General features: G+C 44.4%; 2 protein-coding genes across 3 annotated transcripts; both read left to right on the forward strand.

Moving 5' to 3' along the window:
- Positions 1 to 15842: 15842 nt before the first annotated feature.
- LOC309381158 (transmembrane protein 151B-like) lies at positions 15843 to 31083 on the forward strand. The gene is made up of 2 exons (XM_081931728.1): positions 15843 to 16106; positions 28198 to 31083. The coding sequence occupies exons 1-2, from the start codon at positions 16014 to 16016 to the stop codon at positions 29626 to 29628; spliced, it is 1524 nt and encodes a 507-aa protein (XP_081787854.1). The 5' UTR covers positions 15843 to 16013; the 3' UTR covers positions 29629 to 31083.
- A 13515-nt stretch (positions 31084 to 44598) lies between these two features.
- TYRO3 (TYRO3 protein tyrosine kinase) lies at positions 44599 to 109123 on the forward strand. Of its 2 annotated transcripts, none has more exons than XM_081931708.1 (19): positions 44599 to 45435; positions 53908 to 54115; positions 58426 to 58526; positions 68472 to 68642; positions 73440 to 73526; positions 78649 to 78764; positions 83704 to 83878; positions 84369 to 84511; positions 86964 to 87108; positions 91803 to 91932; positions 93070 to 93167; positions 94728 to 94823; positions 95654 to 95734; positions 97360 to 97452; positions 98594 to 98715; positions 99615 to 99724; positions 102075 to 102234; positions 104088 to 104224; positions 104685 to 109123. In XM_081931708.1, the coding sequence occupies exons 1-19, from the start codon at positions 45342 to 45344 to the stop codon at positions 105058 to 105060; spliced, it is 2643 nt and encodes an 880-aa protein (XP_081787834.1). In that variant the 5' UTR covers positions 44599 to 45341; the 3' UTR covers positions 105061 to 109123. The 2 variants fall into 2 exon arrangements, with proteins under 2 accessions (XP_081787834.1, XP_081787835.1); XM_081931709.1 differs by having other exon boundaries at positions 53932 to 54115.
- The last annotated feature ends 2085 nt before the right edge of the window (positions 109124 to 111208 follow it).

The following is a 111208-nucleotide window of genomic DNA, read 5'->3' on the forward strand; positions in this document are numbered from 1 at the left end:
CTTTACCTTTACCTTATCCCTTTTCTTCATGTAGAATATGGTATACAAAGTCAAGCTATGTGACTTAACTGTCAGGTCTGAATGCAGTCCTGTCTGGATGTTCATTTTCCTTATCAAATGTACCCCTTTGTAACTATCTGAGGATTGCAGCATAACTGGTATTAAAAGTGCTAAAGCAATCGATCAAAGGTAGGTTAAATTTCAGACATAATGATAAAGAAATTGAGTATCTTGCTGATATTATTATTAATAATAATGATTTATTAATTGTCTTCTAAACAACCGTCACAAGGCAATGTACACTAAAGTTAATTAAAAACAGCTAAAAGCTCCTAAACAGCAAATACATTTTAAACCAAACTAAAACCAAACAAAGTAAACACTTGTGGTAAAGACCCATTTATCCAGCTGGGAAAGCATCTCAGAACAAAAATGTCTTAAATTGTTTCTGGAAAGTGCAGATAGTGTCTCTGTGTTGTATCTTGACAGGAATGCTATTCCATGGGGGCTAAGTGCCCTGCAGCGTGGGCTTCCGGGATCTTCAAAAGATACTTCTTTTAAAAGATGTTTGTATTTCTTACACTGAGAACAGGAACAGTTCTTACTGTGAAATGTTGAAAACTCTATGCAATACAATTCGCCCAACCAATAATTAGCTATGGGGCAATTTCCTGACACATACTCAGACCAGACCCAGAGATATCAATGGACCTTAGTTTATAGCCTATAACACTGGATATCACCCAATGAAAATAAAGCAGTTCAAACCTGAATGTTAATGCTACTATTACTGTTCATCCCATCTGTGCTTTTTTCAGTTTGGAGAGATTTACAGTATTTGTCATTTTTTTCTAGAATACCTAACTTGTATTAGGCACACTATATGGATAAAAAATTGCAGCAATCCTTGCCTCCAGGCTTACTCTCAATTAAGTTGTAGCTTTAAATAACAGGGAGTTAAATGGAATCTTTCCACATTTCCCCCTTTCCTTTCTTTCCACAAAGACTCTGGTTGTCCAAAACACTTTGCAAGTGACCAAAAAGTGATGGAGCAGTTCTGTTGCGAGCCATTTTACCACTGAGATATTTAAAATGAAAAATAATCCAAGCCTAAGGCTGTGTATATATTGCCATCTTAAAATGCATCTGGGCTCTTCCTTTTCTTAATAGAATTATATAATTATATAGTTCGAAGGAACCCCAAAGGCCATCCAGTCCAACCCCTGCAATGCAGGAATCTCAACCATCCATGACAGATGGCCATCCAACCTCTGCTTAAAAACCTCCAAGGAAGGAGAGTCCACCACCTCCCAAGGGAGTCCATTTCACTGGCAAACAGCTCTTACAGTCAGAAAGTTCTTGCTGATGTTTAGTCAGAATCTCCTTTCTTGTAACTTTGAGTCATTGGGTTGCGTCCTACCCTCTGGAGAAACAGAAAACAAGCTGGCTCCAACTTCCATGTGACAGCCCTTGAGAAATTTGAAGATGGCTATCATATCTCCTCTCAATCTCCTCCAGGCTAAACATACCCAACTCCTTCAACTGCTCCTTATAAGGCTTGGTTTCCAGACCTTTGATCGTCTTGGTTGCCCTTCTCTCCACAAGTTCCAGCTTGTCAATATTCTTACATTGTGGTGCTTAGAACTGGACACAGCATTCCTAGTGGAGTTTGATCAAGGCAGAATAAAGTGGTACTGTACTATGATTTTCCTTGATCTGGACACTAGACATATGTTGAGACAGTCTAGAATAGCATTAGCTCTTTTTTTGCTTCTACATCATACTGTTGACTCATGTTAAACTTCTGGTCTACCAAGACCCCTAGATCCTCTTCACATGTGCTACTAGTAAGCCAGGTGCCCCCCATCTTATATTTGTGCAGCTGGTTATTTCTGCCTATATGCAGAACTTTACATTTGTCCCCACTGAAATTCATTTTGTTAGTTTGGCCTAGTTCTCCAATCTGTGAATCCCGATTTTTCTTCTGTGGCATTCTACCCCTCCCAGTTTGATGCCATCTGCAAATTTGATGAGCATCCCTTCAATTCCTTCATCTGAGTAATTTAAAAAGACATTGGACAACAATAGGCCCAGGAGAGAACCCTGCGGCAATGCACTTGTCACTTTTCTCCAGGATTATGAGAAACAATTAGTGAGCACTCTTTGGGGTGGTTCAGTCAATCAGCTACAAATCCACCACACAGTGACTTGTCTAGCCCACATTTTATCAGCTTCTCCACAAGAATATCATGGGGGAATATGTCACAAATCTTACTGAAATCAAGATACAGTGGTATCTCCGGTTGCGAATGGGATCCGTTCCGGAGGCCCGTTCGCAACCTGAACAGAATGCAACCTGCGTCTGCGCTTCTGCGCATGCACATAATGTCATTTTGCACATCTGTGCATGCATGAGCGGCGAAACTCGGAAGGAAGCCATTTTGTTACTTCTGGGTTGCCGCGGGACGCAACCTGAAGACGTAACATGAGGTATGACTGTACACTACATCCACAGCATTCCCCTAATCCACTAAGCTGGTAACTCTGTCCAGAAAAAAAGAAATGAGGTTTGTCTAGCAGGATTTGTTTTTGAGAAACCGATACAGATATAAATATCAAATAGCATTAGGGATAAAATAGTGCCCTGTAATAACCCCGTGGCATAAAACCAATCACCTGATGCACCATTTTGGGTGTTTCCTCATAGACAGGACCAGAACCACAGTAACACAGTCCATAAATATTCTTCAGGGCAGGAAAGCCATTATGTTAGAACTGGTTGCAGATTTTTATGTTGTGTGTTATTTAGTGCACACCCAAGCACTCTTAAACCTCCCCCCACTCATGTCTATTGTGTTTCCAAGCTCTTTCAAGACAAAGCTGCTTATAATGGTTTCTGTTAGTCCTTAACACATAATACAGTAGTGTAAAAAGAGCCCTGCTAGATCAGATCAAAGGCCTATCCAGTCCATCATCCCTTTCTCACAGTGGCCAACCAGATGCCCATTTGTAGAAAGTCCAAAGCGAGACACGAGCACAGCAACTCTCTCCTGTTCGTGATCCCCAGCAACCAGTCTTCAGAGGCATACCGTTTTGCAACCCTTTCATTCTCAATTCAGATTGAAACTGGTTTCCAGTGAGATGGAGTGGGGGGCAGGGAGACGATGCACCAGAATGCAGTATTTAATAAGAAACAAAAGGATAGAAACAGGATAGATAATGGCTAATGTCATGTGTACACTGTTCCCAAACCAGCAGCACATTGGATGCAGAGTAGACCCCAGTGTGCACACAGCCAAAAGCAGTCTCTACAGTCTCAGGAGGAGGAAGCAGATATTTACTGGAAGCATGCAAACAAAACAAAACAAAACATTACGCAAGCAATGAGAGGTCTTTTGGCAGACAGAGTAGACAAAATTAGTGGGAGTATTATCAATGAGCTGACACCAGTATAAGACAGCTTCATATGTTTGTAAGTGAGGCAGAGCAAAACATTTAAAGACCGCAACAGAAGGATAAAGTTGTTGAATGCTCTGATTTCTCTCTACAGAAGTGGGGAACCTGTGGCCCTGCAACATCATTGAGCTACAGCTCTCATCATCTCTCGCCATTGGCTATGCTGGCTAGGTCTGATGATAACGAGTCCAGCAACTTCTGGAGAGCCACAGGTTCCCTACTCCTGCTCTCTAGCCTTCATTGCAACTATGCAGCCTATTCAGTGTGAAATATTGCACTGTACAAATATTTAGACTTGGCTTATATAACTTTGAAGGAAACTTGCTTTACTGCAACAGCACCAGAAGGGCGATGGCACTGGAATGTTTTCTGACAGACGGGCACTATATCATACCCAGATTTAAAGAGCCTCTCAACCCGAAGACTTCCTATCAAAGCTGTCAGTTCCCTGTATCCTTATTTCTCCCTTCATTAATATTTTAGAGCCAGTTTTAATAATATAGTAAAAGGTACTATGTATAGCACATGATCTATCAATAAATCATGCCCACACATCTTCATATTTGCCCTATAATTTATAACTAACAAGTTGGTTATCTAAAGTCTCTTAAATTATTCTGGTGACAAAAATGCTTGAACTCATTCACAAGAGTCACCAGAGGTGAACTGTAATGCTCTTTATTTTAAGTGTTTCAAAAAGTAGAATTCTTGGATTTAAAACTGGAAGTGTTTCTCGTTTATCCTATGGAGCTTTTCAGCATCTTTCATTCAATACCAGTGGGCTATCCAGCTATGATTTCTGCTGCTGCTTATGGGGGCACACATGTTCCAGGCCTGTAGCTTGATAGGTGGGGGGAATGAAGTTCATTCATAAAAGATTGACTTCAGAATGCTTGTAGATGTGGATGCACAGGAGTTGCCCTGGAGACAAACTGAGCTGTATGTTTCTGAATAGGTTCAGGAGAAATCAGGGAAACTCCCCACCAGGGTAGAAATCATATATCAAACAGATGGAAAGCTCTTTAACTTGAGTAGGCTGAAAGCAGAGAATAAGATTACCATAACTTCTGTCATAGAGTTTCAATATGCTGATGACAACGTAGTGTGTGCACACTCAGAGGATGACCTTCAAACCATTCTAAATATCTTACGGAAAGCTTGACCTTTTGCTAAACTTCAAAAAAACCAAACAAGCACAAAACAACCCCTCTGTAGCACCACAAATCCAACTCAATGGTGTAACATTGGAAAATGTTGATCACTTCTCCTGCCTGGGCAGTTATCTTTTCAGAAAGGCCGACATTGATGCTGAAATCCAGCATCGCCTGAGCTCTGCGAGTGCAGCTTTCTCCCGACTTAAGTGCAGAGTGATTGAGGACCAGGACATTTGCAGGAAAACCAAAATGCTTGTTTACAAAGCTATTGTACTACCAACCTTACTGTATGCTTGTGAAACATGAACCAATTATAAATGCCATCTCCCACTCCTCAAAAGATACCATCAATAGCATCTCAAAAAAAAAATACATATCACTTGGGAAGACAGGTAAACTAATGCCTGTGTACTGGAAGAAACAAAGATCACCAGTGTTGAAGCAAACACTTCAACATTAACTTTGTTGGACTGGTCATGTTGTTCAGATGCCTGATTATCGTCTTCCAAAGCTATTCCGAACTTAAAAATGGAAAGCATAATGCTAGTGGTCACCAAAAGAGGTTTAAAGACTCTCTCAAGGCAAATCTAAAAATATGTAGTATAAAGACCGACAATTGGAAAACACTGGCCTGCGAGCCTCCAATTGGAGAACAGCCTTTAGTAAAGGTGCCATGAACTTTGAAGACACTTGAACTCAAGACGAAAGGGAGAAATGTGGTAAGAGGAAGGCATGTTTGGCAAATCCTCACCATGATAAACTCCTGTCTGGAAACCTATGTCCCCACTGTGGAAGGATGTGTGGATCCAGAATTGGCCTCCACAGTCACTTATGGACTCACTGTTAAGATCATGTTCATGGAAGATAATCTTACTCAGCTATGAGTGATCACCAGAGAACAAGAAGAAAAAGAAGAATGTTCAAACATGGTTACTTCCCTAGAAGGCACTCGATTTAGCCATGTGAAGTGGAAATATTTTATCTATCTAAGGAGATCATGAAACTGATAAAATGGGCCGTGCCTCATGAAGATTTATAGTACAATATATATTCAGTAATCATTAAGGTGCCATTGGATTGTCTGTCATTCTGACTGTTTGAAAATGAGACCTGACTGGATATGTTTGTCAAACAGTCACATTAGATAAAACCAAACCATTACACTTGTTCCTGAGCAGCTCTACTACACAATGTTTCTACACGTGACAAATAATGGAATATTTCTTTAAAAAACTTATTCTGTAATTTAATGCCCTGCTCATCTTCAGTCCAATCGGCTTCTCAGAGCAGCTTTCGAAACCTGGACATTTGTAGGGAAACCAAAATGCTTGTTTACAAAGCTATTGTACTACCAACGTTTCTGTATGCTTGTGAAACATAGAAGTAATAATACCAGAAATTTGGAGGTTATCAGAGCATGGACAACTGTGGGGAAGCTATTTCTGCCCTGGGATTGCTGAAGCCAGCACAGCAGCCTCAGCTGATGACAAAGATCTATGAAAACCCCAAGACTGCAAACCTGATCCATTAAGCTAGGAAGCCAAAGTGGCACTTTGCAGGATGTGGCAGGGGAGAGTTTTACAGGATGCCTTGGGGAGGATTGAAGACAATTTTAGACACCACCATCACTACCTACAGAACAACAACTAGAAAGGATAGTAGAGAAGAGGAGCAAGAAGAGAATTGGTAGAAATATAATCTAAACTGATCTCTTAAAAGACTTGTTTAAAAATAGGAGGCCATTTGCAGCCCTCAGGCTTTAGCCACACCTAAATTTTAGGGGAAGTTCAACATCTAAAATGGGAAACATTGTGTCAGGACTGAGCATTGGTTTATTGACCTTCAGACAGTCCATTACTTATTCTGGGCACCAGTTCACTTAATTGACTGAGATTGAGGCTACCTGCAAAATAAACAGAGAGAGTGAACAAATAAGTCAATACCAGGAGTACCAGAAAGGTGTGAAGGAGTTATGAAATATCAGCATAACCCATAGAGGTTTTGTAAACATGTGCAGGCCTTCTTCTCCCACTATTCTGTGGACTGATCTCTGGAAAGAAATAAGAAGTGAGTTCACTCTGACAAAAATCAGAGCAAGGCCAAGCAAATGCAAAATGCTATATACCTGCTGAGATTTTTAAAACCAGACCAGCAGAGTAGATACTTGGGAATGAGTCTGGGAGCGTCTGCATGCCGTGCATGTGATACAGCAATATGCACCATCCTGGCATCAATGTGCTGGGCCATAGGTAACCAAAAACACTGTCAGGATCAAGAGCCAGGCATTGCCAGGCAGGTCCAGTAGAAGTTTGTCAAAGTGCCAAGCTATGAAGATAGTCCCAAACAAGGTGGTTCACTGGCTAGAGTCAAAGGCAGCCATGAGACCAAATTAGCTATTATTTCTGGCAAAAAGAGCCTCAAACCTATCCTAGAAGTATCTGTAGCCAGGAATGAAATATAGAATTGGCGGGGCCCTAGAGTCATCTAGTCCAAACACAATGCAGGAATCACAGCTCAAGAATCCCTGACAGATCCAGCCTCTGTTTAAAATCTCCAGTGAAGGAGAGTCCACCACCTTCTGATGTTGCCTGTTCCAGTGTTGAACATGTCTTACCATCAGAAAGTTCTTCCTGATGTTCCGTTGGAATTTCCTTTGTTGTGATTTTTTAATCCTTTGCTTCAGGTCCTGCCCACGGGAACAACAGAAAGCAAGTTTGCTCCAACTTCCATGTGACTTCCCTTTAGATATTTGAAGGCAGCTATCCTATCACCTCTAAGCCTTTTCATCTCCATCACTTTGTGTATCCTCAGACAGGAAAACAAACACAAGGACTAGAAGTTTATCAGCACACTCTTGTATTTCTGGTGAACTTGTGTATCTCAGGTGGGATGGGAAGCAGCAATACTTATGAATACAACTAGCTGGAAACTGCTGGATGGGAAAGTGCTCCTGTGCTCAAATCCTGCTTGTGGGTTTCCCACAGGCATTTGGTTTGGCCACTGTGAGAACAATATGCTAGACTGGATGGGCCATTGGCTTCATCCAGCAGGCTCTTCTTATACTGTTATGTGGCCTTCCAGATGTTGTTGGAGTCCAACTCCCATCGTCCCCCACTGTTGTCTACTCTAGTTGGAGCTGATGGGAGTCCAACAACATCTGGTGACCCACAAGTTCCTCATCCCTGTGTTAGGAATTTAGACATAATAAAAATTAAGTCCCAGCTTGATAATTCTTTGGAAGTTAAAACAGCTATTCCATGTTCTGCTGAATATCTAATTGCATTTTCACAGTGTTCACAGAACACAGTTGAAGAGAAGGTGAAGTGCCAGGATTTGGGTGTTCTCCAAACTGCCAGGATAGAAGCAGAGTCAAATATATTTTCACTGAGCTTGAATGACAAGGAAGAAACTGATGCTGTCAGCTTCAAATGAGGCAGATTGGGGCTGATGAAACTTCAGAACTTCAGTTTTGGCCATGTTTAGGTTTGAAGCTGAGAAGAAGTTATCAGAGAGACAAGCTGAGCTGTGAGACTGGTTGAAAGAGAATCAATCAGCAGCAAAAACAAAGTCTTGAACTTCCAGGTTCATAAGGATGCTTCTTGTATTGCATACCCTCCAAGTGTCCTTATTTTCCAGGTACTGTCCTGGAATTACAGAAGCTATCTCGGTTTCTGATTTGATCCCAGAATGTCTCGGTTTTCCTTTTTCCTCCCCTCCACGTCTAAGAGAACAATTAAAAGTGGTGTGTGTGTGTGTGTTTGTGTGTGTGTGCACCAAATGAAGGAAATGGTGATGTTGGCATACAAAGCCCTTTCTACAATTTTGAAGGGAAAGGTCACCAATCCACTTATTGAATTTAATTGAATTTTTTAATTGCAATGCTTCAGCAGCCAGCCATTTCTTAGGAAATGCAGGGAGTGTTGATTCCTTTATTGTAAGTGGAGCCTTACACTGTCTACTCAGAAATAAGTCCCATGGGATTAAATGGAGCTAAAACTGGGCAGCCTTACACTGGAACCCTGAGCATTTTTACTCAGAGGTAAGTCCCACTGAGTTCAACAGGATTTACTTTGTGGTATGTTCCTGAACAGTCTCACAGTTTCCATCATCATCATTGTCATCACTACTACTGTATCCTGCCTTTTCAACAATCCTGTGAAGTAGATTCAGTGGAGAGGATATAATTGACTCATGGTGACTGGTGTAGATTTGCATAGGGTGTCTACATGTTCAGCAAGATCAAACATGGGGGAATCTTCCTGGTTTAGAATAGAATGCCCCTATTTTCATTGGAGAAATGTTGGAGGGTATGGTGTTGCATATTAAAACTCATGTGAACTATTCTGAGAAACCCTCTTATTGGCCCATTGGCTAATATACGGCACAAATGAAGCCTTGCTCCTGAAGCAATTCCAGGGACATGTGGGACGCCATGCAGAATGCATCCTATAACAGGAAGGTCACAGGAGGCTCGCTGAGCTGTCTGCTAGATCACTGGGGAAAAGCAATGCAAAGGGAAATAGGAGATTGAACAGGATGTGGGGGGAGGTTGAACTTGTTCCTTAGAGGTGGAAATATGACTCTAAGGTGCAAACTATCCTTTGGGTATTGTGCACACAACAATAGTTTGAGAACAGCATACACAGAGGGAGTGGAGTCCAAGCCCGGCAGTGTCAGTGTCTCACCTGCATAAGGATTATGCTGGCAGGAGACTGCAGAATGTTATCCTTACACCTGTGCAGAACAGCAGGCTCACTGTGCCAGTGTATTGGTGTATACTTTTCTTTTCAATTAATTGCTATTGCTTGTTTCCAAATATCCAGAGAAATACAAAGCAGATACATAACCAGAATCTCAGACAACAAAGCCCATATGAGACACCCAGACCCTACATGAATCAAGTTTAAAGACAGTGGAGAATAAAAGCATTGAGATATAAATATCAATCTGTCATGATATCCACAAGTTAGAGTACACCTTAGCGACCTTTCTGTTATTTTCTGAGTTGTTTGTAAAGGCAGTAACATTCCACCAATCTGCCGCAAACCTTTCTTTGTGTTTTCCCCCTCTAGCTAGTCTTAATTTTTGCATATGTTTCTCAGTTAAGACTATTTGCCCTACCCTTTTGTGCTACGCTGGCCCTTTTATTATCTTTCCAAAAGGTGACAATGGTTATTTGTGCTGCTACCAACAGGTATGCTATCAGGATTTTATCCATCTGTGGAGCCTGTTCTGGAGTGTTTTTAATAGATTGATGAGTAATTTTGCTTATTTCATCAAATACCAGATCCCAGAATGTTGACACCTTTGCACGTGTCCACCACATATGCTTATAACTACCCCCATCACTTCATCCCAGCCAACAGGATGCCTGCATGTTTTTTGTGAAAGTGGAATGACTTTACTGGGGGAAGATACCATTTCTGATTATCTTCCACATTAATCCTTTCGTTGTTCGCAGAGGTGAGTTTATAAGGCAGTCTCTCCCATATTTTTGCCCTCTGGGCTTCCTCTATCATCCAATATTTTTCTCACTCTTCTGAACTCACCACATATCCCTCTGCAGGGGTTGGGTCCTTGTGTAAAAAAATCACATTGACAGAAAAGGTTAAGGAGTTTAAAGGTCATACTAACATATTTTCACGGCAAAATTCCTGGTAGACCTGCAGAGATAGTCCTGACATCAAGGTTTCCTTACCTGCCTTCCATAGTGGAACGACTGCCTGCATGGTGGTACATTGCAATAGTTTTAGCATGTTATTTCCTGTATTGATCTATTCTACCAGCAGAAAGGGATTACTTTTTAAAGGTCTCAGCACTTCCTGGTGCTTCACTTTTCCCTCTCCCAACCTTTCAAGTGTCCTGCCACAGAAAAATACACAAGGCCGAACTTGTTGAGTTTGAGAGCTGCTGTAGGTCAGAGGCAGTTGTCCCTCCTGAATATCGGTTGTTTTTGTGCTTGGGTCCTACCACTGTCAGAAGACGATGCTGGGCTGGATCCAGAAGGTCCTTCTCATGTCCTTAGGAACTGTTTCCATAGCTCCTCCTTTGAATGCACATGACTGGCAAAAGGCAAGATTAAAGCAGTTTGGGGCTGTATGCTAAATCCTAGATTGGGACGTCACCCAACCCTTTGATCATCTCCCCATGAGCTATAGTGGGAAATGTAGTGAAGCTCTTTCAAAATGGTGTTGTAATCACCATTTTAAAGATTTTCCCCTCTTAAAGTTGTCAGCTGTAGCCTTAAAATAGCTGCAGCAGATAACGGTCAGAACCAGCTTCTGCTCAGTAAAATTAATTCCAGATCCTCATTTTCTGTTCATGTGAAAAACTGCCCCGCTCTGATGTTCAGCTATTAAGAGGTAAAATTAGCAGGGGGCAGCTGAGTGTGATATGCCTGCACACAAAGCACTTATCACACATTTAGCATGAAATACATAATTGATGTGTGTTAGACTAGGAAGAAAGGCTTATGAGGAAAGATAGCTCTCCTAGGCAGCTAATGCCAATGACACTGATCCGAAGCATTGATGGAATCCCAGAATTAACTTCTTAATGTGGATTTTGAAAACTCTGTTTGGTTCACTAGTTTCAGGACAGCTTTCTGAAGTCAGCCTTAATTGTAAAATATAGGCCATCTCAGCAACCATAGATACAAAATGGCATCGGACCCTACACAAATCCAGAGTGGATGGGGCCTTGTACACCTTCTTCTAGGTGCAGCCAAGCTGGTGCTAATCTTATTTCTCTGCTTTCCTTTGGATCACATCAGTGAGGCTAAGAGAGGGATCTTGTCATCTAGGCAACCCAAGACCTCTATACACACTGCCCAGGGTGTATTTGCACCCTGGAGAGGTCACTTTAGTGCTGCAGGGGTTTGACTTCATCCTCAGAGGCAAACTCCATTGTCTCTCGAGACAGACAGGTGCCAGCAACTTACTAAAGAGGTTATGTTTATTTTATCATAGTAGTTTTTGCAGTTAGAATGTCTCTGTAGAAATATATCTGTCTGAACATTGAACATAAAGCATATGTCAGTCTCCAAGTAAGGTGTGTGTGTTTGTGTGTGCACATGTGTGAGAGCCTGTGCCATTATTTTTATTCATTAGAAAATGTTTCTTACAGAAGCTGGCTTCTACATTTCTGTTTCTACCTGTTGAGACTGAAATAATTACAGATGAATGTGTCACTGAATGTCCTCATATTGCATTTGAACTAATCCTCAGGCGTGGTGTTTGACAAAGGAAAGTGAACCCATGTTGTCTTTAAAAAGTGATATGAGAAGTAGCCCTAGCAGGAAAAGTATGAAACTTTGAGCATGTTGTGATGCCCTCACCTTGGCTGAGCTGCTGTGATATAATGAACGCTCAAACTGATGAGGGGAGGACACAGTCCCCAAATTCTGAAAATCAGTACAGTTGTGCTCAGAGAAACTAAGTACCATATTTTTCGCTCTATAAGACACACCTAGTTTTGGGAGGAGGAAAACAGTGAAAGCAGCAATCCCTCGTGCTGTTCTGGCTTCTGGGATAGCTGCACAGCCTGCATTCGCTCCATAAGACGCACACACATTTCCCCTTACTTTTTAGGAGGGGAAAAGTGAGTCTTATAGAGCAAAAAATATGGTAATTTGGCTGGACTTTCCTTTCCTTTCCAAAGAGCCCCAAGGCAGAGGATGTTGTGTATGTGTTTACCTGTGACAATGCACACTACAGGCCAACGATGCTGCACCCAGATTGCTGAATGGTGCGGTGCTCTAATTTGGCTGGAGGGACCTGACAGCAATAGATGTGTGACAGGGCACAGCTGTGGGTTGGAGCAGCGTCTGGAGGATCACTCCTCCGTGCCTAATTCGGCACACTTTAATTGGCTTTTAGTAAATTACACCTTCGGTTAATCTGTTTGCTGTGGTCTCATTGTAAAAAGAAGCAAGAAGGAACAGTTTGCAGGATGGCCAGCTGTGGTGCCTCCCTGTTCCTGAATCTGTCTGGATTCCCCACTGCTACTTCCTGGTTTCCCTGTGGGTCAAAACTCAAAAGGGACACTGTCCCATTATCTCAGCCTGCTCTCAACCAGCCCCCACCTGTCTGCCTTCTTACTTGCAACCAGTCAGGAGGTGGCTCTGCCTCTCATTGGCTCTGGTCCCACCTACCCCCAGCCTCCCTGCCTTCCACCCTGCTAATCCCAATGAGCACCAGCCACCACTGTCCCCCAAAACGCTAAACCTAAACCTTTTCCAGCTCTTTTTCTGCTCCCTATGGTGCTGAAGCTGCATAGATCACCCCCCTGAGTCAGTGGTGCAGCTTATGCCTTGACCTGTGAGTCCCTAACACAGGAATGGGGGGGGGATCTGGGGCCCTCAAGTTTTTGCTGGACTACAACTGCCATCATCCTGGCCCAATAGCCATGCCTGCTTGGGCTGCTGGGTGCTGGAGTCCAACAACATCTGGAGGGCCACAGGTTTCTGATGGACACTTTTTATTTTTGTGTTGCAGAAAGGAAAGGGAAGGACTTTTGTATTTAAATCCCCATGCTGAAGGGTGGGGGTTCTGCAGGAAAGGGCTGAGCTTTTGAAAGTGCTAGTGGCGTATGAATATCCATTCCCAAAATGAAAAGGAAAGCCTGCTCAGGACACCCAGGAGAAACAGCTTGGATGAGAAGGGTCATCAGAGGCTGCAAAGGTAATGAGACACAAAACAAACAGGCAGCAGTGTGGTGGCACCGCAGATATTCCTGGACAGCAGGAGAGAGAGAGAGAGAGAGAGAGAGAGAGAGAGAGAGAGAGAGAGAGAATAAGCACTTTGAGCTGAGAATGCAGGCAGCAAATGGGGGCAATTGCCCTGCTCACCAAAGCAGAAAAAGTAGTGGTGGAAGTTGCTGATTGGAAATGCAATGGAACACCTAAAATGGAATACGTGCCCAGTGATATTTAGAGGAAGGGAAGCAGAGGGAGAGAGCATGCAAGGAGGATGCATGTCTATGACCATTCAGAAGCTGAAGTGGATCCCAATGACCATTTGGAAGGAATCAAACCAAAGTATGCCACTGGCCACTCAGTGCTATTCTTTTCAGCTTCCAGAGGGCAAAGCACCTACCCCACCACTTCTGCTGCCAAGAGGAAGGCGTTCTGGCATGTGGCATTGCTGCTCACCTTCCCAGGGGTGCAGCACTTTGAGGAGTGCCCTGGCTCCAGCCGAGTTTGGCAAGAGCTGAGCCATAGGAGTGGTAGAAGGAAGGGGGCACAGTAGGGGAGGGGGCAAGAGGCAGCAATTCCCAGAATGGTTTAGCAGTCAATCCTTCTTTACAGGGAACTCTAGGAATTGTATCTCTGTCAGGAGAATAGGGGACTCCTAACAATTCTCAGCACCCTTAACAAACTACAGCTCCCAGGATTCTTTGGGGAAAGCCATGATTGTTTAAAGTGGAATCTTTAAATGCATGGTGTGAATGTGGCTTTTGTCGCTTGCAGCTAAAACAAGGAAAAGTCTTGTGGCACTTTAAAGTCTAACAAATGGTACAAATGGTACAAATGCCTGGATGAGAGGCAGACAGAAACAGAAATTGGGGAGGGGGCTGTTTTGTTTGGCTTTGGTGTCCTAGCCCCTTTGCTAAATAACAGAAGAGGGACACCTTGGGGTGAAGGGATGGCAGCAGCATAATTTATGTATTTAATTAAATACTTTATACCACTTTTTTTTGAATATTCCATTTATATCCCACCTTTTCCTCCAAGGAGCTCAAGATGCCTCTCCTCCTCCTTGTTCTATCTTCACAACAACTCTGTGAGGTAGGTTAGGATGAGACCCAGTGACTGGCCCAAGGTCACCCAGTGAGCTTCATGGCTGAATGGGGATTTGAACCCTAGTCTCCCAGGTGGCTAGTCCAGCTCCCTAACCACAACACCACCTCAGGAGGGGTATTCAGCTAAGTGCTTCACAGTGTAGATCCACTGAAACTGATGGATGCAACTTAGTCATGCTCATTATTTTCAATGGGTCTACTCTGAGCAGAAGTTAGTTAAATGCCACCCTTAGTACAACACTGAAAGTCAGAGGTTTTCAACCTTTTTGAATCCACGGCTTTCTTGACCAATGACATTCTTTCTGCAGCACCCCTGTGGGGCTCAGTCACCCCTTGGCTGCAGAGCTGGCAGCCTCTCACCTTTTTTCAAACACTCTCCCTTGTGGAGCGTTCCCTCTGCTGCTCCCCTCTCCTTGGGAGTCCTCCATCATTCAAGGCACCCCAGGGTGCCACGGCATACTGGTTGAAAACCACTGCTGTAAATAAACAATGTCAAAATTAAAACCACCACACCCACCCAAAGAGAGACAGAGAGATCCAGGATCCCATTGCTTCTGTTAGGAGATGATGGACAACATCCCTGCTGCAAGATCATAGGACCAGTGGGATCAGAAGGGAACTAGCCACAAGTTACCCGAGCAGAAGGCAGACCCCATTATGGGAGAGTTCTACTCTTAGATTATGCCCGATATCCTAAAGTGTTGAATGGGGATCAGGATCACGCATAACTTCCCGCGAGGCAAAAGCACTTCCGACTTGGCTCTGGGCAGAGGCGACGAAGAGCAGGAGAGGCCTCTTGTGGCTTCTAGTCCTGGCAGGGGGGATCTGAATAGTGTCTTCGGCTTCTGGGATGGCTCTGGCTGGGGTATCCGCTCACTAGCTGGCTAGGGAAGAGGAGTCAGGTTTCCGTGCCACCCTGCTGCCAGCTGGGCACTGGGCAGATGCCGTCAGCTCCCCTGGGATCTGCAGGAGAATCGCTCTCGGGGAGATCTTCCTACGGCCAGCCTCGGGAATGCCAAGTGGGAGAGAGAGAGAGAGAAACCCACAGGCAAAGGGAAGCCCGAAGTTGGCAGCCCAGTGGCTCCACTGCAGAGTTGGGAACCGCAAAGGTTGAGGCTGCACCGTCCCCGGCGAGAGGGGGGGGGGACCCGTCTCCCTGGGCCAGGCATCCTCGCCAGCCTCTCGCCAGAGGCGCCTTCCGCGTCTTCACAACCCCCCCTCCCCACCGCTGCCCGCCTCAAAGTTAACGAGCAGCCGCAGTGTTGTTTGCCGACCTGCCAGACAGGCGATGGTCACGGCAGCGGGAGCCCCCGAGCCCGAAGCGCCGAGGCTGCCCTGGAAAGGGACCACGCAACGCGCCGGATTGGTTCCCGCTCTGGGAGGCTGGCCGGCCGCTGGTAAGCACAGGCGATCGTTCAGGACCATGGACAGCGACCTGCGGCAGTCCCGGGGCAGAGTCCGGTAGGGGCCACCCGGCCCGCACCTGCACTCCGGCCCGGCCCGCCAGCCTGCTCGCTGGCTCCCGGGGAGGAGGAACTTTCCGGTCCTGTTGGCTTCTATCGAGACGCGCGAGTAGGGCAGCGAGATCTGTAATGGCAAAGCATGTCTTCGGAGGGGGAGCCAGAGCCAGCCGCTGGAACAAGCGCAAATACTCCAGAAGAAGCAGGAGCTGCAGCTACAGCGGCTGGCGAGGAGGTGAGGACAAAGGGAAGGACGAGGACAAAAGGGAGCCTCGGTTGTTGTTGTTGGTTGTTGGTGTGTGTGTGTGTAATTTTGAAGGGGGGAGTCGTGTGGTTGAGTATCTGTATACAAGCAGACACGCAGTGTTGTATGCATGCGGGGACACAAACACACACAAGTTGGAGGGCGAGAGTGGAGCTGTGCATTTTGAAGACTCACTCAACTCCGGTGTGGGATGAGCTCTGGGTCAAAGCCCGGGACCAGGGTGCTTTCAGATTACGGGTTGGTGAAACTCAAGCAAAATTGCCGCAAAATTGGGTCGGGAAAAGCCGCACCACTAAATGACAAGAACCGTTTTCGTATTCCACCTCTACCCACCCCCTTGAAATTTAGGAGGTTTGGAGAGCGGGAGAGGAAGAGAGGGAGATAAGTTGTGGTGTAGAGTTCTTTCTTGCGGATACTCAGCTGGGGCAGTAAGCAGCCAGCTGGAATGAAGGTTCCAGCAAGTCAAAAGCGACCAAGCGACGGGTATGCAAGGGTAGGGAGCTCTCCGAGGTCCTGGAATTGGAGTAAACCCTGAATATGCTCCACCATAATTCAGGTTTAAGGAGCTCCAAAGACTGAAGCTTGGGTTTCTCTCCCTCCTTCCTTGTATGAAATCATCCCGCACCATCGAATGTCCTGCACAAACATCAAAGGCACATCCTAGTAATTAAGGGGCTTTTTTCATTCGATGCACAAACCTCTGCTTTTCTCTTATAAGAAAGTCAAAACAAGGGTTCTGCTGCTGTCTGGGTGGGATTGATACAGCTGAGTTTCCAAAATGCACTGCTGCAGTCTGGTGGATTGACCTCAACAAATCACTTTTCTCCATCAGGGTCATAAAGCAGTCTGCAAAGATTTGTGTGTTTGTGTGTGTCTTTCTGTGAACTGTCAACCATGTCAACAAAGTCTAAATAATCAGCAATGGTTGTATGTTTGGTGCTTTGGTTGTTTTATATAATAATATTTTTTTTAAAAAAAATATTAATATTAGGCACTATATGTTTCTGATTTTACACCATTGCAGAAATATCTTACTATTTTAATCTTTTACGCACACAAAAACCCACTCGATTTTACAATTAAAAATAAACTAGCCTGCAGCAACATAATTAAAAGATCATACAAACATATGTGATACAAAACGTTATGAACATCAGCATAAGAAAATAATATAATATATGGTGCATGAAGTTAAGCACTTTGTTGCTCCATTGATTTCAGTTATGACATAACCCACTTCACTGTGCATCTCTCATGAAACTTTGTGCCACAATAAATGTGTTAGCTTTTAAGGTGACACAAGGCTCTTGGTTGTTTTCACTGCAACCGACTAGCATGGCTATCCCTGTGAAATTTGATTTGAACTAGAGATAGTGCCATCCATGACCAGCTATCACAGTTGATATCAATGGGACTTGGGTGTGAATAACTTTGACTTGATAAGGCTCAAAGTAAATATCTCATTAATATGCTATGATATTCCTATCAAGCATGACTTTTGTGACAAATGGAATGTAAGGGGCAAAGTTTCTCAAATGAGCATGTCAGCTTTATGTTTCATAATATCCAACAATATATTATTAAAACATAACACGTCAGTCTTATTCAATGAGTTCAGTGGAAATTTCTGGAATATGGACGTATGGACAGGCATCATTTGCCATGCTACTACTAAATGGCAGATCTGTCGCAACTGACATAACTTGAGCAGCTGCATTTCTCACACTCAGACCTGGCCTTGTGGCCTTGAGACATGATGAGCATTGGAAGAGACTCATGGGGCTATCACATTGGCACCTTGCTCAGAGCAGCAGCCATCAGTTTCACCACCTCTTAAATATGTGTGAGCTAATAACATCTGATCAATATCACCATAGGAATATTTTGAACTATTATTTCTTCCATGAAATCATTTTCATTTTACACAGTGGTCATTCCCTCCTAAAGAATAGTATCCAAATAGCAAGTCTACGTTCATGTAGATCTAGGCCAAATAACCCTGGGCCATCCCAAATAAAGGGGAAATCCTTAGGACATAAATTCGCACCAGCCTTTTATGTCCCTTCCAGAACCTACTTCTGTTAAACTAGCGGCTGTAATTTATGAAACTTTGGAGAGCTAGTGTAGTGCAAAGATTAACAGAGTTAGGAAATGCTTAGCTCAAATCTCACTTAAGCTATGAGCCTCTGGATTGCCTTAAGTAAGCTGTTATCTTTCAGTAGCAGCCTCCTATTTGTAATAAAGAGATGGTAATGATATTCGCTTATTTCAGAGAGTTGTTGTAAGGAATATTGAGGCAATATCAGTCTCCAAAGGGGTTGCCATGTTAGTCTGTTCAAGCAAAAACAATAAATTTACCCAGAAGAGCTGTTATCACCAATCACTGCTGCTGTGGAAGGGTCACTGTGCTCATTTTTGCATATATTTAAGTTCTAGCTGTATTGTCACTTAAGACAATCACCTTGGCACTGGTGAGAAATCACCAGTTACGGACGTGAATTGCCGTTTTGCATATATTTGAGCTCTAACCGAATTGTCACGGACTATACTTTTGCATTCTGTTGTCATTTTCACTCCAATATTTACATTGTTTCTGCTTTATACCCCTGTGCAAATTGAGCAGCATGCCCCAGGATTCTTGTTTAAACTGACAAGCGAGGATCATTTCCCCTGCATTTCATGCAGTGAACTCTATTCCATGAAAGCTCATGCGGTAATAAAATGTCTTGGTCTTTACAGTGCCACAAGACTTTTGCTGATTTTGAGACATTGTATGTGGCCGTTTAAAAAAAAAGCTAAAAGTGATATGTGAATACTACATGTTATCATGAGAAGCACTAAAATAAACTTAAAAAGCTAAATCTGACTTTGCAAATGCAAACAGACACACCTGTTCTAAGTTCAGTTTTGAAATGTGATCACCACAAGCCTTCCATTTTACACTGGGAAAAACATAAGGCTGCCCCTTCCTATCACATTTCGGTTTGCCCTCTTTGGGTTGGGGAATTCACAAAATTTTGAAAGTGAAACATTCCTTTCAGCACTAGCTGTAAGTGCTAGTGACTGAATCTCTGGATTAAGTCTAGTTGTTCCGGTTCTGGCTGTGGTCAGTAGCCCACAGTGTAAGGCAAAGTTTTTGCGAGACAGATCCTGCTAAAAGGATGCCTCCAATCCATCTGTTAAAGAAACATGTTTCCTTGGGCATGGGCTGTAATGCCAGCTGTAAAGATAGAGACAAATTAAGCTCTTCCATTCTTGTGCAGACCCAACTAAGCTCTGCCTTTCCCAGGGAGGGCCTCTCTGAAGTGACCATACTTACCCTGGGAGCCTGCACCCTTGTGCTCCTCATGGCTTCTTTGGAAGGCCCTTCAGCATCTCTGGCAGGTGGGGCTACACCTGAGATGATCTGGAAGAACACTGCTAGTTGCCCCCCTGGGTTTCAGATAAAAAGTAAAGGTAAAGGTACCCCTGCCCGTACGGGCCAGTCGTGTCCGACTCTAGGGTTGTGCGCCCATCTCACTTAAGAGGCCGGGGGCCAGCGCTGTCCGGAGACACTTCCAGGTCACGTGGCCAGGGTGACGAAGCTGCAACTGGCGAGCCAGCACCAGCGCAGCACACGGAAACGCCGTTTACCTTCCCGCTATAAAGTGATACCTATTTATCTACTTGCACTTAGGGGTGCTTTCGAACTGCTAGGTGGGCAGGAGCTGGGACCGAAAGACAGGAGCTCACCCCGCCGCGGGGATTCAAACCGCCGACCATACGATCGGCAAGTCCTAGGCACTGAGGTTTTACCCACAGCGCCACCCGCGTCCCGGGTTTCAGATAGCCATCTTCAAATATCCAAAGGTCTGTCACATGGAAGACATGGAGCAAGCTTGTTTTCTGTTTCTCCAGAGGGTAGGACGCAACCCAGTGACTCAAAGTGACAAGAAAGGAGATTCTGACTAAACATCAACAAGAACTTGCTGGCAGTAAGAGCTGTTTGGCAGTGAAATGGACTCCCTTGGGAGGTGGTGGACTCTCCTTCCTTGGAGGATTTTAAGCAGAGGTTGGATGGCCACCTGTCAAGAATGCTTTAGTTGAGATTCCTGCATTGCAGTGGGTTGGACTAGATGACCCTTCCAACTCTACAATTCCATGTTCCTTCATGATACCAGAGCCTCCATTGTACACTCTCTCCTCCTCAACGAGGTACATGTCTGGCTTGCTGAGTGGGGCCATGACAATTTAAATGAGCCCCATTATTCAAACAGGTTATTTCCCAGTGGACCCTGTATGCCCATCCATTTTGGACCCATTTTGACACCGTCTCCTTAGAAGTCATTGGAGTCCACATTGGAAGACTCCTGGCTTTCCGGAATTGTTAGGAGGAATGTCAGGCTACAGAAGGAGGAGGACTAATGGAAAGGGGTGGAACTCCTGAGCATAAACAGCAGCTCAGCCCGCAGCTCTTTGGATCATGTTATTTATTTTGCTCACTTATCCCTGCAGTATTAAATGGCTGTAGTCCAGGGCTGCTTTTAACTTGCCACTTACATTTCAATATAAACATGGGAGCTGCAGAATCAAATTAGTTAATCTTTTTAAATGAAAGAGAGGGAGCTTCAAGGAGCCAAGGATGTGTATTAGTGAAATCTATTCTGTTGGGCAAGATCATACTCATGATACTGCAAATATAAAAATGGAAGTTTTAAATTAGCTCGGCCTGCCTCCTGTTGCCAATATGGAGACATGATGTAAGCGTACTTCCTATAATTTAAAAAGCACAGAAATGTTTGCTTGGTCTCCAATGTCTAAAAATACTGACTGCCAATTTGAAAGATTGTCTCTTCCACACTTAATTATGAATCTTGATGTTAGTAATGAACAGCAGTGAACAAAAAAAAGCTATACTACCCAAACACCTGCCTTTGTATTGTGTTTGTATTGTTCTTGCCTGCCAAAATACAGAAATCTGCTCAGAAGGATTAGTCAGTTTCCTGGGGATCTGATTGCTGTTTTAGTATTGTTAGTGTTTCAGTTTAATTATTTTTTAGATTGAGTGCCTAAAAGGTTTTCCTTCAACTGTCCTCCTCACTCCTGGCCTCCGCTCAGAGTTATCCTCTGATAAAAGGTGGGCTATAAATATGCCTCATAAATAAATAATACTGGAAAATCCAAATATAAGGTCAATTTTAAGAACAAGACCCATTTCCCCCATACGTTCCCCATTACCTTGGTTTCTCTCCATTATTCATTCATTCATTAGTTTATTCGTGTTGGATCACAACATATACATATAGAAAGAATAATTTATAGATGTCAAGATCCAAGTTTGGGGCAAGTACTCTTTGGTGAGAGAACCCCAGCAAAGCAAAGTATGGAAATATAGGCTGCTAGACCTTTAAAATGTACCCTTCCAAGTGTGTTCCAAAAATTTCCCTCTTCCCTGAGCATAGGAAAGGACCACGTTTGGTAAGTTTAACTTTGGTTTACTTATAAACTCTTCAAAGGTCTGGTTCATGTGCCTTTCTATACATCAGTCAGAAAAGTTGCACAGGTAGTAAAACTGTAAGGCAAGTGATATAACTAAGCCTGACAGTACAGCTTATTCTATGGTATTAACTCCTTCATGCATTAATTAGACTTAGGCATGTTGGTTATATGAGACTGCTTATCCCACAATTTTCATGCCACATATTCACAAAAAGAATCATGCTCAAAGCAGCTTACAACAAAGAAAACAAAAAATCAACTATTACAACAACAATTTCATAATAACACAATAAAGCAATAACATAATAGCAAATATAACATAGAGAACATTTCAGAATTATGAATACAACAAGGTTTTGTTGACAACATCCTTTCATTCACTGAATATGTGTAAATATCTTATGGCACCTCCTGTTCTCAAAAGGAAACATTACTTTTCTATACTCTATTGCATCTGATAAATGTAACACCCACCACAGGACACAGAGATGGGGAAAAACTATGGCCCTCCAGATGTCATTGGACTCCAGTTCCCATCAGCCCCAGCCAGCATGCCCACTGGACAGGGATGGTGGGAGACGTAGTCCAACAGCATTTCAAAGGCACCACGTTGGCTGCCCATGCAGTGAAAGATATGAAGAAGTGGCTGTTTGTTTTGTATTGGTGATAGAGCTGTAGTTACTGTGGAGCTTGAAACAGAAAATAGATACCAACTTAAAGCACACTGCTGTTTTTCAATTTAGTCTTAAGTGTATTCAAGCACAGGACATTGATCCTTATCTGAGTCTCTCTCTCTCCTTACTAACATCTCTTTGCCCACCCGCATTTGATGCCTGAAATGGTGTGTGTGTGTGTGTGTGTGTGTGTGTGTGTGTGTGTGTGGAGCTGGATGGCAATCATTGCTTCCCTGTGGCAAAACAGCCAGGACAAGAGGTGGTAGCTAGTCCATTTGTTACAGAAGAAATGCAAGGAGGCAGCTTTCTTTTAGCATCACTCTACTATTAATAGCAAAATCTTGATTGCATTTTTATAGCTGCCTCATTCTAGGTTTATATTTCTGAACAAAGACTGATTCACACAGCCCATATCCCTGATTGTAGTGCTTGAAGATTGATCCACTTAGTTCATACTCCTCTCTAGTGTTATTATCCTTCCTTTATATCTGTTTGCTCTGGAGTGTTTGCCTTCTGATGGCCCATTAGTCAGAATATGCAAAATCTTTGGAAGCAGGACTGAAAATTAGTGGCTATCCTTTCATTACCCAAGGAAGCTACCTATTAATAAGGTTCCATACAAATGCAGCCATCTTCTAAAGCACTACATATCCTCTCCCTATAATCCCTATTAACAGTGTTTATGATAGGTCAGTATTCTTACTTTGATTTTGCGGAAGGAAGTTGAGAGGCAGTGGCTTTTCTTAGGACATGCTATGAGTGCTGGGTAAGACTTCAAACATTTGTAACCATTTACTTGGGAATAAGGGACACGGGTGGCGCTGTGGGTTAAACCACAGAGCCTAGGACTTGCCTGTGGTTAAACCACAGAGCCTAGGACTTGCTCGGTCCCTGCTCCTACCAACCTAGCACAGCAAAGTGCAAGTAGATAAATAGGTACCACTTGGGCGGGAAGGTAAATGGTGTTTCCGTGCACTGCTCTGGTTCGCCAGAAGTGGCTTAGTCATGCTGGCCACATGACCCAGAAGCTGTACGCCGGCTCCCTTGGCCAATAAAGTGAGATGAGTGCCGCAACCCCAGAGTCGGCTATGACTGGACCTAATGGTAAGGGGTCCCTTTACCCTTTTACTTGGGAATAAGCACAATTGAACTTACTTCCAAGTCTATATATGCGACTGTATACATACTCCTATTTACTCTGTATCCAGTGCGCTCCCATTCCAGGTTTGGGAAGTGATATATGTACACAAATTAGCCACAGCCCACATCTATCCTGTTGTTTCTTATGAAATATTGCATTTTGATGCACTTCCCCCCCAACCAGCTTCAAATCAAATTAAGAAAAGAATGATAGCTGTGTTTTAAGCCACTAATGTGTACACAGCCTAGTTAAGGATTGACACGGGCAACAATTTAATAAAGAGTTAGGTGTACTTGAGCCTGCATTATTTGCTGCAGTTCTCTGTTGCGTCTACATTCAGCGGCAACCAGGATTTCTTTCTAATGGGTGAGGCATATAGGGATGTACTTTGAGACTATCGAAATCCTACTAGCTTTAGCATTAATTTCAGCCAGCAAACTCTGTGAAGGGATTGCAGCCAGTTTCTTTAAAAGTATAGCTTCTTTTCTCCTCTCTCCAATTTCCTTTTCAGAAAGCCTGGATGGGTTGCAAGTGTGCATCAAAGTTCTGCTGCTGCAGTGTTCGGCAGTGACCCAAAATGAAGGTGTTCCGATTGAGTCAGTTGGTAGAGCTGTGCCCATTCACAGAGTCTGGGCATCACAAAGAGAGTTTTTATCTATCATATATTTACCCCAAATCTCCTCTAAGGCAGGGGTGAACCCATGACCCTTGACATGCATTGGACACCAGCTCCCATCAGCTGTGCCCATTAGCCGTGCTGGCTAGGGTTGATGGGAGTTGGGGCGCAGTAACATCTGAAGGGCCACTTGCTCACCCCTTCTCTGAGGAGTTTAGAGCCCTGTACATTAAGCATTCCTGTTTTACCTTCACAACAACCTCATTTGATAGGTTGAGAGATGGTGACTTGCTCAAGAAGACCCACCAAGTTTGTTTAATGGCTGGACACAGCACTGAATCCAAGGCTTCCTGGTTCACAACCAGGTTCCCTACACTGCCCTGGTTCCCTAGAATGCCAGCCTGCCATGCACAGCCTTCCTTTTCTAGTCAATCTGGTACCTCAATTTAATGAAATGGAAGCAGATGTCTTGCAAGAGCTAAAAAGGCAAAATGAGAGAGAGGGGGGGGACGGACGATTTTCGCAAGGAAAGTGGTGGGAATGAGGTAGGTACAGTCTTTGGGCGGGAATAAACAAATGCCTTTCCATTTATAAAACTGCAAAGGCATTGAGTGTGTGCAGGCTGCTTCTTTTCGTTTTAAATCAAAGGCAAGGAACATCCCTGTTCAGCTTACAGAAGAAAAGATTGCCTAATGATCTCTGAAAACTTGTCCAGCAGCAAAGAACAACTTGTTGGCACACCCAGTAACAAGCAATAAACACAACATTTGTCCAGGTGCTGTGGGAAAATCCTCCCTAAAGCTGTTTTATTTTGCTTATGGCAGAGGCTCACAGCTTGGTTTCTTAGGTGTGCTGGGCCACTCCCAAGCCTCCCAACCAGGTATTTATGGACCCTGAGAAGATGATGCACCAGAGGCAGATCCTAGATGGCTTAATAAGAATGACTGAGACAAACTCCTGAGGAAGAGGGCTGGTTGCTGATTTGAAGGGTTATACTGTAGGGCAGGAGGAGCCAAGATGGTGCCGGTCTGCTGTTTCTGAACTACAATTCCCATCATTGGCACACTGGCTCAGGCTGATAGGTGCTGGAATCCAATATCTGTAGGGTACCATACTGGGTATCTGCTGTAGGGTGCTGAAGAGTGGAAATCACCCAGTTTGTACGCCAAATAACCCCAAATTTCCAAACCAAAAAACTCTACTTGCTGAGACTTTAAACTAGGAGAGTGCAGAATTTCACTGCCTTGTTCTATATGATGCATAGATCTGATTTCAGGAAGCAGCCTTCAAAGTTCTTGCAGAGCTTAATACAAATCTATGCATGTGAAAGCACTGCTCTCAGGCATTGATATCTTGGCGGCGGGGGGGGGGGGGGAGAGTATCAGGTAAATTGGAATGATGTTAGGTTAGCTTGGAACAGTATGTAGCAATCAAAGTCATGAGATCAAAAATAACTACAATTTTGTCTGGTTTTAATGGAATACCTTTTGGGAGTTCTCTGAGAAATGGGTGGATACTGTAATCATAAAACATGCTTGAAAATCACAGTCCTTCCAGACTGTCACTTTATATCACTAGAGAAAGATCAAGAATGCCTTTCTCATCCATCCTGGGAACCACACACTCAGCTTTAAGCAGGCTAGATAAAGTCTGCAACTGTCTTCAACATTCAGGGCTATCAGGACTGGGAATCCTTCAATCTCTTTGCCCCTGACTTCCCTGTCCCTTAGCTTTCCCATGTCTCAAGATCTCTTCTCAATCTTACTGGTCATGCTGAAGCTGAATGAGGTTTAGTGCCAGCCAAACTGACAATCTTTCACTCCATCACAGGAGTACAAAGTGTTCTGCATCTGAACATTCTATGAAACCAGACAAGCTCAGCTAATTTCAATAAAAGGATTCATCCTCTCATGCACAATACAATAGAGATCCCATGAAGATCTGGCAAAACAGTGCTACTGACTGGCTAGAAGCCAGTTATCCCTGATCTAGAAGTATCAAAGGTTATTAAATCTGCTGGTATTTACTCTTCAGCACCTCATTTATGGCTGCAAAGAGTGTGTACAGGTGCTAATAACAGGTGTTGTGAAGTAGATTCTAGGCTTCAGTCATTGACAGAACTTTTGAAACCCTATAAAATGACTGGTGGCCAGGGTCATGCAATTAATTTGGGATTCCAACGCTTTGTTGTTGTTGTTGTTGTTGTTGTTGTTGTTGTTGTTTAGTCATTTAGTTCTGTCCAACTCTTCATGACCCCATGGACCAGAGCACACCAGGCACTTCTGTCTTCCACTGCCTCCGCAGTTTGGTCAAACTCATGTTTGCAGCTTCGAGAACACTGTCCAACCATCTCGTCCTCTGTCGTCCCCTTCTCCTTGTGCCCTCAATCTTTCCCAACATCAGGGTCTTTTCTAGGGAGTCTTCACTTCTCATGAGGTGGCCAACGCTTAATGAGCTGCAAATGAACGAACATTTTAAGCCTTAACAGGTGTATCTTAGAATGAGCAGCAATGCAGCTGGGCTGAATATATTTTGAAAAACGAAATAAATCATTCATACCAGATTTTCCGCTCATTTGCCTGTGTGGTAATATGCATGTGGCAAAGGTACTAGAAATTCCAGTTCTAAATCTGCAGCCTCTGAAAGGTTTGTAAATATAATAACTACAAGAGCAATTTATATAATCCACCTGAAACAAGTCCTGCATCAGAAGTTTTCACACCATAAGCAGTAAACAAATGATGACTGATGCAAGTGCAAGTGATTAGCATGTTTCCATTAGCATATTTATTAACTTCAAATGAGTTGCTCTTGGAAAGCTTTTTGTAAGGTTCGGGAGTGGTCGATTCATTTGTTGCAAATAGATAACAGTATGTAGCAACCGTTATGCAAACTTCTCTTCAGCTGCACATTCTGATGCTAGGCAGGGGTGGGGTTTTTTGTTTTTACTATATTCGGTTTCATTTCATTTCTGTGAAAAGCAGCAATACATACAATAAAGGTAGCTAGGAATAAATTTGTCAAACTGGGGTGAATCGGACTAGGATTGGGAAACATTTTATTCTTTGGTGTGTGGTTGTATCACACAAGCCTAATGACCAGGAGCTGGTCCAAGAGGCAGAAATTCACTCAGCGAGGGTCAAGCCTTGCATCCAGTTTGTATCAGGGTGTTTGCAAATAGCCAGCATTTTCTGTGAAGGATTCAAGTGCACACCGAAGAAATTTAGGATTGCTCAATTAAAGAGGGTTAAAGAGCTGTTCCCCCAGCACACCAGATCCATTTTTAAAAAAAAGGAAATTTAAAAGATTGCATCTAATACTTAAAATAGCAGTCCTGAACACCCTTCAGAAACTGGGTTTTGCCCCTCAAGCCCTTCTAAGTCTGGGGTTAGGCCAGGCAAAAGCTATGGTCAGGCAAAGAATCATAGACACCGAGAGACAACAGGACTGCTCAAGGTGCCCCGACCATAAAATTGGAGAAATCGAGATATAGCCACACTGGCAGCATCTCTCTTCTTTCTCGTATCCAAAAATGCAAGAAGGGCTTTTACACTTTCCAGAAGCTCGGCTCTGCCCTCGCCAGTCCTGGAAGGATCCTTTTAAAAAATCCCATATGCTCAGAGACTTTGCGCCTGTTCATTGGGGGATATAGGAATCCCAGAGCACTTGTTCTTTAGATGTCCCTTTTATGAAGAGGCACGTAGTGAGACCATTGATCCCCTGCTGGTGAGGTGTGCTGACCTCCTGGAAAAGCAAAAATTTGACCTTTTCCTGTTAGGCAAAGATCATAAGACGACCCAGATGGTCGTCTGATTCTGTGTACAAATCTGTAGGTGCAGACCATCCCCTGACCCAAACTAGTTCATTAAGAAAATTCCCAAACTCGGTTCCATGGGTGACTCTGGGTTCTCTCTCTGCGGTAGCTTATCTTAAAGTTTTAAGTGTCTATACGCTCATCGCATTTATAAATTTTAAATTTATTGTTGTACATTGTTTTAAATATTTGTTTTCCTTCTGGGATTGTACCCCCCAAGGGTCTCTGACCGCAAAAAAAATATTAAATTACTTAAAATGATCTCACAATAAATCTTCTCTTTCTCTCCCCTCTTCCTTTCCCCACCCTCATCTCCTATTTTGCTGCCTGATTCTTAGCAACAACCAGTCAAGCAGTCTTTGAGCTCTTCCATGTGCAGAGAGTCCCACTGGAAATGCCTCCTTCTCTCCATCCTCATGTACGGCTGCCTGGGAGCTGTAGCTTGGTGCCAACTCACACAAGTCACTAAGCTCAGTTTTGACAGCTCTTTCAAAGGCAAGTCCATGATCTACCACGACAGCCCTTGCTCTGACGGCTATGTCTACATTCCTTTAGCGTTCCTAGCCATGCTCTACGTAGTCTACTTGGTAGAGTGCTGGCACTGCCGCGCCAAAAGTGAACTCCAGTACAAGGCCGACGTGGAAAGTGTCTATGACCGAATTGCCAGGATGAAGCAAGCCACGCCATGCATATGGTGGAAGGCCATAAGCTACCACTTTGTCCGGCGAACCAGGCAAGTGACTCGGTACCGCAATGGGGATGCTTATACAACCACCCAGGTCTACCATGAAAGAGTCAACACCCATGTGGCTGAAGCTGAGTTTGACTATTCCCACTGTGGGTTCAAGGACATCTCTAAAGAGCTCATGGGCCTGGAATGTTTCTCAGCCACCCGACTGAAATTCACCAAATGTTTTAGCTTCGCCAACACAGAGTCCGAGAACTCTTACCTGACACAGAGGGCTCATTTCTTCACAGAGATTGAAGGGCTAGATGACTACATGGAGGTCAGGGAAGGCATGAAGCTCAGGAACATAGACTTCAAAGAGCTCATGATGGCCTACGGTGACCCTGATCACCTCCCATGGTACGTGTCCCACTATACGTTCTGGGTGGCTGCTTTGATGATGGTCTCGTGGCCGCTGAGAGTTTTCATAGAGTATCGAACTGCTTATGTGCACTACCACGTGGAGAAGCTCCTTGGGGTGGAGTACAGAGTGCCCACCGGGGCGGAGGAGCCCTTGTACAGATATCGCATCCCCAGGGTCAGCACTCAGGACAGCACGGAGCTCGAGTGGCACATCTGCACCAATCGCCAGCTGATCCCCAGCTACTCGGAGGCGATGCTCATGGAGCTGACCAGCTCTTCCGTCTGCAACGGCTACTCCATGTGCAGGTACAGCGAGATTACGCAGGGCTGCGAGCGCTGCCACCACGCCTCCAGCACCTCCTCCATCTTCTCCCGACATGCCTTCCACAGCTGCAGCGGGAATTCGCAGCTCTCCCTCAACACCAGCCGCTTCTCCCTGTGCCGGATCCATGGCTCTCACAGGACAGGCCTCTGGAGGAGCCGCAGCAGCAGCATCGCTGACCGGGGAGGCCAGGACGACCCGTGCTGCTCCCACTCGAGTCAACTGGCCCTCAACGAAAACCCACCCACCTACCATGATGCTCGGTTTTTCCCAGTGCTCATTGTGCACAGGCCTGAAGGCCAGGAAGCGAGGCACTTCTGTCTCCGCCGAGCATCCTGCCTGGAAACGTCACTATGAAAGGGCACCCTGTCACTTTCCCGGGACAACTTCACTGCCAGAAGGCTGCTTGCCAGTGACAGCAATACTAGGATGGCTGTGGGATGCAACTGGTTTAAAGTCCCAGCCGCCCACTTCTCCAAATAAGGAAGCATGTTCCCCCAGAAGCTTATGAAGGGTCAATTCTAAGCCAGTTCACGTGTTTTGTTTGTTTCTATTAAGTTAAAAGTTTTCCAACCCACTCTTCATTAAAACAATTCCTGGATAGGATGCAATATATAGGATCCAAACATAAATACAGTAACATAAACCAAAAGAATGTTAAAAGAGCACCGGTGCAAGTCAGGCTGATCCAGTGAGTCTCCACCAAGGAACAAATTAGCAAATTTAACCAAAGGCCTGGGCAAATAAAGGAGTTTTTAACTGGTGCTGAAAACTGACCAGGCTTTGTTTGCCCTTCTTCCAAGGAGCTTGGGGCAGTCTTCATGGAATTAGCCTCTTTTAACGTGGGATTATCCCTTTTAATAGTAAGAACCTAAGGAGAGCAGTGCTGGATCAGACAGAAGGCCCATCTTGTCCATCCTCCTGCTCCCTACAGTAGCCAACTAGATGCCCATGAGAAGCTCACAGGCAGGACATGAAGTCAATGGCACTCTCCTGCATGTGATCTCCAACAACTGGCAACTGGAGGCAACGTGCTTCTGAAGCTGGAGGTAGTCCCTAGACATCATGATGTCCCTAGACACTAGTAGTTCTTGATAGCCTTTTCCTCCATGAAGGTGTCTTATCTGTTTGTAAAGCTGTCCATGTTGGCAGCCATTGCTGTATGCTGTGGTGGCAAATTCCATAGCTCAACCAAGTGCTTAACTTAAGGATTTGGGCCAGGGGGAGAGAAAATGTCTTTCCCAAGGCCATTCAGTGAGCTCCATGTCTGAATAGCAATCTGTGCTCCAGTTGCCTCAGCTGAAGACCCCCCCCCCTCCGCCCACTGTCTAGTATGCAACACTAACCCCCATTTAGATATCAGGTGGCAGAACCCACCCATGGTGACAGTGGGAGGAGTTCATTGTAGCGCTATGGCAATTGTTCTGTCAGTGCAAACTTTTCAGTTCTCCCTTCTTCTCCCTGCTTGCCGTTCTGGGGTTTCCCTGGGTCAATTTCAGGGAGGAACAGGGGAGAAGAGGGAGAAAACCCCATTGTCTTAAAGGAAGTCCTTTCACAAGCATCCACCAGGAAGACTAGTTAGTTGAATCCTGCCCTTTGCTATCTCATTTCCACCCAGGGGAAACTATTGTGACTGGATCACAAGACATTACTGAAACATTTGTCTGAAATTCCCTTCTCCATCTAACTTCATCTTCCTCTTTAATACAGCCTTTCCCCTTTACTTCCCACATTCTTATGCACTTCTCTTTTTCATTTCCCCCTCTTTTTTTGCATTCATCTAAGTATATGCATTTGGCATCCACATGTTTGACATCTTCTACCCATCACTGTGGGACGCGGTTGGCGCTGTGGGTTAAACCACAGAGCCTAGGGCTTGCCGATCAGAAGGTTGGTGGTTCGAATCCCTGTGGTGGGGTGAGCTGCCATTGCTCGGTCCCTGCTCCTGCCCACCTAGCAGTTCAAAAGCACGTCAAAGTGCAAGTAGATAAATAGGTACCGCTCCGGTGGGAAGGTAAACGGCGTTTCCGTACACTGCTCTGGTTCGCCAGAAGCAGCTTAATCATGCTGGCCACATAACCCGGAAGCTGTACGCTGGCTCCTTTGGCCAATAAAGCAAATTGAGCGCCGCAACCCCAGAGTTGGGCACGACTGGCCCTCATGGTCAGGGGTCCCTTTACCTTTACCCATCACTGTGAAAAGAGAACCAGTATGCTCCAACTGTGGCAGAGCATATGCCCTCTCTGCCCAGGGCAGGCGTGCTCCTGAGGGGGGCGTGGCATGGAGGGTGCCCTCCCATGTGCAGGATAGCTGCTTGTGTGCCTGGAGCAGCATGCGCACCCTGCAACCAGGGGCAGAGTGAGCTGCCCACGGTGGACATTCGGCGCATCACCCACCCACGACTCCCAAGCCTCCCCCAAGCTGTCAAAACAAAAGGGGAGGGGGGAATATTGTTTATCCTTAGAACAACCCAACAAGATCAGCTGATGAATAATATATCCTGCCCTGAGAGGATGGTTAATGCACACATATGCTTCAATGTATGTCTCATTACTCAATTAGCTGACTCATGTGAACACAGAACTGCTTCCATGGGGGGAAAACTGCATTATGAAATTTTAATTGTGGTAATACCATATTAAAACCTGCAAGTCGCTACTTGATGCTATAGTCCATGAGTGAAAAAGATATGTGTGAGGTGCATATCTCATATCACAGACCAAAGGTGACAGCTGCCCCACTTCCCTTTCACTGTAAGTCCCACCCCCTCTTAGGATTGCTTTTGCTTTAAGGATGCCATGGAAGATTCCCCCCATAGGCTACTTTGAGGTACTACCCTAAACAACTTTCAACATATGTTATGACCCCTCCATGTGTTCATATCATGTGATGCAATCATGTGACTCCAGAACCCCATATTGGTTTAAGGGCTTGATGAGCAGGAATATGGTTTTCAGGATGGCTTGAAACCCCTCTACATGACTATCCTATCACCCCCAATCATATGAAACAGGTTTTGAGTCCCCCCCAAAAAAACTAACTGTAACCCTTGAACTCCCATTTCAGTTTACATGCCCAGTGATGGAAGAGATTGTTTTTGGTTGCCATCTCTACGGTCCCATGCCATCATCCTTGATAAAATAAAATGTTTTGTGTGTTCCCCAATCCTCCATGTGGCTTCAGGGTTTCCGGGGCCCAATGAACATAGAGTTTGTTTCAGGGAATCATGTAAAAACCTAAAGAGTGTTTCAGGGTTCAGGGGCTGCACAGAAGGCCGGGGCAACTCAAAACCCATTCCTTTTTAGATAGACTGATGAGATGCATAGATGGGTCACAGTTTGCCCTGAAAACTATGATTAGGGAATCTCCTCCAAATAGCCCATGGGGGATCCTATATGGCATCCTAAAGGCAAGAGTGATCCTAAGTGTGTGTGGGGAGGACTTCCAGTGGATAGGGGCTGGGCCACCTGCCACTTTTTCTTTGCGATATAGGATATGTTTGCTATTCTTCTCTGGTGACTTACCCAATGGGACCTAGTGACTCTATGATGACTGTACAGGGATTTGAACTCAGGTCATTTGTCCAGTGCTCTCCCCCTTGGACCACACCAGCACCCTGCTCTCCTCAGACAATGGCTCATATGAAAAGAGCCTGAGCAGCTAACACTGAATCAAGATCATGAGCATTGACCTCTGTTAAGAAGCGTGGGAAACACAGCTTTCCCTGCCTTTATGAATATTCACTCAATCTCTTTAGATCTTAGAATCATAGAGAAGAATGTTAGAGTTAGAAGGGACCCCAGAGAGCGGATTATCTAGTCCAATGCAGGAATCCTGCCTGCAGTTGTCTCTGGGTGGGCTTGAACCATCAACCTTCTGGTTAACAGCCTGACTCACTGACTCACTGCGCAACGACTGTTACTGTCTATACGGTCACTGGCCCTGGTATCCACCCTTGTTGCCCCGATTCCTCTGCTTCTACACTTTGGATTTTAAAGCCATGTTATGTTAAGCATCCTTTAGTGCCAATCAGGAGCTCATGTAAAAATCTTGTATTAGAGCAGCCTTGGGCACTTTTGCTTTTCTTCCTCTTGTCCTCAAACACAGAATGTGGTGTGTTTAGCTATGCACCCTGGCCCACTCTCACACTTCCAATCCATACACCTTACAAGGAACACAATGAGCAGAGATGAAATCAAACATTCATTTTTGTGTGATCTTCTCAGGTACAGCTATGGACCACTTCAAAACACCAATTCCCTTCCCATCATCAGTCTTCACACACACACACTGAAGAAACCCTGGGAAGCTATTTTTTGTATATGGTTGGCAAATGCTGATGATCCTCATTGGCCAAATGTTATTTGTTGTCTTTTCAGAGCAAAGTGTTCCAACCCCACAGCAAAGCAAATGTCATTAGCAAGCGGTGTCCAACTAGGGAGTGAGTCTTCGCTTCCATTATTTCTACCTGTATGTTGAAATTTGTAGTGTCTAGTATGTGTAGATAATTATATATGCATATCTGTGCACATATACGATTGTTTCTTACGGCACTGACTGTTGCATCACCTGAAATATAATTCCTTTTGGTATAATGATCCTGTTTTGCAATGGTGTGTTCCTTTCACCACAGAAGACGCAGAGTTTGTCTTATACAACTTGGCTGGTTGCACGGGAAGATTACTGGAAACAGTGCAAAAAGTCTTTCTGGGATTTTTCCTGATAGCTAAATGATATTCTGTTATATAAGCTGAAGGCTTACATCATGATGCCTTTATCTTGACAGACATTCTTATGGATTATCACATGCCCAGTTTTAACATAATTGTCCATCAGTCAACATAAATGGACAAACAAGCTAAATTATGGAGGCACATTAGAGTCCATATTAAAATATGTGGTTCTTTCTGTTTCACATTTCAATTTTAAGAAATATTTAAGACTGAATCGCTACAGCATTGAGTCAGTATTGAGTTGTGTATATATTTGTGAGTGAGTGTGTGCTGAATGCCTGGTCCCCCTTCTAATTCCTGGCTCCAGCATGGATTCAATTGCTGGAATAGCCAGGACAGCCTGGTAATGGCTCGCTAAATCTTCTTCTTCTTTGACGATCACTTGTAGCCAAGTAAGATTGTCTTCAATAAATATGGTCTTAACAGTGAGTCTGTAAGTGACCATGGAGGCCAGTTCTGGATCCACATGTCTTTTCACAGTGAGGGTTTGCCAAATGTGCCTTCCTCTTAGTCTTCCCTTTCGTCCTGAGTTCGAGTGTCTTTGAAGTTCACGACACCTTTGGTAAAGGCTGTTCTCCAATTGGAGGGCTCGCAGGCCAGTGTTTCCCAATTGTCTGTGCTTATACTACATTTTTTTAGATTTGCCTCAAGAGAATCTTTAAACCTCTTTTGTTGACCACCATTGTTACGCCTTCCATTTTTAAGTTCAGAACAAAGGACAGTTGTACCTCAGTTTTCGAACGTCTCAGAAGTCGAACATTTTGGTTTTTGAATGCCGAAAACCCAGAAGTAAATACTTTGAAAACCGAGGTACCACTGCAGTTGCTTTGGAAGATGATACTGTAATCAGGCATCCGAACATGACCAATCCAATGAAACACTGGTGATCTTTGCTTCTTCCAATACACTGACATTAGTTCATGTACTTTCCTCACTAAGTATGGGTCATTAAGGGAGCAAAGCTGGACAAATGGGTGGGCTTCCCCCCCCCCAACTATCTGTTAGTTAGAAAGACAAAAGGCCAGAGTGGAAAGGCAGAGAGAGAGACAGGCCTGGTTTCTGCTGGAATCCAAGGCTGTGGTTATGGGAGAAGCAGGACCTTCTTGGGGTGTTGACGGTGTGAACTCCTCCATCACAGGCTTAGGTTGTATACTGGTATAAATAAACCACATATCACAAAGACACTACAGTCTCCGCTGTGCTGTGCCTCATTCCAAAAGGAAACATGAACCCTGGGTAAGTGCCTGGAACACATGGAATCTCGCACCACTCAGAGTTTGGTGCAGTGTGCAACTATATACCCTTGATTTGATCAGCGATACAATCTTTTCAAAATGTGATAGTCATTTACACCTCCAGTGCCCACCTACATAATCCTCTCACGGGGGACATGGGTGGTGCCGTGGTCTAAACCACTGAGCCTCTTGGGCTTGCCAATTGGAAGGTTGGCGGTTCGAATCCCTGCGATGGAGTGAGCTCCTGTTGCTCTGTCCCAGCACCTGCCAACCTAGCAGTTTGAAAGCATGCCAGTGCAAGTAGATAAATAGGTACCGCTCCGGCGGGAAGGTAAACGGCGTTTCTGTGTGCTCTGGCTTCTGTCACGGTGTTCCATTGCGCCAGAAGCGGTATAGTCATGCTGGCCACATGACCCGGAAAGCTGTCTGTGGACAAATGCCGGCTCCCTCGGCCTGAAAAGCGAGATGAGCGCCGCAACACTAGGGTCGCCTTTGACTGGGCTTAACTGTGCAGGGGTCTTTTACCTTTACCTTATCCTCCCAGGGGATGGTACTGTACTATCCACTTTGGAAAGCACTGCACAAACAGCAACTCATGTGTTAACACTGCACCAAAGTGGTAACACTTCAAAGTGCAGGTGGGAGAGTGGCAGGCCCAAAGCTATGTGGTATAATTAGGCAGGGGCAGAGGCAGGTCTAGATTTGAAGAAACACTGGGCAATGGCCTCTCTGATGGAGTCTCTCCTGCAGCAGTGCCCCCCCCAGCAGGCTAAACCGGTGCCAGCGGCAGCAGTGGCGGGCAGCAGTGCTGAGCAACTAGGAGCCAGCAAGCCACCACCTAAATTTCCTACCATGTGCTGGAGTGGCACTACATCAAGTGAAGTCTGGCATCAAGAAGAAATGTTTAAGAATTTCTGGCGCCTGGACAGTTACTTGAGATCGCCAGACATAGGTGGGGGCAGCAACCGGAAGGGAGAGAATAGCATGGAGAACAACACACTTCATGCAAGATGCACTGCAAGAATCCAGAGTATTTAAAGATTTAGCTGTGTCAAGGAAGAGGCACTTAGGTTGCAATGTGATCCCTAGTCAGAGTTGTCATTGTGCAATTTTGCTATGCAATGTTTGCAAGTCTTAGAAATCCCATTATTGGAATGGGCAGGGCAAGCCATCACCACCCAGGTGAAATCACCACGCTCATCATTTTTGTGTACACTCAGCCCAGCAGAATGTTCCTAGTTTGCATTCTCCTCCTCCTTTTTGTTTTGGCCCTCTGAGAAGCCATAAGAATTCTCCCTGTCCTTTTGTGTTCGAACATGCCTTCCACTATATATCAAAGCTCACCTAGACCACACAGATAACAAATCAATAGCACTCCTTAACATCAGACCCAGAATGTACTGGTTGCAAAATAAACCAATAACCAAGAAATTTAAAACGCATCACATTGTTGAAGCAGAGCAAGGAGTCATTCTGGATTTAGATTCCTACACTACTTGAATGCCATCTCACTGTCCTGTTCTTCATTCCATCAGCAAACCAACCAAAGATTTGTCTGCTAAAGGAATAACTGTGACCTCTCGTGAGTGGGCAAACAAACCACAAAGGTTTGTATGTCATCTGAAAACAGGACCATGGTTTGTTTTGTCCTAACAAACCACAATCACTAGCCAGCTTTAGTCCGATGTTTGTTGTCGGCTTAGTGATAATTTCTACTTATTTGTTTCATTGACAATTTTTAAGCAGCTTGATCAAAACATCCCTAAGTGGTGATTTTTATGATATACAAAAGATATATATGAAACAATTATCAGTAATATACAAATAAAAGCTTTTTTTAAAAAGGATACATAACTAGCTTATATGTCCTGATAAGCTTGCTATTCCAGACCTCTTGACAAGCACTGCAGAGGACATAATAAGTAAGGGGAACTAATTCCTCTCTGCCGCTGCAATCACTGAGTCTTTTGTGTGCCTCTGCATATCAACCTCATTAGTGAAGCACTAAACAGTGACTTCATCAGGGATCTAGAATAAATGGTACCAGGAGTCCCCAAGACATATCCCAGGAAACAAACTAGTGCAGAAGAACAGATAAGGCTCCAGCTGCCATACAAGCTGAAGTGAGGGTAACAGTGACAGACAGCTCAGTAAGAGTCCTCAGCAGACTTCCTTTAGGAAACTATATTGCATGCAGAAGAACAGGTATGCTTGCTTGGGATGACCTCACAAAAGCTTTGTTTTATAGTAGCTAAAGGTTATGCCAGGGATTAAGAAACAGCCAATTTACCTTTGTTCCAGCACTTGGATTCCTGCTGAACAAAACAGGTGCACATGTTATATTTCTGCACTATTTAGCGCCTTTAAAGTTATTGTTTATGTCTATTAATTGAAAATCTGGAAGAAGAAAAATACAAAACACATTTCTTAAAGTGTTCCAGGTTATTACAAACAATTGTTTATATTGAACAACTTTCGATAATTATTTTCCAGCAATGAGTAGCAGCCCAGTCTATAATGTGCATTGAACCAAAGTATTTGTAGCGAGATTTGCTTAGATCCATTGATTTCAGTGATATTAAACTGGTTTCTGTCCTTTATTATATCTGAATTACAATATTCATTAGTTTTGCAAGGCAAAATGAATTAACCGCAGCGCCTGCACTGCAAAGGGAAAGCATACTGTCATCAAGAGGAAGTGTTCAAAACAGATGCCCAACTTCCTCTCTTCTCCCACTTTTGTCATCTGCTCAATGTAGCTGCATCTCTGAAACTGAGCCATTCTGGGCCTCACCATGACTTCAATAGGTGTGTTCAGGGCCAGATTTAGGTTTGATGAGGCTGTAAGCTACTGAAGGTAATGGGGCCCTTTATATGTCCAGCTGTCCTTTGTCAACAACAAATTGTATTGTTTTTTGTGTTGAATATATGCTATATGGTAATTTATGGACCTAATAGGTATCTAAAGCAATTTGTACATGTTGCCATGCAACCAGTCCATGCAGAATGTAGGCACCCTATATATAGAAATGAGCAAGCCAATGATATTTTAGGGAGCAGCCTAGCAGGCAGGGCCCATTACTTACATCATACACAACACAAAACACGGTTGCTGTATGTAGGTTTTATTTTATTTGTTTTTTATCTTATATTTTGGAAATGTACATCCAATTTTTTCCTTTATTTTTTTTGGAGGCCCCCAGGAGATTGGGATCCTAAGCTATAGCTTTTTTTAGCTTATATGTAAATCCAGCACTCGGTGTGTTCCAAGGAATCCAGGTACACTGCATGAAGTTCTTTGGAATAGAGATATAAATCCAACAATTGATAAATAAAACATTGTTTTAAATTAAACTATAATGATTGACGGAATTGTTATCTTATACCAAAGCTTCTACAAGAAGAATTGTTTAGAAACACCCAATGAAATCAAATGCAACGATGAACTAAATACAGCATAACAGAGCCCTTGTTAGCAAACCAAAACTAACTAAAACAGCTGCAAGGTCTTCACCTCTAAAAGCACAATCATAATTGCCATCAAGTGGATCGAAAGCAGAAAATGCGGAATTAGTTGGCAACCAATGTTAACAATTCCTAGAACAGTCATTCCATCCAGTAGCGCAACATATTATAATATTTCGTGGTTTTTATAAAGTGTGCAAGGAAGTCAAGGAGGAGACAAAAACATTAACAAAGTGGGTTCCTCCACTGTTCAAGGCAACATGCCTCTGAGAATATGAATTGCTGGGAATTGCATAAGGTGGGAGTGCTGTCTGTGCTTCAGGGCTTCTTCTATATATCTGGTTAGTCACTCTGAGAGTAGGATGCTAGACTGGATGGGCCATTGGCCTGGTCCAGCAGTCCTCTTCTTATACTCTTGTATTCTAATAGGGGATTTGTGTTTGTGTGTGCCATTGTGGAATATCTGACCCAAATCTGTTTTCAGGGCAGACAACCACTAGGTTGCTACACTCAGGTGCAGTGGAAGATATTGTCCTGCCACCCATCACGCAATGGGATTCATTCTTATTCACTTAAAAGGAATAAGGAAAAAGGGAAATCAGTACAATGTTTTTTTGGATATGAGAACCATCTGGTTCATTTTATGTTATTTTCTGAAAGGCAATCACTCTACAGTGTAGGTTTAGCACAGGTACGCATAGCTATCAATCCACATTTATATCTGACTAAGTTATACTCAGAGTAGATCCATTAAAATCATTGGATTTAAGAAGAAGAAGAAGAGTTTGGATTTGATATCCCGCCTTTCACTCCCTTTAAGGAGTCTCAAAGCGGCTAACAATCTCCTTTCCCTTCCTCCCCCACAACAAACACTCTGTGAGGTGAGTGGGGCTGAGAGACTTCACAGAAGTGTGACTGGCCCAAGGTCACCCAGCAGCTGCATGTGGAGGAGCGGAGACGCGAACCCGGTTCCCCAGATTAGAGACTACCGCTCTTAACCACTACACCACACTGGCTCTCCTTCATCTTACTAAACTTAAACAATGTAAAAATCCTAATGGAGAACCAATCATTAGCCAGTGCAAAAGATTAGCTGAGGCAGGATAGCTCAGTTGGTAGAGCATGAGACTCTTAATCTCTGGGTTTTGGGTTCGAGCCCCACAATGGGTGAAAGATTCCTGCATTGCATTGCAGGGGGTTGGACTAGATGGGCCCTGAGGTCTCTTCCAACTATACATTTCTATGATTCTAAATGTAATCAATGGATGTACGAAATGGATCCCCGGTTAAATGCAGTCAATGAACGTATGCCAGTTTACACCAGCAAAGACATTGTGAGACAAGTGTAGGATCTTAAAAAATAAAAAAGTTTATATGTTGTATACAAGTGAAAAATGTTTGGTTGAAATAATTAATTTCCCTGAGATCACTTCAGCTAATGCAGGAGGAATAGTAGCAGGAGAAATGTCATGCAACAACATCATGTCAGCACAACTCATTAAAGCTCCGGACTGCATTGCCAACATGCTTTGTTCAGAGTAATTGGAAGCCAGGTCAATGCCCAGGCAGTGCAGTTTCTGCGAGAGTGGTATGCACTAGAGAACTTTAAATGAGCACCAGGTGGCATTAATCTGAAAGCACCAATACTGTCTGCATATGGGAAAATATACATGTGTAACTCCTCCACTCCTTTGGGAGGACGGGCAGAATATAAACTGAATAAATAAATAATAAGAAATATAAATTCATAAAAATATACTGATGTTTTAAAAAGTGCTTCCCATAATCAGGCTCTGCTTATATTTATTTACAGTTTTCACCAGCATGCATTTCACTTGTGGACTTTGAGGGGACTTATTCAAGCAAATAGTATTGTGAGGGTTTTTTTTAATCATTATTATTTCACAGAAATCCATAATGACCATGAAAAACAGCACATTGTGAAGTACAAAAGCTCAAAACAGAAGAAACCATTAGTAAACCAGCAACCATCTAGAGCTTGGTAACAAATATATGCAAAGAATATATTTAATAGCCTGAGAAAGTACCTGAGAACACCGTGAGTCTGAACAAGACCTTTCAAAGGATGTCATGCCCCAAGAGAACCAGGACATCTTCTCAGTCTCTTGCCTACATGTGGTTTATCAGCCTCTCTTTTGGTGATTCTCCATTGAACAAGAGAAAAAGAGACACACATTCTTATTCCAGTCATGGAGCCTGCTTGGCATTGTTCCAATGCTAGGGATTCCTCAAGGATATGAGTAATAGTATGATTGCAGAGCAGGCTTGGCAACTAACAGAGCAAAATAATTCTAACCAGGCCCCTTTGCATGCTGGGACGCAATAGGACTTGCCATGTTTACAAAGAGAAATTTAAGCTTGACACGTACAGATTGCTTTAGCAAGCAGGCACCTTTAAAGTGCCACACGTCACCAGGGAGTTTTAAATAACTGCCTGCCTTCATCCTTTTATTGAAAGTGGTACCCTTGCCTTTTGCTCTGCACAAAGCTTTCCACAGCAGCCTAGAACAGACTCAGGCTACGCCCATTGGATGGCATTCTAGTGCAATCCTAAGGATGTGTTATCAGAAGTAAGCCGTCTAAAGCTCTATGGGACTTACTCACAGGTAAGTGTGCATAGGATTGCAGCCTTAAAGTCCCAAAAATCATTTAAAGCAAATGCTCTACAATTTATTTATTTTTTTAAGTTTGGGGGGCCTTGTAGGAGATTTTAGACTCAGAAAAAGTAGTAATCACCAAATGGGTACTTTCAATAGATTTTAATGCTTTTTGAATTGTCTTTTGGTCATGTAAAAACCAAACAGATAACTGAACGGAGCATTTTAAGCCACAGGGGCTGAAATCCATAAGCATGGTAGTGCAGTAAAATAAAACAACAGGTTCTATATTAGGAAATCAGAATCACATAGCACTAAATCATAAAAGGAAAGTAGGCATGTAGAAATATGGTAAGGAAAGTTGGCTTAAAAAGAACAAGGCTCATCCTTTCAAAGGATTTCATGGAACAGGAAACAGATTCCATGGAATAGGAAGCAGCCATTTGGATATGGTTACCTAGATTTTCAGGACAGATGAGCAGGATCAAACACATTTACTGGGTACCCCATAAGGAAAAAGGAACAGTTTTTTTCTTTTAACAATATCAATACTGATCTGCACCTGCAAATCTGAACGTCCTGGGAACTAGAGCTGCGACCTTTTATCAGGTGAAACCTCAATGATTGGAAAAATTGGCAAAATCCCTGTAGGGATCTCAATGCTTTAGAAGCAGAGCTTATTAAAAAACCAATCATAGAATCTTATGTTAATAAGAGGTCTCTATTTCCTATGCAAATAAGGGTAATTTGAACAGAGCACTCTTAAAGTGTTTAACTACTAGGCAGAACTAAGCGGGGGGGGGGGACACATAATGGCTACTTGAAAGCCCATGAGTTAATCTGACAGAAATTAGGGCATTATTCCAGATCATTGATGTGTTGATGGGCAACAACCAACTTGGCAGAAAGAAGTGGGAGGGAAGTTAGGTTCTTGTTGCTATGGCAACAGACTAGAAATGCATGTGAGACATGCTATAGGGTGGCAGAGTTGGCTGCTGCAAAAAAGGGGGGAGAGGTTGGATCTTTTTACCAATGGAAGCCAGAATGTCAGTCTAAGGGATTATGTGCATTATAGGTTTGCTCATTGCAGGCCTAAACTTCAAGTTATACACACAAACTTGTGTTATAAAAGTCCAATAGCTGCTTTGGATTCATCTACAGGAGGGGGATTTGCTTCAGAGATAATAGCAAAGGAAGAGGAGTTGCCTGTTGCTTCTCTACTCTAAATACCCCCAAACCATATTATAATATTAATGACTGTGTCAGTATCTATGTTCCCTGTGCTATGAAGAAACTCCTGCAATCTCAGTCTCTGTGAGAGGTAAGCAAAGGTGAATATATATACAGTGGTACCTCGGGTTACATATGCTTCAGGTTACATACACTTCAGGTTACAGACTCCGCTAACCTCGGGTTAAGAACTTTGCTTCAGGATGAGAACAGAAATTGTGCTCCGGTGGCGCGGCGGCAGCGGGAGGCCCCATTAGCTAAAGTGGTGCTTCAGGTTAAGAACAGTTTCAGGTTAAGAACGGACCTCCGGAACAAATTAAGTACTTAACCCGAGGTAACACTGTATATGAATTTTGGGCATTGTTTTATTTAATTTTCACGAGTCAGAATGTTTACTCAATTCCCATTTATTTTGACAATATTTGGGCAAATCCCAAATTCATAAGGAACGAAGAAATCAACGACTAACATATTGGAGCTAAGAAAGTGGGGTCAGAAGTTGAGGGCCCCACGCGTGGGGGGATGTCATTGGGACTCCATGGGCCAATTCTACCCTCTCCTGCTGATGTGTGTTGTAGCCCCCAACAACATCATGTGCACATTCATTTGAAGGGGCTCTGTGCTTGCCTTGAACCGCATATACAAAACTAATCAGAAAAGAGCACCCCAAATGATCAAAGAGATGGAGCAAGACACCTATGAAGAAATTTTAGTTCAGAGAAAACGTGAGCAAGAGTTGCTATATGATACAAGTGTAGAAAAGAACCCTGGAAACTGTTGGTTACCCCATGGGATTTCACTTCCCGAAAGCCCAGGTTCACAGCTGTGGGGGCCCCTCCTAGACTACGCAGTAGCGAGAAGTGACTTTTGCCAACTTAACCAGCTGATATGCCATCTCAACCTGTTATGTACTGAGTTGAATAGGATCCAAAATGCAGCAGTCTGATTGGTCCTAGAACAACGCAGCAGTATAATTGGTCCGTAGGAGCCACCCAATCCAGCTCCAGATGGAATTGAATCCACAACCTGATTGGCCTACAGGAGAATCCCAGAATTAGCCAATCACGTGCAGCCCATTGTGTAAATAATGTATATAAAGCAGATACTGCGGGGGGGGGGGGACTTCCATTCCTCCTCACCACTATGAGCTGAATAAAGAGCATGAAATCCACTCTCGACTCCGAGTATATTTCACAACCGTATCAAGAGAAAGGACCTTACAGCCAGCCCATACCTCACTTAGAATGTGGGTTGTAAAACCCTTGTAGCTTCTTTAATTCCTACATACCCATTTCCTATGCATCGAAAATCCAAACAGGAGAGCTACATTGATTGCATGGTGAATCGTCAGAACTGTGGGAGAGCAGCTGAACCATAGGACATCTAGTGGGGCACCTGTGGGTCATCTAGTCCAGCCCCCTGTAATGCAGAAATATTTTGCCCCATGGGTAGTTGGAAGAGAGCACCACATGCGAGGTGGGGTGTTAATTAAGAGAGACACAAAGGGTTCACAGTTCTCATTAAGCCAAGGTATGGATGGGCCCTTGCTTAGTCGCTCTGGTTCCACCAAGACTCAACTAATGTGCTCTTTGTGGGGCTGCCTTTAAACATGTTCCAGAAACTTAAAATGCAGAACGTAAAATCCATGCAGGTTTTGAAAGAAATAACTAAGGACGACAGAATTTAGATCTGTGATTTCTCGCCCAAAGCCACATGGGTGCTTCATGCTTTCAAACTGCCTCGTGTGTGTTTACTCAGTATACATTCCTCCCCGGCTGTTCCTACATGGAGGAAACGTATTGCTTTATTTCAGAACTGGGCTTGGTGTCTGATACTGGCTTTTCCTTTTCCGTTGTTAGAAACCACCAATGTACATTCATCTGAATGTTGGGTGAGGCCGACTTGGCCAGCGCGACGAAACTGCGTCTCTTTCCCCGGGTTGCTGGCGCAACAGGGGGTTGTTGGCGCGCGCGCTTCCAGCGCCCCTCTCGCGCCTCCCTCCGAAGGCGTAGAGAGGCCGCGACCACCCCCGAGAAGAAGCCCGCCATTTCCCACTCGGCGAGGCGGGTGGGAGCAGAGAAGGAGAAGGGCAATAGACAGGCTGGATAAATATTCATGATGAGGCCGGTGATGTCACGATGAGAAGCCGGGCTCTGCCGTGTGGCCTCGCGAAAGCGCCATTTCCTGGAGGAGAAGAGGCGGAGAAGGAGCAGGAGGAAGGCGAGGAGGAGGAGGAGGAGGAGAAGGCGACTTGTTGAAGGAAGTCGCGGCGGCGGCAGAGCAGAAGCGGCGAGAGGGGGAGCTCCGAGCCCGGCCGAGGCGAGCGGCGCTTGCTCGCCGACTGAACTCCGCGTACCGCGCGAGGCCGGCAGGGGGGGAACTCCTCGGCTCGCGGATCTTGGATTACAAGCGCAGCGAGCGGAGGAGGAGGCGGGTCAGCCAGCCGGGAGCGAGCGCTGGTGCAGCTCCCCAATCTGCCGCCACCTCAGGCTCCCCTGCCAGGTCCCTCTCTCACGCGCGCGCGGGAAGGAGAGACCCTCCACGCGGCGGGACCCCCAGCCCTGCTGCTGCTGGAGGCGCCCAGCGCATTCCCGAATCTGAGGGCATCGCTTTGGCTCTCCTCGCGGCTTCCCCTCCCTCCCTCCCGATCCCGCTCTCCCCCAACACCCCCAAACCGCCTCTCCTTCTCGTTCGCCTCCTTTCCACCACCCCCGTTTCATTTCTTCCTTGGAAGCGAGCGGAGGCAACCCGGCGTGGAGGAGGATGACAAAGATGATGATGTGGAAGAGATGGAGATGAAGCAGACTATGCAGATCCGGGGACTCCTGTTGCTGCTGCCGGCACTATGGGCTCTCCTCCTGCGGGACGTCGCGGCTGTCACAGGTAAGGCGGAGAAGGCATGGCTGACCCCATGGACTTACTTAGCTGGTTGCTGGACTCGTTGGGGGTGCCTCTCCTCCCCCCCCCCCAACTTTGTCCCTGTGGGAGCCCTTGCTCAAGTCTGACCTCTTGCGCGGATCTGGTCTAAAAATGCCCTCTTGATTTAATCCAGAAATGGGAATCCCTCCGCCTCACGCGCGCCCACCCCCGTCCTTTGCAAGGCTGGCTTGTTCAGGCGGTTCAACAGACAAACAAACAAAACCTCTCACGTTGACAGCTCACTTTTTTCTCCCGGAAGGGACTCCCGGGAAGAGTTAGGAACAAGAGCTGGTTGCCACTCTTAAGTACAGCGGCCATACATCCCAGTGTGTTGTGGAACTGGTCTAAATCAGAGTTGCTGGTCTGAGCTGAAACAAGTTACAGAACTTAATTGGGGGGGATGTGTCTCTTCCCCACCCCTTACTTTCTTTGTCGAGTATCCTTTATTTGGATTGTGTATTGTTATTATTTCATTTTCCACCTTGTTGCCGTGCACATCAATAGTATCTGCAGCAGAGTCAAGCTTGTAGTTCTTATGTTTTCTGAATTTGACTCGCTTCCCCACGGCCCCTTGCTATTTGCAGAAAGCCAGCTCTTCAAAAGAGAATGAATGCAGTCTTGGAGCTGTCACGATTTCAGATCTCACACCCCTGTTGTGAAATATGATCTCTTCACCTAAGTGCCTTAAGCGCCTCATTACTTTTCCAGAGGTCCTGAGTGGGGGCACAGCAACACTTACTGGCCCCAGGGGGACTGCTCTGAGGCTGGCATATTTGGAGGTGGAGGGGAAAGTCAGAAAATCTCAGATTGGATTGACATTCCTTGAAGCCATATTTTGGCAGCTAATCTATGGAGTACATCTGTTTTGAAATATTCCTGTCTTTAAAAGATCACTTGCTTTGACTGGCGTAATAATCACTGGAAATTTTGATCTTAGGGTTTGCTCATTGAGCAGGCACTTTAAATGTGTGTAAGGCTTTTGCCGCCTAATTAATAAAAATAACTTATATTTTTGTATTTGAATATTGATCTTGTTCTGTGTAACTTCTCCTTTTTCTGTGTAACTTGATCCCATGCATTCATCATTATAGCAAGACATCTGTGATACACACACACACACACACACACACACACCCCAGTGATACAAAAACTTTGGGAAACTTAAAATCCCCATGTGTGCTCATTGAGTATTCATTGTATTCATAGGTTATTTTGGGAATGCACAATGTTCAGTCTATTGTGACCCATTTGGTGATGGCATAAAAAGAGACATTCCTGCGAATGCTGCAATTGCAAAATATTTCCATTGCAGCAATATTTTCTCCTTTATTTAACATAACATAATCCTAAATACTCTTACTAGGGAGTAAGTCCTAGTGAGCCCAGTCAGAACTTACTTCTGAGAAAACATACATAAAGTTACATGGTTAGTATACATCATGAAGGTAAAGAGGTTATTCATTTCTACAGGTATCTCATGATTTCACCTCCAATAGACAGAGTCAGTTGGGGAGACAACTGGAAGGATTCCAAACATTTACATTGAGAATTCATCTTCCTGTGGAATTGAACTAGCCTAAATAAAGCACTAATGAGTGAAACTGAATATGTGGCATGCTGTCACAAGGTGCAGTTTCTCAGTGTTGCTTGATAGGATGGGAGCCCACCTGTAGGTGAATCTGATGCTCTTGGCTGGGCTAGTTATTTGACTGCAGGTTTCTAGCTCCTGATCTGAAGACACGGCAAGGTACATTAACAGATCCAGGACACCTGCTGACTCCAGCCTTGATAACTGTGACGATCCATTTGCCCACTATTGTACTGGAATAGGAGTTACTCTTCCTGAAAGATGTCTAGTGTCGTCGTGTTCTGTCCGGGCCATGAGCTGACAGTTTTAGGTGGGAGCTGTCAAGCATCAGTTTCCAGGCTTAGGTGCTTTATGTGCTTGAAGGCTGGAGTCAATATAAATCAAAGTTGTCCATTGGCTGAGCAAACATAAGTAGATGAGAGCAAAAAGACAACAGAGGCTAGGCTGGAAGACAAGCCTAATACACTGGCACCACATTGACAGTACCCTATGTTTTCAGTTCCCTATGATATAAAGTTGACAGCATCATAACCAGGAACAAAACTGACCAGCATTATATAGAATTCCCAGCTAATCAGAGTCTGCAAATGCTCTTAAAAAATATGGAAAGGTGAGAAAAGTATGGCAGGAGTGACTGGCCTGTGGCCTCCATATGTTGTTGAACTACAACTCCCATCATCTTTAACTATTGGCCATGCTGACTAGGGCTGGTGCGAGTTGGAGTTCTATGACATCCAGAAAGCCACAGGTTAGGCACCCCTGGCTATGGTCCATTCCAAGTTCCAGGTTTGTTGTGGACCAGTTCAGTCATTACAGCAGTTATCCAGAACCTGTAGGAAATGCTGCTGCTGCTGCTGCTGCTGCTGCTGCAGACTATGCATGGTGGCTATCATGCTGTACAATGTGCCCCTTTGCATGAAGAGCCTCCATGTCAGGAGCAAGATAGTCCAATGGTTCTAGCATGGAACCCATATTCATTGACATAATAAACAGCTCCCATATGTTATGGTCATGATGTGGAGCCCCCAACTCTGAGGTCCCCTCTACAGTATACACAAAGGCTCTGGGGCTCTGGTCTTGCACACTTGGCATCTGAGAGAAAAGATTGCTCTCCCATGCAGACATGTTTCTCCAGTTTCCCATTTTCTTCCCTTAAGAATGCATTTTGGATTCCTTTTCTGGCAGTAATCTGCATTCTCAGAGAATTAAAGTTAACAAGCTGCCGTGCAAAAGAACTTAGCAGCACTGGGTTGTTGTCAAGTTTAGATATCATATCGTTTCTGTAAAGAAATAGAAGTCTGTTCCCTAATCTGGGAACTGTGGCTGATTAAAGGCAAAGATCCATAGGAACCAGGCCTGGCAAGCAAGTACAACTCACAGGGTGTTCCCAGTACTGTACTGTTTCCTGCTGAGCGTTTGTCAGGGGTGGTAGTGAAATATAGAATGTCTCTTTCCCAGTCATGCTATTTCCTCCTTTCATGACAAGACACACTTCGCAGTTGGGCAGGATTTTCTGCCCACATTGGACCCAAAAGGTGGAGCAGCTCAGCTAACTTCCCAGGCTGCCAAGTTGTCAGCTGAACTAACAGAGAAAGCCATCCCGGTTTGCGAGGAATGTTTATTATGTTTCCTACATAATATAATTGTATACAGTTACATAATTGTTGTCAATTCTCTAAGCAGCTGCCATCTGGCTAGGAAAGGTAGGTGGCTAAGAGCCACACTGCTTCTTGAGTCCAAATCTGTAAGAATTGCGAAGCTGCAGCTCCTAATTGAGCAACATCTTTTGATTTCCATAATCATTACATTGTGAAGAGATGTTAATGACTAGGTTTTAATTATCTCTGTGCGTAAGAGCTTAATTAGGTAACAATCAGGGTTGGAAATTGGGAATATATATGTGTGTGTGTGTGTGTGTGTGTGTATGTGTACACACTCAATATATATTAAAATTAATCCCTGCTCTTTCCAAACCTTCCTATCACTTAACCATTCGCCCTCTTCCTTTCATCAAGTGCCAAAAGAAGACTAAAGCCAATTGGTCCCTTAAAAATTCCTTCTCTCTGTGCAAAATCCGTCCTTCTTGTACTTTGCCCAGTACACTCCTTCAAATGTGACTTGCACTATGATTTCTTGGAACCACAGCTGAGGGTGGGAATGTAAATCTTAAGTTGCCTCCCAGATATATCAATGCTTGTGTGTTATTAACCCTGTTAGCCAAGTGCATTACTGAAAGCTGAGCAGTCTTGTTGCCACAGGGTGCTGCCTACATTTCATAAGACTGCTTGTCATGTCATGCGTGTGTTTTAGGTGTATGTGGCGTGGCTATGCAGGGCTTGTTATATTCAGTTAGAGGGAGAGCTGAGAGGGAGGATGCTTTCTGGTACACACACCATTTATGTCATTGTTGAATCAAATAATAAGGGGTTAGATCATGTTTCTTAGTGGCGTGATTAATTCCTTAGCCCAACAACAACAAATGCTGCATCTGAACATAAAGTATTATTTTGCCAGCTTCATCGCTCTTAGCAATTTCCACTAAGTTTACAGGAACAACAAAAGGGAGAAAAATTACAAGGAGTGCAGCATGGGAACCAGTGAATTAACAGGCTTTGTAATCCAATAAAAGTCCCAATAAAAGAACAACATGCTTTTCTCCTACAGAGGTTCTCTAGTAGGGAATAACATTACTGATGTTGTGCAGGTGGGCTGTACTAACCACAGTTGGGTCTCCTGACACTAGCTTCATGTTCTTACACTTGCACAGTCAAAAAATCCCCTAATTACTTTATCAGTCTCATGTAGCAGTATGAGCAATTGCTAGCATGCCATAGACATATGAATGCAATTAAGTTATATACTCAGGGGGATCCTATGGTCCTGGCATGCTGGGCACATCCTCGTGGGGCATCTTGGAAAGCCAGTGTCACAGCAGGCCTAGTACTCCCTGAGGTGGTAAACCTGTGTCTGGGCACTTCAGACTGCTGTTGAGAGCTCACATAAATGAATGCGCCTTCATACAAAAATCCCACTTGACATAGGGTGCTTTCAGATGTGAGGTTGTTCAGGTACCACGAGTGGATTATTAGAAGCAGAATTTTTTTTTTTTTAATCCTGTTGGATTTTCTGCAGAAAGGGTTGTTGTTGTTTAGTTGTTTAGTCGTGTCCGACTCTTCGTGACCCCATGGACCAGAGCATGCCAGGCACTCCTGTCTTCCACTGCCTCCCGCAGTTTGGTCAAACTCATGCTGGTAGCTTCAAGAACACTGTAGAACCATCTCGTCCTCTGTCGTCCCCTTCTCCTTGTGCCCTTCATCTTTCCCAACATCAGGGTCTTTTCCAGGGAGTCTTCTCTTCTCATGAGGTGGCCAAAGTATTGGATCCTCAGCTTCAGGCTCTGTCCTTCCAGTGAGCGCTCAGGGCTGATTTCCTTAAGAATGGAGAGGTTTGATCTTCTTGCAGTCCACGAGACTCTCAAGAGTCTCCTCCAGCACCATAATTCAAAAGCATCAATTCTTCAGCAATCAGCCTTCTTTATGGTCCAGCTCTCACTTCCATACATCACTACTGGGAAAACACATCTGGAACCACCCATAGAGAATTAGGTGTTGGAGAGCCTAACCTCCTCCCTCATGGGCTGGTTTTCTATACAGAGGAACATTCAGTAATCTGAACTCTCCCCTGGGACCTGTAACTAGGTAATAGTTACAGCACTATGCTCAGTCTGTTGTAGGGTCAATAGCACAGCAATCCAACACACATCCAAAGCAGGGGTTGGGAAATGTTTTTGCCCAGAGGGCTACCTTTATCTCTGTCCCTGCCCCTGTGGGCAGACTTTGACAGGTCGGTGGAGAAACCCACTTGTCAATCATCTGGTGTCATGATGTCAGCTGATAGTGCCCCACCCACTTGTCAAAGTCACTTATGCAGCTGTAGCTTTGCCAGGGGGCATGAGGAACATTACGCTGGGGGCCCACTCAGCTCTGGCACCAACCCTGTTCACTGTTTTTTAATGAGGAGCCTCACTTGTAGAGTACTGAGTGATGTAGTTTCTACTACAGAGGAGAAAAAGATGAACTTTGTGCATCACCGCATTTCAGTTTTGTGTCCTATTGCACCTGATATGTTGCTGCCAGGCAGTCTGGGGGTGACTCATGGTTAGCAGATGCACACAACAGTTTCCTTTACAAGGTTCTCCTTGAGGATTGCTACTTGAGTAAACAGAAGAAAGAGTGCTATCACCCACCTAGTTCCATTATGCATGCCTCAGCCTAGCTGCCCATTCTGTCGGCAGTTCCTCTAATGTCAGTTTTTTGGAGGGTCACCTGTCAGGAAGGGAAATGTAACCACTGCAACGGTTACTCAACCCATCCACTGTAGGGAGTTGCATACTCTGCACTTTGGGTTTGTCTTGCTCCATGTGCCAAAGCTCTGATCCCATCAAGAAGAATATATCACAGATGTTTGGCCAGAAGAGACAATAGGCAGAGTGTGGTGTCTGGTGTTCGCTAACAAATGTGACAAAGCCCTTCATTGCCTTTGCCTGTGCATCACCAGAGTTTTTCTGGGTTCTGCATAAAACATGCTACTTACTATGTGCTCCCATGTACAGGATACTCTTGCTATCAGCTGTTGAGTAAGGGAGGGTTGTTAAGCAGCTTCCCCATGTTGCAGGCTTGATGACATTCTGTGACTGTGGGTGTCTGTGTGCTTTGTGCATACACCTTTCTTTCTTTGAGAGAGGGAGTTAGAGGAGGGGTGAAGGAAGCCTGTGTCCTAATTTGAGACATGATCTTATTCTCCCTGGTGACTCCCTCTACCTTGCTTAACACTTTGGGGAACCTTATCCTTGCAGCCCAAGTTAGAGGGGTAGAGTTGAGGCTCTTGTTGAGAGTTCACGTCTGGGTCTTGAGATAGGTACCTGTTAGCAAGACTCCAGAAAAACAAGTGCTGATCATGATAATTCATTTACTTTCATCGGACTGTTGGGTACATCAACTTAAGCACCAATGAATCTCCACCTTTGGGTGTTCCTTGAAATCAAAATGATTCAGCCCCATTATGTGCATTTTGATATCTAAAATCTGTATTTTCCCTCCTGGGGCTTTTATACCCTTGATGGGATGCCATGGTTGGCTGCAGAGGTAGTAGAAATTCAATCCTTGACTAAGCCTCTAAAGGCATTAAAAACAACAACAACAAACAAACACCTCCCAGCATGTTACAGTACAGGAAAAGGCTACTCTAGGGAAGATCTCGTACTTGCTACTGCTAAAATCAACATGTTAAAACAGAGTGAACCATCACTGCCTCTCATATTGAAAATACTATTTATTTGTTTGCTGTGGGTTATAAACAATGCTCCACACACAGAGTTCCACTCATGCATGGAACGTCCACTTCCTCTCCCTGTGTGTCCCCAAAACCTGCTACAGGGGGTCCTGCAATCCTATGGAGCATATTTTGAGGGGGTGTGGGGGACTCCAGGGGAGAGCGGAAGCGGGGAAAGTTTTGTTGTATAAGTGGAAGCCTGTTGTGCATGTAGAACAAAAGCACTGGATACAACCCTCTGCCTATTTATTTTCAATGGAATTTATATACTCGCCCCCTTTCCATTGGCATGCTGAAGCTGACAAATAAAGTCAGCACTGCACCAAGTAGTTACAGAAACTCAAGACAAAACTATTATAATAAAGATAAGACTATTATGATGAAAACCCATCAATAATTGGATAGGAAATTGACGGCTGGCACTTTCCTATTCTGCCAATGGTTAATACCTACAGCAGAGATGGTACAAAAGGCCTGGTCTTCTCTGGAAATTGGCAGCCACATTTTAATCCTCTACCTTGCAGCTTATTTACCATCTTGCTTATTTTCTTCCTTCCCACATATGCTCATCTTCTCCCCAAGCGTTCAAACAGCTTGCATCAGTGTTTGTGCAGCTAACGTATTCCATACATTTTTCTTATTGTGGACGCAATAGCTCTCTCCACCCACTCACTTAAACACATTTGAGAGCCCTGGAGCACATTCTGAATGCGTCGAACCCCTCCACCCCCACCCCAAAGGAAATCTGAGAAACGCCACCACCTGCAAATGAATTGGTGACACTCATCCAAATGGGGAATGAGATCAGAAATTTGGCACTGCCTCCTGGGTTTGGGGGTTGCCTGGCTACTGGTTGAAATAATCCCACACCACAACATTAAGGAGGAGAGGGAGAAAAGTATGCTCTGTAAATGGTTAGTTTCCTTTCATGCCAAGGCTCTTCACCAGCCTTTTCTTCCATAGTGTTTGCAAAACTGCTTGGGAGTTTTTGCAATAAAGAGAAAGTGCTTGCCGAACAACCACCCCCCTCTCCCCCTATGAATAACTTTCTAAAATGTCAGCTCTTTTCATAGGCGTAGATCAAAAGCCACCGTTTCCCAAAAGCTCATGAATATTACCTGGCAGCCAGAAATCCAGAGAGAATTTTGGGCGGAATTTGTGCTACTGTTCTGAGAATAGCACTTTCAAAAAGCATTGTCAGGGCACAGCTGCAGGGATGTCTTCTGCATCTGTATCTACCACTGACAGGTTGCTACTGTATGGCTTTCACCCTGCTGATCTCCAAATTGGCATGTTGTTAACGAAGCCCTGCATGGATTTAACCTCCTCCATTATTCCCTAACTGGAATTTCAGTACTCTCATCCTATAATCATTCGGCAAATGTAATAAAGCTCTGATGAGGCGTTCAGGTGCCTGCATGTTCTGTTCTCTGGATGTATTGTTGCACTGCGGACCACCAACCTTGGCTAATTTGCTGTATTCCCGACCTCCGCGCTCCCCTTTCGTGGGTGTGGAGAGGAGGGAGGTTGCTTTCTTCCAGGTACAAAGGCTACTGGAATGCCAATCAAACTGAAGGTGTCCCAGGGACAGCCTGTGAAGCTGAACTGCAGCCTCGAGGGAATGGAAGACCCAGAGATGCTGTGGATCAAGGATGGAGCCGTGGTGCAGAGCGTAGACCAGGTGTACATCCCAGTAGATGAAGAACACTGGATTGGGTTCCTCAGGTAGGACTGATGTACACAACAAGGGCTTCCAAGTTATATTACATTATTAATTACTATCTTCATTATCATTATCACCATCCTCACTACCACCTGCATTTTTTTTATCCTGTGACAGACCACTGGTCACTTAGTGAGCTTTGTGGTTGAATGGACATTTGAATCCTAGTCTCCCCAGTCCTAACTGTTGCACTCTATGGCACTTGGAGTCAGAGCTCAGTGCATTCCACATATTTGCTGTGCAAAACATGGTATTTGCTCCCTGGAATTCCACCCAAACCTTTTTGTCTTCCCTTGTTTAAAATCTCAGGTGTGTGCCTAAGACCTTTCCCCATTCTTGTAGTTGACAATAATACTAAGTACTTGAATAGTACCTCAAAGCGCTCAAATGCATTATCTAGTGTGATCCAAGCAGTAACTCTGTAAGTACACCAGTATTATTATCTCCCAGATTTCAGATAGGAAGCCTGAGGCTGAGAGAGTGCCTTTACTAAGGCCACCTACTGAGTTCATGGCGGAGGTGAGATCCGAACTGCAGACTTTCTGATTCATAGCTCGTAACCATTCTGCTGCAGCTATACCAGCCCTCCAGTTGTGGAGGAAAGCATAAAGGCAAATGAGCAACAGTCTGGTAAAAAATCAGAAACCAGAGGTAGGCTGAACAAGGCTTTCATTGGTCAGAATGAAATTTAGCTCTTCCCCCCACATTTTCTAATGGTTGTTTCCCAGCCTTACTATCTTCATGACCATCTCCTATTTTATTCATCACCCCAATATAAAATTTTGGTTTGTGGGACCTTGGGAACAGAGGGAGGCAGAGAGGGCTAGATTCCTCCCTAAGATTGGCCAGGAGGGTTGATTTCCCACAGGGGTGTTCAGGCAAAAGAAAGGCTTCTGGTGTAGTCAAGGTTAATTGATAAAGAAGAGGGGCAGGTGCTGTCCATTTGCTAAGACCCAGTGTATTAAAAACTCGCATTGCATTGCTTTCTGTGCCTGGTGCAGAACTTTGCTGTAGAAGGAGGAGCTGAGCTGAGCCAAACCAGTTTGGTTTCCATCCTCTAATTTTTCACAGGTTTTCAAGATGGCTTACAGAATATAAGCAAATAGTTGAAAAAAATTTTTACACTGCAATCTGCTCAATGGGGCTCAGTCCAGAGTAGTCAGTAGCGGATGGCATGGTGGGGGAGCCCTCTTCAGATAACCTCTGGTTGGTCGCAGTGCTGCTTACCAGGAGGTAGAAGGGGAAGGGCAAGGATAACATGGTACAAGCCTACCAGTGGGAACACCAGATTGGTTCAACTCACTGGTGCATTGGCACCACACCAGCCTCCTCCCCCACCAGCTTACCTCTCCACCTCCAGGTAAGCATCAGCAATGCAACCGGCCAACGATTAGGTGAGTGACAGAGCCTCGCCATGTCATCAGCTACTGTGAATGGTCATATATACCAGGTGTGAGGAACCTGTGCCTCTCCACATGTTGCCGAATTACAACTCCCATCAGCCCCAACAAGCGTATCCAACGGACAGGGATGATGGGAGCTAAAGTTCAGCAGCATCTGGAAGGCCAAAGGTTCTCCACCTGATTATATAGCAGTAATGCAGTAAAAGAGGATGCACCATTAACCAAAACCATTCCAATCCAGTCTAGGACATCTTGAGGTGTACTGGCACCTGAAATGGCCAGCCCAACCTTTTCTCATGTTTGGTAGCTCCATTAGGCAGGAAGGCCCAGAGAGGCTATTAAGCTCCTTAGGGATGTAGGGAGTTGCCTTATATCATGGATATAATGGATCAGATCTTGGTCCATCTACATAAGTTTTGCTTACACTGACTGGCAGACCTGTCCAGGGTTTCAGGAAGAGGTCTTCTATCCCAGGGACCTTCTGCAAAGCACCACGGAGTTACAGCCCTTCCCTCAATTCCCCTATGTGGTTCTCTAAGACCAGCATTGGCAGCAGATGTTGTTTCCGCCACCACTGATTTCATGTTCATGCTGTATCTGTCCTTCTGATACTGGGAGCTTTCCCCTTTTCTGGCCTAGCCTGAAGGCAAATGACAAGGAAAGCTTTACAGCCCCCCTTTCACCTTGTTTGTTCCAATGTTCTCTGCGGCAAAACTGGAGATGTACTTAAAAGTTTCCTTGCTCTCATTTATTCCCACCATGTCCCTTCCTTCTCTCCTGGTCTCTGACTAAAAAGAGATGCCCTAATTAAAATCAGACTTCTGAGACTAGATCGGAATCCTGTAGGGAGGGGAGAGGATGTGTCATACAAACCAAGTCTTAGTCATCCCCACAAGAGATGTTCCAGCACATTTACTCCATCATTTAAATCAAGCCAAGCGTTCTGCATTTGGGCCAATTATCATAGGGTAAAATATTCAAGGATAGTTTGCTTAGGATGTTGCGGCGGGACAGGTACAGCGGGTGGGCAGAGGGTGGGAGAGGAAAAGTGTCAGTCATCTTTCCAGATACTGTTTGCAAGTACAGTAATTACTGCAACAATTGCCAGAAGTATACAAGAATTACCTATTCCCAAATCCATCTCTCCGGAGGCCTTTTGAATTAAATAGTTACTTGAGAATCTTGGATTCCCAACAGAGCCCTTGAAATGAAAATGTGCTCCTGGAAACACTTGTTTTACAAGGAGCCGGGATGGGTGGGGAGAGGATATATTGCTGCATTACAGCAAACAGCATTGAAATAGCACCTCTGGCAGCCCTAATTAAATACCCTGTAGGCTGTTGCACTGATGTCTGATTTAGCAAATTGATAGGCGGATCTGGAAAAGCTGAGTGTTGCTGCTGGTTGTTCCTTCCCAATCAGAATGACACCTGATCACTTGAGTTTCATATGGTCACCCTGTGATGATCTGCCACAGCTGGAATTGGTAGGGGCTGGACTGACTTTGTCCTGCGGCTATTGCAAGCTGAAGCCGTACAAAGCTGTCTTCAGTCTGATATAAATTGACATATGTGTCTGAACTTGAGGAACTGTGGACAGAATTTCTCCCTTGGTTCATGGTTTAAAGCAACATTCTATGCATTCAGTTCCTCTCTACCCTGCTTCCCACTTTGTAAGAAAATATTAGTATGTGAAATATTTATTTAGGTTTATGTGGTGCTGAATAAGGCCAGAGATGAAGAGCTCCAGCTCTGAGTCATCACCTTGATGAGGGAATGTTTGCTCCTTCCCTTTCACTCTTGTCTAACCAACACATTTGCTTTCTCCGCATGTTTTTAGACTCCAGTCTCAGGGTTAGAGCGGCTTGGCAGACTCTTTTTTCCAAGATGAGGACAGTTAGACTTCCTGGAACCAGGGAGTTAGCTAAGTCACGTTCTGCAAACAGGAATTGCATGGCACTTGGCTAATTAATTCGTGCAATGTTTCAAGATAAGCACTTATTTCTCCCGTGTGAGTGCTAAAGATTCCTTCACTGTTTTGAAAAGGGTAGCCTCCCCTCCAATCTCTGTCTCAGTCTCCAAAATCATATGTCTCTGGTGAAAGGGCTGTAGCTCAGCGATGGAGTATTGCTTGCAGGTTCGTCAGCATCTCCAGGTAAGGCTGGGGAAGGCCCGTCTTTGAAATCCCGCCAATCAATTTGGACTGGGGAGGCACAACGTAGCGCCCTCCATGTCTTCCATCAGCTCCAGCCAGCATGGCTAGTGATCAGGGGTGATGGAAGTTGTAGCCCCAACAATATATGGAGAGTAGAGGACTACAGGGACCAATATTCTTACTCAGGACAAGGCAGCTTCCTATGTTCCTGACCTATTTTCTGTCACTTGTGGTATGGCATATGCTCCTTCTGCTTCGTGGTACCCACACAAATAGGTGGAAGACTCGCCAAATGGTTTATTGCTTTCCCTGCGTATTCAGGCTGGATGCAGTCATGGGCCACTATAAGGCCACAATTTAACATGTTCTCTGGAATCCTGGAAAACAAGTGCTTCTCAGGATATGGCAAACTGCATTCCTTTTGCAGAGCCAAAAACCAGCGGTGACACTTGTGCTTTGCATTCAGCAAGTCCTGGGTTCATTTGCTGGCATCTGCAGCTGACATAAACCTGGGTTGCAGATGTGAGAGGCTTTGGACAATTGTTTGCAGTAATGGGCCAGATAGGGCCAGGGCCTCGTAGTTAGGACAGTTTTCTGTGATCACACAAGTACATGCTGAAGCAGGAGGGATTTGCTATTTCAGAAATGGCTCCAATGTTTGTAGATCACCGGATGGAAATGGAAGAGCTTGTGATGACAGCTGCTTGTTTATGCCACAGTGCCATTTACCATTCATCGCTCTCTCAACACTTTAGCTTGAAGTCTGTGGACCGGAAAGACTCTGGGAAGTACTGGTGCCAAGTGGAGACCAACGGGAAGAAAGAAGAATCGCAGCAAGTGTGGCTCATTGTGGAAGGTAAGGGCCCTGTCACTGGCTCTTGCCCAAGGCAGGCATGCTGAGGACGCAATACTTGGCTGCATGTAGAAATTGTGAGAAGAGACTGCCTGGCTGATGTTGGCTCATTTCCAGTGTCTGTGCTGCTATGACCAAAACAATTATGCTGTCGCAGCGACCATCTAAAGATCAGAAGAGAGTGGTAGCTGGTGTAGGGGACCTATCACACAATTTTTGCTGGGTCTTTAGTTCTGCAAAATATTGAGTGCTTCCAACATTATGTCTGCCAACTTTCATTTGAAAGCATGCCCAAGAAACAGCTAGAATTAACATCTTCATAATGTTTTAATGGTGAGTGTGATGTCAGATAGGTTAACTGTAGAATGAGGGCTCCAGAGAGCCTACCAAAATTTGTGTGACTCTTCAGATGATCTGAGAATCCATGTCTTCCATTTTCTGGCTTCTCCATATGCATGTTTAGACAGTGTCAGACCCTGGGGCTTAGCCTTGCAATTGGCTGCTGTGGGGCATGAGTCTGCATCAGGTTACGGGCTAGTCATATGAGTAAGAAGCAGAAGACATGGTCAGAGACAGGCAAAACAAAAGTAGAAAACCAACAACCCCACAGGGTTAGAGGTAATAGACATGGTCAAAGAGAGAGACCAGAGTCTAGTACCAGATTGGGCAGAACTAAAGTACCAGAAGCAGAGACATAATTGAAAGGTGCCCTGGAGGTTAGGTACCACAGGAGGCAAGCTTCAGGCATCTCAGATTAAGGGGCTGGCTTGGAAATATATACTTTTTATAAGGCTGGGTATGTCTCTAGTGGCTTTTCAGGTCAGCTGACCACCTTCAGACTATAGCAGGCATCCCCAAACTTGGCCCTTCAGATGTTTTTGGGACTACAACTCCCATCATCCCTAGCTAACAGGACCAATGGTCAGGGGTGATGGGAATTGTGGTCCCAAAACATCTGGGGGCCTGAGTTTGGGGGTGCCTGGACTACAGTGTCCCATGAGAGCAATGAGAACAGTACCTCAGCCTAGAAAGCAGCCTTTACTTATAGAGCCTAGTCTGCCCTGTTCAGAAATCGGAATGCTAGTGACGTAGGAGACCAGGTGCTAGTGAAGTAGGAGACCCGGCTACTCTGGAAGTCCTGGTTCTAAATGTCCCTTGGTGCCTTTTAGAAAAAGATTTTTTGATTAATATAGGGCTGCAGTGGTTTTTCTAGGCTCATTGCTCAAGCCTTCAAATAACCCATGTTTCCAGTGCCAGGGAGAACCTCACAAGACAGCCATTGTTTACCCATGAGCCATGTTTTTAACTGTGCTAGAGAGGCATGTAGGGTTTCATCTGCCAGGTTTGCCCAAACAGACAGCATATTAGTTTTACACAGTATTTATTGTTATAATTTATTGTATTTAAATCCCACCTTTTTCTCCAAGGAGCTCATGGCTCCCCCTCTCCTCATTTAATCCCCACCACAACCCCATGAGGTAGGTTAGGCTGAGATGCAGCGGTTGGCGCAAGGTCACCCAAATGAGGGTTTAAACCCTGGTCTCCCAGGTTCTAGTCTGCATCACCCTGGCTCACACAGACTGCACGCACAAACCTAGAGGATACACTGAACAGCACTCTGGCCTGGTATCTACATAAATATGTACCATTTAGAGTGGGTGGCTCCCTGCATTTGCAGCTGTACGTCCTTCCAGGGTTATGATGCTAGCAGACCTCATAAAGCTGCCAGCGTCAGATCTGCACGCTCTCTCGAAGGGAATCTGCGGCGGCTGCAGGCTATCTGCAGCAGAGTTACATCGTTGATGGAGTAGGCAGCGCTCTCCTGTCTGACTCACAGCTGAATCAGTGTCCCAGCATGGGCTCAGAATTCTGTGCTGCTCCAGGTATTTGTCTTTTTCCATGAAGAACTTCGTATTTCCTAGTCATTTGAGGTTTCAGAGTGGTTTGTTTTTAAGAAGAAGAGATGTAATCTCCCGTGGCAGTTGGTGCCTGGATGTAATGCAGAGGTGTATGTTTAGACTTTGTCTGCCACGCTGGAGAGAAAGGAGGTGCCTGTTACTCCCAAGCCAGGAGTGTATAATACATCCTTTCTTTGTCCTTAGGGGTGTGCCTTTGCCACAACCATTAGGTGGAACGGGCCCTTCTGTTTTGCAATGTCTATACTGGAGCTTGACAGCAAATTATTGACCCTTTACTGGCCAAGCTGCCAGGAAGCGCTTCTCAGGCCTATGTTAAATATTTGCTTGGAGATAAAGATAAGTGTCATTGATGTAGGCAAATTTCTATCAGGGTCGGAGAGTATGATAAGACTGCAATTAACCGCCTGAAGGTGGAACAATTATTATTGGTTATTCTGTATATAACTGAGCTGCTGTTCCTGGGCCACAGTCTTTTTGTGGCTCTATAAATACAAAAAAATATAAATAAAGGTATCTTCAGATTTGTGGCAGCAGGAGGATAATGGATGAACAGGATATGTGCTTGTGCATTGTGGCTAAGAATGGGTGTATGAGAAAGAGAATGACTGGGTGATTGAGGAGAGATGCATCTGATGAAGTGGAGTGCTGTCCACTGAAACTGATTCCATGGTACATGTTTTAATCTTTAAGGTACCAAAAGATTCTGTAACATTTGATGAGCCTGAGTTCAAATTGCTTCTTAGTGCAAGGGCAGGGCATCCCTTTCAACCCAAGAGCTGTATTCCTTTGTGAACTATCATCCAGAGGCCACATGCCAGTGGTGAATGTGGTCCCAGTTTAGGCAAGGCCAAATGCACAATCACACACATCTGCCAATCCACTGTACACTCCATTTAGCCATGCATATACATGCACATCCCATTCACACACAGCCGTCCATTTCTGCCACTCACGCCTCTCTCTCTCTCTCTCTCTCTCTGCCACTCCATTTTCATTCTCTGCCCCTTTCTCCTCTCCACCATCCATTCATTCTCTCTTTCTGAGGCATCCCTTTTTATGCACACACCAGAAACATATACCCCATTTATCCATTATCCTCTCTCATTCTCTCTCTCTCGCCCACCCACACCCATGCATAACTGGGTTTTTCAAGTTTTTCAGCTTGAGGATTGTTGTTTTACAAAAGAGCAAGTGATCTTTCTTCAGTCACCTCCCATTATCTGAAAAGAAAGGAGCTTCAGTTCTAAAGGGGATGCTATACTATCAGGCATGGTGAATCAGTCCGCATTGGGCAGCTGATCATGCGTAGGGTGGGGTTGGGGTGCAGTATGAATTTTCTGCCTTAGGCATCAAAATATATTGAGCCATTTCTTCATGTAGCTTCACTTTCCACTGCAGATCTTTTTCCTACTGTGGGTTGTTGTTGTTGTTGTTTTTGACATGGTAAAGCCACCATGCAGCAGTTTCTTTCCTTGGGATCAAATAGGCTGGAAGGTATTGTCCAATCGTAGGGTGGGGAGCATGAGCAGATCCCAAACCCTTGTCATTCACACAAAGATAATACATCCAAATATGTCTTACGCACATAAAACCCAATGCACAACCCAATTGTGTGGCCAATTGCCAGATTTTCCCTATGAAATTGACCACATATTTATGGCTGCGCACAGTGAATGTTATTTATGTAGAGGCCATATTTAGCTGCACCATCCCTATGTCAATGAATGGGGATGGGGCATACGGGGACGATGGAAAAGGGGAGGCTCATTCAGCCTATGGTGGATGCCTCAGTTCAATGTACCCTCACATAGATGCATTAGGGCAGAATTTAGTTTCACTAGTTTGGCGTGGCCTGGTATAAATACTAGAATTGTTCTTCATCCAGATTTCTATCGGAGTTATCTGATCTTGTTGGCAGAGTAACCCCAGTGAGTTAGCGATCCACCAATCTTTCATTTGTTCAGAATGCAGCACATGCAAAGTTTGCCCCAATATTCAGCTTATGTCTCTCCTCACCCCCTAGTTTACTGATGTGCAGTATTACATTGATTAAATCACCATGCAATAAGAAGTCCTGCCATGGCCACACAGTTGTATCAGGTATCCTTTTCGTGCAGCATTTTAATCAATGCACATATTTCGTCCTATGAATTAGTACCCAGTTTGAGATGGGCAGGGATGATAACTAGGATGAACTGCTCATGTGCCATTTCCAACAAAGCTTTTAGAACTGGAAGGTTTGGGTGCACAATGAAGGACAAAGCCAATGTACTGCAGATAACAATTAAATGCAGGGATGTGGGAATCTGTGGCTCTCCATATGTTGTTGGACTACAGCTCCCTTTACCCTACCATTAGCCATGCTGGCTGGGGCTGGTGGGAGTTGGACTCCAACAACATCTGTAGGGTCACAGGCTTCCCATCCCTGATAACATGAGACATCTGCAGCCCTGATGAAGAGCCTGTCGCCATAGAATAGCATTGTACATCTCAGGGCAATAGAATATGCACTGTGTAAGCATTTTGTGTCAACTTTATGGCAACTCAGAAAATGTTTGCCCTTCCAGAGGAAAATGTTTCAGCATACAAAGAGGGTTACTTTCCTCTCCCGCTCTTCAAGGTCTGCAGCAAGGATGAGTGAGCATCCTTGAAATCTTAATGAGCAGCCATTAGTGATAATCATGTAAAACCCTTGTAATATTGCAGAATACCGTGCATTCATATATTCTCTTACAATTTTGTTTGGTAATGAAATAGCACACCATTGCTAACGTACACAAAGTCTGCTACCCGTCTGCCTAAGATTAAAGGAGCCCAGGTATGTCTGACTTGAAAGAGACACTATTAGACTTTGGCATCCTTGTTATAAAAACACTCTGCATATATATAACCTATCCAGAAGCTAACCGGCTTCTGCTTCCTTAACCCGAAATCTAAAGGTCAAACTGTACTTAAATTATTTTATTGAATTTAGAGCCAGTACCGCCAGAGGGCTATAAGATTTGGCATTACGTTTCTTATTTAGGAGCTAAAACGAAAGAAGCTGCCATTTAAAATTGGTTCCCAATATTGAAGCAAGATTTCCTAATGTGGAACATATGTGTTATTTGGTGCTTGGAAGAATAATGCAGTAAGGAGCGAGCTAGGAGTAAAATGGCAGACGTAGGCGGCAGGCTTCCAACTTTTCTTTTTGGACCTCTCTGTCAAAGAGTGATGGGAGAAGGGGCCTCTTAAAATCTTTTTCCCTTGGTTGCTTGTCTTGCTCAAAATACCTCCCAGCTACTTTCCCACTTGCTTGGGCAAAGGCACAAGTACTCATTATCTTTTTCTCCTAAGGGTGCAAAAGCACTGCATGCTGGCAGGGAGTTGTCAGAGGGAAGCGTGCCGTATTAAGCTCCCCTTCCCTTCACTGCTCAAATTTTGTGGCCTCCTTGCTTTTTAAAAAATGTATGAGACTGTTGAATGCATCTGCTGCGTAACATCCAGTTTTGCCTTTACCGTGTTACACTGCCAGGTATCAAATGACAGGTGTGTGTTAATGTTTGCACTAGATCTGAGATACCATATTTTTTGCTCTATAAGACTCACTTTTTCCCTCCTAAAGAGTAAGCGGAAATGTGTGTTCGTCTTATGGAGTGAATGCAGGCTGCGCAGCTATCCCAGAAGCCAGAAAAGCAAGAGGGATTGCTGCTTTCACTGCGTAGCGATCCCTTTTGCTGTTCTGGCTTCTGAGATTCAGAATTTTTTTTTCTTGTTTTCCTCCTCCAAAAACTAGGTGCGTCTTGTGGTCTGGTGCGTCTTATAGAGCGAAAAATACTGTACGTAGGGCCGCCTGATGAATGGCTTAGCGAAAGAGACATTTGAACTAGGGACTCCATGACTCAGAACTCACCCATCATCCTCTTTCATAAATAAAAAGGGCAGAAAGAGGAAACTTATATTTGATGGTAAGAAAGTTTGCCCAGGAGCTTATCATAGTTTTATTGTACACATGTGTCCACAGTAGCAAACAAGATTGGACGATAAGCAAATAAAAGTACTACAGAGGTGGGGGCAGGGGGGCGGTATCTACCCTGTGGCCTGGTTGCTGTGTGTGTGTGTGTGTGTGTGTGTGTGTGTGTGTGTAGTTAATTTCATTTCCTTTATCTTGTTTTGAGTAAAATAGCTAACTTGAATAGCTTATTTTGAAGTGCAAATATTTCCAGGTACTTACATAACAGAGAGCATGAAAGGTGTTGACAGGGAGTGTTGTCAGGTGTGTTTATCAGCACAAGAACGGAACCTCAAAACCTATATTTAGAGCCTTTAATAATAAGCTGGTTGCCTGAGCTCCCACATATCAAATAGGTCTTCTGTCTACTTATTTTGCCATGATATCAACAGCAGCTCATGGTGTTTGGTGTGGGATCTATCTAGCTGTGTTGGATATTAGCAGAATGACATCTGCCCATATTGCAATTCCTCTTCTAATCGGTTTCCAGGGAAGTCTTGTTTTCCCACTCTGTTTACCCAGGGACATGTGGTCTTTATCATATTCTTTGCTCTCTCCAAGATTTGACTATTGTGTTTTACATTGAATTGTACCTGAAATTCAGAGCTGGCCCAAGGCATTTGCTGCCTGAGGCAAAGGGCAAGAATCACCCACTCCTGTTTCACATATGGATGCTAACTTTATTGATTCTTGCTTAAATATTGATGATAGGACAGTGTGCTCCAACACACTTGTGGACAGTAGACTAGCTTTGAGGGCACAGGGCAGGGCAGGTGGCACACACAGCTCTGTAGGCAAACACCTGCTCACTGCCCATTGCACAGTCCCAATACTTGCTGCCTGAGGCTGCTGCCTCAATCTGCATAATGGTTGGACTGGCCCTGTTGAAATCAGCCAGAAGCAAAAAGAATGTCACGTCTAGAATAATGGCTTTATCTGCAGCACAATGGCCGTTGTTTTCAGGAATTGCAAAACTTCCACAGGATGATGGGACTGAGCTTTCAGGTGCTGTGTAGTCCAGAAAACCTCATGCTTCAAGCAGTCAGTGTTATCAGAAACTGTTTGCATGATTGCTATATTTGTGTATGGTCAAATAGTTAACCAGCGGTCAGTTGACTTGAAAGTGAGAAGAAGCATTAGCAAGGTCTCTTGCCTTGCCTTTGTTTAATCTAGTTGTGATGTCACGGTCTAAATATCTCCTTGTGGCATTATCCTGCCAAAGTTAAGCACTTTAAAAATTGCATTGATTTCATTGTGAGATGTGGGGATGTGTTTTGTTCTTTTCATTTTAACTGATTTTTAATTTCAAATAACAAAACATATCCATACAAAGGAATACATAGCTTAGTAGTTGTATAGAAAATAAAGAAACATTGTGGCTGATGGTTGTTCTCTCAGCTGTTTGTCTTCATTTGGTTGAAGTCCCAGTTGATTTTTTTAGTTTCCAGTTGTGTAGAGGCAGCTTTAGTTACTTCTTCATAAGTTATTAGGCGTTTGAATGGGTAATCCGATCACTTCCTTATCCCTGCTCAGAGGCAGACTTTGGTCTTTCAAATTTCAGCAGCACCGCCCCATCTCTTGCCTTCCGCTTTGCTCGGTTCACTATGTCATAGCTGCCATGCCCTGTGGCACTCCCCAGGCTTGGCACCCAGTGTGGCAGAACTGGTCATGCAGCCTTAACTCCACCTCTGGCCTGCTTCATGGAGAGCTGTGGTGTAATTTTTAAGTTCACTTCTGCATTGCAGTGTCCCTATGCAGAGATTATGGTGCATTCCTGGGAGGCCAGATCTGCTGCATCTGTGGCGCCTGCTGCCCGAGGCAATCACTTCACCTTGCCTCATGGGTGGGCCGGCCCTTAACCACATTATTGTTCACTTCTTAACTGCAGCTTGTTAGGGAACAACAACCCATGAACACTATTTCAGATGTAACCAAAGCTTCCTGGTTTGTTTCTCCCGCTCACACCAATTGGGAGGAGCAATTGGGCAGCATGGTCAAGCAAGCATCTCATGTTTAGTAAACCACGATAAGCAAAGCCAGAAAGTCGAGTTTATTGTGATGTGTGAATGTGGCCAATGAGAGTGGCACAAGATTGTGTCATTTAGATACCCTCCCACCAATGTGAGCAAAGGACAGTTCAGGATAAGAACTGAAACTAAGACTTCAGCAGGAATTTTTAAGACGAATACTGTATATAGAAAAGAGAACAAGATAAGTCATGGCCATCAGTCTCACTCATCCAAGATCCACCATTTCCAGATCCAACTTTGATCACAGGGAGGTACCATGGTGGGGTGGGGAGACTTTTTGGCTCAGTGGGTCATATATTTATCTTCACTCACCCTCTTGGCCAACTTTGACGGGTGGGCAGAACAAGCCACATGTCAATCATGCAACACCACAATGATTACATATGATTGACAGGTGGGCACATTTACTCACCTGTCAAAGGTAGCCTGCTGAGTGAGAGAGATGTGATCAGACTCCCTACATATCAGCCAATGTGTAGGGAGTTTAGCCCCGCTCCCTAGTCACATCTCTATCTGCCCCACACCTGATGTCCCATATGATGTAAGGTGTGAGGCTGCTGGGCATAGAATGGGGGAAATGGCCTGGTGGGTCAAATGAAGAGATTCCCCAATCCTGAACAATGGTTTTCATAGAGAAACTCACATTGTTCCCCAGAACAGGTCTATCTTGCAATCAAATTAACCTCAAAACTCATTTCTAGTATATTTTGAGCTATGCCTTCTCACACTCGAATTTTTGGTTTCTCTGAAATTTCATATTGTGGTATTTAGATTTGCAATCTAGTACTGTATAATTTTTCAATATTCCTTTTGAGTTCTAGCAAAAAAGTTACTGTTTTAAATAAGCAGTTGGTTTTTAGCTAAGTTACTGTCTGACAAAACTCCTTTTTCCCACAGACATTTTGAAAAATAATACAGGATGTGTATTAATTATATTTCATGTTTAGAGTAAGGCATGGCTCCAGGTTCAGCATGACTCTGCGAATGCATTTTTAATACATTCCTAAAACCCCTAAGGAAAGGTGTTCAAAGTCAGAACACAAAAGAATAGTATGTCTTCTAATTAACAGTGACTGTATTTAGAAGTTAGGCATCTTGCTTTCATTATGTCTTTGAAACATTTCGTTAGGAACCATGAGAGGTGTTTTATATGTGTATTATTACTAATGAATATATTGGCATTTATTCTTACAATTTCTCAGATTTTCCACTTCGTAGCATTGTTCTTCAAGCAGTTAGCTTTTAAAGCCACAATAAAACTGAAGCAAGGTACTCTTCCAATAGAGTGTGTTGACTAATAATTTCATGGCCTCAGACCAGCTGGGGAATTATCTATGAAAACAGATATTATTATTATTATTATTATTATTATTATTATTATTATTATTATTTCCTTCATCCTAAGGTCCCAGGACAGGTTACAGTAATAAAAACACATGCATTTCCCAAGGGTAATCATGAAGCCACTTTTTAGAAATCTGGAATTTCACTGATCTGCTTGGGAGAACAAATGGAGAATTGAATCTGGTCCCCACCACCATTCCTCCTCCTCCTCCTCCTCCTCCTCCTCCTCCTCCTCCTCTTCTGCTAAACAGCTGATTGGTGATATCCAAACTTTTCAACCAGGGCCATGCATTTGCAGCCTCCGCTGCTGCTCTGCTTAACTGGGGCCCCTGCCTGATAATTTCAAAGCCCATCAGGAAGTCTTAAAAAAGGCAGTCTTTAAAAATAACCTTTCCTACTGCTATTCCACTCAGTTATATCATAGTGTAAATGTACACGGGACAAAATGGATCCTGTACTGTAGGCAGCTCTAACCAAAGAGAAAAGGGCAAAGATGTACCATAAATGTAAAATGTTCCATTTCTTAAAATATGTGTGGGGTTTTTTTTAGAGCCCTGGCAGCCAATGTTCCGTACAAACTACAGTGAAAGAATTTAAAGAAACGGTTTCAGCACATCATAATGAAAACTCTCCCACTGCTAACATTTATGCTTTGTTCTTCTAGGTGTTCCTTACTTCACTGTTGAGCCAGAAGATCTGTCTGTAATCCCCAATACTCCTTTCCAACTATTTTGTGCTGCAGCTGGCCCACCTGAGCCGGTGACAATTGTCTGGTGGATGGGCGATTCCAAAGTTGGTCGTTCCGATGTCTCCCCCTCCACCCTAAATGTGCCAGGTAAGGCTTCCTCCTAGGATAAATAAGGGCCTTAGAAAAGGAGTGGAGTGGCTGACGAAGAGACCATACAAATTGCACCAGTGTCATGTCGCTGGTGTTACGTGAGACTAAAAAGCAAGTATCTAGTATAGTCATACCTTGGAAGTTGAACATAATCCGTTCCGGAAGTCTGTTCGACTTCCACAACATTCAGAAACCAAAGTGTGGCTTCTGGTTGGCTGCAGGAATCTCTTGCAGCCAATTGGAAGCCGCGGAAGCCCCATCGAACGTTCAGCTTCCAGAAATAGTTCGCAAACTGGAACAGTCATTTCTGTGTTCGAGAGCCAAAATGTTTGAGAACCAAACTGTTTGAAAACCAAGGTATGACTGTATACAGTAGAGGTCACCAAAGATGAGGTTATCTTTGGTAAAATTTCCATAGAATTTCCATGTGGGGCAAACTAGATAACCGCAGAACAAATACACCTTCTCAAAAAAAATACTCCACTCATTCTAGGTATTCTTCTTGTATATTCTTGTTAACAGATTTTAATTTTTTCCAATTGGCTTATCAGTTCTAATGCCTTAAGCTGTTCTGAGTGCTTCTGTTTCCTCCAGCATGGCTAAAAGCCAGGCCCATTGCAGCTGAAGGGAAATATAATAGAACAGAGCAGCAATGGGAAACTCGCAGCTACTGAAACTTTCCTATGCAGTTGAATGAGCCTTGTTAGAACTCTGTGGTCTAGCTATACAACCTTCCCAGACCTTCGTACTGAAAGGAGTAGAGGAAGGACTTGGTACTCACTCAGCAGTGTAACGTGACAAAAACTTCCACCAGAAACTTTCTCCCCCATTTTGTCCTAATGTCATAGACAAAGGGTTGATCCTACTGAGTCATCAGATTTTTTGCATCTACCCTCACTGTTATGCTCTCCTTTATCCCAAAATAACAGCAGTTAGGATGGTGAGATCGAAGGCAGGTCTTCTGCAGCTTTAATAAGTTGGGCAGAGGAAGGAATTTCAGCAAGTGCAATTTGCATGAAAGCCCATGATAGATGTAGCATGCATGGAAAGCAAACACACACACAAATACACACACAGGTTATGTGTACAAAGTAACACATAATCATAAAAACAGAAATAGCATTTCAGTATAAAACAAATTACAGAGATGCAGTTACTGACAGTAAAGCTTTTAAGATGAATATATGTAGACCAACCACAACGAGGACTGAGTCATGGGAGGAGTATTTATATAGTAAAAAAAATAAAAAATGAGACGAGTCCGCATCAAAACTGCTCAATTTGGCTTCGGCCCAGACTACATGTTTTTGCCTGACCAGACATTCAGATGAAGCAATGTTACATACATTAGCAAATGGAACTTTTGATGCTTTCCAGTATTGTGCTATTACCAATCTGGCTGCTGATAGCAACATAAACAATTGATTTTTATAAGTTATAGGAGGATTGACATTTGTGTTCTCAAGAAAGAAGGGCCATGGAGCTTTGCATGTAGGTTCTTTCTCTGAAGGGAAGAGTAAGGATCAGAAGGTGAACCTTCGTGTTCTATCTCTGGGTCACGCAGTTCCTAGGGCATGCAAGAAGAAGCGTGTGGGTGTGGGGAGCTGGTGTTGCAGGAAAGAGCAGCAAAATGTTTAAAGGAAATAATAATTAGCCGAGGGGGTGGGGAAGTGGGGCAGGGCCAGTATTTCAGCAGTCAGTTGATTTATCTTCAAACGCTAGATTGCTGCACCTTCCTCAGAGCAGAATGCCTGCATTTTCTTTTTGTACCTGGAAAACACTGAGGACATTTTGGGTGTTACCACCGTCAAAAAAAGCAATGCTCTTAGCATTGCTCGATCTGTTATCAGCCAGGATATATCACTCTGTGTTTTAAAATGTATCTTGTCATCTCTCTCCATCTTTTGATCTTCCACTCCTACTCTTAATTTTCAGCAAGGGTAATGCAAGCTTACTTCAGACATGCTTTGTCAGTGCATCACGCTCCTAAAATGCAGCCTCAGCTACTGTTTCAGACTCTGGTTTGTCCTGTACCAAGGACAGTGAAGCAGGCAAAAGCTCAGATAGAAACTTCAGAGTCATTTCTCTGGCAAGCTTCACCAGGAGTGTCCCAATTCCGCTTTTAATTTGAAATAGACTAATCGTTTTGTCTTTCACAAAACTAGAGACATAAAAAGTAAACTAGCCCTTAAAGTAATAATATTGAAAAACAGAATAATACATTAAAAAAGAAACCTATCGTTAGCTCTCAAAGTCATCTGAGTCCAGCCTAAGGACCCAGTTTTTCTGAACAACAGTTTAGTGCTTCCTGTGAGCAGGATGTCAATAATGCTGAGTTAGGTGGCATTCCAGAGGCCTTGTTCTTTATCACTTAATCCCTATGTGTGTTAAAGGGCAAAGTAAACATTCCAATAAGTATTCCCTTCCTGGCTGAGCAACCTTCAGTCCTGTCATAATTACAGGCACCTTGAGACATTGCTGCTCGTCCAGGGACTCTCATATAGCTCACTTGCTACCAGCACTTTCTTTGAGCAAAGAGAAAGCCTGGTATTTATGGTTCCTCTGGGTGGGAAGATTGTCTGCAGCCATTTTGAATTGCTCTTCAGATGTATGGCAACCCATGTCAGAAGTGTAGATTTTGGCGGATTACTTCTTAAAAAGCTCAACAACATTTCTCTCTGGATTTTCACCCTTATGAAATATGGTAACCCTACAAAATGGAGGGGCCTGATTTGAAGGCCTTGGTTCAAATATAGTACATGGTGTAGTCTACTGTAAATGGGGCCATTGTCATCTGAATATTGTTACTGTTTCAGTTTTGACAATCTGAAAGGGCGGTTTTCTGCCTTATGTTGAAACCCTCAATTTTAAAAGACTATTTATATAAACACTCATATTCTGGTGTACAGACAAAACTAAAATCCCTTTTCAGACATTTAGTCTTCTGCTGCTGCCCACATGAAAAATAACGTTTACCTGAAGTGTAACTCTGGGATTAAATGAAGGCTGGATTCCTCTCCCCCCGCCACCCCTTCCAAAGTACTGTACAGTGGTACCTCGGGTTACATACGCTTCAGGTTACATACACTTCAAGTTACAGACTCCGCTAACCCAGAAATAGTACCTCGGGTTAAGAACTTTGCTTCAGGATGAGAACAGAAATTGTGCTCCGGCGGCGCAGCAACAGGAGGCCCCATTAGCTAAAGTGGTGCTTCAGATTAAGAACAGTTTCAGGTTAAGTACGGACCTCCAGAATGAATTAAGTTCTTAACCCGAGGTACCACGGTATATTACTACTAAACTTGACAAAAGACAGATGCAGGAAAAGTTGTGCTATTGTGGTGCTGGGGAAACTTTGGTCCCTCAGATGCTGGACTACAACTCCCATCATCCCTGGTCATTTGCCCATGCTGACTGGGCCTAATGGGAATTGGTTCCCCCAGCCCTGTGTTTTTGTCTTTGCTGGTTGGGGAGGTACTAGTTTTGCAGCTTTGTGTGCTCCAGACTCATGCCCGTATTAACAACCAGAAACCTACCATGTGTTTCTAGACTCTTAGGCCAACATTACACAGACACATTAATGGTGCGTGTTGTGACGTGGGGTTTGTGATTTCAGCTCTCTTGACATAATATGCTGGAGACAGTTCTCTAGTAACACTTCTTTATTCAAGCAAACAAGACTGAGACTGAGGAGGGGAAAGCTACATTTATAGGGACAGGGAACTAACTAGAAAGGATACATTTTGGAGGGAACAATATCAGGCAATCACAGTCCTGCCTTTTGGAGGAAACCAATAAGACAGAGGATCCAAATACAGCAGCTTAAATGAACCAATAGTAGCTGTACCCTCTGGAACCAAAAGGCAGTTACTTTACCCTAATGCAAATACAGACAATAATAATACAGACATAAAATCCTTTGACTCAATACACAACAGTGCGTACACGCATTCCCCAATAAAAAGCACAAAGTTGAAAATAGGAAATAGTAATTTGTTAACCGCAGCTAGTGACCTCTTTCCCAGAGGACACAATTAGTGTGCCCTTGGAAGAACGCTACATTTGTGTGTAAATGCTTACAAGGAGCACTTCATTACGATGGAGACAAAAGCACTGATTTCTGTGACTGCTGATTAAATAATTCTGTTGCCACTGAGTTGTGGAATCTCAGTGGCGTTAATCAGGCTGCAATGTAGTCATCATGCCTTTGGACACAGAGGTGTCTCTTGTTTCTAGTGGAGGTCGAGGGTATAATTTGAAATCAGCCAGAGACCTTGGCTAGGCCAAGCATCCTCTTTTCCTAGGCATTGCACAAACAAAGGGATGGAGAGTATACAAGCTTTAACTTAAGAGCAGCAAAACAATAGGAGAGAGTCCGGCCAAGGACAGCAGTGAGATAACAACAATGAGAGCTAACAGCCTAGTACTTGGGCTGCCCTCCCCCCAGCCCATTCCTGCCCTTCCCTTTCATATTTTGCAGAAGGAGCTTCCAGTGCAGGCTTCTCTGTGCCACATTCCTCCTGTTTTATAAAAAGAAAAGAAAAAAACCGATTGACATGTTAATTACACCCAAATCCATGTGAGTTTGATCCGATTCCAGCTCAGCCCCCAAAAGTTGCACATAGAGAGAGAGAGAGAGTCTGAGCTGCGTGTCAAACATAATTGAAATTCTGCTTGAGGTTGAAGCTGGGGGATTATTATACTGTACAGCAGTTTTGTGTGCTGCTTTCTTATTTCTCTCTCTCTCTCTCTCCCCCTTCCCCTCCTGTCCCCCACTTCTTGGCTGTATTCCAGGTATTAATCAAAGCACAGTTTTCTCCTGCGAAGCCCACAACATAAAGGGACTGTCTTCATCCCGGACGGCCACTGTGCAGATTAAAGGTGAGAGAGATCCTTCCCTGTTCTTCCAGACAAGGAAATTGAATGGACTGTCAAGAGTGGGAAGAAAGCAGGGAAACACAGTTTCTGTTTCTCCCTCCTTCCCTGCCTCCCTTCTACCCACCCCCACCCCAACAGGAACAGTTTTGAGCTGCTTTCCAGCAGTGCCTTCTCTCTCTCTTCTCAGCAAATGAAATAAAGCACTGTGCTCACTGTTTGGTATGCGGGCCTGTGTCCCTGCAGCAAAATTTGCAATCAAAACCAAACCCCAACTGGCACAGGAAGGGAAGATGTGACACGAAATAACAGATTTTCCTTGAACCGGGGCATCAGAACTGTTTGTGGGAGGAAGGTGGGCCACAGTGATGTCATCTGCAGCGGACGAACAGGGAAATCTTCCTTTTCTGCACAAGTTTGATGCCTTCGTAGCAAAAATACCACCCCAAACCTTCTTCTGTCTTTTCTCCCCTCCCACACACCCACACTTCCCCCCCCCCCAGCCCTCTAATACATTGGCATCTCGTGAACTGCAGAGAACAGGAGGAGGCAGATCACCGTGAGGGCAATTAAATTTCAGGAATGTTATGCTTCTGTGGATTTCTGTGCTTTGCAGTGCCAAAGCTCTCATTTAAAGCTGGTAATTTGGAGCCCTATTAATAATTTTTGTTCCTTTCACAACTGCTGCTTTCCTGCGGTGTTTCCTCCCCTCATAAGAAGCTAAAGTAGCTGCAGGCCAGGAGGGACTCACGCTCTTTCTTATTTTTAGGGCAAATCTACAGCTTTGTTTTGGTTGGTTGGTCATATTTTTTAGCAATGCAAAATGCGATTAGTTCATTTTATATGGGTGCATTGTTGTGGATGAGGATTATCAGAACCTTTATTTTCAAAGGGCTGTTTCTTTCTCCCCTGATTTTAAAAAAATGGCTTTGCGTTTTTTTGTTTTGTTTGTTTGTTTGTTTTTGCTCTGCCCACCATTGGAATGTGGCCACTGAGTCAAACCATTGTTGTGTCTTCCCCCAGTATTGTCCACTCGGACCATTTAAAATACAAAATAAAAGATTCAGAAGGTAAAACAATAAAACAGTAGAATTCTCTCAGACTGATGGTGGTTTTTGCAGGAGGTGATCTTCCTGTTCTGACATCAATGCATTTCACAGGCCATATAGGTCTGATAAGCAGCACTGTGAAAATGAGGAAGGAGCTGTTCCAACTGAATTCACCCAGGCCATTGGTGGTCTTTGATGCTTATGGCGTGAGTCCTCGGCTTCTCATCAGCAGATCTTTTGGTAGTCCCTCAGATGGTGCAGAGGGGCTTCCCCACCTAGACTCTTTCAGACTATAGTTGGTTCCTTCAAGAGCTGATGGTGTAAGCTCCCTGGCTTCTCCTCCTCCTGACATAAATTCCTAGAGGAGGCCAGGTGAGGTGAATCATCTCTTCAGTTTGAAATCAATATCCTTCCTCATCCTCAGGCTCTCTTTCTGAGCCAAACAGTTGGAGACTGCACCTCATATCAGCTACCCAGCAGCCATTGGATGCTGATGGTGGTTCATCTGCAGTCTTCAAATTGCACCTGTGGGGCTCTCTGGCTTCCTTGACCTTACACCAAGAATATCCAATGTGATGCCCCCTGATGTTGTTAGACTGAAGTTCCCATCAGCCTCAGCCAGCATAGACAACAGTCTGGGATGGTGGGAGCCCTTAACTACTGTTACTTCCTGCATCACCTGGATATGCTAAGCTGCTTGAATTAATTAACAGTCGTAAAGAGATCATAATTTAATGGTGGGACAAATGTTTTGCATGCAGAAGGTCTCAGATTCATTCCCTGGCATCTTAGGAAAAAGGATGTCCGGTAATGGTAAAATCTTCGCCAGAGATCCTTGGGAGCTGCTGCTAGTCAGAGTAGACCAGGGTTTCCCAAACTTCGCTCTCCAGCTGTTTTTGGACTACAATTGGCACCATCCCTGATCACTGGGCCTGGTAGCTAGGGATGATGGGAGTTGTAGTCCAACAACAGTTGGAGACCCAAGTTTGAGAAACCCTGGAGTAGATAATACTCAGTTTGATGGACAATTAGATCTGAAGTCAACTTCCTATGCATCTGTGTCTTGTTTATCACTGGAGAAACCCAGGGTTGAACCTGTGGTGTTCTACATGCAAACCGTTGTTACATACCGTATTTTTCGCCCCATAAGACGCACTTTTTACCCTCCAAAAATGAAGGGGAAATCTGGGTGCGCCCTATAGGGCGAATGCAGGCTTTCGCTGAAGCTTGGAGAGTGAGAGGGGTGGGTGCGCACCGACCCCTCTCGCTCTCCAGGCTTCAGGAAGACATCCGCAGCCTGGGCAGCCCTGCAGGAGGTCCAGCAGGGCTGTCTAGGCTGCGGATAGCAGCCTGCTTCCCGGAGCGTCGGGCGCCCTGAAAGCAGAGCGCCCGGCGCTTCGGGAGCACATCCGAAGCCCGGGCAGCCCTGTGGGAGTTCTCCGCAGGGCTCCCCATGCTGCGTATAGCAGCCTGCCTCCCGGCGGGTGGGGCGCCCTGAAGCAGAGCGCCCCGCTCGCCGGGCAAACATCCGCAACGTGGGGAGCCCTGCAGGGGTTCCCCGCAGGGCTCCCCACACTGCGGATAGCAGCCTGCCGCCGGGCGGGCGGAGCACCCTGAAGCAGAGCGCCCCGCGCACCGGACAGACATCCGCAGCGTGGGGAGCCCTGCAGGGGTTCCCCGCGGGGCTCCCCACGCTGCAGATAGCAGCCTGCCGCCTGAGGCAGACATCGGCCAGCCCCACAAGCTCAGGGAGGTGCAGCGCCCTTCCTCGACCTGGTTTGGTTTCCCCGACCTGCTTTTTGGGGGGGAAATAAAGGGAAAAATTTTTTCCTTTATTTCCCCCCCAAAAAACTAGGTGCGTCCTATGGGACGGAGCGTCCTATGGGACGAAAAATACGGTACTCCTTTCAGAAGCCGGATACTGTTGAAACAAATTTCTGGCCTTGAGGGAACTTTGGCTTGATGCAGCAGGGTTCTTCGTACATTCCGAGGAATATACTGCACTGTGTCCACCCTCAACATAAAGGACCATTGTTACCAAACAGAACTGGGACTGATTGCACTGTCACACATGTTGGTGACAAAACATTTGGCAGTTAAGAATGTAAGGAGATGAACGAGTCCAAAGGCCTATGCAGTCCTGCATTCTGTTCTTACGGGAGCCAACCTGATGCGTATGGGAAACCCAAAAGCATAAGGTGGGTGCAGCAGCACTCTTCTTTTCCGTTCAGGGCAAGCTGCAAGAACACCTTTCTTCCTTCTCCCTAGAAGTTTGCTGAGAGATAAAGAGATGCTGCCTCTTAGGGCCATATAGGTAGAGTTTATAGCCATGTTTACCAATCTTTGAAGCAAGACAAAGGACAGCGCTGCAAGGAAACAAAACGGAGAATAAGGGCAAAGTGGATTTATGGAGAAGGATCCTGGCAAGGTGTGGGGAACCATTTCAAGAGAAAGTGGCAGCATGAATGGAACTGCTGAACCAAGAGTGGGAGCAGGAGATGACGGGAGCAGGGAAGGGGTGGGCTGGAGGGAACATATGGAGTGAGAAGATTGGGAGTAAATCAGAGGAGCGGGGGCCAGAGCAGTAAAAGAAGCGAGGGGCAAACAGCCTGGGCTGACGTGGTTCAAAGACAACAAAACAAGCCAAGGAAGACATTGCAGATGGCTCAAAGCAGGGAGTCATACGCACACATGTAGTTTTTCCCAAGTGCAAATCCTCTGGGTGAAGTCCAAGGATGCCATTCTGCAGAGGCATCTGCTAACGTAAGAGAAAGAGAGGCAATTTCCATTCATTCTCCCTTCCCCTTTGAGCCCACTGCACCACCTCCCATGCTCCAAATCTAAATCTGGAACAGATTTCAGTGATTCTGAACCCAGCTTGGCTCCTGGAAAGAGATGTGGCAGGAGGAAGCTGTGATTTCGACCAGCTTCATCTGTGGCAACTCCAGCGTTTTTAAAATTTTATTTAAAAAAGAAAATTTTGATCAAGACCTGGTCACTTCAAGATTAAATTACTAACACATTCTACATGGAGTATGAAGAGTGTTCAGTAGCTTCAGTTGGTGTACATATTATATGGACCTGGAAGTCCATCAGATGGACTTTAAAATTCTGCAGGATTCACAACCTGTGGTTTGACTTGTACACTAATCTCAAGCCTCTTCTGTGTTTCACATCTCTGAAGTATTAGCTATTTGCAACATCAGCCATTCCTCCTTCACCACTGGCTGGTTCAGCACTGTACCTGGTTCCGCAGTAGGCTTCTCCCGTTTTTCTCCCATGTGAGCCTAGATTTTAAGTTTAAGTACTGTAAAGGCAAATGATGTGATTACTCCTTTAAAGCTAAGCGAGTCTCAGCCTGGTCAGCTGCTTGGAAGCCTCATGTGAGCTCTGAGCCTCAGAGTGGCGTATAAGTGCAACAAAAAGAATGGATTTTGGCTTAGCACTAAAGCATTTAAACGTTGGTAAGCCACATGGATACATATGTGAATGTATGACACCCAACTGCTTTGGGTCCAGAATGACATTGTAGTGGTTGTTTAATAAGAGGAATAAGACAAGTTTGCATTTGTTTTATGAAATTGGCCCAAACATACCTAGATCTACTTGGAATTCTTTTTTTAAAAGAAACCCCAAACCTGTATACTTTCGGTGTTTAAAATAGGAATTAGTGGAAATCAACTCCCAGCATATCATTTCTACCACCTGCCTATTAAAAGGACTAGGCTTTGCTTCCACGTTCCAGCACCCCTGCCCCTCTGACAAGAGAGATGCTATGCAAAGCTTTTAGGAACTTCAGGCTAGCACTGCTTGCATCTCAGATTCCACAGCAGAATGTTTTGAGAAGTGCCTGTGTCAAATGTTCTGTGTTTGCTATATCTGTTTAAATACCAAACACTGAATAAAGAGAATAAGTTATTCAGTGTTAATCAGGATTTATAATGCCACGTTCATACAAAGCTTGATTAGCACCTCTCAGGGACCTTATCCAAATTCCCAGACTGTAGTGTCTGCACATTTCCATATAAATATCTGCTCAGTTCTACATATGCTAAACAGCATCCGTCCTTCTTTTTCAGCTCTCCCCTTTCCACCTCTCAATGTGACAGTAACTCAAATCACCAGCAACAATGCCAGTATCACTTGGCTGCCAGGATTTGATGGCCGTTCTCCACTTCATTCTTGTACAGTTCAGGTATGTGACACGTGCATAATACCTCCTTGGCCAAAGCAAATAGTCAAACCCAGGAAATGTTTTGCTAGATAGCCCCTTGCTTTGCATGTCTGGGACCCTGGAGGCAGGGCTTTTCTACCCAGAAATTCTGTGGGCAACGGGCCTCAAAGGATGCAGTGCTTAATTTGTGACCAGAGCAGCATGGACCAAAATAAACTACTGTCTTGGAAAGACCCTGCATAGGAAGATAATCAAGTGTCATTGCAAAGTTCTAGTTTGCTGTACAGTGATGATACGATGTGCATGCATAGAGCTCTCCTATTCACAGGAGGAACCTGGACCAATTTGAATCCCTCTCCCCTTGCATGGAAGAGTGCTGTGTGATGGTACATGCACAGAGCCATTTCTCAGGCACGCTGATGAATCCCACTTGTAAGTTCTAGTAGGACATATTCCATGCGTTCATAGGCAAAATAAAATACATAATGTCCCATTTTATTTTTAATTTGGGGAACTGTCCTATTGATGGTCAAGAGACTTCTGCTATTTTTAAAAGGACTGCATCTAGTGACTAATAAAGTATATTGACAGTATATGTAATCTCTACCTCTGGTGTTTCACAATTTTTTATATAAGGTGTAAGCCACCCAGAGTGATTGGGGAAACCTAGCCAAATGGATGGGGTATAAATAATAAAATTGTTGTTGTTGTTGTTCCCTATATTGATACTATACATATTTTACGTAGTCCTTCCCCAGTGTTCAGTGCTGGCATGAGACTAAGCCTGTGGTATCACGTGCCTCAGCTTTAGTGCCCAGAGAAGTCTTAACATCTGATGTAACTTACAGCTCCTCCAGATAACCTATTTATTGAGTATTCATCCAGATTTTCTTGCATAAAGCTTATGTGAAACCTGTGGCTGATCTTTTTTGGGCATCTCTTGTGATAGGTTTGCAGGTATGCAACAATGAGCATTCATTCTGATTTTACTGACCAGTGTTTGTACATCTTCCCATTAATCATTAGTTCATCCCAAACTTTTCAGTGGATTTCTTCTTCATGTGAAAAGTGTGTTTGTTTGTTTGTTTGTTTGTTTGTTTGTTTGTTTGTTTGTTTTAGTGGATCTGTTGCACATTTAAATTTCCAGTATGTGCTTGAATCCCTCCTGTCTGACATTCTGGAGGTGACTTTACATATTTTTGAGTTGGCAACATGCAAGCCTAAATGGCAGTTCATTGATTGGTACTTTATTGCGAGTTGCACAGCAGTTTGAAACAAATGCACACCTGCATATTCCTGCATTGCAGGGGGTTGAACAAGATGATCCTCAGGATCCCATCGAACTCTACAATTCTTTGATTCTGTGACTGAATTTCGCTGTTTAGAATGTGAGCTGAGTGGATTCTGTGCATTGTCCAGCAAGTAAGGTAGTTTTATGCTTGCTCGACAAGTGCTTGGTTGGCAACTCGCCCTACATTTGCTGTGCCACTGCAACCGCTGAACAATGGGTGTTGGGGAGATCACACAGTAAGTAAGGCTTAAACTGCAGACTGAACACGTGGTGAAGCAATTACGCAACCGCTTTAGTAAGGCCAGCTCCTTTTAACTCACGTTTTCTCTCATCATGTCAAGTTGGTCCATTTAATTGATCTTCTGAGTGAACCAATTCACGCTGTTCTCTGGTGTGCTGTTGTCAGAGATGAGTCATAGGCACAGCTGTCAAGCAAGAACTACCAGCCAGAACCAATAAAGATCACTATTGCCCAGGCAGAGTCCCAGACTAGTTCTCTTTGCCCCATAGTCGGCACCTAGTGCGGAAGCAGAAACCAAGGAGTTCTGGAACTTTTAAAGTGAGCCCAGAGGAGTTCAGAAAGAAACTGTTAATCCAGCAAGGCTCCAGAGGAGATTGAGAGACTTGTATCTTCACTGCAAATTCCTCCTTCTCCTTCTAAGATTAATCTACTGGGATCATTGTTCACAGCTAAGTCTTCTTGCTTTTCCTGAATTGATCTTTGCACCCAAGGTGACACTTGGGCACCCGGGCACCTTTCATGCCAACTCTGAGATTCCCACTGTATCTGCTGCCGCTTTTGCTCTTGGAGCCCAGGTGGCAGAGAATCAGTGACCAGGGCAGGACACAGATAGATTATTGGAAGCACAAGCAAGACGTTCATTTGGGACTTGTTCGGTTCTCCCAGGTCCTAATTTGCACTGGGATTCTCTGCAGGGTCCAATTGTGGGATCCTGACACCCTTGTTGCTGAGGAAAGCTTGGGGGCACAGAATCACTCAGATACCTGTAAACCCTTTATGGCCTAGGGGAGTGGTCCAACTCTTTTCTTCTTCTGCATATGGGGCACCTGTGCACAGGACATCTCTGGATCCCAGGCTCTTGGCCCAGCTCATCATGACAGTTGTCCCAACAACATTCAGTTCATCCTTAAAAGATGCGAATGGTTAAAAACAGCATGATCTCCCTGGACTCTCCCCGCTTATTGCGTCAGAGAGTGGGTTCCCTGCACTCCCACCATTGTCAGCATTCTGCCTTGGAAGGGAATTAACAAAAGCCCAAGGCAAGCGGCTGAGGTGATCCAGCTTCCTTCTGCTTCGGCAGGGTTGCGGAAGGAGCTTGTGCATACTACTTGCATGAAATAAAAGAACCCATTGAGATGGCGATGATGACATGAGTCGTGACTCTCTGCACACAGCGGCTTTGCTCTTCTTTCTCGCACCATTTCTGCTGCTGCCGCTCTGCTAGAGAGGCTCCGTCTTGACAGATTAGAATGACTTTCCTCCTGTGCATTGGAATGCCACGCTTGCCCCGCCGAGTACAGCCTATTCTTCCTGGTTTGCACGTCCACCAGTCACTGTACAATGCTAATCTGTCTGGCTTCTGAGTCCCTCCCCCAACCTTCCTATTTCTCTTTTTCTTTTCTTTTCTTTACAACTGGTGAAGGGGGGGGGGCGGAACAAAGCAAGAGCAGCTCAGATTTCAACCTCCCCAGGCAGCCTCATTTTCCTAAGCTTCCCAGGCTTTTCTGTCCCATGCTGGAAGGGAAAAAGAAACAGGGATTTCACTCTCCAGTCAGGCTTAACATGACAGCCACCCTCAGTTATAGGGCCTTGGGGAATGGCAAAATGAGTACCTCTCAGGCACCCTTGTCCACTGACCCATATTTCTACCTGCCTCTAACTGACAGAATGTTTGTCATTCTTGTAAGCAATGTTGTTGTTTTTTTAAGCCAAAAAGTGGTACCCACATTTTTAACATCTGGGGGGGGGAGGTGCCTGTTCTTCATACCCTTGAGTACCTGCAGGAAAAAAGCATTGCTGGTAGCGCTGGAGACAGCAACAGTTCCCTATGTCATGCCCACACAGGAACACCGCCTCACTGTTTGTTGTTAACAGGTTTTATAGCTTCACAGACCTGCACTGTATGTTTGACCAAAGCTGGCAATGGGACAAAACAAATGTGACTGTACATCAGGAGCATGGTTAATGTAGTGCCCTCCAGATGTTGTTGGACTGGGCTTATGGGAGTTGTTATCTGAACTGGAGGGTGCTATGACAGCTACCCTTGCCATTCACGATAGAAAACAATAATTCTATCATATCACTTTCAAACAATAGTTTTTAAAAGGATTAAGATTCTCTCTACAGTTCAGTGTGCAGGTGTGTGTGTTTTTTTAAAAAAAATAGGCATACAAAAGTACTAAGTCAAATTAAAAGGATCCAAGATCCAAACCCCCCATTATCCTGTGTGGAAGAACACAGCTACAAATTGCATCTTATTAGATAAACAGCAAAAGATAATAGTGTTAGATGGGAGGAGTATTTCCTTCTGCTAACTGAGCACACAAAGCCAAATCCAGATTCAGAGGGCTATATCAGGGAGAACAATTAAGTTCCTCTAGAAATGCACATAACTGCAAGCCTTGAAGGATTTTGTTGAACGCTTATTTATTTTTTGTTGAACTGTCACTTCAAAATGTAGCTCATTTATAGTCTTCCTTCTTCTGTATCCTTGGTTTGTAAGACAGTTTTGTTGATAATGAGCAGTTCCCAGAGTCTATCATACCGTTGCTGGACAGATGGAGTTTATTGCTTTCCCATTTGTGCAGTTGATTGAAGTCTTGCTTCAATTAGAAGAGAGAGAAAAAGGTGGGGAGGCGGAAGGGACCAGTTTAATGCCAAGTGCTGGGAGTTGTTTTGTTCCCATGAGGCTCAGAAAGAGTATCTTTAGGCTCTTTGGAGGGCTGTAGCTGGTGATGATGATAGGTAAAGGTAAAGGGACCCCTGACCATTAGGTCCAGTCGTGACCGACTCTGGGGTTGCGGCGCTCATCTCGCTTTATTGGCTGAGGGAGCCGGCATACAGCTTCCGGGTCATGTGGCCAGCATGACTAAGCCGCTTCTGGCAAACCAGAGCAGTGCACAGAAATGCTGTTTACCTTCCCGCCGGAGCGGTACCTATTTATCTATTTGCACTTTGACGTGCTTTTGAACTGCTAGGTTGGCAGGAGCAGGGACCGAGCAAAGGGAGCTCACCCCGTGGCGGGGATTCAAACCGCCGACCTTCTGATTGGCAAGTCCTAGGCTCTGTGGTTTAACCCACAGTGCCACCCGCGTCCCTCTGGTGATGATGATAACCATCTTCAAAACTCTTGGGCCATAGGGAATGCCCTCTAAATGGGACAAAATGTTCCCACATGCCCAAGCAGGTGTCGCCCAGCCAAGAAGTTCTTTTAGAGTTTTTGGTTTGCTTACAGCCTCTAGCATTTTGAAGAATTAGTCATTGCATATCAATGTTCTGAAGCCAAGATTATGTGAAATGTATTACTTGTTGGATGCAACTCTCCTAAAGATTTATGGCATAAAAAAAATTGAGTCACTTTATGTTAAATCCATGAGAGTGTATTTGGCTTGTGTGTTCATATCTGCTTTATCTCCCTTCTGCAACAGGTGGCTGAGCTACAGGAAGATGACGTTTCCACAGAAGTTGTCCCTGTCCCCTCCTTTTCCCAGGCTTTTCCAGGATTAAAGCACTCTACCAATTATAGTGCTCGGGTCCAGTGCACTAATGAACTGGGCAGCTCCCCTTTTACAGACTGGGTCTATTTTCAGACCATGGGATTAGGTAAGAACATGGTTTCATGGAAATAGTGAAACATTTTTCCATTAAGCTATGCAGTTCTAGGGCAGAAAACCATTGAACAGCTTGACCGCATCTCCCATTGTAGTAACTAAATACAAGGACCATATAATTCACATGGCTGATTCAAACAACCAGCCATCAGCTTCAATTTTTTGCCATTGTTGTGCCTTAGACTGTAGTTTACTCATGGCAAATCATGTGAGGGTGTTCCTAGTTCATGCAGATATAAAGGTGATGCTGGAGTTTCCCAGTATTCACAGCTTATTCCAGGAGAGAAAAAAAATCTTAGATGTTCCAGGACCTCAAGAGTCCCTTTGGTGAATTTGCAAGGGAACTAGCAAATGAAATAGCTTTTTGCCCTAAGGCTGTTCCATACCTCTCTGTCCCTGAGAGTTCTCTCTCTCTCTCTCTCTCTCTCTCTCTCTCTCTCTCTAACAACAGAATATATGTTGTGATTTTCTTTCCATTACAGCACCAAACAGTACTCCACAAAACGTACACATTATCCAAAGAGATTCTTGTCTGATTTTGGAATGGGAAACAATGGCTACAGAAATGCATAGGGAAAATGCCCTCGGATACAGGTTGGAGTGGAGTCAAGATAACATCACTCAGGTAACAGACTGAGCAGCATAAACATTGCCTTGGTGGATCACAGCATGGTCCAAATTCTGTTCTAACCGGAGCCAGCCAAACGTCTCTGGGATCTCACAAGCAGGTCATGATAATGAGGACCATCCGTTGTTGTTTGTCCTAGTCATTTGATATACTCAAGCTGTGAGTAAATGCACATTTGAAACACACTCTTTCTATCAAAGAATTCTGGACACTGTAGTTTACCCCTCACAGAATTGCAATTCCCAGCAGCCCTTAACAAACTACAGTACCCAGAATTCTTTGCGGGAAAGAATGTGCTTTGAATAGGCTTTAAAGGCAGCACTTTTTTTCAGCCGGAATGTGCCCGTGAGTACCAGTGCCATTATAAGAGAACAAAGAAGGTGTTCATGGTAAGTTATGGCACCTCTTTTTCTAGAAAAACAGCACAGTTTAAAGGTATAGTACATACATATCTTCAGATGCCTGAAAAGAGAAGTTTCATTCTGCTATGTTGGCTCATGGCAGTGATAGACTTATCCTCCACAAATGGGTCTAATCCTTTGAAGAAGCCATCAAAGCTAGTGGTTGTCACCACATCTTGTGGCACCAAATCCCACAAGTTCATTAATGCAAATTATGCAAAAGGACTTTCTTTGATCTGAGCCTACTGCCAATGTTTTTACACATGAGGCTTAAATGGATTTCTGCTTGTATCCCTCCGTAATGAGAAAGGAATACCTATATCAGTTAGAATAGACTTTTGACTACGTTTTTTCATAGTATGCAACAGCTAACAATGGTTCCGTCACTTGTGTCAGGAACAGTAGAACACGATGCTTCTCTGTCTTGTCATGTGTAAAAATCGTGTTAGGCAGAGCAACTTGGATAGTAGATTCATCAGGAGGAAGCTGATAAAGGCTAATCATACATTCTGGATCAATAAAATTCATCATATTCTGTTTGTCACAGACTATTCCTTGTTCCAGATTTGCCAGGCAATATCTTGAGCTGTATCTCAAGTTACAGTGGTACCTCGGGTTAAGTACTTAATTCGTTCCGGAGGTCCGTTCTTAACCTGAAACGGTTCTTAACTTGAAGCACCACTTTAGCTAATGGGGGCCTCCTGCTGCCTCCTGCTGCCACCAGAGCACGATTTCTGTTCTTATCCTGAAGCAAAGATCTTAACCTGAAGCACTATTTCTGGCTTAGCGAAGTCTGTAACCTGAAGCATATGTAACCTGAAGCGTATGTAACCCGAGGTACCACTGTACCATCAACTATAAAAGTAAATTATAAAATTAATTCAGAGTGAGAAATTTAGTGCTTAGGGACAGTTCTAGACCAGGGGTAGTCAACCTGGCATCCTCCAGGTATTGTTGGATTCCAGTTCCCATCATCCCTGACCATTGCCCATGCTAGCTGGGGCTGATGGGAGTTGTAGTCCAGCAACACCCTCTGGCATTTCCTCCCCTTAGATATTTGACTGGCTCCGTTTCTGTTATCTTTTCATGGCCTACTGAAAACCTTCCTCTTTCAACAAGCATTTTAAGTTGAGATCTTTCCCAGACTGCATCTGTGTTGGAATGGTTTTAAAGATGTTGTTATTGTCGTTATCACTTCTTGTTTGCTGCCCTGGACTCCTTTGGGAAGAAGAGTGGAATACAGAAAAGTAATGAATAATAAATATCATTACAGCACCATATTAGCTGCCTGTGTTCTAGACTGACAGCTTGGAAATGAATCCTAAAAAGCCACGCGCAAGTCTTAGGAATGGGTTTGTGTCAAACTGGAAGGTGGTAACATATGTTATCCGCAGTCTGTTCTGGGTTTGATTTTGTGCAACATGCTCATTAAGGAGTGGAGAATTTCCTCCCCACCCCTCTCCTAATGCGGCTGTCACAGAGTTTGTAGGCACTACAATATGACAAAGAAAAAAAGAGAGAGAGCGATTACAATCCCACATCTCTTCAAGTATTTATTGTACCTCTGCAGCTAAGCTTGCATTGATTATTAGGAATTTTAATAAAAGTAAAATAAAAAAAAGCAATGCAGGCACAATATATTAGTATACAGTGGTACCTCGGGTTACATACGCTCCAGGTTACATACGCTTCAGGTTACAGACTCTGCTAACCCAGAAATAGTGCTTCAGGTTAAGAACTTTGCTTCAGGATGAGAACAGAAATTGTGCTTCGGCGACGTGGCAGCAGCAGGAGGCCCCATTAGCTAAAGTGGTGCTTCAGGTTAAGAACAGTTTCAGGTTAAGTACGGACCTCCGGAACGAATTAAGTACTTAACCAGAGGTACCACTATAATCGGTTTTGGGAAATCTCAGGGTTCAGAAAATTGTGGAGTTGCCTAAAAGTATACCTGCATTCAGGGAGCCTTACAGCTTCCTTGTGTGGTATTGTAAGCAAGTGCCAGATGAGTGCTGATCACCAATGGGTTTTTGTTTGCTTGCTTGCTTCAGGGGGAAATGATTGTACAGGAGACGAGAGCCAACCTCACTATGTGGAATCCCTTAAGAGATCTTACCATCAGGGTGTGTGTACTCAACTCGGCAGGCTGCGGGCCTTGGAGTGAACCCTTGCTGCTTACAGCTGAAGATTTAATAGGTGAGTTGCATGTGCTGTAAGCTTCTTCTTTTACAACTGCATCTTCTCCTCAAGGAAAATATTACGTCACTGTTAGTACTGTGCTTGCAATGAGCTGCTGGTTGCCACCGTGTTTTTCTATCTCTGCTCTTCCCAGCACTTACAACTGCATGTGTTGCATTTTTAAACGGAATGAGACCGAAGCGGAAAAACGTGGAGCAATCTAGCAAAAGCAAAGCGAAACAAACTCAGCTGCAACTGAGTTGAAAAAATATGTGCATGTGCGTTGAAAAATCTAGTTCTCATAATCCTTACAGGTTTCTCTACACCTGGGTTTTGTGTTAATTTCTGTACACTGAAGGTTCTGTTTGTGGATTGTGGGGGATTTGACTGTGAACAATAAAGTGTGTATATATGGATGGATGTACATTCCCAGTGCTTTTTTTTCTTAAAAAATGTTTAGGGGTACTCTCACTTTGACTCAAGAAAATCACCATTTTATAGTTCAAATCTGGAAAATAAATACAGTAAAAGGACAAAAGGACAAAGATTAAAAAATGTTTAGGGGTATGCGTACCCCTGCGTACCCCCCCCCCAAAAAAAAGCACTGTACATGCCTATACAGAAGTGCTTTGTGTGTAATAATTCCATAAGGTGTGAAGCAGGCCAAAGCTCTTTGAAAACATAGGAAATGGGTCTTACTTACACCAGTCCATTTAGCTCAGTGTTGTTGACACTGATTGTCAATGGCTCTTAAAAGGTTTCTGAAAGGATTATCTCCCAGCCCTACCTGGAGATTCTGGGAGTGAACCTGGAGTCTTGTGCAAACAAAGTGTGTTCCCTACCACCGGGCACTCCAAATCTGCAACTCTTAATCCTGTGCATGACGGTTTCCGATTCCCTACTTATCTGTGCACTGTGCATGGATGGCACATTCAGCAGTGAGGAAGGAGCTTGGGAAATCTTGTACCACATTGCACTTTCCCCCCCTCTCAAGGTTCACTGTGCTGCTTCCTCCCCCATCCCTACCCAAAATTGTTGTTCCTTTTTTCCTCACAGACCTTTAAATACATAGACACCCCTCAGGGTGTTTTTTTTTTAGTCTTAAAACCACCCTTTCTTCCTTTGCTAATTATGGTTCTTCTTCATAGCAGAGAGCGAAACAATACAAATAAACATATTCCACAGGTTCGAAAATGTGACTGATGTCAAAACAGGGCTGAGAAATTGTAGATGAAGGCAACAATCTTATACAAAGTTAGGCGCTCTCAAGTCCAATTATTTCAGTGGACTTAAAACACATTCTCTCTCCCTCTCCCTCAGCCTGAGGCTTGTTTGTGTCCCAACCACAGCCACACCTAACACAGTATGTTGCTGAGCTTATAAACGCTTGAAAATAAAGCTTCATTACGGAAATGCTGACACACCAAAACTATAGATCTGTAAAAATAATGAAACTTTGTTCTACGCTTGAGCCTGGTGGAAAATAAAAATTGCTTACTTTCTAGAATTAACTAGCTGGTACTGAATAGGCATTTCCAGTTCCCACTGCGTGTGAAATATCTGGGGCAGCTTGTTAGCATACGGGTGGGGAAGCTTATAAAAAGATTTAATGGTGCTGTTTGAGGAAACCAAATGCATTCTTATTTGAAGCACCCTCAGCCTACACCCTCAGCCTTGCGCCCTGTTCCTTCAGGGCTGTGGGAAGGGTCTAGTAGGCTCTTTCTGTTGCTCTCATCAGTGTCAGCAACAGAAAACAACTGGGTGTATGTGTGGCACAGGAGGGGCAAGGTATATTTTTAGGTGGGTGAGTTGTGTCCCACATGTTAAGATCTCTGAAAGAAAAATAACAGTATATTTATGCAATGGGGAGGCAAATGGGGGCAGCTCCCTGTTCATGGGGCACTTGTCTCCCCTGCCCCCTTCTAGTGCCACCTGTGGCTATCACTACTACTGGCACTGTACTATTGTGTCATTTACTTGATGCCAATCATGTTCTTAATGCATCAGAAGGGCCTTTTTCTGAATGGCGATGTGCCCAGTCTGTTTGAAGGCACTGCATTTGGCTGCCTTTGTCCCGTCCCAGTTGAAGGAGTGTGCTGTGATTTCCACAGGAACACTGGAGACATTTTAACTTTGGAAGAAGAATAAATAGGGAGCTTTCATGCCTGCCCCCTAGCAATAGCCACCAAGAACATGGGGTAGAGATGTGGGTTCTCACAACGCAACAGCCCCAATCCACATGGGAATACTCCCAAAGGTGATGACAAGCGCCTGGCCCTCAGGTGCTTCTGTAAGTGATGCTAAGTGCAAGTTTTTGTATCTAATTCGGACTTTAAACCAACACACAAAACTTGTGGGTTTAAAGTGGCATGTAACGTGTGAAGTAAACATTTTTAATGTAGGATGATGCAGTCTGGAAACGGAGAGCTTTTTTGGGTTAAGTTCAATATTGAGCTAGTGGACATTTTCCTGTTGTTTGTGCTGGTCCCGGGGGGAAGGTACTGGTACCGTAGTCCGAGTTCACAAGATGAGAGGCGAGGTCCGAAACAGGGAGCCGGGCAGGGAACAGGAATGCTGGAAGGTCAGAAGCAGGAGGCCGGGCAGGGAACAGGAACGCTGGAAGGTCAGGAGCAGGAGGCCGGGCAGGGAACAGGAACACTGGAAGGTCTGAAGCCAACAACGACGTTGCTCCCACAACCTGGGACCGGGCTGACTGACCTTTATCTTCTTCTAAGGCCAGGGGCGGCCCCGGCCCCCAGGAGCCCCGCCTCCCCTGGCCTTAATCCCAGGCCATCACATTGTTCTTTTTAACAAGCATGGTTTCAGGGTAAGGGCTAGAGACTTCCTCCCTCCCTATATAGCAGACCAGAGAATGAAGACCATTTGTTCCTGGTGCCAGCACCACAGGTGCATTCCTGATGGCGAACCTCCCACTTTTGCCAAAACGAAACAAAAAAATCAGAAATACTGATTTCTCCTCCTGGTGTTGTGGGTGTGTACCTTTCACAGTAATGATGTTGCTTGTCTGCTTCTTCGTTGCTGAGATAGAATTCCACCTTACTCCAGCATTTCCTGGTGAAAAATGCTGCCCGTCTGTACTAGTCCCACAATTTAAATTTTTAAAATAAAAACCACTGTCTGTATTTTAAGTGCAATTTTATTATGTGTTCTTCGTTTGTGGTGTGCAAGTGTGGTCAATCTCTCTCAATTGCCATCTGTTGGTTGCACAGTCTTAAATGTTCTTGGGATCAATTGCAGCATATTTTGCAAGGTTTGGAGGGGGGGAGAAGGGGGCTGACCAAAGACCACCCAGCAGTAATATACCACCCACTCCTAGCTTTTCTAGAGTGATTCTGGAGGTGAAAGTTGCTGGAATTTAAAGGGCACAAAATCAGATGTGTAAGTGGAAAGGGAATAGATTGCAGCAAATCAAGCGAGAATAGAGTACAGCCCAAATGTTCTGGTATCAACATGAAGGTGTACAAAATAGAAAGGTGAATAGAAGCATCTCTTATGAGAAAAGCATTGGGTGGAGAAGAGTGAGGCTGAATATAGCTAGGAACAGTATTAAGGATATGGACATCTGAGTGGAATGGTGTCAGGTATCCATGCATCTGAGGAGGCTAAATGGATTTTCCTGTCTACAGATACAGTTTTAGTAAGATTGTATATTTGCCAATAAAAATGGACTGGCAAAGAACAAGCATTGCTCAGTTTTTCCTCATCATCACATGTCTAGGGCTTTTATAGCTTTAGTCTAAATTGGGATGCTTACAAATTGGCGGATTTCATAATCTAATTTCCCCACTTTCTTTATGCTGATATTCAGAAGGCCTCTGGGGATGTTATCTTGCACAGCCTTAGGGTAAGGGAGGGGGGACAAATAAGTTATATTACAGCACTCCAAAATATCTGCATAATACTGTGTGCCACTACCGAAAAACACTCCATACACAAAAGATCAGGGGGGAAGTTTCCCTCTCTTTTGCTGATACAACACATTTTAACAGGAAATTTCCTATGCCCTGGGCAGCTCGCATGCAGATTATTCCTACTACAAGTTCCTTGTTCTGCTAAGATTTCCTTGTTCTCTTCAATAGCTAAAGCCCAATCCTAAAAGGCTGCTGCAATTGCATCTGGGATTGAAAGCAAGTTCAGTAGCGACTACCTGAGTGCTGCTTTCACAGACCACAGTAGACGCTTCCAAAAAAACTGTGCAATCCCTGCACCCTCCATCCCTACACTCATGTAAATTCTGTCATTCTTGCTTTTATATTTTGCTGGAATTTTGTAGCAACCTTATCCTGGCCCAGCAAGGATAAGGTAAACTCTTCATCAGATTCTGTTGAGGCTTTGGGCAACGAGTTTCAGCTCTTAGTTATTTTTATTTATTTACTAAGTGTATATCCTGCCCTTCCTCACAAAGGAGCCCATTGATCTTCAGAATATGCTCACCAAACCTGGAATTTGTAGTTAGGTTTTGAAGATGGTTGGTGGCTGCCACTCAAATGCTGGGATGTCCTGTCACAACAAGGTACACTCTATTGCTGTAATATCTTTTTCAGGTTCTTTGGGACATGGCAGATGTGTCTGCTTCTGATGTTTGAGTACTTACACTGTGGAACATGCCCATTTTAAGATGGATTACTTTGAGTTGCAATTTTCTAAATGTGATTTCCTACTGTCTCACTGAGGATTTCTTTTGTACACAGGAGGACAGAGACAACCTCCCTATGGCACATCCTGGGTCCCTGTAGTATTAGGCATTCTTACTGCACTCGTCACAGCAGTTGCCTTGGCACTGATCCTGCTGCGGAAAAGAAGAAAAGAAACTCGCTTTGGGCAAGTTCTTGTCATCATCATCTCTTAATCTGGATGCATTAATGCAACCACATTGCATCACAGGGTTGCCCATAACTATGTAGCAACCCAGGTTGGATTGAGGGAAACCTCTCCTATTTACAAAGTGGAGCTGGCTTTTAGAGCAGGAAAACTGAACAGGGCAAGAAGGAAGTGCCGTGGCCTGTGGCAGTGGCTAGCACAAGGATAGGGAGCCTGCAGTCCTCCCCATGTTGTTGGTCTCCAAATCCCATCAGTCCCAGCCAGCATGGCCAGTTGTCAAGGATGATGGGCATTGCAGTCTAGCAACATCTGGAGGGACATGGCTACCCATCATTGGCCTGATAATGCATCACAGCTGGCCAATATAGCTTGCTCTGCTCTGATCATGCTACAGTAGAGAGAGGAGGAATAAGGGGAAGAGAGGGAGCTGTATTGGCATCCTGGACAAGAACGAGCAGCATTGTGGGTGCTTCAGTAGGCCCAGTGTTTCTTGCTGTAGCTCAGTGGTAGAACACCACGCAAAGGAATACAGAGAGATAAAGAAACACAGCTCACAGAACTCTGTATGCAATTATAATTCAGTGGTAGAGCATCTGTTTTGCATGCAAGCTCAATCTCCAGCATCTTCAGACCTGGCTGGGAAGTCTCCAGTCCAGGCTACCTCAACCTCGGCCCTCCAGATGTTTTGAGACTACAATTCCCATCATCCCTGACCACTGGTCCTGCTAGCTAGGGATCATGGGAGTTGTAGGCCAAAAACATCTGGAGGGCCGCGGTTGAGGAAGCCTGCTCCAGTCTGAAACCATGAAGAGGTGCTGTCAGTTAGTCATTGTAGACAATACTGAGTACAGTGTACCAATGCCCTGGTATTCAGTATAAAGCAGCTTCCTTTATTGCTGGGATGGATACTGTTCCAGTGCTCCTCTTCATTCCTGAAGCCTTTGGAAAACCTGAGGCTGGAAGGGCCTGCCCAGGGAGCTCAGACCTTTTGCACAGCATCACTAAGGTGAAATGGTTGGAAATTCAGAGAGTTTCTAAGCTGTTGTATATGTATGTGGAACAACAATGCACCTTTGTAGCACTCCAGTGATAGTTTGGTAATGAGATTTTCATTTTGCTTCTTTTTGCTTCTTTTAGTCATGCCTTTGGCAGTGTGGTGGGAGGGGATCCAGTCGTCCATTTCAGAGCGGTGAGATCTTTCAACAGAGAAGGCCCAGAGCTTATTGAGGCAACATGTAGGTAAAATGTTCTGAGTGATTCTTTACTACAGATCCCATTGATCCGATGAGTTTCCAAGGCTCTCAGGGCAAACTGCTATTTTCTCCCCTGCTACTCCATGCAAAATTTTCTCATTATTTCTGTCAGACACTAAACGTTCCTCATGCAGGCACTAAGAAAGGAACACAGTGATCTCACTGACAGACTTTGACAAAAGACTCATCTTGACTCAGATGTAACTTTGAAATCCACCAAGATACTATAGTCAAAATCCCCTATCTAACTCTGCAATTTGTATATTGACTTCTTCAGCAAGCAAATCATACATTGCTGGATTGAGATGGAGGCAAGGGAATATTTTCCTTCTCTAGCCTAATCCGAACTATGGTTTAGAAACAAAATGACAATCCTATGCACATTAACTAGGGAGTAAGCCCTATTGACCAAAATGGGCCTTACTTCCAAGTAAGTGTGGCTAGGATTGAGTTTCATGTCTCATTGATTTCAGTGCGGCTAACCTCCAAATAAACACGCATATAATTGTGGCCCTAGATTTCACAAATTGTTTAAGTTATCAAGATGTACTGTACTGCAATAATAAGAAGCCTTGTCTCTCATAAGTTTCCCAACATCCAAGATAAATGGGGGCAACTGCTTTAATTACCATGCTCTGTTGCATATAGGACTGGCTTCAAGGACCATCAACTTTTTAGTTTTGGTAGCCATGTTGTGAAATACCTTATATGAGTAAGCTTCCGAGGTCTTTTACCACTTTTTGGAGACTGATTAACATTTCTTATTCATACAGACATTTACTTAATGTTACTTGAGTTTATCTTGGTTTGGTTGCTGCTGATATAGCATTTAAAGTGTATTAACTGGTTTTATTTTTTGTTAGCAACTTAGACATCCCTTAGACATGACCTAGATATGGAATTTAAACCTGAAGTGTACAAAATAGCCTTTATAATATACCTCAAGTGGAAGTTCAGATAGTCCACAACTTCAAAGATCTAATGGCTTCCAAACAGCTGTGATTTATCATCCGCAGTTTGCTTCTCAAATGGCCGTCTGTCAAACAGACTGGTGCAAGTCTGATTCGTTTTTGCTGCTTAAACTTTTTCTTATTTCCTGTTAGCTGTTTAAGAGAAATTCTCTGAAACTTCAGCACTGGGCGGTGGTGCAAAGCAAGGAAATAAATCTGGAAGTTTGAAGCATCTCGTATTTCATAAGATTAGAAAAGGGAATTGCTGTCGCAGCAATCGTGAACATACAAGTAGCCCAGAGGCGGGAAACCAGATGTTAACTGGACTTCAGCTTTCATTATTACTGACCTGTAGTCCTGTTGGCTGAGGCTGGTGGGAATTTGAGTCCAACAACATATGGAGGACCACAGGTTCCCCATCCCAGTACCAGAAAGGAACATCCTCTCTTAGTAGAAAGGATGAGCATCTTTCAAAGTCGGTGTCTTACTCAACACCATCTGGAAACCTCATGATTCTAGGGAATAGCAACAGTTAGGTTTACTGAGATTCTGTGCTTACATGCCCCTTTTTCTATCTCTCTTGTTTCTCCAGTGGACAGTATAGGTATCAGTGATGACTTGAAGACCAAACTGAAAGATGTCCTGATCCAGGAGCAACAGTTTACTCTAGGAAGAATGCTAGGCAAAGGTGAGTGTGAACCAGAGCCTGGACCAGGGTTGGGGAACTCGTGGCCATCCATATATTGTTGTACTCCCAACTTTCATCAGTCCTAGCAGGCTTGACCAATGGGCCTTGGATGATGGAAGGTGTAGTCCAACAACCTCTGGAGGACCACATTTTCTGCACCCTTGCATTATTGGGATTAATCCCAATGTGGCTAGAAGCTGTCTTTTATCTGGGTCTTAACAATAATTCTGTATATCCTTTAGTCTGCCCAATAAAAGCAGTGTAGAGCTATGGTTGGCAGTTTGAGGTACCCTGGGAACTTGAGAAGTCAAATAAGGGAAGAGATTCCGCAAAGGAAAAGGTAGAGAGTACTTTGTAAAATATATGGAAAAGAAGGAGATGAACGGGAGGTAAACAGAGAGCAGAAAGGCTGTTAGGGGAAAAGGGGAAAGCAATAAGAGCCAGGGTTAAACTTCTAACTTCCATTGATTTTGGCTGACTTTGGTTGAATTATGCCCTAAGTTCCCGCTGGCTCTTAATTGTCTATATTTCCAGAAGAGAGAGAGAGAGAGAGAGAGAGAGAGAGAGAGAGAGAGAGAGAGAGAGAGAGAGAGAGAGAGAAAGAAAGAAAGAAAGAAAGAAAGAAAGAAAGAAAGAAAGAAAGAAAGAAAGAAAGAAAGAATTGAATTTCAGTGTGATATTGCCCACTTACCTCTTTGAAAATCATTCCAGCAGGTTTTCATTGGAAGAGACCCTCTACCTAACCACTCCATCCTTAATGGCCCCTTGGATTAAAAATCAGTTGCATTATGCTTAAGGTTACCTTGTTCTCTTCTTGTGATCCTTATTAGGGGAATTTGGGTCTGTAAGAGAGGGTCAGTTGAAGCTGCCTGATGGCTCTCTCCAGAAGGTTGCGGTGAAAATGCTCAAAGGTGAGTAATATCTAGGGTCCCTGAAATGTTCCCAGTGCGTCATTGTCACTACACATCTTACTATGCCTGTGATCCTTGGAAGGGTCCATAGTTTAGTGGTAGAGCATGTGTTTTGCATACAAAAGGTGCCGGATTCAATTTTTATCTTATTTTAATATTTATCAAATTCATATACCTCCCTTCATCCAAGGATCACAGAGTAGATTACAATATTAAACCGCAGAAATACATACCAAAATAACAAACAACACAATAACAATAACCCAATCCACAGAATCTCCAGGCAAAATGCTGCCTGCCCCCAAGAATCCTAGAAAATGTGGTTCATTTAGGGGCTCCTAACAATTCTCCATTCCCTTAATGAACTACATTTCCTAGGATTCTTTGCAGGTACCGTATAAGTCATGACTCTTAAAGTGGAATACGAATGTTTTAAATGTATCTTGTGGATGTGGCTACAGTTTTTTTAAAAAATGGTATTCTATATAAATATTTTATATAGTCTTGTAAACCCAGTTAGAGCTCTTTTGTTCTACTACATTATATGAATCTTGTTAAATACCGTATTTTTCGCCCTATAAGACGCACTTTTTCCCCTCAAAAAATGAAGGGGAAATGTGTGTGCGTCTTATGGGGAGAATGCAGGCTCCTTGGCTTCAGCGATAGCAACGCAAAGCCTCCAAAGCCTGCGCTCCGGAGGCTTCGCGTTGCTTCCGCTGAAGCCAGGAGAGTGTGTTCTTTGAGGCTGGCGGTGGGGAAAGCAGTGCTTCCCCCATCGCCCGCCCCAGAGGATGGGGGGCAGCAGGAAGGCGCGCGACACCTTCCCGCTACTCTCCAACCCAGCTTCGAGGCTGGCGGTGGGGAAAGCAGTTGCGTGCCTTCCCGCTACTCTCCAACCCAGCTTCGAGGCTGGCGGTGGGGAAAGCAGCGCTTCCCCCAGAGGATGGGGGGCAGCAGGAAGGCGCGCGACGCCTTCCCGCTACTCTCCAAGCCTCCTGTGGGCTTTTGCGGGAGATGGGGGAATTCCCCCACCTCCCGCAAAAGCAGGCAAAAGCCGCGCGCTCTTTAAAGGGGCTCCGCGGCTTCTGCTGGCTTTTCTACGAGGGGGGGGGAATTCCCCCACCTCCTAGAAAAGCCCGCAGGAGCCGCGAACCCTATAAGCCCGACTCTTGGGGGCTTTTCCTAGAGGAGGGAGAAGGGACTGACTGGCTGTTTCAGCCCCTTCTACCTCCTGGTCGAAAAGCCCGCAGGAGTCACGCTGGGCTCCTGTGGGCTTTTGTGGGAGGTGGGAGAATTCCGCCACCTCCCACAAAAGCAGGGAGAAGGTCTTGGAGTAGCGCACAGGCTGCGTGCAGCCTGTCCACTGCTCCCAGAACTGTGGGGGGGGGGATAATATTTTTTTACTTGATTTCCCCCCCCCTGAAAACTAGGTGCGTCCTATGGGCCGGTGCGTCCTATAGGGCGGAAAATACGGTATATAAAATGTGTCTGTATGCTTCTCAGTGGAAACGTTTAATGAAGGGTATCCAATGCTTCTAGGAGCTCTAACTTTTCTGCTTGTTTCCTTGGAAGTTACCGCCACCTAGTTCAAAAGGAAACCTCAGCATTCTTTTCTTTTATTGTAGCGGATATCTTCACCTCCAATGACATTGAGGAATTCCTGAGGGAAGCTGCCTGCATGAAAGAGTTTGACCATCCGCACGTTACTAAACTGATTGGTGAGCTCTTTTGCATCTCGTATTTAGCACCCAAAGCGTATTTCACAGCTCCTGTGCACAACAGCTCCTGACAATGCCATCCTGGCCACTTACCAGCAGCAAGGGCAGCGGGGCATGGGCACACTGCCCTTGCACCACCCCAGTTAGCAACAGTCATGCAAGTGGCGGGATAGTGGCTCTGTGGCACCACCCCACCATGCTAGCCATTCCTACCAGTGCTAAACTGGGAGACGGCAGCAGTAAAGTCATGTACTGCCCTGTTTTGATACAGTATAAATTCTCTGAGAACTTACATGCTCTCACATTCCAAATGCTCGTAACAGTATAGTGGTACCTTGGGTTAAGTACTTACTTCATTCCGGAGGTCTGTTCTTAACATGAAACTGTTCTTAACCTGAAGCACCACTTTAGCTAATGGGGCCTCCTGCTGCCGCCGCACCGCTGAAGCACAATTTCTGTTCTCATCCTGAAGCAAAGTTCTTAACCTGAGGTACTATTTCTGGGTTAGCGGAGTCTGTAACCTGAAGCGTATGTAACCCGAGGTACCACTGTACACTGCTTCTCTTCTCTGACACTCATTTCGCCAACAAATCAACATTATATATCAGACAATTACATTCACTGCACTGTAGACAGAGATGCATTAGGTGAGCAGGTTAAGAAATGGGACCTCGGAGCACACACTATCCTGTTGCATTAAATGGGAAGTTCCTGGGTTCAAGGGAAGGAAGAAAAAGTCCATTTTTGGATTTATACTATATGGCACTGTGAAGTGCAGAGCTTTTTCTGACAACAACTTAGAGGAGAATGGTTAACATCTGGAAACGCGTTAATGCTTACACATTCTTGTGTAGTAAATAAAAATAGATATCACTGAACACAGGGGCTGGATCAGACCAAAGGTTTAGGCATTCAGCCCTCCAGAAAAAATAGCAATGCATTTTTATCAGATTATGAACAAAGGAGTACAATCCGGTGCCCTCCAGATGTTTTGGACTGAAACTTGCACCAGCCCCACTTAGTAGGCCAATGGTCAGGGATGATAGAAGCTGTAGTCCAAAACATCTGGAAGGCAATAGGTTTGGGCAGGTGATCAGGGATGACTATACTTGCTAGTTGCTCTTTTCTTCTCTCATATCAGGAGTCAGCTTGCGCAATCGACCTAAAGGCCGGCTTCCAATCCCAATGGTTATCCTGCCGTTCATGAAGCATGGAGACCTTCACTCTTTTCTACTGATGTCCCGGATTGGAGAAAACCCTTTTGTAAGATTCTCTCTCATACCAGATCTCTCACAGAAGAATTAATTGGAAGGTCACATGTCTTTATTTGTTGAATGTACACTATGCATCTTCTTGTATTGGGGCAGACCTCTTATACTCTGCATTAAGTTCAGGCATTCTACTTATTGCTGTCAGTTGAAGACAAATTACAAGCTTTATTCATTGCTCAGCATATAAACATGTAAAGCTCATCCAGGGCACCTCCAGACATGTGTGTGTGTGTGTGTTTGCAGTTGTGTGCTGCAACATTTATTAAATGCAATGGATGCAGTAACAGTGCATTAGTTGTGGCCTTATACTAGGCAGTCCGTACACCATTCTGCTTTATTAGTTCTGTGTTGATTTCCCAAAGTTTTTTGCACTATTGTTGGGAACTACAGCGCAACAAAAGCAGGTTGATTAAATCACCAGAACATTTGTGATATAAGAAGTTACAGGATTTCAGCAGGAAGGTATATGAACTGCACTGACTGGAAACGAAACAGAATGCCTGCCCTGAAACCTTTGCAGGGGCAAACGGTATTGAGTGTGGGATCCCATGCAATTAGCACAAACCCATGATGAGCACAAATAATCACGCTTGCACAATAAAAGGATGCCCAGAGGGGCATGTAGTCAGATTGGAGCTAGCCACTAAGATTGTTTAAATTATATAGTCCTGTGGAGTTCCATTTTTCCTAACCCAGTTTCTCATACAACGTTTGCAACACATTTAACTGAAACACTTATTTGATGTGTCTAGATCCAGCCTGGCTCTTCTAATCAGAGTTTGTCATCTCTGGAGTTGATAACAAATGGGAAAATGCCTGAACATAGCATGGCGAAACATTTGCAGTTTGTCCAATAATTGGACGTTTAATAACTGTTCTTCTTTTCTGCAGAACCTGCCTCTTCAGACACTCTTGAAGTTTATGATTGACATTGCTAGTGGCATGGAGTACCTGAGCTCCAAAAACTTCATCCACAGAGACCTTGCTGCTCGGAATTGCATGTAAGTCCACAAAGTCCTTATTGGTTAACTGAAACATTTGCAGAGATTAAGAGAAACAGAAAAGGTCAGTTGGGAAAGCCCAAGGCTCCCCAGGTGTGGCTGCAGCTGACTTAAGTCCATGAAGGAAAGGTCATGGAGAGCCTTTGTGAACAATGAAACAATTCATTGATTGCTTAGCTCTTGCAGGAGATCCAAACAACATTGCCTGCTGCTAATGCATCCATTGCAGGAAAGTTGCAATTTCCCAAAATTCGGACTAGTATTTTGAGTTGACAAGGAAAATGTGATTTGCCTCCCTTCCAACGCCACATGAGTGCTCTGAAAACGATTGGGTGGGGAACTTTTGGCTGTCTATATACGTCAAAGTGCAAGTAGATAAATAGGTACCTCTCCAGTGGGAAGGTAAACGGTGTTTCCATGTGCTGCTCTGTTTCGTCAGAAGCGGTTTAGTCATGCTGGCAACATGAACCGGAAGCTTTACGCCAACTCCCTTGGCCAATAAAGCGAGATGAGCGTCACAACCTCAGAGTCGGTCATGACTGGACCTAATGGTCAGGGGTCCCTTTACCCTTTACCTTATATTACTTGACTCTGGCCCACATCATCCCTGAGCACTGGCCATGCTGGCTGAGGCTGATAGGAGTTGGAGTCCAATATCATCTGAAAGGCCACAGACTTCCCTTCCCTGCGCTAATATCATGGATGCATCTTTCACACTTCTCCATGGCATGAGCCTCACACCTTCCCAACTCCCCAGCCTGAACCTGTGCCATTTTGTCATGTTTTTTCCTAATATATTCCCTGTGGGTGTGTACTCTCCTGTTGAAGTTCTTAGATGTGACTAACCAAAAAGACAAGCAGCAAGCTCATATTACCCATCTCTTAGACTGCCCACCATTTCAGAAAGGTGGTGACATTGACTCAGAAAGACAAGGCAAGGAGAAATGTTTCAACAAAGGAAAATGTGGGAAGGCTTGCAGGAGAGGATAATTTTTATTTTTTTAAAGAAAGATACATAAAGGAAAAAGCTATTCCCCCCCCGCCTCAAATTTTATTTATTGTTTATTTTATTTAGCAAATGTATATACCTCTCAATCAAAAGAAAAATCTCTCTTAAGTGGCAAACAGTTTTCAAAAGTGTAACACAATATAAAATTCAAAACATGTGTAGAATTCAGAATCACGCTGTGACAAATGTTCCCTCTGCACAAGCATTTTAGTTTGCTAGATGGAAGAATCCCCCTCCCCTGAATGTTGTTCTGGGGACGGGATTCTCATGACCTCCCCCCCAAGACTTATTTTTTCAGGGAGCCCTGTTGCATAAGCGGAAATCCTTGCACAGGGCTCCACTGATAGGGCTTGTCAAGTGAATCCCATCCTTTATTTTTACTGAGACGAGGCAGATCAAAATCAAACAGAGCCATGAAAGTGTCAGAAGCAAGTCTGGAAGACCATAAGGAGGAGTTGTGTTTGGCTGTTCCTAAGCAGAAACCCTCTTCTCTCTCCTATCCCATGAATTGGATATTATGGTACAGATATTAGTATGCATATAGCACTTCATCTTTTTCTTTTTTTTTAAATCTCTTTTGCAACATTGTCTGGAGAGGTGTTTAGAAAATTTAGACCAGTCAGATAAGTGGAGCAACTGGAAAAATCTATAGCAACTTTGTTACACAGACGTATGCTTGGGTACCATTCTGCTATTGTCATGGGTATTTCTCATGATATCAGTGGCCTCTTCAGCCTTCCTTTCAGGGGATGTGTGCAGGTCTTTGAGGAGCTGCTGTGAAGGGTGGGGAAGGGGCCTGTTGGGCCCTTCAAGAGCTGATGGCTCCCCTGCTTCTTCTCACTCCTCCCTGAAGGAGGCAAGCTGAAGTGAATCACCTCATCCATTTGAAACCAGCATCCTCTCCGTGTCACATAGGAAGGTGCCTTCTACTGAGGCAGACCATTGGTTCATCTAGCTCTGCGTTGTCTACACAGACTGGCAATGGCTGTCCAGGCAGGAGTCTCTCCCAGCCTTACCTGGAGATGCCATGGATTGAGACTGGGACCTTCTGCATGCAGGGCAGCTGCTCTTCCACTGAGCTATGCCCTATGGCCTTTAGACATAGGTAGCTCACTTCCTAAGGTAAACAGCTGGGAGACTACCAGTCATGCCGACTACTCAGCAGGTGTTAGCTGCTGATGACTCAGGTTCACCAATAGTCTTAAGCATACTTAGCCCTGTGAGACTCTCAAGCCAGGGAAGGCGGTAGTGTTTGAAGGAGAAAGCTGCACTTGTTGTTTTCTTCCTGCGTATGCCAAGTTGCTTGAATTCTTTTTTCTTCTTCTTTTTTGTTTCCTTTAGGTTGGATGAATACATGAACGTGTGCGTTGCTGATTTTGGGCTTTCAAAGAAAATCTATAGTGGAGACTATTACCGCCAGGGCTGTGCCTCCAAGCTGCCAGTCAAGTGGCTTGCCCTGGAAAGCCTGGCGGACAATCTCTACACAACACACAGTGATGTGGTGAGCCTTCTTTGCTCTTCCCAGGGGCACCTGCTTCCCTACGTACAAATTCTGTTGCCGCAAAAACCGTGATGATTCTTGTGGCACCTTAAAGACGATCACATTTATCCAGGCATAAGACGGGGTGGAGACCTCCAGCCTGCTGGCCAAATTTGGCCTGGCACAGGTCTCCGTTTGGCCTGCCAGGCCGTTTCCACCAAGCCACACTCACCTGCCCCAAATGTGATGTCAGCTGTGGGCAAGGGATATGTACAGTGGTTCCACAGGTTACATACGCTTCAGGTTATAGACTCCGCTAACCCAGAAATAGTTCTTCAGGTTAAGAACTTTGCTTCAGGATGAGAACAGAAATCGTGCTCCAGTGGCGCGGTGGCAGCAGGAGGCCCCATTAGCTAAAGTGGTGCTTCAGGTTAAGAACAGTTTCAGGTTAAGAACGGACCTCCGGAACGAATTAAGTACTTAACCCAAGGTACCACTGTATATGGAAACTGGGAGGCTCAATTGCACAGGCAATCCCTTCAGAAAGCAACTTGGCCACCCCTATGCTTGACCCTGGGAAACACTGAGCAAAGCACTTTGTGCAGCACTTCCCAAACACCCTACAGTCTGGTACTTGTTGGAAAGCACTGGGAAGCACCTTGGAAGCCCTGGGCTAACATAACACAACGTTTGTGCTCAACGTTTCCCAGTGCCCAAGCATAGGGCTGGCCAAGCTGCTTTCTGTGGCATTTGCCTGTAATGAGGGATCATCACGCTTCTCAGTCCAAAGCCAATGCTGGCAATTTTGCAAAATCGAAGTGTGGTGTGCGTGTGAAAGTGCCTTGCACGTCACCAGGGCTGTGACGGAGCTCTGAAACATAAAGCAGCATGAAACAAAAGAAGCGTTTGCAGAGTTGTTACTGTTCTTTATATCGTGTCATCAGGGCACACATGGTCCTTTTGATGCTAGGGAAACAACAGCGGAAAGGGAGGGAAGTGGAGGCAGGAGAAGAACACTGAGTCATGGGAACTAGACGGTGGGCCAGAGGCAGAGTGTTCTGTGGGGAACATCATTTTTTCTATGAACTGAAGAAGAACCCTGCTGGATCAGACCAAAGATCTATTTAGCCTAGCATCTCATTTCTCACAGTGGCCAGCCAGATGCTTCTGAGAAGCCCATAAAGAATAGCCCTCTCCTGCCCATTGAGCCCCGACACACACACATAATGGAAAGAACGAAAGAACACATATCTTACATTTTATGCTTCCCATTATAACTTGGTTTTCTGTGCAGCTTCCGGAGACATCACAATACAATTCACACCGTTCTAACATGGTGCAATTACTGAGAAAGATCACTGATTGTCATATTGTATGGTACCCTGAGCTCCCATGTAAGGATACAAATATTGCATTTTGTTAATATAGCGTGATTGCTCTGTGAAAAGAAGACTGCCCCCTCTAGTGTAATGTTGTGGTAGTCCTCGGCCGAAGAGGGATGTTTGTGTTCATTAACAACTGGATTTTAAAAAGCAGTGAGTTACATACCTATTAGCAGTTAGTTGTCTTTTCTGGGCCTGTTAAAATGATCCTCAGTTTGTGTAGGTAAAGAACCGCCTTTAATATTATTTAGGATTATTTACAGAAGGAGGAAAGATAGAAAATTATGACTGAAAGCACAGTCCTTTGACACACACAGACTGAACTGCACTGGAACAGAAAATCCAGGAATCATCTCTGTCCGATTATACTGGGAGCAAGACTGAAAAAAAGACGACTGATATTCTAAGCATGTTTCTTCTCCTGAAATGGTTTTTAAATATGTTTCTCCCATTTGTTTAACTATATTTCCCCCCTCCCCTACTGTATTTCAGTGGGCATTTGGTGTGACAATGTGGGAAATTGTGACGCGGGGGCAAACTCCTTATGCAGGCATTGAGAATGCAGAAATTTACAACTACCTCATCAGTGGAAACAGACTGAAACAGCCCCTGGAGTGCTTGGAAGATGTGTGAGTAGTTTATTAAGCCATTTGGTTTTCCAAACTTGAACATTTTCTTCTGCAGTGCAGACCACACTATGATAAGCACAAGTTGCACAAAAATACAGCCATACTTTGGGCCAGCTCAGATAGGAGGAAGTCCCTTGGGCTGTGCCCATTGTAGAGAATGCTTTCTTAATGGACAGAGGGGTGGGTTGCATGATTTAATTGAGATTCTTCCATATTATTTTGATACTGTTCAGCTTGCCTTCAATGTGCTTTTGCCAATGTGCTTTTGAAAATGTATTTTGCAATCAAAACAGAAACGAATCTGTTTAACCACTGTGTTCCACTGGGCAAAGGGAACACACACTGGTATGCAGCTTTTATTTTTAAAATATAAATATATGTTCCCAGTGCTGCTTACACAGCCTTTGGTTGTCCTGGGGTGCTTCTTTTCTCATTTTGTTTTGTTCTGTTTGTCGTGCAGCTACGATCTCATGTGCAGATGCTGGCATTCAGAACCTAAGCTACGCCCCAGCTTTGGAGCCCTGAAACTGCAACTAGAAATGATCTTGGCCAGACTGTCTTTGCTCTCATCCAGTCAGGACCCCCTGTATGTCAACATTGGGAAGCCACAAGAAGCTTACAGGAATGACCCCTCAACGGATTGTCCCTTTGGAACATTGGATGGTGACGCGAACATTGCAGGAGCAGCTGCTGCCGCTGTCACCAGTGACTATCGTTATATCATGAGCCCCTTGTGCCTTGGGAGTGATGCTGAAAGCCAAAGGCATCCGGACGCATCTGAGGGGGAAGCCAGGAGCCTTCTTTATGATTTGGAGATGGGACCAAAACTATGTTAGCCCGAAAGGAAGAGGGGGTGGGGGGAATGACACTCCACTCTCCTCCAATAAGATGTGTGCATTTTTATCATCATCTGGTACTGCTTTACAAAGACAGTTGTAGGCTGCTTTTAACCAGCATAGGTAGCTGTAAAATGAGCTACTTCTGCAGCTGTTTGAGTTGCTGTGGCTCATGCTCAAAATGACCACAAATCTTTATCACCTATTGGCCTTCTGAAACTAACTTCCTGCCGTGGTGAAATGAAATCCAGTGGGAGTGGCCTAGTCTGTACTTACAGCCAGCGAATGCCTGTTTGTCAGCCGAATTGATAACGGAATATTGGAGTTGAGCAGGGTGCTACTCAGCATGCTCTCTTTTTCGGTAAGATTTTCCACCTCTGAGCAAGGAAGATTGGGACCAGCACATGCGGTGGGGAAATGATCTGCTATTGATGGATACTGTATTTAAGGGCGTGAGGGGGAACAGTAGTTTAGCAGCACCACCTAGTCCTCTTGTCTACCTCAGTGGTTCTCAAACTGGCTGCTTCTGTACAATGAAGAAATATTGCGCCGTTTCTCAGATTGTTACAGTATTTGGTTGTTGGATGGAAGCATTCCTCAAGGCTGGCAGCGAAGCAACAACATGGGGGCACAGTTTTTGCCAGCCTGATAGCCTCCAGATCTTTTCTGGCGACAGTTCCTATCAGCGCCAAGCAGTGCAGCTGATGGGATTTGTAGAAGAAAACATCTAGAGGCCACCAAGTTGGTGAAGGCTGTTCTGACATCTCCCTGCAGAGGCGGCCTTCTCCCACACTGCAGGACTGGGTTTTCTTGTCTTTCTTTGCTTTATGTTTGACATGAAGTTGGTTGTACGCACAGTTGCCTTGTCAGTAAAACTCTATGACAGGGTGACAAATGCATACGGACGAAACCAAACTTCAGACAGACTTTGAGAGACCAGTGTAGGACAAGCAGTTAGCGCATGGGAAAATTTGATACTAAGGCTGCAGTAGCATACTTACCTATCTAGGAATAAATCCCACTGAACTCAGTGGGACTTACTTCTGAGCAGACACGTCTAGGATAGCGCTGTGTGGACAAAGTACAAAAAGTGCATATATGAAAAGGAGGTCTATAATGATAGTAAGAGGCAGAACTTTAAATTAAAAACAGACGTTTATTTTATAAACTTTATCCTAAAAAAATTAATATTAGCTGCAGCAAGGAAATTGCTCAGTTGACATCGGCAGAAAAACTCAGTAGGTACCAATGGAATGCTTTCCATGCAGAGAAGTAGTTTTCAGTCAGAAAGACTTTGAGAATCACTGGCTTACTTCATTAGAGGTTGTTCCAGCATCCTGCAGAGATTCAACTGCATTGGAGCATAACTTCACGTATTTTGGTAACCTTACAGAAGGAAATGTTCATTTTTGAGCTCTCATTTTTCCAATAAGCCTGTTTTGATTAATCATAACTGAAAAGAATAACACACGCTTTGAAGAAGACTACTTTGACAATGTGTAAATCAGTCAGTGTTTCTGTATTTTGCTGTTCCTAACATAAGGTATGCCTAGGGCATTACACCTTACCATGGCTGCCTGAATTTTTAGCAAACCTAAATTCTTCCTATTGGGCTGTTAGAAAAATTCCCTGATGCAGCAGTATTCACTATGCAGCCACAGAATCACATTGGGTGCATCAATTTTTAAATTAAGTATTTTTCGGTCCAGCTGGTTTCCATGAGAATTCTCAACGTATGTGTAGCTCTCTGCTGTTGAAAACCATAGGTATTAAAGCAGTGGGAGCAGGGGTATTGGATCATGCCTAGTATTATATATGTTTCCAGGCTGCAGGTCTCTTATAGCAGAGATGGGGAACCTGTTGACTTTCCCAATGTTATTGTATTCCTAACTCCCACCAGCCTCTGCCAGTAGGGTCAATGGTCACGGATTTTGAGAACAGTTCTCCAACAATCTTCCCCATCTCTGCCTTAGAGGCTTTTGTCACAACAAAACTCCACCCATAGTAAGAGAATACCACTGATAATATGTTTGCATTATTAGTTATGCTTAGAGCTGTTTTTCCTATTGGGCTTACTGGCGCGTTGCGCCAGGGCGCTAGCCTCTCAGGGGCACCACAGCAAGTGGGGGAGCTGCACGCCTTTGCTGGCGGCCCCCCTTTCCCTGCATGCCTGCCAGCTGTGCCCCACCAACTATATGACTGACGGGCTGCAGCTTCCTTCCCAAGCCTCCGTAGAAGGAGAGCGACCCCCGCAGAGGCTTGGGAAAAGGTCAACAAGTCGACAACTTTGGAAAAGAGGGGGGCCTTGGAGGGATCTTTGCACCATGACACCGCATATGCCTAAGCCGGCCCTGGTCATGCTTTCCTTTTTTTGCTGTTTCATTTAGTGCTCACTGAGTCTACATTTCTTCCTGCCCCTTGCGAAACAAGGTAATCTAGAATTACTGGAATTCAAACCACCAAACAGATCCTCCTGAGAGACACTGACAAGGCCCCTTCTCACATTCCGTTTACCACTTTCAGGTTTTAACCAGTAATGTTCAGATATGCTTTTCTAGATGGTTAAAAGACTGGAGGGGTCACTCTCATGTGCCAGGAACTTTGCGGAGTCAATAACTCGTCAAAGCTTTTCCATCTCTGCCCCGCCTCTAGCACCATCCTTCAGCATGACTACGAAACAGAAGCCGGGACGGGGAGGGGCGGGCTATGCAGCTGCAACTGGGCCCTGTTCTCTCCTTTTATGCAACAGTAACCATGCTGATTGTGTGAACAAAGGAGTGGCTAAAGGTCTGGTGGTTTGCATTAAGTTTTCGTGAAAAGCAAGCATAGAAATATTACACGTATTAATAAATCTGTTAGGTTGTGAAACACCTTGAGATCAGCGGGTGAAGGGCAGTATACAAATTCAATTAATAATAATAATAAAGAAACAGCATGAGCTAGGGGGAAAGTTCTTGATTTGTGCAAACATCATCAGTGGTATGCTTTTATTGCCCGTGGTATCTGCTGTGCATATGGGCTTCCCATCATCACAACACTATGTTACCAAAAGCAAGTAATAGATGTGTTGCTGGTGGTATGAGTTAAAAATGGTTTTATGACTTAAAAATGGTTCTATGCAGTCAATGCTGAGAAAGCCATATTCTGTGTTCTGGAATGAAGCATTAGATTTGGGATCAAAAAATTTCATTAGAACAGTTCCTCTATCTACTTAACAAAACTCACCAGTTCCTCTACAAAATATTGTGATGAAAGCCCAAGTTTCAAATTATACTTTTGAGTCTGAATGCATATGTGAAATAAGTATTTTGCAATTTCCAGCATGGAAATTCTGCAGCATACTGCAGTTGTTTGAACCTGGGATTTTTATGGACACTCACCTGATTGAATTAAGACAGTCAAAGCAACTGTCCTACAGAAACCTTCCCAATGAATGGTGTTCCCAATGAATAATTCAACATGGGTGTCGAGTGGAGTTTGTTAGACGTTATGCCCTGCCTCCCTCAAGTTTACTAAACATGTTTACAAGAGACTGGTGAGAACATAGTTCTTAACCAAGTGCTGCCTTCTCACCATACCTGTGCAGTGTGAAACATGTTGTTGAACAGACTGACCCTTTAGTTCCAATATTCAAGAGTGAGCGTCTTTGCTTGTGTGGTCAGAACAGCATCACCCACACACAAGAGGAAGTATCAACAGGTTAAAAGTTTGAAGTACCAAAAATAATGAAGGGGAAAACAAACCTAAGAGGGACCCTAAAGAGGCCTGAGCATGCTCAGTGGCTTAGAATGCTGCTTGACTGGGGAGGTGGGATGGAACCCTAAACAGAAGCAGTCCACGCTGCAACCTTTTGTTGCAGCTCCCACTTGTGCCTCTTTCATTCGGAATTAAGTCTCATGAGTTCAGTGGGATTCATTCCCAAACAAATGTGCATCAGATTGCAGCTTATGTTTCCTGCAGCAGCCACCTAGCAAGCAGAGCAAGTGTATATATAAAATCTAATTTTCTGAAGCATGTCATTAGTTTTTATGCTTTTTTAAAATAAACTATGTACTGTGTCCTAGTGCTTGCTTTTTATTCCCTTCATGTCATCACTTTACCGTTGCTTTTTTAAAAGGTTCAAAATAGAAACAAACTTGACTGTTTCCAAGATCAAAGGTAAAGGTAAAGGGACCCCTGACAATTTAGTCCAGTCGCGAACAACTGCGGCGCACATCTCGCTTTACAGGCCGAGGGAGCCGGCTTTTGTCTGCTTCCACAGACAGTTTTTTCCAGGTCATGTGGCTATGATGACTGGCGAAACCAGAGCAGTTCACGGAAACGCCATTTACCTTCCCACCAGAGCGGTACCTATTTATCTACTTGCACTTTTTGGCCTGCTTTCGAACTGCTAGGTTGGCAGGAGCTGGGACCGAGCAACAGGAGCTCACCCTGTCACAGGGATTCAAAATGCCGGCCTTTCAATCGGCAAGCCCAAGCGGCACAGTGGTTTAACCCACAGCGCCACCCGCATCCCCTCTCCCAAGATCAAACTACTGCTTAAAACATTGTTCTCAAGGTTGAGTTGACAAAATTGAAGGGAAGGATAGAAGTGTACCAGCTTTCTCATGATGCATGACTACTTTAGCACTGCAGCTGCCGAAGCCTTTCCTCCTGTTATAAACCATTCATCAAGCACTGCTTTGTGAAGTCTCATGCCAGCAACTTCTCAAAACTTCCTCATCAGTCGGTGTTGCCATTTGACAGAGTGAGGCAGCTGGTGCTGGGAAGCAGCCCCCTGGCTGTACGTAACTTGTTGGAGGACAGAGCTGTGCATGCCTCGTGGCCTGCTCTGTGCCCCCACAACCTGCCTGCTGCCCTCAGGTGCCACAGAGCATACTATCCTATTGCCAGTATTGAAATAAGATTCAACGGCCTGTCCAGGGCATGAAATTCTTCTTCACCTCAGGCAGCAAAATGCACTGGGCTGGCTCTGCTCCTGTTGTGGAATATGTGATCTGAGATGGATGCTATGGAGGGGCTTTCTGTCAAGATACTTCCAAGTCCTTTCAAAATGGGCTTATCGACTCTTACATTTTGTTATCCGCCACCCAAGGAACACGAAACGAGAAACAAAGGTGGAGGTTGTTTAACAAGAGACAAGGAAGGGCTGTTAAATGGCACCGTCAAGCTGGGTGGGGAACCTCAGTCCTGGAGGGCCACATGTGGCCTCCTAGTCCTCTCTAGCTGGCCTCCAGGACTCTTCCCCACACCATGCCCTCACTGGCTCTGAACTGTGCCTTTCTTGAGTGCTCTTGCTTGACTGAAATGTTTGGATTTGGATTTGATATCCCGCCTTTCACTCCCCTTCAGGAGTTTCAAAGCGGCTAACATTCTGCTTTCCCTTCCTCCCCCACAACAAACACTCTGTGAGGTGAGTGGGGCTGAGAGACTTCAAAGAAGTGTGACTACCCCAAGGTCACCCAGCAGCTGCATGTGGAGGAGCGGAGACGCGAACCCGGTTCCCCATATTACGAGTCTACCGCTCTTAACCACTGCACCACACTGGCTCTCAAATGTGTCTTTCAATGCCTCTTGCTTGCCTGGATAGGGAGATTTGAGGGAGGGAGGAGGTGTAGTAGCCGCTTTTACATCGCTGGAGCATACACACCAAGAGTCACAGTCATTGTTCTACCCACTTTTGTCTCTAGCCCCACCCACTTTTGCATCTGGCTCCGCCTACCATTGACATGCAGCCCCCAGGGGGTTACTCATGAATGATACAAAAGGGCTCCCCGGTGTAAAAAAAAATCCCCTACTGTAAATATTCTGAATTTGCTTCTTTTTCTTGAGAAGTTGAAAGTGTTTTCAATTGCACTAAGCCCAAGTCTTGGGAATGCATTGTTGAGTTAATTTAAATTTTTTTGTTTTTGTTTTTATTTATACTTCAGAAAATAGAAGTGTAAAAGATGTATTACAGTACTTATCACAGATGTATTACTTGTAACTTGAATCCATTGGTTTGGGTCTGACCCTCCGGAGGAGAAGACAAGCTTGCTCCATCTTCCATGTGACAATCCTTCAGAGAAGGCTTCCTCAAACTCGGCCCTCCAGTTGTTTTTGGCCTACAACTCACATGATCCCTAGCTAGCAGGACCAGTGGCCAGGG

The sequence above is a fragment of the Podarcis melisellensis genome (genome assembly GCF_964234715.1).
Source record: "Podarcis melisellensis genome assembly, chromosome: 1".
In the NCBI taxonomy this organism is placed as follows: domain Eukaryota; kingdom Metazoa; phylum Chordata; class Lepidosauria; order Squamata; family Lacertidae; genus Podarcis; species Podarcis melisellensis.

What these genes read in the sequence shown, in the direction of transcription:
- TYRO3 (XM_081931708.1), top strand. Translation starts at nt 45,342, where the DNA reads ATGGAGATGAAGCAGACTATGCAGATCCGGGGACTCCTGTTGCTGCTG. An exon ending in AGTGTGGCTCATTGTGGAAG is followed by an intron (nt 58,527 to 68,471) that starts GTAAGGGCCCTG and finishes TTGTTCTTCTAG; the next exon opens with GTGTTCCTTACTTCACTGTT. An exon ending in GTCAAGATAACATCACTCAG is followed by an intron (nt 84,512 to 86,963) that starts GTAACAGACTGA and finishes TGCTTGCTTCAG; the next exon opens with GGGGAAATGATTGTACAGGA.
- LOC309381158 (XM_081931728.1), top strand. Translation starts at nt 16,014, where the DNA reads ATGTCTTCGGAGGGGGAGCCAGAGCCAGCCGCTGGAACAAGCGCAAAT. An exon ending in CTACAGCGGCTGGCGAGGAG is followed by an intron (nt 16,107 to 28,197) that starts GTGAGGACAAAG and finishes CCTGATTCTTAG; the next exon opens with CAACAACCAGTCAAGCAGTC.